At 45.1% G+C, this 143,772-nt stretch overlaps 4 protein-coding genes and 1 non-coding gene across 9 annotated transcripts in view; 2 read left to right on the top strand and 3 right to left on the bottom strand.

Annotated features, from left to right (window-relative positions):
* abcc2 (ATP-binding cassette, sub-family C (CFTR/MRP), member 2) overlaps window positions 1-28,730 on the bottom strand; it is a 76,770-nt gene extending 48,040 nt beyond the window's left edge. Inside the window, exons 1-11 of one of the 2 annotated variants that reach the window (XM_072557205.1) lie at window positions 28,542-28,730; window positions 27,733-27,862; window positions 19,580-19,753; window positions 14,831-14,977; window positions 12,300-12,437; window positions 10,916-11,038; window positions 10,075-10,130; window positions 9,631-9,856; window positions 5,070-5,248; window positions 1,204-1,381; window positions 1-102 (exon numbers count right to left, since the gene is read on the bottom strand). The exon at window positions 1-102 is cut by the window's left edge and continues 153 nt beyond it. In XM_072557205.1, the coding sequence (XP_072413306.1) occupies window positions 1-102; window positions 1,204-1,381; window positions 5,070-5,248; window positions 9,631-9,856; window positions 10,075-10,130; window positions 10,916-11,038; window positions 12,300-12,437; window positions 14,831-14,977; window positions 19,580-19,753; window positions 27,733-27,862; window positions 28,542-28,561 (1,473 nt within the window). In that variant the 5' untranslated portion in view covers window positions 28,562-28,730. Of the gene's footprint in view, window positions 103-1,203; window positions 1,382-5,069; window positions 5,249-9,630; window positions 9,857-10,074; window positions 10,131-10,915; window positions 11,039-12,299; window positions 12,438-14,830; window positions 14,978-19,579; window positions 19,754-27,732; window positions 28,179-28,541 lie in introns of those variants that run through there. The other variant, XM_072557204.1, reaches the window with a different exon arrangement.
* A 27,473-nt stretch (window positions 28,731-56,203) lies between these two features.
* On the bottom strand, window positions 56,204-83,615 carry cutc (cutC copper transporter homolog (E. coli)). 2 transcript variants are annotated; one of them, XM_072557200.1, is made up of 9 exons: window positions 83,435-83,615; window positions 75,323-75,398; window positions 73,440-73,499; window positions 71,202-71,411; window positions 69,592-69,627; window positions 65,557-65,690; window positions 64,414-64,441; window positions 58,044-58,149; window positions 56,204-56,693 (listed from the first exon to the last, which is right to left on the bottom strand). In XM_072557200.1, the coding sequence occupies exons 2-9, from the start codon at window positions 75,390-75,392 to the stop codon at window positions 56,582-56,584; spliced, it is 756 nt and encodes a 251-aa protein (XP_072413301.1). In that variant the 5' UTR covers window positions 75,393-75,398; window positions 83,435-83,615; the 3' UTR covers window positions 56,204-56,581. The 2 variants fall into 2 exon arrangements, with proteins under 2 accessions (XP_072413301.1, XP_072413304.1); XM_072557203.1 differs by lacking the exon at window positions 83,435-83,615 and adding an exon at window positions 83,110-83,257.
* On the bottom strand, window positions 68,809-68,881 carry trnak-cuu (transfer RNA lysine (anticodon CUU)). The gene has a single exon. It is a non-coding gene; the product is annotated as a tRNA-Lys (tRNA).
* An 89-nt stretch (window positions 83,616-83,704) lies between the features above and the next one.
* On the top strand, window positions 83,705-102,184 carry cox15 (cytochrome c oxidase assembly homolog 15 (yeast)). 2 transcript variants are annotated; one of them, XM_072557198.1, is made up of 9 exons: window positions 83,705-83,814; window positions 88,461-88,642; window positions 89,598-89,720; window positions 91,080-91,266; window positions 92,298-92,465; window positions 93,402-93,483; window positions 95,642-95,796; window positions 99,562-99,675; window positions 101,128-102,184. In XM_072557198.1, the coding sequence occupies exons 1-9, from the start codon at window positions 83,722-83,724 to the stop codon at window positions 101,257-101,259; spliced, it is 1,236 nt and encodes a 411-aa protein (XP_072413299.1). In that variant the 5' UTR covers window positions 83,705-83,721; the 3' UTR covers window positions 101,260-102,184. The 2 variants fall into 2 exon arrangements, with proteins under 2 accessions (XP_072413299.1, XP_072413300.1); XM_072557199.1 differs by lacking the exon at window positions 83,705-83,814 and having other exon boundaries at window positions 88,486-88,642; window positions 89,507-89,720.
* Window positions 102,185-107,736: 5,552 nt separating this feature from the next.
* Window positions 107,737-138,381, top strand: st3gal7 (ST3 beta-galactoside alpha-2,3-sialyltransferase 7). Of its 2 annotated transcripts, none has more exons than XM_072557197.1 (7): window positions 107,737-108,023; window positions 117,888-117,946; window positions 119,715-119,838; window positions 122,395-122,738; window positions 130,805-130,991; window positions 133,152-133,310; window positions 137,434-138,381. In XM_072557197.1, exons 2-7 carry the CDS (start codon window positions 117,909-117,911, stop codon window positions 137,674-137,676), a joined length of 1,095 nt encoding a protein of 364 aa, XP_072413298.1. In that variant the 5' UTR covers window positions 107,737-108,023; window positions 117,888-117,908; the 3' UTR covers window positions 137,677-138,381. The 2 variants fall into 2 exon arrangements, with proteins under 2 accessions (XP_072413298.1, XP_072413297.1); XM_072557196.1 differs by having other exon boundaries at window positions 107,737-108,236.
* The last annotated feature ends 5,391 nt before the right edge of the window (window positions 138,382-143,772 follow it).

Genomic DNA, 143,772 nt, shown 5'->3' with positions numbered 1-143,772 from the left:
GAAGTTTGTGACATCGTTGAATCTCTGTGCATCCACAGCCATCAAGTTCACAATCTCGCCCATCGTCGATTCCTTGCGAGCTGTGTTGGATATTGTCAGGGCCTGTCGGAGATTGGGAGAAAGGACAGTTCCAATGTTTACATTGTGTGAAGTTACACTCCCCTACTACCCATACCTCTTCTCACCTTGACCTCTCCCAGCACAATCACATTATTGCCGATTTGGGCCCTGGTTGATGGAGTGATTGGACGTCCCAGAATCTGAGTTCCCTGACTGGGGCTGTTAACCGGGACCAATCAGGGATCCCTGGCTGACAGATTTAAACAGGAGTGTCGGGTGGGGGTGGGGGGTGGTGGGGGGGGGGGGGTGTTCTGCTCACTCTAGGAGCTGGCTCTGTCCTTGCTGAGCCAGTGTCATGTCCTGTGCATGTGTAAATAAGAGGGTGACCTGGTGACGGGATACCCGACTCTGTGGAGTTATTTCCGATGTAGGCTTTCTGGGGGCGAGCAGGTAACAGGCTATTTACGGAGATGGTGTGACATTCCCAGAAACAGCTTCAGAGGAAACCAGGAATTGTTCCCCTCCCCCCCATGCCCCGATAACATCCCCTTCACCTATGAAGAAGGCTGCGGAAAAGGATGAGGGGTTAGTTTGGTGGAATTCCTTCAAACAACACTGGACATGTTTCTGGACAGAGAGAAGATCACATTCCACAGGGGCTTCAAACAGTATAAGTCAGGGCCAGAGTGTACTCCTGGATGTGTGTAGATCCTGTTCAAGGATTGGGGGAACAGGGTAGTGGCTTACTAAGAAATGCTTCCCATTGATCTGCTCTGATGTCTTAATCTTTAATCAGATCATCTCAGTTATCTGTCATTCCCCCCATCCCTGCTCACCTGCTCCCAATCCATCTACAGTCTCGTAGCAACATAGAAGGTTCTGCCCTTCCAGCCTGCTCCACCATTCATTATGATCATGGCTGATTATCTAACTCGGTGCCCTGTTCTTGCTTTCACCCCACAAACTTTGATCCCTTTAGCCCTCTATCGGTAAAACCGTCATCTTTGCTTTCAAAACTCTCCACCCCTCTGTGCTCCCTCTCATCCTGCAATCCCAATAATTCTGGATCGTTCAAATCCTGGCTTTAAATTTCAATCCCACAATTTCTACCGTTCGCTATCCCAGCGTTCTCAGGTACGATACCTTCTTGTAGACAGCTGCTGTGATTGCCGTCCGCACTCTCATCCCCAACAGAAAGCAGCACTGGAAATACTGCTGCAACAGGAGAGACTGAAACAAGGCAACGACAAACAGCAGCACGGCATACAGATACCCCATCCACTGGTAAACCGACATGTCCTCAGTAAAGGAAACCATTAGCCTGTACATTAAAAAGAGGAACAGAAAATATGGGGGTTTAAAGTTGGCAACTGAAAGAGGAACGCTAAGCATTGTTCTGTAATTCACCTCCTGACTCCCACAAAGCCTGTCCACCATCTATAAGGCACAAGTCAGGAGTACTCCCCACTTGCTTGAATGGGGGCAACTCCAACAACACTCAAGACATTTGACACCATCCAGGACAAAGCAGCCCCCATTCATAAGCATCCACTCCCTCCACCACTGACAATCAGTAGCAGCTATGTCCACTATCTACAAGATACACTGCAGAAATTCACCAAAAATCCTTCGACAGTACTTTCCACACCCACAACCACTCCCATCCAGAAGGATAAGGGCAGCAGATACATGGGAACACCACCCCTTGCAAGTTCCCCTCCTAGCCACTCACCATCCCGACTTGAAAATATATCCACATTCCTTGAGTGTCATTGGATCAAAATCCTGGAATTCCCTCTCTAACAGCATTGTGTATGTATCTGCAGCACATGGACTGCAGCAGTTTAAGAAGATAATAAATCCTGGCTCAGCTAACAATGGCCAAGTGCCTGGAGAGAATAAAACAAAACACAATTGCCTGTCTATTGCTAAGCACCAATTTTAATGTAAGAAATGTCCCTTCCACAGGAGACTATCAAATAAAACTTAGAAAAATGGAAAAATAGGAACATGTGTAGACCATTCAGCCCTTTGAGTCTGCTCTGTCATTCAATATGATCATGGCTGATCATCTAATTCAATCCCCTGTTCCCACATTCTCTCCATACCTTTTGATCCCTTTAGCCCTAAGAGGTATACACTTAACAGGAAGGTCCCAGGGAGTGTTGCTCAACAAGGAGACCTTGGAGTGTAGGTTCATAGCTCCTTGAAAGTAGGGTCACAGGTAGATAGGATAGTGAAGAAGGTGTAGGGTATGCTTTCCTTTATTGGTCAGAGTATTGAGTACGGGAGTTGGGAGGTCACGTTGCAGCTGTACAGGACATTGGTTAGGCCACTGTTGGAATATCGCATGCAATTCTGGTCTCCTTCCTATCAGAAGGATGTTATGAAATTTGAAAGGGTTCAGAAAAGATTTACAAGGATGTTGCCAGGCTGAACAGGCTGGGGCTGTTTTCCCTGGAGCATCGGAGGCTGAGAGGTGACTTTATAGAGGTTTATAAAATCATGAGGGGCATGGGTAGGATAAATAGATAAAGTCTCTTCCCTGGGGTGGAGGAATCCGGAACTAGAGGACATAGGTTTAGGGTGAGAGGGAAAAGATATAAAAGAGACCTAAGGGGCAGCTTTTTCACACAGAGGGTGGTATGTGTGTGGAATGAGCTGCCAGAGGAAGTGGTGGAGGCTGATACAATTGCAACATTTAAGAGGCATTTGGATGGATATATGAATAGGAAGGGCTTGGAGGGATATGGGCCAAGTGCTGGCAGTGGGACTAGATTAGGTTGGGATATCTGGTCGACATGGACAGGTTGGACTGAAGGGTCTGTTTCCATGCTGTACATCTCTGTGACCCTATGATTCTATAATTAAGTTCCTGGAGTGTCGAAGATGACCTTACAGAGGTTTATAAAATCATGAGGGGCATGGATAGGATAAACAGACAAAGTCTTTTCCCTGGGGTTGGGAGTCCAGAACTAGAGGCATAGGCTTAGGGTGAGGGGGAAAGATATAAAAGGGACCTTAGGGGCAACTTTTTCACGCAGAGGATGGTACGTGTATGGAATGAGCTGCCAGAGGAAGTGGTGGAGGCTGGTACAATTGCAGCATTTAAAAGGCATCAGGATGGGTATATGAATAGGAAGGGTTTAAAGGGATATGGGCCAAGTGCTGGCAAATGAGACTAGATTAGGTTTGGATATCTGATCAGCATGGACAAGTTGGACTGAAGGGATGTGTTTCCATGCTGTACAGCTCTATGACTTCATAACTATAACTAACTCCTTCTTGAAAATGTCCAATATTTTGGCCTGGATTGCTTTGTGTGGCAGAGAATTCCACAGGCTCACCACTCTCCAGAGTGAAGAAACTTGGGTCACATTAGGAGATGTTGGAACAGGAGACCACTAGCTCAGCCAAGGAAGGAGAGGTTTTAGGAGAGTCTTAATGGAAGTGGGGAGAGAGAGAGAGAGAGAGAGAGAGACAAAGTGATTTAAGGAGGTAATTCCAGAGCTACAGACTCAACATGTGGGCGTAGGTGCCGATTGTGGTGTGTTTATAGATCGTAGAACATTACAGCACAGTACAGGCCCTTCAGCCCTTGATGTTCTGCCGACCTGTGGAACCAGTCTGAAGCCCATCCAACCTAAACTATTCCATTTTCATCCATATGTTTAGCCAATGACTATTTAAATGTCCTTAAAGTTGGCGAGTCTATTACTGTTGCAGGCAGGGCATTCCACACCTCTACTACACTCCGAGTAAAGAAACTACCTCTGACATCTGTCCAATATCATCATCACCCCTCAATTTAAATCTATGTCCCCTCATGCTAGCCATCACCATCTGAGGAAAAAGGCTCTCACTGTCCACCCTATCTAACCCTCTGATTATCTTGTCCAATTGGGAGATGCAGAAGAGGCCAGAATTGGAAGAGATCTCAGAGAACTGTGGGTTGGAGGTGATGAGAGATTGGAATCAAAAGGTGAGGGCCATGCAAGGGTAAACAAGGATATGAAGTTTAAAATCATTTTAAATTAAAACAGCTGCCCAGGCCAGAGCTGGGGTGTGGTCAATGAGCATGGGGGTGACAGATTGAAGGGGTTTGTCATGAATCAGTCATTGGACAGCAGACCTTTTGGATCCATGGATATTTATGGAATGTAGTCGGGAAAGCATTTGGAGTTGTCTAGTCTGGAGGTAATAAGGTTTGGGCTCGACAGAAGAGCCGAAACACAGAGGTTTAGAGAAAACAGTGAGAGACCAAGGTGTTAGACGTCCACAAATGCCAAATCCTACTCCCAGATTCCAGCACCAAAAATCCAAACTGACCCTCCAGTTTGGCACTGAGGGGGCTCTGCATTGCCAGGGTTGCCATGTTTGAAAGGGGGGCTTAACCAAGCTTCCATCTGCCTGTTCGGCTGGATGGTCCCATAGCATTATTACAAAGACAACAGAGCAGATCTCTGTCCACCACCATCATAGAGCATCTAGTCATCATCACATTGCTGTTTGTGGGATCTTGCTCTGCACCAGTTGACAGTTGTGTTTCCCGTAGCACAGCACTTCAAAACGTGTTCCATTGGCTGAGCCATCCAGCAGTCTTTCTATAATTTCCCGTTTTTGGCATCTTGCTCTCTTGTGATAAAGGCCAACATTCAGGTTCTTAAAGAAAAGCAGGTTCTGAAGAGGGGAGATGGAGAGAAGATGATACCAGCTTTTAGGGGAAACTGAAGCCCAGAGCTTGAAGACAGCCACAAATGAAACGAACAGTGAATTCAGAAGCACTCCCTTTACCCAGAGAGTGTGAGAATACAGAGGGAGTCGTAGGGGTGAACAGTGCTGATTAGTTGAAGAGAAAGCTGAATTAACACAAGAATGGAAGGATATGCGGATTGGGTGAGATAGAGAGAGATGGGAGCGGAGGTTTGTATAAAGCACTAACAACAGCATGGAGCTGTTGGGCCGAATGCCCTGTTCTAAACCTGTAAACACAGTGCGACATCACTCACTTTAGCAGTTGTGGATTGACAAACATTAGTGTGTCATGGAGCAGTTTAAAAATGACTCCCTTGATGAGGATGTGTCGATAATTTTTAAGCATTGACAGCACCAGCCACCCCACAGGCACTGTTGGTGTGGCTTTCAGTTTCTCAGGCTTTTTCTTTTTGTCTTTCCTGGTCTTTTCTTCCTAAAGAGAGAGAGAGAGAGAGAGAAACAGTTCAAGGTGCACTTAGAATCACAAAGGTGTTAACGCAACCCGCAGGTCTGGTGCTCCTCACAGACAGAGGTACTGAGCTTCCAAGCAGAATAGCAATGGGTTCCCTCAGGAATACGTCTGAGGATCTGGGCGGTGTGCTCACTCAGCATAACCACACAACCATTCAGAATCGATGCTTATACACTAATCCTGAAACTCATGATGAAATGAGGTTTTGCCTGATTGATTGATTGATTGATTTACTGTCACATGTGACGAAGTACAGTGAATAGCTGTGTTTATGAGCAGTACTGGGAGATCACAGTAAACAAGGATGCACAGATCAAAAAGACTTAGACAGGGACATGCAGGTTACATGGTTTATCGAGGCTAGTGAGTCCATTCATCGGTCTAATAACAAGCTGTTCCTGAACCTGCTGGTCTGAGTGTTCAAGCTTCTCTATCTTCCGTCTGTAATGTGATGTCGCCAATAGAAATGGCTACAGATGGCCACTCATCACTGCCAGTTCCCCACCATCCTGACCTGGAAATCCATTGCAATTCCTTCAGTGTCACTGGGTCCAAATCCTGAATCTTCCTCCCTGACAGCACTGAGGCTGTCCCTGTTGCTGTTTAAGAAGGCAGCTCCCCCACCCCCTTCCCCAGATCCATAGGGATGGGCAATAAAGGCTGGCCCAGCCAGAAATACCCACATGCTGTGAAAGGACAGAAACATTGAAAGTACACAGTGATGGGGCTGGATGAAGAGCACTGAGAGGAGGCTATCTCTTTGTATTCTTCTTACTTTTGTCCATATGATGTGGGGTCCATCCCTAACTAAATAGGGTGTGTGAGCTGCCTCCTTTAACCTCTCCAGTCCTCAGGGTGACCCACAGGCTGTTATTACAGCCATAAAGTCATAGAGCTGTACAGCTCGGAAACAGGCCCTTCAGTCCAACCCGTCCAGATTTCCGAAATTAATCTAGTCCCACTTGCCAGTATTTGGCCCATATCCCTCTAAACCCTTCCTATTCATATACCGATTTGAATGCCTTTTAAATGTTGTAATTGTACCAGCCACTGGCAGTTCATTCCATACATGCTCCACCCTCTGTGTGAAAAGGTTGCCCCTTAGTTCCCTTTTAAATCCTTCCCCTCTCACTTTAAACCTATGCCCTCTTGTTCTGTCACCTCAGCGAAAAGACCTGGTCTATTTACCCTATCCATGCCCCTCATGATTTTATAAACCTCTGTAAGGTCACCCCTCAGCCTCCGACGCTCCAGGGAAAATAGCCCCAGCCTATTCAGCCTCTCCTCATACCTCAATCTCTCAAGGTAATTCCAAAGGTTTTGACTCAGTGACAGTGAAAGAACGGTGATATATTTCCAAGTCAGGATGTTGGGGTACATAGAGGAATGGTGAGACAGCTCCAGGTCAATCTGGTGTATACATAATATTATGGAAAATGTTTTGCTCTCGTTCCGACACATTTAGGACAGATTGTTTCTTTCATTGATTGGCTGGTCAGAAATGCAGAATTAAAAGCAGATTTTTTTTCTAGGAGGGGCCTTTGGTCAAACTTTGCGTCTTTATATTAGGACTCGAGTATTGGAAGAGATCTGTACAATCGCAGGGAAGAGATGTCTGGATATTTCCATGAAGTCAAAAAGGTTCCGTTCTTTTCTCAGGTCATGAGGATAAACTCCACAGATGTCTGCTGTCTTATGATGCACTCCCAAAGTGGAGAAGATGTTTATTTGGGTTCAAACTCAAGGTTTGCTGGAGAAACTCAGCAGGTCTGGCAGTATTTATGGAGAGAGAGAAAAATAGATAACGTCTCCAGTCCAGTGTGACTCTTCTTCAGAACCGTGTGTTTATTTTAGAGGTCCTGCATTCACAGGATTTTCGGATCATTGGTTAAAAACCACAGGTCACCCATTTAAGACGGAGAACAGGCAAAACGTCTTTCTCTCTGACAGTTGAGTCTTTGAACTCTCTTTCTGTAAAGGTGATGGACGCTGAGTGATTGAATCTCTTTAAGGTGGAGGTTCTTGTCAAACTAAGGGGGTGAAAGGTTACCAGGGGCTGGCGGGCATGTCAATTGGATCAAATCCATGATCATATTGTCTGCTAGAACAGGCTCAAAGGGCTGAAAGGCCTATTCCAGCGCTTAGTTCATAAGGTGTGGAGTTCTGAATTTATGCTCAATGTGATTCCAGAGGGTTCTCCTGCCCATAAGGTGATTCTAGAGGGGTCTCCTGCCCTCAAGGTGATTCTAGAGGCGTCTCCTGGCCTCAAGGTGATTCTAGAGGGGTCTCCTGGCCTCGAGGTGATTCTAGAGGGTCGCCTGGCCTTGAGGTGATTCTAGAGGGGTCTTCTGGCCTTGAGGTGAGGCCTGGGAATGGTCTGGAGTCAAAGCCCAGTGTGGGTTGGAGGCTAGATTCCAGTATGGACTGGGTCAGAAGAAATGTTATTCTGAACTTTTTACTTCTCTATTTTATAATTTATTCCTGTGATCTGGAGTTTTTAGTTCTTCATTTTGGTCATTGTTTTTTTGCCTGAGAACTTGTGCGGAAAATTCTAAAACTAGGATCTAAAATGGCACCATAAATAGCGACTTGTCAGCTTTGCACTGTACTCATGCAACAATGAAGCTCTTTCAATTCAATTCAATTCAACAATTGATCACTGAAGACTCAAATGAGACAGACCTTTATGAACACAGTCTATGTCACAGGATAAACTCAGATGGTTCTCCTTTGGGCACAGAAGGTGAGGGTGAGAGTTATCAGAGATCTTCAAAATTACACAGGGTTCTCATGAAGTAAAAGAAGGAGAATTTGTTTCCACTTGAAGAAGTGTTGGTAACCAGAGGATACAGTCCAAATCAGAGCGTCATAGATTCATACAGCAGAGAAGGAGACCCTTCAGCCCAACCAGTCCCACCAACCTGCTCCTGACCCTTTTCTATTCATGTATCTAAATGTTTTTTAAACGTTGTATTTGTACCTGCATCCACCACTTCATCAGGAAGCTCATTCCACATACACATTCCCTGTGTAAAATACTTGCCTCTTATGTTGTTTTTAAATCCCTCTCCTCTTATCTTAAAAATGTGCCCTTCATCTTGAACTCCCCCATCCCAGGGAAAAGACAACTAACATCAACTCTATCTATACCTCTCATTATTTTATAAACTCCTATCAGGTCACCTCTCAACCTCCTACACTCCAGTCAATTGCCACATGAACCAGGGGGAGATGAGGGGGTTTATTTTATACAATGGATTATGATGTGAGATGTACAGACTGATGGTGGAAGTGGTCCAACAGGGAGACAAATACGGATTTGAAATTGAAAGCAAGGCTGTGGGAGGGTGAGCACTGCAGTATAGCCTGCAAAAGACCAGTTGTTTCTCTCGCTACAATCTATCATATCAATGAGAGCATCCCAGAACCATTTGCTTTAGTCTTACACTCCGCAGTACAGGGTCTAAACGGGGTCTCTGTGATAGGACAAGTAACACTGAGTCATTGCCAGTCACACACTCTGGTTTTAAACTGGGGTAAGGTTGACAGGAGAGCCCTGCTCTCACCGATGCACCCACATATTTGGTATTGTACCCCAGTGTGCATTCCTCACCTCAGTTGACCAGCTAAACTAGGTGAGAGCATCATCAACTTCCTCTGGTGTTGATAGGGGATTCTCCACCCACTGAGCGCACGGGGTCCGATACAATTCAAGAGGCAGATCGTCCCAGTTAGAGGACACTGGCTCTCAAGACGCATCCAAAGCAATTCTGTGACAAAGCGGACTTATGTCAGGTCATCTCACAAAAGTGAGTAACATCCCATAATAAGCAAGCCTTGTTGCAAATTGCTTATAGTACAAGTGATTGGCACAACATACAATCCCCACAGTGTGGAAACAGGCCCTTCAGCCCAACAAGTCCACACCGATCCTTCGAAGAGCAACCCACCCAGACCTATTTCCCTCCCCTATTACTCTACATTTACCCCTGACTAATGCACTTAGACTACATATCCCTGAACACTATGAGTAATTTAGCATGGCCAATTCACCAAACCCGCACATCTTTGGACTATGGGAGGAAACCAGAGCACCCGGAGGAAACCCACGCCGACACGGGGAGAATGTGCAAATTCAACCCAGACAGGTTCCTGAGGCCAGAATCGAACCGGGGTCTCTGACACTGTGAGGCAGCAGTGATAACCACTTAGCCACCGTGCCGCCCAACTGCACCTGATTCCTGGCACCTTTAAGAAAACATGTGTCTTCACCCATGAGATCAAAATGGTTGCACAATGTAACACTGCACGCTATGTAAGGTGAGGTCTTGTACGCTACCTACCATGACTAGGATGTCCTGACTGGTGCTCCTGCTAAAGCCATTCATCTGTTCTGTCTCTTTGTGAATTTCCTTGTTCCGCTTTCCTTCCATCTTCCTCTGAGCCTCCTTCAGGCCTTGCATCATGTGTCGCTCAAACTTGGTACAAATCGTTTGCGTTTTATCAACATCATTCAACTCCCACAGATGTTTAGCCTCCAGGGGTTTTCTGTATCCCTTCAGCATCATGCTATTGGTAGATGGTAACATATTAATGTACTGCAAAGTTCAAAGCATGATAAAACTCCAATGTCAGGATGCATTTCCTGTGTTTACCAATTCTCTTTAGAAACATACAGCTGAATCTGTCCCCTACCAATGTTTAATCCCAACAACTTTTGGTAACAATGTGATCGTCTTGTGTTCCTAAAAATTCCCAGAACCTAAAATTTGAAGTGTTTCCCTTACCTGGAAAACCAGTGGAATGTTATTTCACTGAGGAAGGATGCAGATAACTGTGGATTCTGAAAAAAGGAAGAGAATATTTGTACTTGACAGAAGTTGAACTTAAAGACAACTCTCAACACGTGGCATCACAAACCAATGAATGTAGACTGACATTACCAGTCAGGTGGGATCTCTACACCACCAAGGAGTTCAGTGGAAATTCGTCACAAATTGGAAATCTGGCTAATCCACGGTTCCTCTTCAACTCGCCAACCTGGATTAACTCAGTAGCGTGCAGGGAACTTTACTCTGTATCTAACCCCATGCTGTATTTGTCCTCGGTAGTGTTTGATGGCAACAGTGTTGGGAAAGTCTTACTTACAATTTTAAAAAATGGAGGTTAATTTATTCACCCTGTGCTGTACCTGTCCTGGGAGTGTTTGATGGGAACAGTGCAGAGAGAGCATTATTTTCAATTTTTAAAAATGGAGTAAGCTTTATTGTGTGTCTAACACACCTGTTCTGGGAGTGTTTGATGGGAATACTGTAGATGGAGCTTTACTTTGCATCTTAACTCATGCTGTACCTGTCCTGTAAGTGTTTGATCGGGTCAGGGTACAGGGAGCTTTACTTCCAGAACAAAGGCATAAAAACAGTTTTACCTTTTGGTTAAAAGAGTAGGGTGAGCTTTACTCTGTAGCTCACTCTGTGCTGTACCTGTTCAGAGAGTGTTTGATGGGAGCAACATAGAGGACACTCTACTTTCAGTTTAACAGAGTAGAGGTAGCTTTACTCTGTCTAGCCCCTGTGATGGGAAACTTCGAGAGCACTAATTCCCTCACACGAAAAGTTTAAAACTGACCTTCTTTGCAGCAGCTTTAACTTCGGAAGATACGTCAGAAATGCAGGAGACAATGAAGGAGATCCACTGAAGACAGTAGGAGATGCAGAACAATGAGAAACGCGGTAGATCAGGAGGGCTTCCCTACAAGAGAGGTGAGACAGGAGGGGAAAACAATCAGCAGGTTAACATTGTCGCTGAGAATTGAAACATCGGCAGAGCACACACATCACAAACACTGTTAGCTGCCCCTTTCCCAACCCCCATGTCACTGAGCACACAGTGTAGATGGCCCCTCCATCTGGAACGCAGAATTTGCTTTCTTGAGAGGACAGGATGTGGCAGCAGTGATGTTTTTCTGCTGATCCAGACTTGGTGTGCAGTCTGTCAAGGTTGATTGCTGCAGATTTGCCTGAATACATCATGGAGCTGGCTCCAAGAAGGACACTGGAGTTTGTTTGACAGCTCCTATCAATTTGGAGAATGCGGTAGAGATGTTGCTGATGGAATACTTCACGTGCTCTTATATGTCACTGAGACAGAGTCGCATTGCAGTTTGCAAGTGGAGGGGATTGGTTAACTCAGTTGGTTGCTTGGCTAGTTTGCAATGATGTCAATAGCGTGGGCTCAATTCCCACACCAGCTGAAGTAACCATAAAGGACTCTACTTTGCAAGCTGCATGGTGGCTCAGTGGTTAGCACCGCTGTCTCACAGCACCAAGGAGCTGGGTTTGATTCCACCCTCGGGTGACAACTCTGTGTGGAGTTTGCACATTCTCCCTGTGTCTGCATGGGTATCCCCCCCCCCCCCCCCCCCCCCCCCCCCCCCTCCCACCCGAGTGCTCCGATTTCCTCCCACAATCCAAAGCTGCGCAGGTTATGGTGGATTGTCCCATGGTGTCCGGGGTTGTGAAGGAAACGTGGATTAGTCATGGAAAAGATGGGGTGGGTCTGGGTGGGATGCCCTTCAGAGGGTCAGTGTGAACTCGATGGGCCGAATGGCCTGCTTCCATACTGTTAGGATTCAATGGCTTGCAACCTCCCCCATCGCCTGAGGTGTGGTGACCCTCAGGTTAAGGCACACCAGTCTTCCCTCTCTATCTCTCTCTTGAATGCGAAAGCTGCCCTATGGCTTCTCCTAGTTAGGAGCGTAGTAATGGTAACCATGATGCAGAGGCCCCTATTATCATGTCGGCTGGAATGACCTGATCGACTGCTGGTTAGGTGACTGGGTCGGCAGCTCAGATGGTGCAGTGGCAGTGAGCTTGTCAGAGGCAGTCGTCTCACCACAGCCCACGTTATGAACCTCTGCCACTGCCAAACGTGGAAATCCCCTTCCCACATTTCAGCCACACTCCCTTCCCCTCTAGCCCCCCCAACCCTCCCACAGTAACCATGGTCATACCTCTCTGATAGCCAGTCTGATTAGAGTCTGCAGTGTAAAGACACCACACAGAACAGACAGCAGCCAGAATACGAAGAGATAAGGGGAGTTCTGATCATTCGCTCGCTTTCTGCTCTCATGGACGAGCAACACCATCAACTATAAAAAGAAGAAAGGAGTCAATGAACAGGAAGTCCCAGTCCTGCTGATAGAGTCCACCCTAGCCCTTTACCCACAGAACTTCAGAGAAAATGGCTGGGCCTTCATTAGAATGATACCCTTCCCTCTCTAACTCCCCCCTCACTGAGGGGTGGTGACCCCCAGGTTTAACCACCACCCATGTCAAAAAGATTGGCGCTGGAAAAGCACAGCCGGTCAGGCAACATCCAAAGAGCAGGAGAGTCAACGTTTCAGACATAAGCCCTTCATCAGGAATCATTCCTGATGAAGACCTTACACTCGAAATGTCGTCTCTCCTCCTCCTCAGATTCTGCCTGACCGGCTGTGCTTTTCCAGCGCCAGTCTTTTTGAGTCTGGTCTCCAGCATCTGCAGTCCTCACTCTCTCCTAGTTGATTTCAACCACCATCAGTCATCTCTCTATCCAGTGAGAGAGAGCAGCCCCAGGGTCCTTTGGGACTAAGGCGACTTTACATTAATTTCACATTCCCACGCAGAAGGAGACTGTTGGATTTCCCATGCCTCTGAAACTGCTCTAATTAGACCGACACACTCTGCCCTTCCCCAACCCTGGGTTTCTCCCACCCCGGTACTTATCCACTTCCCTTTCAAAGTTACTATTGACTTAATTTCCACCATCCCGGGCAGCACATTCCACATCCCATCAGATTCAGTGCTTAAAAAAAAATCTCTCACCCAATTAATTTTGCCAATTATCTTAAAGCTGTTCCCCCAGGTGGTCCACTCTCCTGTCAGTGGAGACAGTTTCCATTTATTGACCTAATCATTTGGAAAATCTCCGTTCAAGCTCACGTTAGCCTTCTCCACTGTATGCCAAGTTCTCCAGTCTCTCCACGTTACCGAACTGGGTTGTTAAGAAGGCGTTTGGTGTGTTAACTTTCATAGAACATAGAACATAGAAAAGTACAGCACAGAACAGGCCCTTTGCGCCACGATATCATTAGCAGGGGGTTCAAATTTAAGAGTCGTGAGGTTATGCTGCAGCTTTATAGAGCCGTGGTTAGACCACACTTGGAATATTGCCTTCAGTTCTGGTCGCCTCATTATAGGAAGGGTGTGGAAGCTTTACACAGGGTGCAGAGGAGATTTACCAGGAAGCTGCCTGGACTAGAGGGCGGGTCTTATGAAGAAAGGTTGAGGGCGCTAAGGCTTTTCTCATTGGAGCAGAGATGGATGAGAGGTTGACTTGATAGAGATGTACAAGATGATGAGAGGCACAGATAGAGTGGATAATCAGAGACTTTTTCCCAGGGCAGAAATGCTATCATGAGGGGGATGTAATTTTAAGGTTTAGGGGAGATGTCAGAGGTCTGTTCTTCACACAGAGAGTGGTGAGTGTGTGGAATGCACTGCCAGCGGTGGTCGTAGAGTCAGAGACACTAGGAACATTTAAGCGACTCTTGTATAGCCACATGGATGATAGTACAATGAAGGGTATGTAGGTTAATTTGATCTTAGAGTAGGATAAATGATTGGCACAACATCGAGGGCCGAAGGGCCAGTACTGTGCTGTGCTGTTCTATGTTCTAACTTGGTCAACCTGCCCTGCACCTTCTCTGAGTCACTTCTGTCTCGCTGTTTCAAAAGACAAAAAATGGGTCAGACAGACCTGGAGAGACTGTGCAGCAGATTGCAGGCTATACCTGAGCAATCATCTCTCTCAGCTCAGAGTCAGAAGGTTGTGCATCAGATACTAAGCCTGACAAAACTTGAAAGGGTTCAGAAAAGATTTACAAGGATGTAGCTAGGGTTGGAGGGGTGGGCTGTAGGGAGAGGCAGAATAGGCTGGGGCTGTTTTCCCTGGAGCGTTGGAGGGCAAGGGGGGACCTGTAGAGGTTTATAAAATCATGAGGGGCATCGATAGGATAAATAGACAAGGTCTTTTCCCTGGGGTAGGGGAGTCCAAAACTCAAGAGGTCTAGGGTGAGAGGGGAAAGATTTAAAAGGGACCGAAAGGGCAACGTTTTCTTGCAGAGATGGTACGTGTATGGAATGAGCTGCCAGAGGATGTGGTGGAGGCTGGTACAATTGCAACACTTAAAGGCATTTGGATGGGTATATGAATAGGAAGGGTTTGTCGGGATATGGACCAAATGCTGCCAAATGGGACCAGATAAGTTTAGGATATCTGGGCGGCGTGGACCAAAGGGTGTGTTTCCATGCTGACATCTCTATGACTCTGTGACTAGAGTTGATAATCCCGCCTGAAATTCCTGCAGATTACTGAGGATTCACAGTGGCGGGGTTTTCCAATTTGCGAGAAAACCCAGTTGTGATGTATCCTTAAGAGGAGCTGTCGGTGCTGTTCCCCTGTCTTTGAGACACATTACATGTAACACCAGATGCTTCTTACCCAAGTTGCTGCGTAAATGGAAGGGTTCACATACAGAACCAGAGGGTTCAGCGTCTCAGGTGTGGGGTCTCTGAAATCACTGTAGTCTTCCAACAATGTGATAATCAACCCGATGGCGGAGGTCAGCAGCAGCAAGCAGGCGAGGGCCTATTGGAGGAGTCAAGAACACATTCGTGAAACATTTAAATATAAACATCTCTGCTCTCAGTTGTGGAGAGCTGCAGAGCCAGGTGCTACAGTGACTTACCCCCCTCCAGCCCCTTGTCCTGGTGTGAAGACACTGAGGCTTGGCCACATCTAGAACCAGAGGCAGTTTAGGAATTACGGTGCCTAGTTTAGTGAACATTCTTTCAAGTGCTTCAAGGAGACGGTGCAGAAATCCCATGCAGTGAGTGTTCTGGGGACAGGGTAGGTACAGTTTTACTCTGTATCACACCCCATGCTGAACCTTCCCTGGGAGTGTTTGATGGGGACAGTGTAGATGGAGCTTTATTCGGTATCTAACCCTGTTCTATACCTGTCCTGGGAGTGTTTGATGGGGACAATATCCAGGGAGCTTTAAGGTCAGTCTTAAAGGAGTAGTGGGAGATTTAATCCATAATTAAGCTGAGCGCCATCCAATGTCATGAGAGTTTTGTTGATGCTTGGAGATGTATGTAGAATGAAGTGCTGAATTTTAAATCAATGCATTAAATCCTGATGTCTGCTGCTATTTTATCCCATGATGAAGAGTGACTGTGCAGTGTCACAGAGAGGGGTTACAGTGACTGTCCAGTGTTACAGTGAGAGGTTACAGTGACTGTGCAGTGTCACAGAGAGGGGTTACAGTGACTGTCCAGTGTTACAGTGAGGGGTTACAGTGACTGTCCAGTGTTAAAGTGAGGGGTTAGAGTGACTGTGCAGTGTTACAGTGAAGGGTTAGTCTGACTGTGCGGTGTTACAGTGAAGGTTACAGTGACTGTCCTGTGTTACAGAGAAGGGTTTCAGTGACTGACCAGTGTTACAGTGAGAGGTTACAGTGACTGTGCGTTGTTACAGTGAGGGGTTAGTCTGACTGTGCAGTGTTACAGTGAGGGGTTACAGTGAGTATCCAGTGTTACAGAGAGGGATTACAGTGACTGCCCAGTGTTACAGTGAGGGGTTACAGTGACTACCTAGTGTTACAGTGAAGGGTTACAGTGACTGCCCAGTGTTACAGTGAGGGGTTACAATGACTGCCCAGTGTTACAGTGAGGGGTTACAATGACTGACCAGTGTTACAGTGAGGGGTTACAATGACTGCCCAGTGTTACAGATAGGGGTTACAGTGACTGCCCACCGTTACAGTGAGAGGTTAGAGTGACTGTGCGGTGTTACAGCGAGGGGTTAAAGTGACTGCCCAGTGTTACAGTGAGGCGTTAGAGTGACTGTGCAGTGTTACAGTGAGAGGTTAGAGTGACTGTGCGGTGTTACAGTGAAGGTTACAGTGACTGTCCAGTGTTACAGAGAGGGGTTACAGTAAGGGGTTAGTGATTGCCCAGTGTTACAGTGAGGGGTTACATGACTGTCCAGTGTTACACTGAGGATTACAGTGACTGCCCAGTTTTACAGTGAGAGTTACAGTGACTGCCCAGTGTTACAGTGAGGGGTGACAGTGACTGTCCAGTGTTACAGTCAGGGGCTACTGTGACTGTCCATTGTTACAGTGAGGAGTTACACTGACTGACCAGTGTTACAGATAGAGGTTAGAGTGACTTGTGGTGTTACAGTGAGGGGTTACAGTGACTGCCCAGTGTTACAGTGAGGGGTTATAGTGACTGCCCAGTGTTACAGTGAGGATTATAGTGACTGCCCAGTGTTACAGTGAGTGGTTGGAGTGACTGCCCAGTGTTATAATGAGAGTTACAGTGACTGTCCAGTGTTACAGTGACTGCCCAGTGTTACAGTGAGGAGCTACAGTGACTGTCCAGTATTACAGTGAGGGGTTAGAGTGACTGCCCAGTGTTACAATGAGGGTTAAAGTGACTGCCCAGAGTTGCAGTGAGGGGTTATAGTGACTGCCCAGTGATACAGTGAGGGTTATAGTGACTGCCCAGTGTTATAGTGAGGGTTAAAGTGACTGTCCAGTGTTACAGTGAAGATTACAGTGACTGCCCAGTGTTACAGTGAGTGGTTGGAGTGACTGCCCAGTGTTACAGTGAGTGGTTGGAGTGACTGCCCAGTGTTACAGTGAGAGTTACAGTGACTGTCCAGTGTTATAGTGACTGCCCAGTGTTACAGTGAGTGTTACAGTGACTAAAAAATGTGTTGCTGACAAAGTGCAGCACTTAATGCAGCATCCAAGTTTCAGGAGAATCGATGTTCCGGCCATAAGCCCTCCTGAAAAAGGGCCTATGCCTGAAACGTTGATTCTCCTGCTCCTTGGATGCTGCCTGACCTGCTGCACTTTTCCAGCAACACATTTTTCAGCTCTGATCTCCAGCATCTGCAGTCCTCACTTTCTCCATGTTACTGTGACTGTCCAGTGTTACATTGAGGGGTTACAGTGACTGTCTAGTGTTACAGTGAGGGGTTACTGTGACTGTCCAGTGTTACAGTGAATGGTTACAGTGACTATCCAGTGTTACAGTGAGGGGTTACTGTGACTGTCCAGTGTTACATTGAGGGGTTACAGTGACTGTCCAGTGTTACAGTGACGATCCAGTGTTACAGTGAATGGTTACAGTGACGATCCAGTGTTACAGTGAGGGGTTACTGTGACTATCCAGTGTTACAGTGAGGGGTTACTGTGACTATCCAGTGTTACAGTGAGGGGTTACTGTGACTATCCAGTGTTCCAGTGAGGGGTTACAGTGACTGCCCAGTGTTACATTGAGGGGTTACAGTGACTATCCAGTGTTACAGTGAGGGGTTATAGTGACTATCCAGTGTTACAGTGAGGGGTTACTGTGACTATCCAGTGTTCCAGTGAGGGGTTACTGTGACTATCCAGTGTTCCAGTGAGGGGTTACAGTGACTGCCCAGTGTTACAGTGAGGGGTTACTGTGACTATCCAGTGTTACAGTGAGGGGTTACTGTGACTATCCAGTGTTCCAATGAGGGGTTACAATGACTGCCCAGTGTTACAGTGAGGGGTTACAGTGACTATCCAGTGTTCCAGTGAGGGGTTACTGTGACTATCCAGTGTTACAATGAGGGGTTACTGTGACTATCCAGTGTTCCAGTGAGGGGTTACAGTGACTGACCAGTGTTACAGTGAGGGGTTACAGTGACTATCCAGTGTTACAGTGAGAGTTACAGTGACTGTCCAGTGTTACAGTGAGGGTTACAGTGACTGTCCAGTGTTACAGTGAGGGGTTAGAGTGATTGCCCAGTGTTACTGTGTGGGTTACAGTGATTGCCCAGTGTTACAGTGACTGCCCAGTGTTACAGTGAGGGGCTATAGTGACTGTCCAGTATTACAGTGAGGGTTTACAGTGACTGCCCAGTGTTACAGTGAGGGGCTACAGTGACTGTCCAGTGTTACAGTGAGGGGTTACTGTGACTATCCAGTGTTCCAGTGAGGGGTTACAGTGACTGCCCAGTGTTACAGTGAGGGGTTTCAGTGACTGTCCAGTGTTACAGTGAGGGGTTACAGTGACAGCCCAGTGTTATAGTGAGGGCTACAGTGACAGACCAGTGTTATAGTGACTGTCCAGTGTTACAGTGAGGGGTTAAAGTGAATGTCCAGTTTTACAGTGAGTGTTGAGTGTTAGAGTGAGGGTTACAGTGACTGTTGAGTGTTAGAGTGAGGGTGTATCGTGTGCACACAACAGTGAGTGTGACATTTTTCGCCATGAGATTCCTGAACCATGGCATCTTCACCTATTTTTCAAGTTGCCATGATTCACTCCCACTCTTCCCCTGTGCTATTCCTCAGCACACCCCCAAACCCATCTTTTGTTTCTTTACTGTCCCCATTACCTACTCTGTTTTCTCCCATTAGCCTATTTTTCCATTTTATCTAGAGTCCTATCATCGTAGAGAGGTACAGCATGGAAACAGACCCTTCGGTCCAACCTGTCCATGCTGACCAGATATCCCAACCCAATCTAGTGCCACCTGCCATCACCCGGCCCATATCCCTCCAAACCCTTCCTATTCATATACCCATCCAAATGCCTCTTAAATGTTGCAATTGTACCAGACTCCACCACATCCTCTGGCAACTCATTCTATACACGTACCACCCTCTGCGTGAAAAAGTTGCCCCGTAGGTCTCTTTTATATGTTTCCCCTCTCACCTTAAACCTATGCCCTCTAGAGTCATAGAGCCATAGAGATATACAGCATGGAAACAGTCCCTTCGGTCCAACCCGTCCATGCCGACCAGATATCCCAAGTTCTGGACTCCCCAACCCCAGGGAAAAGACTTTGCCTCTTCCCTGCTATATCCCTGTTTCCTGTCTCTGCCCTTGTGCCCAATCTGTGTAATCTCTATCAGTTCTATGAGAGATCACAAACTTGAAACTTTACATTTGTTTTTCTGTTCCACAGATGCACCCGGAGTTGCTGTTTATTTCTAACAGTTTTTTTGCTTTTCTTTTGTGCATTTAGTTACTTCGGGGTGTAGGAAGGTACAAATATTCATAAAACAACATAATTTTCTGGATATTGTTTGTGGTACAAGATTATTTCAGCAAATCTATTGTTTAAACCTATAACTGACATTTTAAAATCACTTTGATTGTGAGTGAGACAGAGGGTGAGTGAGAGATGAAGTGAGGTTACCTGTTTTACGAGGTAGAGTTTGGAATTTCTGACCCCTCTCTGTTTAGGGCTGAATAAAGGTGGGAGTTGCCATGGTGCACAGACCCAGAGAAATCCCAGAGGAATCCACACCAGGACAGTCTGCTCCAAGCAGACCGGCAAGTCAGGATCTGGTCTGTCCAAGTATGAATCATTCTGAAAGAGTAGACACATCACCTCAGAATCATGCCATTATAAAACCATAAGAAACAGGAACATTCGGCCCATCGAAGCTGCTCTTCCATCCAATAGGATCACGGCTGATCCAACATTCCGCATGTCTACTTTCCTGCCCTTTCCTTATAACCCTTGATACCCCAAACTGATCAAGAATCTATTTCAACCTTAAATTACACTCGGGGTGGCACAGTGGCTCAGTGGTTAGCACTGCTGCCTCAGGGATCTGGGTTCGATTCCAGCCTCGGGCGACTGTCTGTGTGGAGTTTGCACATTCTCCCTGTGTCTGGGTGGGTTTCCTCCCACAATCAAAAAGATGTGCATGTTAGATGGATCGTCCAAGGAAAGTGCAGGGTGATGGGGTGGGTTTGGGTGGAATGCTTTTTGGGGGGGGCCGGTGTGGACTCGATGGGCCAAATGGCCAGCTTCTGCAATGTAGGGATTCTTTGACTCTGCCCCACGGGTCCCTGTGGTAAGGACTTCCAAAATCTCACAACCCTCTGAGAGAAGAAGTTTCTCCTCATCTTAATCTTAAATTGGCGCCTCTTTGTTCTGAGACTATGCCCCTCTGGTCCTAGATTCTCCCATGAGGGGAAACATCCTCTCAGTGTTTACTGTGTCAAAACCCTTAAGAATCCCATATGTTTCAATGAGATCACATCTCATTCTTCGAAACTCCAGTGAGTAGAATCCCAAACTGTTTAGCCTTTGCTTATTAGACAATCCTTCCAAACGAGGATTCTTACAGTAGAGTAGGTGATCACATTGAGTCTACAGTTTTGTGACCAAGCCATTCAGCTCCACAGATCATATTTGTGTTTGTGCTCACCTCAAGGCCTCTTTATCTTGCCCTTTCACCCAACGGTTTAATTCTTTAATGCCCCCTCCTTGCGTTTCTCCAGATTGGTTCGAAATGGATCAATGCCATTTCCCCCACCTGCTCCAACTGGTCTCACATTCTCACTGGTCTCTGTAAAGAGGCTTTCCTTAAATACCCTGTTGGATTTATTCGCCATATAAATACCTCCAGTTCTGATCTTATCGGATTCGTTTATCTGCACATCTTTCCTATCAGACCCTTTCATTAACGTGAAGGCCTCCCTCAGCCCACCCTAAGGGCTTAGAATCATTTCTAAGGAGGAGGCCTTAAGTCTTTCAACCTGTTCCTCCATGTAATGAGATTGTGGGGGCTCCTGAGCACTATCTATCTCTTCGCTCCAAATCCCTTCATATCTTTCGATAATGAAAATCTATGAACCTCAGATTTAACTGTAAGAGCTGATATCTCATTAACTGCCACTTGTGGAAGAGAGCTCCAACTGTTTGCTCTTTGGCTGGAGGTGATGGGGTTTTGGCTATCAGCTTGTGAGGCACTGAAGGGGCCTGCACCAGATCACATTCAATTCAGGCAATTGACAGGGCAGCGGCAGGCCTTTCCTGGGATCAAGGACCCCGGGGCAAGAAGTCCCTCCAACTGAGAACCCCCTTTCAATCAGAGGCTGGCAGCATCATTGGACAACCGCGCCATTGGGGAGATGGTGGCCGCTGCCAGTACAACATCTGCCCAAGGCCTCAGAGTATCAATGGAATCACAGACAGAGGTGGTGGTATTGGAGGGGGTAGGTCACAGGGAGCAGCAAGCTGAAGGATGAAGACAATAAGGACACAGGAGTGTTTCTCAGCAGGCTTCCACCTTGGTCCCTTGGTCAGGCACCTGACAACAAGCAGCCATCACCATACCCATCCTCACAGCCCACAAGTTAACCCCACACAGAGACTCTCTCTATGTGATACGTTGCTGTTGGAGTTAACTATAGGGTAGAGGCAACTGGCCACTTGACAGGCCTCAATTGGCAGGACAGCAGGAAGTCAGCCACCCACCTACCTATCCACCTACCCATGCTTGATCTTAAGATACCTTTACCTACAATCTCTAAGTGAAGTTTGCTCTAATGATGTCACTATTACTCACCATGATACAGATGAAATAGTCCCTCATTTGCTAATCTACTTCACAAGGTTAATGACCAGTTAATGTCTATTGACAGTGTCAATCTGAATGACTCATGGACTGAGCATTAACTCCACCAAACGCTAACGACTCTGGTGGGCTATCAAAGATACACCTTGACTGTTAATTGTGTATATTGGAGCAGTACAGTTAATAATGGAAGTCAATGACACAGTTAGATTTGAACTTAAATGATGTCACTGTGACCTCACCAGTGATCTCTGTCAATACAACAGGTTCAGGTCAGAAACTCATTGCAACATTATGCTCCCTTGGATTAATAGAGAAGGTACATCTGATGGAGGCATTCAAAATAATAAAGGATTTTGACAATGATAAAGGAGATGCTTTAACGTTTGATAAACAAAAGATACAGATTTCAAGACAACTGGGAAAGAACGAGAGAGATTCAGAGAGATGAGAGTTATTTATAACTCAGAATGTCGTTGAGGTTCAGAATGTACTGAGTGAAAGGGCAGTGAAAGCAGATCCAAGAGTAACTTTCAGAAGGAAATTAGGTACAGACTTGAGGAAGAATGAATTGTTGTGTTGGAGAAATGGAGAGGAGACTGGGATCAACTAGGCAGCTCTACCAAAGCTGAAAATGTCTTGCTGGAAAAGCACAGCAGGTCAGGCAGCATCCAAGGAGCAGGAGAATCGACGTTTTGGGGCATAAGCCCTTCTTCAGGAATGAGGAAGGTGTGCCAAGCAGGCTAAGATAAAAGATAGGGAGGAGGGAATTGGGGGAGGGGCGTTGGGAATGCGATAGGTGGAAGGAGGTTAAGATAGGGGTGATAGGCCGGAGATGGGGTGGGGGCGGAGAGGTCAGGAAGAAGATTGCAGGTTAGGAAGGTGGTGCTGAGTTCGAGGGTTGGGACTGAGACAAGGTGGGGGGAGGGGAAATGAGGAAACTGGAGAAATCTGAGTTCATTCCTTTTTTTTGGTTTGGTGGTGGGAGGTGGGGTCATGGTCAAGAGGGCAGTAGAAGGAGGTGTCCTCTTTTTTTGGTTTGGTGGTGAGAGGCGGTTTTTGGTTTGGTGGTGAGACGTGTTTTTTGGTTTGGTGGTGAGAGGTGGTTTTTGGTTTGGTGGTGGGAGGATTTTTTGGTTTAGGGGTGGGAGTTTTTTTTTATTTGGTGGTGAGAGGTGTTTTTTGGTTTGGTGGTGGGAGGTTTTTTTGGTTTAGTGGTGGGAGGATTTTTTTGGTTTGGTGGTGAGAGGTGTTTTTTGGTTTGGTGGTGAGAGTTTTTTTTGGTTTGGTGGTGGGAGTTTTTTTTGGTTTGGTGGTGAGAGTTTTTTTTGGTTTGGTGGTGGGAGTTTTTTTTGGTTTGGTGGTGGGAGTTTTTTTTGGTTTGGTGGTGGGAATTTTTTTTGGTTTGGTGGTGGGAGTTTTTTTTGGTTTGGTGGTGGGAGTTTTTTTTGGTTTGGTGGTGAGAGGTGTTTTTTGGTTTGGTGGTGAGAGTTTTTTTTGGTTTGGTGGTGAGAGTTTTTTTTGGTTTGGTGGTGGGAGAATTTTTTTGGTTTGGTGGTGAGAGTTTTTTTTGGTTTGGTGGTGAGAGTTTTTTTTTGGTTTGGTGGTGGGAGGACTTTTTTGGTTTGGTGGTGCTTCTGTACCATAACATTCAATGGTTCCGTACATCACAAGATCTGAGCCATAACCCAGACTGATATTACAATGTGGTACTGATGGAATACCACATTACATAGGAAACAAAAACAGAAATTGCTGGAAAAGCTCAGCATGTCTGGCAGCATTTGTGGAAAGAAATCAGAGTTAACCTTTCGGGTCAGGTAACCTTTCCTCAGAATTGATGGTAGCTCGGAAAATGTTGGTTTAAAGGCAGAAGATAGGGTTGGGGGAGGGGGTAGAGAGGAAATGACAGGTGGGGATGGAGACCAAAGGTAGAGAAGAATATTTGGACAAAGGAGGGATAACGATCTGGCTAGGAGGGTGGATAGCTATCAATGGGGACTATTTGTGGCTAACAATGGGTTGCGTCTGATAGCAGACTGTGCGAGAACATCCCCTGGTGTGTGGGGGTGGGGTTAGAAAAATGGAAGAGCTGAAGCCCTGAAGTTATTGAACCTAATATTGAGTGTGGGAGGCTGCAGGGTCCTCAAGTGGAAAATGAGGTGCTGTTCTTCCAGTTTACCCTGAGCTTCGCTGGAGCACTGCAGCAAGTCTGAGACAGGGATGTTGGCCAGGGAACAGGGTGGGGTGTTCAAGTGGCAGGCCACTAGAAGCTCAGGGTCTTTTTTACAGGCAGAATGTAGCTGTTCTGCAAACAGGTCACCCAATCTATGCTTCGTTTCCCCAATGTAGAGGAGACCACATTGTGACTAGATTGTGTGAAGTGCAGGTAAACCTGGAAGATACGTTTGGGCCCTTGGATACTGAGGATGGAGGAAATTGTGTTTTACTAAATGGTCCTGTCTTCTTTATCTGGTGGGTGTTGAAGAGCCCATATCAGTATCGCAAAAATAGTCTCAAATTTCTCCTGAATGCTGGTAACATTCCCACCTCAGCTATGAAACTGGGATTCACCTCGTTGCTAATTATGGGATGTTACCAGGGAATGTAGCTGCTGCATTTTTCTGTATAACATCAAAAAACATATCCTCATGAGAAGTACTTTGAGATCTTTCAGTGTGTTCAGGTGAGACTAATAGATTTTACTTGGGCAAGGAGCAAATGGAGTTAAAGTACAAATCAGAGATGATCCACCTGAATAGTTGAACAGACTCAAGGGACTGTTTGGACAGAGGATCAATTCTTAGACGATCTTGGGGTTTACAAGAAAGTGCTAAAAGTTCAATACATGGACCAGGCTTAACACATTGGGGATAATAGGAGGACAAAGCCAGTAATTTATTCAAACAATTTACTAATAATCCAAGGATAATCATCTCATCAAGAGGTTGCTGAAGGAAGTCAACGACAGGACTTTAACGATCTAAGTTATAGGGAAAGGTAATAAAATTGTAAGTTGGGGCGGCATGGTGGCTCAGTGGTTAGCATTGCTGCCTCATAGCACCAATGTCCCAGGTTCAGTTCCAGCATCAGTCGACTGTCTGTGTGGAGTTTGCACATTCTCCCAGTGTCTGCGTGGGTTTCCTCCCACAGTCACAAAGATGTGCAGGTCAGGTGAATTGTCCGTGTTAAATTGCCCATAGTGTTAGATGCATTAGTCAGAGGGGGTGGGTTGCTCTTTGGAGGGTCGGTGTGGACTTGTTGGGCCGAAGGGCCTGTTTTCACACTGTAGGGAATCTCATCTAATGTAATCTAAGTCTGTTTCCCTTGAGAAAAAGTCGTATTCCTTCGATTGCTCAGTTAGGAACAGGACGAGACCATTCTGCACCTTGAACACATTATGTTGTTCAATGAGTTCATGGTTCATCTGTATCTGAATTCCATCCATCTGTCTTAGCCTCATATGTTTTCATACCCTTGGCTAGCAAAAATATTGGATGATTTTAGATATTAAATGGTTTAATTCTCTTCCTGTTATTAGATGTTCTTTCCTCAAAGAGCAACCCTTTCTTAACATATGCCTTCAGGGAGCTGTTTTCGAACATCAGTCAGAAACGACATCTTGAGAGGAATTATCTTTTATTCAGTCATGAAGGACTCAGCTGTTTAGAGGTACATCAAGAAAGACATGGTCTCCTTATGATGTGGAGTTACCACTTTGAGAGAGGTCTCCATGCACAGGGTTGAGTGGGACTCAACAATTCACCATTGGGAGAGGAAGGAAAGTCGAAAGACTAAACCAAATGTTAAAGAGCCACCTTCAATCCTCCTCCAGCTTCCCAGTCAACGGGAGAGCAGACTGGAGATCAGCAACAGAGGCCTCTAAACATCTCTGTCACACCTTTCACCATCTCAAAGTGTATGACAACTAATCACCCTTTCGATGGGAATCACTGGGCTGTATGGTAGGGAAGTGCAGCAGCTAATTTGCACCAAATTAGGTCTTAGCTATTGAACGGTTAGCCTGTTCCTGTGATGTTCCATATCTGACAGATAAATTCATGAAACAGGAGGCTGGAGAGAACTCTGCGGATTATGGCATAGCATTACCAGATTCATTTGTGGGGGAGGGCTGGTTCCATGGAGGCATTCAAGAAGGGGGCATTGGATGGTTATTTGGATAGAAATGACTTGCAGGGATATGTGAAATAGGCAGGAAATTGGCTCTAGAGGATAGAATGCAGGCATGACGGGCCAAATGGTCTCCTTCTGCACTGTAACAATTTTGGGGCAGTCACCAACAGCACAGTAAAAGCCATAGGTTCTCACCTGAAAGGCAGCACCTCTGACAGTGCAGCACTCCCTCCAAGGAGCAAATTCAAAATCATTTTGATGAGCAAAGGCTTTTCAGAAGATCCAATGTAGGGTTAGGGTGAATAGAATAAGATTGCCCCAGTGATGAATGGATCTAGAAGTAGGGCCAATTCACCTAACCTACACATCTTTGGACTGTGGGAGGAAACCCACACAGACATGGGGAGAATGTGCAAACAGACAGTACACACAGACAGTCACCGGAGGCTGGAATCGAACCTTGGCCCCCGGCGCTGTGAGGCAGCAGTGCTAACCACTGAGCCACCATGTTGCCCCATATTTGTACCATCTGCTGTAGCAGGATTTGAACCTGGGTCCCCAGAACATTATCTGGGTCTCTGGATTAACAGTCCAGTGATAATACCACAAGGTCATTGTTGAGAAAGAAAGGGGAGGCAAAGTCTTGTCCAGAAAACGAGAACCAGAAAATGCTGGAAATATTTTGGTTGTTAAACCTTTCTGACTGAAAACATGAAGTGAAGGGTGAGAGATGGCCACTCAGTTTATCGGGGCCTCACCTGTGTACTCCCAATACAACTACTGATTTATTGAACAACCCCTGAGGAAGGGAAAACCATTGCATATTATTTGTTTTTATTCATTCACGGGATGAGGGCATTACTGGCTAGGCAGCATTTATTACCCATCCCTAATTGCCCAGAGGGCAGTTATGAGTCACCCACATTGCTGTGGGTCTGGAGTCACATGTGGTCATCATTAGACTCTTAATTCCAGATTTTTATTGAATTCAAATTCCACCATCTGCTGTGCTGCGATTCGAACCTGGGTTCCTGGGACATTACCTGGGTCTCTGGATTAATGGTCCACCACTTCCCCTCTACCCCCTGTGCCCATATATTACATATATTCTATAGGAGATATGCTTCATATACCCTGTCACTCCTACTTGGAAGAAAACAGTCCAATATATTCACTTCTTCACTATTCGCTGAAGTCTAACCTGACCTACAGATCAATGGTGATCTGACTTCAGTCAGTGTACTGTACTGCTTTGAATCATTCTTCCCTCTGCTCTTGTGCAGTCCCATCCTACTCAACCTCCTGAAAGCACAGAATATCCCAGTTCTCATGGACCAGCTCAGCCTCTGGGCATGAATTTCTCTCACCCCTGACTGCAAGAGACGTGAGTTCAAGATTCACCCTGAAGACTTGAGCAGATAATCCAATTTGGTGAACCCAGTATTGAGTACCACAGTACCAAGGGATCGTGGCATTGTTGAAGATACCACCTTGCATGAAATATTAAACTGAGATCCTATCTGACCTCATAGTTAGATGGGGGAAAGAGCATGGGGAAGTCTCTCCATGTGACTATTCAACCTACATCACTAAAACAAACAATCTGGTCATTACACGTTGTTTGAAGGAGCTTGCTGTGAGCAAATTGGCTGCTGGGCTTCCCACATCAAAACTGTGACAACATGAATCCTTCATTGGCTGGAACACGAAACGTTCTGAGATACTTGCTGGAGTAGTGAAAGGCTCAATGGAAATACATTTTTTTCAAAGAAGTCAATCAATGTAAACCCTGACTAAAGCCAGGGATTGACATTGAAGGGAAACACCAAGTGGAGTCACTTACCCAAAAGGTGGAACCACAGTATTCATCCAGCGTTGACGACATGGCCTGCTCTCTCTCTCTGGGTGGCGTGCTCAGAATGAATACTTCACAGCAGCCCTCTCCAATAAAATGACTTGACACCAAAAAATAACTGCAAGGTAAACCGTGAGTCGGCAAAAAAAACGAAAGCAGAGTGGGAGGGGGCAGTGGGAGCAATGTGAAAACAACGGGGGCAGATCTCCTGCCTGAGGGCTGTTGCGCACGGTATAGTGAGCAGAGTCTAACAAGACCAAAGCCACCTCTGTTAATATTTAATTGCAGCCTCTTCATTTTATATAACTTACTATTTTGTTTTCGAGAGGGTGGTTTCATTACATGGGGCGGAAGGAATGATTACCTTTCTGTTTGTCTCCCACAGCCCAGCGACAAAATGGCGCAAACCATTACTTTGAAGGAGCTAAGGATGGGTTTTGTAGGTCCATCTCACTTTAGCTTGATTCTTTTCACACAAAATCTATGCCAGCTGTGGCTGAATCAACAATATGAGGTTAATTATTAGAAAACATTATCTTTTTCTTTTGTCAATTTCTCTCTGTTGTAATCTGCCTGCACTTTCAATTGGACTTTAAAACCATGGCAAAGTTGGAACATTGGACGTTACACTTTCTGCCTTGTAAACCAATTCATAATCAACATCTCAACAAATTAACGTTCAGCTTGAGGTAAAATGTAGGATCTAGTTCCCTTTCATGCGGAGTATGGGGAGAGAGCGAGAGAGAGAGAGAAAAATAGACGAAGAGGTGCGGGAAGTTTTCTTGACATGCACATACCTGGTCTGGGTGCCCATCATCTCAAGCCCTGAATAGTGTAAATTGCTATTAGATGGAAGGAATCAACAATAATGAAGTCAACTGTAAAGAAAAGTAAGCCAGCTGGAAAATAAAGATTAACGTATGATCCAGAAATTAGCTGTACATTCACACTATGTTTCCTACATTTCACTGGAAGAGGAAAGGTGTTCAAACTACATCTCGTGTGCCATCAGCAGGACCCAAGCCTTCACAACCTTCAACATGTCCAGACAAATTAAGCACAAAACTCCTTGTGTTTGCCCTATTTCGAAATGTTGGCCTGGGTGTTTAAAGGACATTTGTCTCATTGGTGGATATTTGCTAATTCAGAAAACCAAGGTCGCTGATCAAACAAATTTATATACAGCCGTTGAATCTCCACGGCGAGCTCATGATAAAAAAATTGAGACTTTGTTGCAATCATCTGAAATAACCCTCTCCCTCCAAATCTCCCCCTTCCCTCTTTAAGATGCTCTTAAAACCCATCTCTTTGATTAAATGTTCAGTCATTTGGCACGTTGACTTATTTTTCAATTTAGTATCTCATTTTTGATGGAAATCATGAATGAAATGACTTGTGTTAAGCTCCATGCAGATGTTATTATCGGACAAGTCAATCCCAAACAGGAAGTGGCTTCAAAGACCATATTTTGATTTGCTTTGGTTTTGATAAAACGGTCTCTTGCTGAAAAATCAGCAGTCGATGTTGCAGGTTTTGATTTAACGATAAAACAAAAGTTAATTAACAAAATAAATAAAGATTAAATAGAATAAATCAAACCATCTAATTATGATACAATGCAAAGATTTTTAAACACGTGATAAATGTATGAACCTATTAATTCTAAAGTCTGGCCTCAACTGACTAATATAAAATCACCAAAGCTACTTCTGAGAAATACTTACATGGTAACCATTAACTTCAGACACAAAAAAAACTCACTGGTTACTACCTCAAAAACAAGAAACCCAAACGTACAATAAATGATAAAAAAGAAGTCTCACAGGTTACACCACATATTCCCCTAAAGAAGAATGGAAGTGTATCTTCAAAAGTCATTTTCATTATTCATCAAAAGACATATTATCACTATGTCCACATTATACCAACACTAATTACATGTTAATATTAGTTAAACATTGAGGTACAGAGTAACCATTTCTTTTTAATAGATATTTTTATTGAAAATTTAACATTTTTACAAGTTTACAAAATAAAAAAAACCCAAGTATAAACATTGATATACAATTAAATCTTAAATAAATAATAACCAAAATTTAACAAAAGAAAAATACCGAGAAAAAAAACAAAACTCAACTAACTACTAATCTGACCTACAACTAACCAGAGTGTATATTTAAGTCTCTTACCTTATTCAAATAAGAGAAAGAGAAAAAAAAACAGCGGATAACATAGAAATTGGGTCGTGAGATACATGTTCGGAATGTATTAACATCAAATGTAACAAAACCCGTATTAGTGCGGGATTCCTCTCCCAAGGGGCCCCGGACTAGCCAGGTTCGCCATCTCAATTAAATAAAAGCCCTTGTTAGGATAGCCGAAATATCTGTATTTGTGTAATTCAAGAAGGGCTGCCATATTTATGGAATAATTCGGTCTTTTGGTGCACCATATTTGTAAGGAAGTCAAGGGGAATACATTCCATACATTTGTGCCAATTTGAAAGTCCAGGAGGGCCCTCACCCACCCAGTTTACCAAAATATTTTTCCTTGCACAGAAAGAGAGAATAGAAAATAGTCTCTTCCCGTACATATCCAGGGAGGGAAAGTTCGAAAAGCCCAAAAGGAGAAATACAGGGTCCACTCTAATTTCCGTTCTTAAGATTCCTGTCAGAGCACTTGCTACTTTAGTCCAATATCTATGGATCTTATGACAGGTCCATAGGCAATGTACAAGAGTGCCCACCTCTATTTTACATTTGGGACACATTGGAGATGCTCCTGCCTTACATTTTGCCAATCGATCCGGTGCTATATGGGCCCTATGAAGTATCTTCAGCCGGATAGCCTGGGTTCTGTTGCAGTTGGTGATTCTTCTGGCGTTTCACGCCAGAATGAAATATCATTCCACGTTTCTTTTGAGATTTCTAGTCCCAATTCCTGATCCCATGTTTTCAGCAGATTGTCCATATCTCCCAATACTTCATCATGTAGTAAATGAAAAATAGTACTGACGGAAGATACTCCCATTGGCCATAGCACTCTACATTCTCTATCTGATTTATAAAGACTATGTAATAATGTAGTCTTCTTCTGTATATAGTCTCGAATTTGGAAATATCGAAAGAAGGTCTCCATTAGGTAATCCGAATTTCTGACGCAGCTGTTCAAAAGTCATCAGGACCCCTTCTTTAAACAGATCCCCTAAACATGAGATACCCCTGGATCTCCAGAGTTTAAAAGTGACATCTGTAAGCCCCAGTTGAAATCCCCATGCTCCCACTATCGACGCATAGGGGGATGTTTTATGTGAATTGCCCTCATTTTGCCGCATTATATTCCAAGCTTTAATTGTATTTAGTATTATAGAGTTTTTACATTGATCTGTAATGATTTTCCTCTTGTCTGAAAATAAAAGGTTAGTAAGTGGGCATTTTACTTGAGAAGCCTCGATGTCCAGCCAGATTGATTGTGGATCAGACAAGACCCAATCAGCTATGTAACTTAATAGGGAACTTAACTGATATTTCCTGAAATCTGGGAAGTCCAATCCTCCCCTTGCCTGTGGAAGCTGTAGCTTCTTCAGCTTAATGAGGGGCCGTCTATGATTCCAGATAAAGGAACCCAGCCAGCCATATAATTTACATAGTGCCAGCCTCGGCAGCATCACCGGAAGCATTCTCATAGGGTATAGGAGACAGGGCAGGACATTCATTTTAATTAGTGCTATTCTACCCAGCCAGGAAATTGGAAGGTCTCCCCATCGCTGGAGGTCCTGCCTTATCCTCTCCAGTAAATGCACAAAGTTAGCCTTGTATAACTGACCAAATACTGGGGTAATAAAAATGCCTAAATATAAGAAACCCTCCAGGGACCAACGAAAGGGAAAATGGGATCCATCCATTAAGTGGGATATACCAGCAAGGCCACCCATTGGCATAGCCTCCGATTTTGAGAAATTAATTTTATAGCCTGAAAATACACTAAATGTATTAATAACTTGGATTAAGCGAGGTACGGACATCAGAGGATTGCTGAGGAATAGGAGAACATCATCTGTATAAAGGGTAATTTTATGTTTACCTGTACCAATCCTCTGGGCCGTTATATTAGGGTCAGCCCGTATAGCTTCTGCTAGTGGCTCAATTATTAGCGTAAATAGCAATGACAAGAGAGGACATCCCTGACGGCAGCCCCTACCCACACTGAAGCTATCCGAACCTAATCCATTGGTAACCATAACTGCTTTGGGATCACTATACAGTGTTGAGACCCATTTGGTAAACACCTTTCCAATGCCAAACCATTCCAATGTGTAAAATATGACCATTCAATCCTGTCGAATGCCTTTTCCGCATCTAATGAGACTACTACTCCTGGTATCTTCCCCTGATGGCAGGCTTGAATCATATTCAAAACCCTTCTAATATTATTGGATGATCTACGGCCCTTAATAAACCCCGTCTGATCCTCCTTTATGATATGTGGCAGTACCCTTTCTAGACTCAATGCTAACGTTTTAGAGAGGATTTTAAAATCTACATTTAGCAAGGTCTGTATGACACGCAATCTTCTGGGTCCTTTCCTTTTTTAAGGATAGGAGAGATATTTGCCTCTTTCAGCGAAGGCGGGACACAGCCCTGACGTATGAATAGTTATACATGTCCATAAGTGGACCAGCCAATATTCCTGTAAATTCTTTATAGAATTCAGCTTGAAAACCATCTGGGCCAGGTGCCTTACCGCTCTGAAGTTGCCTGATTGCGTCAAGTATTTCTTGGACTGTTAGGGGAGCATTTAAGACCGATACCTGTTCCGGAGTTAGGCCCGGAAAGGTAAAGTTTTTTAAAAATGATTGCATCGTCCTAGTCCTGTCTTCACAATCCTGCTATTTATATAAATCGGAATAAAATTTTCTAAAGATTGCATTAATCCTTTTATGATCATGAGTCAAGATACCCGTACTTTCCTTGATTGATGTGATAGTTTGAGGGGCCTTCGTTTTCTTTGCAAGAAATGCTAAGTATCTACCAGGTTTGTCGCCAAATTCATATAACCTTTGTTTTGCAAATAATATTTCCCTCTTAGCCGTTTGGGTAAGCGTAGTGTTTAGAGCTGTCCTAAGGGCCGTAATCTTTTGCAATTTAATAATAGAAGGTCTATCAGCGTATGCTGTTTCAGCCACTTTTAAGCGAGCTTCGAGCAGATGCTGTTGTTCTCCCTTTAATTTTTTCTGGGTTGCTGAGTATGAGATGATTAAACCTCGCGCGTAAGCTTTGATGGTCTCCCACATCATTGATGGGTTGCTAGCCGTACCTAAATTAATTTCTAAAAGTTTTAAATGCTTGAGAGAAGTACTTTACAAATTTACTATCTTTCATCAGGAAGGGGTCCATACGCCAATGCTGAGGGGATGTCTCATTGTTCCTCACCTTGGTTTCCATATATACAGGAGCGTGGTCGGAAATTGTTATACTGCTTATTTTACAGGATGATATGGAATTTTTAAAAATCGAGGGGGCAAAAAACATATTGATTCTGGTGTTAGCGCGGATGAAATGATATCAGTCCGAGCCCAGAGTGCGGTTCAACAATCGGTAACGTTTATTGATACAGTAACACCGGCGGAGACCAACTGAGGTCCGAATCTCGGCTGTTCTGCTGTTCCCGCGCGCTGCTACACATTATATACCTTTCTTTGTCAGGATGTGAGGATTTTGAGTATGAATGGGATGAGAGTTCCCCATCATCGCTGGAGTAGGTGCAAATGGTGGGTTTCCTGCCGTTCCAGGAGAGTTACAGTGTACACACAATAGGGTGCTAACTGGATTATTTAACCGGTCCGGGTACTATCTGCTTGTCTCTCTCTGTGAGGACTGGGGGCTAGCACCCCCCTTTGTTCCCTTGGGGTGCTGGTGTGTATGAGTCTGTTCGTTCCTGTCTGGTGGAAGCCTGTCCTTTGTGTCAGGATGGTTCTGTATTGATGAATATGGGTGTGTTTCAGTCAGTCTCTTGATTTGATTAGGAGATGGGTCTCCATATTAATTAGCTCCGGAGTTTCGGTCTATGAGTCACGGTTAGTGTCTGGCCTAGTGTGGATTTGATCTGTCCTCTGGCTCCCATCTCCTGGTCACGTGGGGGTGGACCGGCAGCTGCTGAGTTCTGTGGGTTTAAGCTGCGGCTGCCGTTTAAAACACAGCATGAATTCCTATAGTTTTACCGAAGTAGGCATAGTCCCGCGGCAAACGCGGGGCGGCTCTGATGCCCGCTTGCACTGGTATGGCATTTATGTGGATTGGAGTAAAAAGAAAAATCTCTGCCCTGTGGATGAAGGCATCTCCATCCATCTACTAATCCTAATTCTTTGTTCAGATCCACCAATTGTCTAGATCTGGGAGATACTCCTGCAGTACTCTTGGGAATCCTATCTATTTCCGGATCCATAATACAATTAAAGTCTCCCCCTATAATTGTATGACGAGCACCGAGAGCCATCAATTTTGAGAAGGCTTCCGTTATAAATTTAAAAGGATGTGCGGGGGGGCAATACAAATTTAAAATCCCATATTCCTCTCCATTTATAAGGGCTTTAATCAGAATATATCGTCCAGATTCGTCTTTTATCTGATTTAGGATTTTGAAAGGGAAATTCTTCTGAATAAGAATAACAACTCCCTTTTTGAGCTAAAAGAAGAAAAAAAGGCCTGATCAAATCCACCCTGTCGTAATTTCAAGTGTTCTTTATCCAACAGATATGTCTCCTGTAGGAGAGCTATATCAACTCTTTCTTTCTTGAGGTTTGATAATATTTTCTTCCTTTTGACTGGTGAATTACTCCCCTTGACATTCCAGGTGCACCACTTAACCGACTGATCAACCATAATCGTCCAGGCAAATCCGAGACCCCTCGGGAGGGGAAACCCTATCCAGAACATCCCGAGCATAGAGCATATAAAATTTACAAAAATAAAGGCTCTCTAATACACTCACAACAATATAATAAAAAATTATTTCTAAATAAACAAAAATATAAAATGTATTTAAATGGAGATTTTCCCCCTTCTTCCCAGGGGGTATCACATCCTTTCCAAAAGTCCATCGTATCCTCTCCCAACCAGTGCCCCACCCTTGACCCAGGCGTTCCTCAATAGGATAAAGAAAATTCAAATATACTCCAGAGCTAGAGTTAACAGTGAGCACCCTACCCCCACACCCCCACCCACACCAACACCTGGATATATTTGGTAATGTTAATACCATGTATAAATATATATAACTATAAAATTACAACCTCAACAAGTAATAATTAAATATAATAATACAAAATAACAAGGGAAAACAACCCCGCTCCTCGGGACAGAGGTAAAATAGAATAAGGTAACCACTTCCCCCATATATATAATTAAAAAAACAAGGGGGGGGGGAGAAAATCGTTAAGTAGAGAACAAATAAATAAATCCCTCTCCCCAACCCCCAAGATAATATTAAACAGTAAGGTAAAAAAAAAATTAATATATAAAAAAAGGGGAGGGGGCGGGGATGTAAACTGGAGTGGGGAGAAAGCCAACCAACCTCAATTATCTCTTATAATTTATCTAAGAGAGTCCAAAAATTCCTTAGCCTTTTCTGGCGATCCAAAGTTATACACGGATCCTTCATGGTTAAAGCTTAGCGTCGCTGGGTAGCGCAAGGAGTACTGAATATTTAAGTCCCTTAAACACTTCTTCACCTCATCAAACACCTTCGTCTTTCGGACCAGAGCTGGGGAAATGTTCTGGAATAACATGATCTTAGATCCTTTATAGACCATGGCTTGGGGAATCTTTTCCAAGATTTCTGGAGGCTAAGAGTATCTGCCTCTCCTTGTAGCTCTGCAGCTGGAACAGGACCGGGTGGGGGCACTGGTTTGAGCCGGGCCCGTGTATTGCAACCCGGTAGGCCCATTCCACCCTTACCTGGCCTGATCCAGCCACCAGATTTAAAAGCTGTGGAAGCCACTGTTCAAGAAACACTGCAAGCTGGCCTTCCTCTTCACAGTAACCATTTTGACACACCACAAGGAGTGCTCTCGCTAAAGCGTTTAGGATGGCATTTTCTGAAATAACTCTGCAGAGGGCAGCATCCCATCACCAAGTCATCTTTTACACTACATCGTCCTTGACAGTGATCCAGCTCCTCCCTCAGAGCCAGCTCTCAGAGTAAACAGAGCCTCTGAGATTCCGGTTTATTTATTTTTTCCTCTGGCACCTCTATTTGTTTTTTTAAAATTTTCTTAAACCCCCACACTACCACCTAACTGCGGTAGTGCTTACTTTTTCCCCCCATCCATGGTGTGTGTGTGCAGGTATGAGACACAGTGATAGACACAAGTTGCACGAATCTTTATTCAATTTCCACCACCAGGAAGATAGAAAAATGCCCGAGTGGCCAGTGACAAGCACTGCCCTTCAAACCACAGGGCAATGCTGTGTGATCAAAACAGAGAAGGGGAGGGTAGGGACTAAATCAAAATAGAGTTGGAGGGAGAAATAATACACTCCACTCCCTGCGGCGCCCACCTCTCCCTGAAAGACTCCAGGGTGTTGGTGGACACCGTGTGCTCCTTCTCCAAGGACACCCGGGCTCTAACGTAACCCCGGAAGAGGGGCAGGCAGTCGGCCCTAACGACCCCCTCCACGGCCCGCTGCCTGGACCTGTTTATAGTCAGTTTGGCCAGGCCCAGGAGCAGACCCACGAGGAGGTCTTCGGACCTGCCCTCCCTCCTCCGTACCGGGTGCCCGAAGATCAGGAGCGTGGGACTGAAGTACAGCCAGAAACAGAGGAGAAGGTTTTTCAGAAAATCAAAAAGGGAGTGCAAACGCCCCCACCCAATATATACATGGTCCACGGACTCCACAGCGCCACAGAACAAGCAGTTGGGCTGGGAGTCCGTGAACCACCTCAATCTGCGGTTGCAGGGGACTGCTGCGTGCAGCACCCTCCACCCCAGATCCCCGAGAGAAAGGGGGGGACTCCCGCATAGAGAGCCCTCCACTGGGGATCCCCACCGCCCGGTGGCAAATGGGCACGCCAAGGCGTGTCCGGACAGTGGATGAGGGAGAAGAGGTGGACGGTGTGCAGCAGCAGTCGATACAGGGCCTGCCTTTTTACCCCCTGGAAGGGAATAAAATTAAAATTCCGGAGGCGGCTCAGGTTGTGGGGCACAGGCTCCCGCGGGAAGTACGGGACGTTGGGGCCAATGTGAAATTCCGTCCGGGCTGGGGTGAGCGCGGACGGGATCCCACCGCACACCTGAGCGTCCTCCAACCGGTGCACTACGTCGGGTCTGAGCACCGCCGTTTTAAGGCGTCGGATGGCGGTGGCCACGTACTGGACGTCTACCGCTGCCCTGCTCGCTATGTCCTGCGGCAGCGTCCAGCCCAGGCCCCCAGCACCCAGCACGTCCCCGACCCTGGTCGCCCTCGCCGCCACGGCCCTCCCCTCCTACAGCCACTCGAACCCGCGAGTACGGAGGTGCAGATTCCTGAGCAACGGCTCCCTGACGACAGCCGCTACTCCAGCCGGAGGGTAGGCGCGACGCGATTCGACCATGTTCCAGACAGTGATCAGGTCCTGGTAAAAGACAGGCAGCGTCTTGAGGGCGACCTCCAAACCGTCACGGCCGACGAACAGGAGCTGCGTGTCGTAGTTGAGGTTACGCACCTGGTGGAAAAAATACGTCACCAGGGCGCACCACCGAGGAGGAGGCTCGACGTAAAAGGTATCGCCGCAAGGTCTGAAGGCGGAACGTCGCGACCTGGGTGCGGACGCACACCAGCGACTGACCGCCCTCCTCAATAGGGAGACTCAGAACCTGCGCAGCGACCCAGTGCATCTTTTTGTCCCAGAAGAAGTCGACCAACGTTCTCTGGATGTCAGCGACAAAGCCAGGAGGAGGGACCGAAGTGACCAGCCGGTACCACAGCATGGCGGCCACCAGCTGGTTTACGCCCAGCACTCGGCTCCTGTAAGATAGCACTCGGAGCAGTCCTGTCCAGCGGCCTAGGCGAGCCGAGACTTTGGCCTCCAGCTCCTGCCAGTTGGCCGGCCAGGATTCCTCAGCCGGGCTGAGGTAGACCCCCAGTTAGAGGAGATGGGTGGTACTCCAGCTGAACCCCCGTAACTCCTCCGGCAGAGAGTCCACCCGCCACGGACCGACCAGTAGTCCGGAACACTTGGCCCAGTTGATCCTGGCGGAAGACGCCGCCGAGTACACGGCCTGGCACTCGCGCATCCTCCCCAGGTCAGCCGGGTCGGTGAAAGTGAGGAGCACGTCGTCGGCGTAGGCCGAGAGGACCACCCCCGTGCCCGCGCCGCGCAGAACCAGCCCCGACAACCTCCTCCGCAAGAGGCGCAGGAAAGGCTCCACGCACAGGGAATACAGCTGGCCGGACAGGGGGCAGCCTTGACGCACTCCTCTCCCGAAGCGAAGGGGCGCCGTCAGGGACCCGTTGACTTTAACCAGACACTCTGCGGCGGCGTACAAAAGTTGGATCCGGGCGACGAACCGCGTCCCGAACCCGAATGCCCGCAGAGTCCCGAGCAGGTACTCGTGATCGACCCTGTCGAACGCCTTCTCCTGGTCGAGAGACAGGAAGGCGCTCGGCAGACCAGCCCGTCGACAGAAATGGATCAGGTCCCGGACCAGGTGGACGTTGTCGTGTATCCTCCGGCCCGGGACCGTGTAGGACTGGTCCGGGTGAATCATGTGGGCCAGCACGGAAGCCAGGCGAGAAGACAACACCCTGGCGAAGATTTTGTAGTCCGTGCCGAGGAGGGAGACCGGACGCCAGTTCTTTAAGGAACGAAGGTCCCCTTTCTTCAGCAGCAGGACAATGACACTCCCCCAGGACCTGTGCGTAGTCGTTCCCCAGGACGTCCCAGAACGCCCTGAAGAACTCCACAGTCAGCCCGTCCAGCCCCGGGGTTTTGCCCCTCGAGAGCCGGTCGAGGGCGCCGGTCAGCTCCTCTAAAGTGACGGGAGCGTCGAGCCTTCCGGAGTCCTCCGGGCTGAGCTGCGGCAGGTCCTCCCACAGAACTCTGCGAGCATCCTCGCTGGACGGATCCGGAGAGAACAGAGCCGTGTAATAGTTTCGAACGTGGGCCCTGATGCCCTCCGGATCAGAGACGAGGGACCCGTCGTCGGCCAGCAGCACAAGGAGCTGTTGACGGGTGCCACGCCTTTTTTCCAGTGAATAGAAGAAGGGGGAGCCGCGGTCCAGGTCCTGGAGGAGCTGGATCCGCGACCTCACGTACGCGCCCCGAGCCCCGACGAGCTGCAGGTCCCGGAGCGCGGCCTTCTTCTCTTCGTACACCCCGCGCAGGGCCGGGTCCGCGTCGGGCTGACCGAGGCGTGACTCCAGGTCGAGCATCTCCCTCTCCAACTCCACGATCCTGGATTTCCGCCTCTTGGTCGACCCCCTCGCGTACTCCTGACAGAAGACGCGGACGTGAGCCTTGCCCACGTCCCACCATAGCCTCAGGGAGGGGAAGCTTCCCCGCTTCCTTCTCCAGCCGGCTCAGAAACGACGAAACGAGTCCCGGAACCGCTCGTCCTCCAGCAGCAGGTTGTTAAAGTGCCAGTACGCGGAGCCGAGCCTGGCGCCGAACGGAAGGAGTTCCGCCCACACCAGGTGATGGTCCGTGCACGACACCTGCCGCGTGGAGGCTCTCGGAAAACAGGAGGCGTACGCCCATGAAACGTACAGGCGGTCGATTCTGGACGCTCCGACCCCAGGCCTCACGAAGGTGAAGGCGATGGAGTCGGGATGGAGATTCCGCCAGACGTCCACCAGGTCGAAGGACTTGACCAAGTCCCCCAACCTCTTCCCCGACGCACAGCCAGTGCGGGCACCGCCGTGGTCCCTGCCCTCGAGGACGCAGTTAAAATCTCCCCCGAGGACGACGCACTGGTTCTCGTCAATGGAAGCGAGATGAGCGGACAGTTCTTCGAAGAAGCTCGCTTACCTCGGCCCGGCCAGGGGAGCGTATACGTTCACCAAGTGAAGCACCGCGCCCCCCAGCCGAACCGTCAGGTGAAGCAAACGGCCTGGCACCGGCTCCCTGACCCCCAAGATCTCGGGCTGAAAATGCGGGGCCAAAAGGATAACCACCCCGCCAGATCTGCGGGTGAGGTGACTCATGTAGACCCCCCCTCGCCACTCCAGGAGCCAGGTGGCTTCATCTCCCGGGGTAGTGTGGGTTTCTTGCAGGAAGCACACCGCATACCTCCCGTCCCGAAGGACCGAGAGGGTCTGGAATCTGCGCTGTGACTCCCTGCTGCCGTTGATGTTGAGGCTAGCTATAGTTGTCTCCATGTCGGAAGCGTTGTGCAACCACCACCAGTACAGTTAAAACCAAATACAATTACTGGGAGGACGAGGGGGGGGGGGCACAGGAGTCCCTCGCCCTCGCCAGGAGTGCCCCCAGGAAGTTCCTGACTCGCTTTCGCTCATTGGAATTGAGCCCAGGCGCCTGGCGAGCAGCGTGGGCCGACCAATAAACTTGTTCGAAAGAGCTCCAGCGGTCGAGCGCCAGTTGGGCTCTATCCCGGCGACCAAGTTTCCTCGACAAATTCCCGGAGTTCCCCGAGGGGGATGAGGGGGAGATCGGTGGGGGGCACCTGGGACTCAAAAATGTCACTGCAGACAGAGTCCACGTCGTCCCCGGTGTCCACCACCGATCCCGAACCCTCCTCCGGGAGGTCGCCCTCGGTCGCCTACCCCTCCCCCACCGAGAGGATGGGGGCCGGCCCAGCAACCCCACCCCCAGGGTCACCGGCGGTACCTTCCTCGGCGCACCCCGTCCCGGAATGCCCCGAGTTCGGGTCGTCGGGCGGCGGGGGCTCGGGGCCCCGCTCTCCTCCCGACACCGGGACGCCTGGCTCCTCGGGGAAAGGATCGTCCCCCAGGAAAAGGTCATCCCCCAGGGCCAAGGCTCCCGGATAAACAGTCTGGGAGGGAGGAGCGGGGATAACACCTACCTCCCCTCCGCCGCTCGGCGACCCAGTAAAGGGTCCTGTGTCGACGCCCGCACCGCAGCCCTCGTCGTTGTTATTGGGCAGGTCAGGCCTCGGTGCGGGATCGTTGGGGGGTACCGTGGGCCCGCCCCCTGGAGAGGGGCAGCACCACCGGCATGCTGCAGTACTGTCTCTCTCCTCCAAGGGCCAGCCCCTCTTCCCCAGAGAGACAGGGGGGGATTTATGGGCCTTTTCCTCCCCGCCCGCCTTGCTGGTCATGGGGCCTGAGGCCCCTCCCCCCAGCCTTTCCCGGAATACAATTGGCTGGGGGAAGGCAGGGGGCGTGGCCAGGGTCAGCCGTGTCACTTCCTGCCCCGCCCCTGGTTTATCAGGTGACGGCGGGCGGGGCAGGGGCCCAGTTCCCTCTCCGGGGCCAGGAGACTCGGTCGCTGCGGGAGATTGGGTAGCGGTGGTCCCCCCAGGTTAGTGCCAGGGTGTGGCTGGGTAGGGCGGGGCTCGGGCTCGGGCTCGGGCTCGGGCTCGGGCTCGGGCTCCCGCTCCCCCGGGCCAGGTGTTGCAGTGTCCGGGGCGGGCGTCGCAGCCCCAGGGGTTTCTCCATCGGGGTGGGGGGTAGATGTGGGGTCTGTGGGGTCTGTGGGGTCAGTGAGGTTAGGGTCGGGTATGGGTTCGGGGGTTTGGGGGTCAGGGTTCCCACGCCGGGGTGACGCTGGCATGGCCGCAGGGGCATTGTCGTGCCGGGGCGGGGCAGGTCGTGGGCTGGGTGTCGGGGAAGGGGATAGGGTGGTCTCCCCGTGGGCGGGCCTGACGCATCGCGCCTTCCGGCCGGCTGGACGCTCACTCCCCTCCCTGCCGGAGGCTGGAGGATCGGAAGCCTCCGGCTCAGGCTCCGGTGCCGGGGCCTGTGGTGTGGACTTCGGGGGAGGGGGAGTGGGTGCGGCGGCACCGCCGTCAGCCGTTGGCGAGGGCTGGGCGGCCTTCTGGGTGGGGCAGTTTTTTCTGATGTGCTCCACCTCGCGGCACAGGTGGCACCGCATGCCGTCCGCCGTCCAGAAGGCGCGGTAGGCCGCGCCCTCGTGGAGGAGGGTAAACGAGCCCTCCGTGACCTCCTCCCGGGCCAGGCAAATAAACACCTGGCGTCGGAAGGAGTAGATGTGCCGGAGGGCGGGGTCCTTTAGACCGAGCAGGAGCGGTTGGATCCCTGACTGGATCTCCCCCAAGGTGGTGAGGTGGGGGAGAAGGAGCTCGCTGGCAATGAAGGGCGGGACGTTGGAAATCACGACCCTCTGGGCCGTAACCTCCAGAGGGTCGATGGACAAATATGTCCCGCCCACAGTGAGCCCCCTCTCCACGGCCAGATGGACCGCCTGCTCGGTCCTAAGGAAAAATACGGCCTTCCCGTACATCCGGGCCGCAGCGACGATGGCCAGTGGGCCGACCACACTAGCCATGGCCTTGCTGCAGGCCTCGATGGTCATGTTCGGGTGGGGATAGGCCTTGACCCCCAGGCGTTTTGTGAGGTGCCTGAAGGGGGTGTGGTTTGCAGCCGGGCTGGGCCAGCCGAGCCTAAGGCAGCGGCTACCCCGGCGTAGGTGCGGCTGGGCCCCGCGACCTTCGGGCTCGCCATCCTCAGCTGCTGCTGGTGGTGTCGGGCCTCCGGCAGCAGCAGTGGTGGAAGTTGCTGGGAGAGTCCCAAGCAGCGACGGTGAAGACCTGCCTCAGGTGACAACAGCAGTGGAGGCAGGCCTCAGGCGAGTCCCAGGTAGGCCCTCGGTCGCAGCGGTGTGGGGCAGACCTGTTGGGGAGGGTCCCCAAGGCAAGTCCCAGGTAGCCCCAAGATTGAGTCCCAGGCAGCGGTGGTGGAGGCAGGCCTCAGGCAACAGCAGTGGTAGAAGGCAGGCCTCCGGCAAGTCCCAGGCAGTTCCTCCAGTCACAGCAGTGGTGGGGGGGGCAGGCCTGTTGGGGAGGGTCCCCAAGGAAAGTCCCAGGCAGCCCCAAAATTGAGCCCAAGGCAGCAGCGGTGGAGGTGGGCCTCAGGCAACAGCAGCAGTGGTGGTGGAGGTCCTGGGGCGGGGCCCCAGGGCGAGTCCCAGGCAGCGAAGGTGGAGGCAAGCCTCGGGCAGCAGCAACAGTGGAGGCAGGCCTCTCCTCAGGCAACAGCAGCAGTGGCGGTGGTGGAGGAGGTCCTGGGGAGGGGGCCCCAAGCAGCACCAGGGAGAGTCCTTGCACGTGTGTGCACACACACAGAGTCACAGTCCTACACTGATCTGATATCTCCACACAATGGGGGGAAAACACCCGAGTGGTCAGTGACAAACAGTGCCCTTCATATCAAAGGGCAATGCTGTGTGATCAAAACAGTGAAAGACTTCTGTTTGTTTGTTTTTTTTTCTTTTTTTTAATGTTTTTTTTAATTTAACCCCCACACTACCACCTAAGTGCAGTAGTGCTTATTTTTTTTCCCCAGCACCCATGGTGTGTGTGTGTGTGCGCAGGTATAAAACACAGTGAAGGACACAAAGTGCACGAATCTTTATTCAATTTCCATCACCAGGAATTCCTGTTTATTTTTTTTTCTTTGAAAGGGAGGGCAGGGATACGTTCCTGTTTATATTTTTTTTTCTTTTCTTTTTTCTTTTTTTTTTGCAGTTGTAAAACACAGTGAAGGACACAAAGTGCACGAATCTTTATTCAATTTCCACCACCAGGAATTCCTGTTTATTTTTTTTTCTTTGAAAGGGAGGGCAGGGATACGTTCCTGTTTATATTTTTTTTTCTTTTCTTTTTTCTTTTTTTTTGCAGTTGTAAAACACAGTGAAGGACACAAAGTGCACGAATCTTTATTCAATTTCCACCACCAGGAATTCCTGTTTATCTGTGTCAGCCAGGGCTCCTTGATTGGACCAGGTTAACAATGAACTCATCTTCTATGAAGTTCATCTGGCTGACTTCATTACAATCTCTATCTTTTCTTTTTGGTCGATTTTGAAATTATACAGCTGAAAAATGAAGCTCCATTGAAATAATCGTAATTTCTTGTTCTGAAATGTTTCTAATAAAAATCACAGGACTATACTCCATAATAACAATTCTCCCCACATTATTGATCATTCATATTTCAAAATGATGTACAGCCAGCAGAAGACTCAATGTCTCTTCTTTTAACAGTTAAATATTTTTATTGATATGCAGTTAGTTTCTTTGAAAAATAACTAGCATGCTTTTCAATTCCCATCTCAGCGTCTTGGTATCAACAGCCAGTTTCACATAATTGACACAGCTTTCACATTTTCAAAGGCAATTGAATGCTCTTGTTTCCATTCAAATTTACTATCTTTTTTCCAACAGGTTTTATCAATGGTGCATCAAAAGTGATAGAGTTTGAAACAAACTTGCAATAGAATCCAAGATAATGTAAAATTTTCATTTGGCCTTAAGTGGAGGAAATCCAAAACAGTCTGTACTCTTGCATGGTCCCACAATATGACCCAAGTAAGTCATCTGGGCTTTGGCAAATTTGCTCTTAGCCAAATTTGTAACCAAATTGGCTTTTTGTAGCCCTTCGAACAGTTCAGTCAATAGATCTTGTGTTTCCCAGGTTGGGCTAAGAACAACCAAATTGTCAATGTAAACAGTAGCTATATCAGAGCTGAAAATCTGTTGCTGGAAAAGCGCAGCAGGTCAGGCAGCATCCAAGGAACAGGAGAATTGACGTTTCGGGCATCAGCCCTTCTTCGGTAGCTATATCAGGCTCTGAAATTTTGCTGGTGCATTTTCATTCCAAACAGCATGACTTATCCTGACCAAATCAATCTTGTGTTACAAAAGTTGAGATTTATTTACAAAAACAGAAATTGCTGGAAAAGCTAAGCAGGTCTGGTGGCATCTGTGGAGAGAAATCAGAGCTAACAGATTGGGTCGAATGACCATTCCCCAAAACAGGTCTGAGGAAGGGTCACATGACCCAAAACATCAACTCTGATTTCTCTCCACAGATGCTGCCAGACCTGAGCTTTTCCAGCAATTTGTTTTTGTTTCTGGTTTATAGGATCCACAGTTCTTTCAATTTTTATTGAGATTTCTTCACCTCTCTCCATTAAAGGAACCTGTATGTAAATTTGCTCACTGAACTAAAAGGTTCGTTTTCAGATGTTTCGTCACCATACTAGGTAACATCATCAGTGAGCCTCCAGTGAAGCACTGCTGTTGTGTGTTTAGGTTTCCTTGGGTTTGTGATGTCATTTCCTGTGTCGGTGATGTCATTTCCTGTTCTTTTTCTCAGAGGTTGATAGATGGGATACAAATCAACGTGCTTGTTGATAGAGTTCTGGTTGGAATGCCATGAGTGGGTCATGTCTTTTTGTGGCTAAAAGACATGATCCACTATCACTAGTATCCTTACATACAGAGGAGGAAGGACACCATTTTGACTGGGATAACACAGCCATCCTAGGACAAGTCAAACAGAGACACGGACGAGAATTCCTAGAAGCATGGCATTATAACCGGAACTCTATCAGCAATCACATTGACTTGAATCCTATTTACCAACACCTGAGAAAAAGAACAGGAAATGACACCACCAACCCAAGCAAACCTAAATACATAAATAGAAAGAAGGACATAACACCAGTGCTTCACTGGAGGCTCACTGATGATGTTACCTAGTATAGTGACGAAACATCTGAAAACAAGCCTTCCAGAACCTCAACCTGAGCTACTAATCTTCTCCAAACTTGTCAATATCTGCTTAGATTATTGTAACAAAGTAGGTATGTTCAATTCATTCAACATAATCCTCCATTTGTGGTATAGGACGAGTCCATCTTTGTTACCATCTCAACTTTGTGCTAATGAATACAGATCTTTGTGACCACTCAGTTTTGGTGATATCACATAGTTGAGAAAGGCAACAACACAGTGTTGTTGTCATGGTAGCTCAGTGGTTAGCATTGCAGGCTCAGAGCACCTGGGACCCGGGTTCGAATCCAGCCTTGGGTGACTCTGGGTGGAGTTTGCACATTCTCCCCATGTCTGTGTGGGTTTCCTCCAGTGCTCTGGTTTCCTCCCACAATCCAAAGATGTGCAGGTTAGGTGAATTAGCAATGCTACATTGCCCATGGTGTTCAGGGATGTGTTGGTTAGGTGCATTAGTCAGGGGTAAATGTAGAGTGATAGGGTAGGGGAGTATGTCTGAGTGGGTTACTCTTTGGAGGGTCGGTGTGGTCCCTGGTGCTGTGAGGCTGCAGTGCTAACCACTGTGCTTCCGTGCCAACAATACTGTGTTGTTGCCTTTCTCTGGGAAACTATTAAATGCAAAGTTCACTGGATCCTATCAGATTAAGAAAAAACTCAATGATGTGAATTAAGTAGTGTAGTCTAGACAGGCGAAAGAGTCAGAGAATGTGTCATACTATTGTTGGGCCTAATGGCCTCTTTCCACACTGTAAGGATTCTATAACACTGTATCTCTGTTTCATGGATTCTTTTTCTTCCTGTCTAATTCTATGGGCCTGAGATCTAGTCATGACACGGTCAAGAAACAATTAGGATGTTCCTCGTAGAATCATAGAATCCCTATACTCTGGAATCAGGCAATTCAGCCCACTGGGTCCACACTGACCTTTCAAAGAGCATCCCACTCAGGCCCACCCTATCCCTGTAACCCTACATTTCCCGTGGCTAATCCATCTAGTCTGCACATCCCTGGATACTATCGGCAATTTACTGTAGCCAATCTACCTCTTGTAGCACTTCAGTATCTTTACCTGCAATGGTTCTTCTCCAACCTTGCTGAAGTCAATATTCCTGAACCTACCAGGATATTTATCAAAATAAAGTCAGTTCCCTCTTGGAAAGTATTTTGCTATTCCTACTACAACTTTTCCATTTACCAAGTCACTCTTTAATCCAATTCTGTATAATGAGACTTGTTGTAACTCCCTCATAGCCGTACACACAGAGGAAAAAAAAACACCATTTCGACTGGGACAACACATCTATCCTGGGACAGGCTAAGCAAAGACATGCCAGAGAATTCCTAGAGGCCTGGCACTCCAACCACAACGCCATAAACAAACACAGAGATCTAGATGCCATCTATCAACCCCTCAGAAAACAAACAGGAAATGACATCACCACAAACCCCAGGAACCCCATCCAGGAGAAAGATATAAATAGAAGGCAGGTGACAACAGCTTCGCTTCACTTGGAGGTCGCCACTGATGATGTTACCTAGCCAGGTAATGAAACGTCTGGATATCAAACCTACAGCTCAGTGAGCAAACCTACACCCTAAACCTCAACCTGAGCTACAAACCTTCACAAACCTTGCAAAAAACTTGTAACCTCCATTGTAGATCTCCAATTAATACTTCATCCATTAAGCCCTTTGGAAGACACAATTAAATCTGAGGAGACAAAAAGTGTTAGGAGAGCATTGAGGCACCATATCAGAGGGTAGGGAGAGATTTCTGATCGGGTGACGTAGCTTACTATATGAGAGAAGGAGGGAATGTAAAGGGCCAGGAAAAGTTATTGGAAATGACAGGAAAGCGTCCACAATAAAACACAGGAATCAAGACTATAAAGGCACACTTCACATGGATTGAGGGGCTGAGTTGTGAATTTTCCAACTCCAAGAATGTGGAAGAAGGTGTTAATGATGATGTACCAATGGGTCCTACAATTTGGAAGCACAGGACAGGACTTGGAGCTCAGGAAATACAAACTGACATATTAACTGATCGTGAAGAACATGAAAAAGCAATCACATTGTGGGGTTCATTTACCCAGAACAGGTTCATTGATAATTTACTGACCAGTAGAAGCAGAGTGTGGCCATGGTTGGAGATATATGGGCAAAGTGTGCAGGAAGATATAAACACTGGTGAACCACTCTGCCCAGATTGATGTGACAGTAAAGTAAGTATAAGAATACTTCAATTCCTCAGGAGGCAAGGGAAATTTGGCATATCTATGAAGACTCTTACCAATTTTTATAGGTGCACCATAGAAAGCATTCTATGCAGATGCACCATGGGTGGGTATGGCAATAGCTCTGTCCAAGACTGTTAGAAACTACAGAGAGTTGTGAACACAGCCCAGTCCATCACACAAGCCAACCTTCCATCCATTGATTCTATCTATGTTTCTCATTATCTTGGGAAGGCAGCCAACATCATCAAAGACTCCTCCCACCCCAATTATACTCTCTTCCAACTCTTTCCTTGGGCAGAAAATACAAAAGCGTAACTACAAGAACCAACAGGTTCAAGAACAGCTTCTTCCCCACTGTTACCAGACTTCTGAATGGACCTCTCAAATTTTTAATTTAAGGCTGATCTCACTCTTTGTCCACCTTCTCTACAGCTGTAACTTTGTATTCCTTGCTCATATATCACCCTAGTGCACTTTGTACGATATGATCTGCCTGTACTGGATGCAAAACAAAACTTTTCACTGCACCTAGGTACATGCGACAATAATACATCAAATTGAATCACTTTGAAAAAATAGTCAGGGACCATGGATTGGAGCAGGAGTTATGAAAGTGGTGAACTGGGAAATGTACTTCCAATATAGATTCCAGGGATACTAGAATGGTGTAGAGAGGATTTATCTCAGACATTCTGTTAGAAATAATAAAACAAAGGACTGCAGATGCTGGAGATCTAAACCTGAACCAGAAATTGCTGAAGAAACTCAGCAGGTCTGGCAGCATCTGTGGGAAGAAAGCAGAGTTAACATTTTGAGTCTAGTGAACAGTTCTGATGAAGAGTCACTGGACTCAAAAGGTTAATTCTGCTTTCTCTATTCAAATGATGCCAGAACTGCTGAGCTTTTCCAGCAATTTCTGTTCTTGATTCTGTCAGGATTAGTCCAGAGAGATCTCAACAAGAGTAAAGAAGCATTTGGAAAGCTTGGGCAGCAGAGAGCTTTCTAGGAAAATGGATAAAGGTAGAAGTTCCTAAAATAAGGAAGTGTTTGTCGATATGAGTAGAATGGAAGATAGGGTGGTAAAACTAAAAATTCAAGGACTCGGAAGAATTTGGAGTATATCTGAAAGTTGTTGATGGAGGCCCACTTACTTTGTCACACAGATGGATCTGCACAGAAAAGGTCCTACTACATAGGAATTCTAAGGCCAAGGCAAAGTTGGTAGCTAAAGGCTTTGAGTACTGTATGGGGGAAAGAGAGATACCCATGGCTGGATAAGTAATTTCAAAAATATGCTTGGCCATTTTAACTACCTTTTCTGGGAAGTGTATAGAGACCAGCTATCCTTAGTAGCCACACACACAGACGACAAGCAACATGAATTCGACTGGGACAACACTACCATTATAGGGCAAGCCAAACAGAGAACAGCCAGGGAATTCCTAGAGGCATGGCACTCATCCACAGACTCTATCAACAAACACATCGACCTGGACCCAATATACCGACCACTGCAGCGGACAGCTCGAACTGACAACCGGAAGCGGCAGAGACAGGCCACTATAAACGCCGGAGGAAACAGCACAGAAGTGCTTCACAGGAGGCTCCCAAGCACTGAGGATGTCACCTAGACAGGGGACAAAACATCTGCAAGACAAATTCCCAGCTCGACGAACAGAACCACAACAACGGGCACTTGAGCTACAAATCTTCTACCAAACTTTGAAGTGTATAGAGAGATAAATAGAGATATCAAAGTGGGATCCCTTCAGGGTAAACTGCTTGAGAGGGCTGTATTCTTATGGTGCCCAAGAAGCACAGGGGAGGCGCTCTGTATAAACATGTTTGTGTTAAATGATATTTCGTGTGTGTGTGATTTTTCAGTAAGGGCGGTTCTGCTAACAGGAAGCTGTCACAACTGAAGGCAGACCCAGCAATGTTCTATTGCCACTATAATGGAAAATATCTGGGTATTTTTATGATACATGTGGATGATGTTTTGTAAGGGGATACCCATGACTTTGAAAAAGAGATTATCAATTGAATTAGGCAGGTGAATTAGTTATGATAGATGAGGAGATGTTACTTAAAAGGTTGATGGTAGGAGGGCAATGCCAAACATTCAACAATCACTTGGGTGAACTGTGACACTTGTTCATTACTGCCTGGGGCAAAAGTGAAGTGGGAAAGGTGAACAAACTATGGCTAACAAGGAAAATTAGAGATCATATTGGATCCAAGGAAGAAGTATATAAATTAGCTAGGAAAAACACAATGGACCTCCAGAATGGGAGCAGTTGAGAATTCAGCGAATGAGGATAAGTGGAGAGAACAACAGGAATTATAGACCAATGACACGATGTCAGCAGTGGGGAAAACACAAAGTTCATTCTGAAAGATTTAATCACTGAGCCCTTGCAAAACACAGTAAGTGGAATCAGACACAGTCAGTACTGAATTATGAAAGGAAAATCACAATTGATTAATCTTCAAGGATGTAACTAGTAGAGTTGATAGGGGAGTCAATGGATATAGCTTATTTGGATTTTCAGAAGGTTCTTGACAAAGTCCTGAAGAAGGGATTGGCACATAGAATTAAAGTGCACAGGATTGGGAGTAGTGTATTTCGCTGAATAGAAAACCATCTGGCACACAGGAATCAAAGAGCAGGAATAAATGGGTAGGCAATGACTAGTGGGGTACCAGTAAGAATCGGTGTTAGAAACCCAAGCTTTTCACAATGTATAAATGAGTTAGGTGAGGGTGCTATGAATTGTGTGGAGGATGCAGAGATGTTTCAGTGTAATTTGGACAAGCATGTGGCACATGCAGTATAATGTGGAAGGCAAATTATTCTGAAAGTCTGTAAATTGAGAGGGGAGAGTGCAACAAGACCCGTGTTCCAGTTTCTGAAGATAAGATACAAGGTACAGCTGGTGGTAAAGAAGTAAACTGTACCATGACCTTCTTAAATGGAGGATTCCAGTACAGGAGCAGGGATGCTTTACTACAATTATCCGGATCCTTGGTGAGAGCACTCCTGGAATACTGTATACAGTTTTGGTCTACTTATCTAAGGAAAGATATTCCTGCTATACAGGGAGTATAATGAAGGTTTACCAGACCAGTTCCTGGGATGGTGAGATTTATGTACAAGGAGAGGTTGAAACTATTAGGATTATATTCACTGAAGTTCAGAAGAACTACTGGGGAGCATAGGAGGTTAGTTGAGAGGTATCTTCATAGACATTTAAAAAATCATGAGGGGCATAAAGTAGATAGCAAAGGTCTTTTCCCCAGGGTGGGGGAGTTCAAATCAAGGGGGGTATACTTTTAAGCCGAAAGGAGAAAGATTTCAAAGGGACCTGAGGGGCAACTTTTTCCACACAGAGGGTGGATCGTATGTGGAATAAACTGTTAAAGGAAGTGGTGGATGCAGGTACAGTTCCAATATTTAAAAGACTTTTGGACAGGTACATGAATGGGAAAAGTTTAGAGGGGTATGGACCAAACATGGGCAAGTGGGATTGGCTTGGTTAAGGAAACTTCGTTGTCATGCTTGAGTTGGACCGAAGAGTCTGTTTCCGTGCTATAATGACTCTATCTCATATAAAAGTCTGACAAGGTTAAACAGGATAGATGAAGAAAGGAAGTTTCTTGATAGTGGTGAAGCCCAGAACCTGGGGTCATAGTCTAACGATCTGGGGTATTTCTTCACCCAGAGAGTGGTGAGCCTGTGGAATTCACCATCACAGTATCTTCACTATCACAATGTTTGGTTAAGGTAAAAAAAAATTCCTGATTTCAAGAAAGATTTGGAGATAGCACTTGGGGCTAAAGGGATCAAAGGAAATGAGGGAAAAGCAGGAACAGACTGTTGAATTAGATGATCAGCCATGATCATGATGGAAGGTGGAACAGGCTCAAAGAGCCAAATGGCCTACTCCTGCTTCTATTTTCGATATTTCAATGTTAAACCAGTCTTCAATTGCAAATGTAAAGCAAAAACAAAGATTTCAGATAGCCAGCTTAAAGCAGATGCTGAAGAAGAAAGAAATCTCAAAAAGTTTTGATGGATCAATACTACTCATCAACTACCAGATTGCTGCACTAGAATCAAAATTGTTCAAGGTTCTGGAAGGATGATTTGCTATGTAACAGCGGGATTCTGAAACTGTGCTTTATTTACATCTATGTACCCTTGTATGAATGCATTTGTTTTCATAAAAGAGGAATTCTGTCAGAAATGCAGGTGCTTTAAGGCTCAAACAGAAGTCTCAAAGTTTATTGAAAGCAAGGGCAACATGTTTTATTGGGAAAACGCTAGTCATTGGACTATTCCCTGGGTGTTTTTGGGGGGGGGAGGGGGCAGGTTAGAGGGGCCTTTACACTGTATATAAAACCCTGTTTTGTAGCTGCCTTGGGAGTGTTTGAAGAGAGTGAATTGTTGTTGAACTTTACCAATCTCGGTTTATTCTTCTCAATCAGCGAGTTTTACAGTTTGGAAAGAGGTCCTTCAATCCACAGTGTCTGTGCTGGTCATCAGGCGCCTGTCTACTCTAGTCTCATTCCCAGCACTCAGCTGTAATCAAGTATTCTTTAGCAATTTAAGCATTCATCAAAATACTTAAGTGTTGGGGTGGCTTCCATCTCCACCATCTCTTTACACAGAGTGTTCCAGACACCCATCATCTCTGGGTGAAATAATTCATGCTTAAATCCCCTGAAAACGTTCTGCTGCTCTACTTTAAACCTCTGCCCCCTAGTTTCATTTAAACGGAAACATTTCTCCCTACCTACCCTGTCTAAGCCCCTGAGAACTTTGTATATTAAATTCCCTCTCAGCCTTCTCTGTTCTAAGGAAAACGACCCACAGCCCAGCAAGTCACTTTTCATCACTGAATTGCTTCAGCCCAGGTAAAATCTCTTCTGCACCCTCTCTAGTGCAATCACATCCTTCCTTTAGTGTGGTGACTAGAACTGCACAAAAGTACTCCAGTTGTGGCCTAACATCTTACACAACTACATTATAACAGCCCTACTTCTGTGTTCATTGTCTCATCTAATGAAGGCAAGAATTCAACGTTACGTCGTACAAAGTAAATAAGATGAAAATGTTGAATACTAAGGAAAGAGAGAGATGGAGATATATCTATATAGAGAGAGAGATAGATAGTGATAGATAGACTGATAGATAGACAGACAGAATGGGACCGAGATCAGAGCAGGAGAAGCTTCAAGAAGATGCTTAATAAACAGAGTCCACAGGTTTACAGCAATTGGCAGAAGTTAATAAGCCACACGAGGAACAATGTTCTTACATCATGAGCTGATGGTGCAGGCATGATGGGCTGAATAGCCTGTTTCTGTGCCATACCACTTCTGTGGTTCTGACTTTATTGGGATCTGGAATGGGCTGCCTATGTAGGCGATGAAGGTAGGTTCAACAGTAACTCCCGAAAGCAAGCTGGAAAGACAGCTGAGAATGAACGAGAGGGGAAGGGGGCACAATTGGATAGCCTTACCAGACAGTGACAGAAACAAAGGGGGCTGAATGATTTTCTTTGGCGCTGCCTCATAGTATACATTTTTACACAACCCTGACTGTTCAACCCATTTGCTCATTTGCACAACTCCATTCCCCTGTTCAGATTATATTCCTACCTGTGATTCTCACATCTGAGTGGTATTCGCCTACACACTGTTGTATTTGTCATTTATCACCCACCCAGCTCCTACTGTCCATTGCGACTTAATGGTCCTCTTACCCTGCTCCATTTCAGTGTGGACCAGTCAATTACTGAGGGCCGACCACACACTCAGGAACTGGTGCTGGAAATCACAGACCTTAATAAAAACTTGCAGAGTCTCTCAGTGTTGTTCATGGAGATTCACAATCAAAAAACTTCCTGTTTTTATAGAATCAATCACACCAGCTGGGCAGAAAATTTAAATATTTAACAACAGCTTTTTGCTTCATTATTCTCTTCCATTTTTCTGAAGAATATTTCAGAATAACAGGGAGGTCATCTCAGGCAAGCGGATTGGGCCCCTCAAAGATCAGCAAGGCGGCCTTTGTGTGGAGCCACAGAAAATGGGGTGAAGAAACTAAATGAATATTTTGCATCAGTATTTACTATGGAAAAGGATATGGAAGATATAGACTATGGGGAAATAGATGGTGACAGCTTGCAAAATGACCAGATTACAGAGGAGGGAGTGCTGGATGTCTTGAAACGGTTAAAGGTGGATATATCCCCACGATCTGATCAGGTGTACCCGAGAACTCTGTGGGAAGCTAGAGAAGTGATTGCTGGGCCTCTTGCTGAGATATTTGTATCATCGATAGTCACAGGTGAGGTGCTGGAAGACTGGAGGTTGGCAAATGTGGTGCCACTGTTTAAGAAGGGTGGTAAAGACAAGCCAGGGAACTATAGACCAGTGAGCCTGACATCGGTGGTGGGCAAGTTGTTGGAGGGAATCCTGAGGGACAGGATATACATGTATTTGGAAAGGCAAGGACTGATTAGGGATAGTCAACATGGCTTTGTGCATGGGAAATCATGTCTCACAAACTTGATTGAGTTTTTTAAAGAAGTAACAAAGAAGATTGATGAGGGCAGAGCAGTAGATGTGATCTATATGGACTTCAGTAAAGCGTTCGATAAGGTTCCCCATGGGAGACTGATTAGCAAGGTTAGATCTCATGGAATAAAGGGAGAACTAGCCATTTAGATACAGAACTGGCTCAAAGGTAGAAGACAGAGGGTGGTGGTAGAGGGTTGTTTTTCAGACTGGAGGCCTGTGACCAGTGGAGTGCCACAAGGATCGGTGCTGGGTCCTCTACTTTTAGTCATTTACATAAATGATTTGGATGTGAGCATAAGAGGTACAGTTAGTAAGTTTGCAGATGACACCAAAATCAGAGGTGTAGTGAGCGTCGGAGACTGAGGGGTGACCTTGTAGAGGTTTACAAAATTATGAGGGGCCTGGATAGGATAAATAGACAAAGTCTTTTCCCTGGGATTGGGGAGTCCAGAACCAGAGGGCATAGGTTTAGAGTGAGAGGGGAAAGATATAGAAGAGACCTAAGGGGCAACTTTTTCACGCAGAGGGTGGTACGTGTATGGAATGAGCTGCCAGAGGAAGTGGTGGAGGCTGGCGTAATTGGAACATTTAAGAGGCATTTGGATGGGTATATGAATAGCAAGGGTTTGGAGGGATATGGGCTGGGTGCTGGCAGGTGGGACTAGATTGGGTTGGGATATCTGGTCGGCGTGGACAGGTTGGACCGAAGGGTCTGTTTCCATGCTGTACCTCTCTATGACTGTATAAAGGAATAATTCCTTCACTCTCAGTATGGTGTATTTTTGGATTTCTCCACTACAGGGCTATGTCATCTCAGTCACTGAGCAGGTTCAAGACAGGAATAGATTTCAGGAAGGGAAATGGGCTTTGGGCAGGAAATGGTTTTTAGAAGGAAGATAGCCATGACCCTGAATGGCAGAGCAGACTCAAGGGGACAAATGGCCTACTCCTATTTCCTATGAAATAATTAGGTCATGGGAAATTTTAAAATTTACTCATGGAGGTGAGCATCGCTGCCTGGGCCAGCATTTATTGACTGTCCCTAGTTGCCCTTGAGAATGTGTTGGTGAACTGCCTTCTTGAACCACTGCAGTCCATTTGGTATAGGTACCATTTGGTGCCCTTAGCCAGGGAGTTCCAGGATTTTGATTCAGTGATGCTGAAGGAACAGCGATATATTTCTAAGTCAGGATGGTGAGTGGCTTGCAGGAAGTGGTGTTCCCATATACCACTGCCCTTATCATTCTAGACGGAAGAGATAGTGGTTTTGGAAGGTGCTGTCTAAATGGCCTTCCTGAATTTCTGCTGTGCATCTTATAGGTGGTACACACTGCTGCTTGTATGTATGTTTGTAATATGGTGCCAATTAAGTGGCTGCTTTGTTGTGGATGGTGTCAATCTTCTTGAGTGTTGTTGGAGCCGCATCCATCCAGGCAACTGGGGAGTATTCCATCACACCCCTGCCTTGTGCTCTATAACTTGTAGGCAGGAGGTGAGTTACTCGTTGCAGGATTCCTATCCTGTGACATGCTCTTGTAGCCACTATCTTTAAATAGCTTGTCCTGTTCAGTATCTTGCCACAATTACAATACTCAGCCACCAGGGTAGCAATGTCCTCATTCAGAAATTGAGTCAAACAGAGCTCAGGGTTGCAGAACCAGGATTGCTACAGCTGATGACAATGGGCTAGAGAGAGGAAACTGGCCAAAGGTTCCAATTCCTGCCCATTATTCAGCAATCAGCACTGGGAAGTACAGGATGTGAAGATGTCAAGTGGAGGGGAGAACTGCAATGGTGCAATCAACATTGGGAAACACTCAATGATTAGACTCACATTGAGTCTGATACCAAATAGAATTATACCCAAGGTTTCAAGCACTAAGGAGTGAGAAGAAAAACGATATTGAAGAAAGTAACTGGAGCATTTGATCAACAAATTTTAATTTCTACAAAAGTAAGCTGCAATCACTGGGAGCCAACCACATTCCTTGTGTTTTGAGTCTGCCCCTACTTCCCACGGCTTGACACTGCGAGTAAGGATTCAGGTTGCATTGATTTGAAAACAGAGTCGATCATTTGTAACATACAAAAGTGATATAAAAAAGGTTCCTTGGCCACAAATCTTTAACGAACTGTGTTCAACGCAAACCTCTTGTTTGTTCTTTTTGCAGTTAGTAAACAAGTCACAATAGTTGGACTGTTCAGACCCGTACACGATCAGGTAAATGTTTCCGTTTGTTTTTCTAAATGGCAGTATTTATTCCCTGGTTCTCTTGGTTGCTAGATTCTCAGTATTTATACAATGTCCTTTGCAATAGCAATCATTGTTTTTAGTTTGCACGTGTCTGTCACTTTCATACTGTACTCTGGCATAGTGAGCGATGCTCCCATGGAAACAGAGGGGTTTCTAATGAGAAAAAGAAAAGAACACACATGACATCTACCACAATTCAGCTCTGAGTGTTGGAGTATTGATCATTATCCCAGCAAATTAAGCTCGCATACATCGGCTTTTTCTGTAGTAGCTTGGTGCAACCAAGTGGCTTGTCAGAGAGACACAGAGAATCAATTACCACATTGTGGGGTTGAACTCGCATGTAGGCCAGAACAGATTTCCCTCTCTATAGGATATTAGTGAAGCAGATGAGTCTTTTTGGACATTCTGAGAACTTCACAGTCAGCGTGACTGAGACTTGCTTTTAATTCCAGATTTAAAAACTGGTAGTTTAAATTTCATCAGCTGCCTTGATGGGGTTTGATTTCTTTTCCTCAACTTGTACCCCTTGGTTAGCAGGGCAGTAACATTACCACCACGCTGTGATCCAGCTTTTACTATATAAGCTGAGTTTACAAATTCTGTTTAGGAAGACTGCTGGAACAAGACAGTTAGAGAGCATAAAGCCAGTAGGTCTAATTATCGGGCGAGAGATTGTATTAAATAATCATGTAATGAAATACTGAAGTACAGTTATCTAAGAGTAATACAGTTAAAATATATTAAAAATAATTGTTTAAAAGCTATCTAGGCCTAAATATAGAATGTTTTGTTACAGAATTTATAAACTCTCATCACAACAGTTAAAGCTAAGGTTGCCATTATCCCAGTCGGTTGCTCTCTCATTAGAGAGAGACAATTAACCTGAGCAACAGTTTAACCCGAGGGTCACCACACCTCAGGTGAGGGCCGAGGTCGAGATGGCGCGGCCATTACAGGATTGAACCAGTGCTGTTGGCATCACTCTGCGTTGCAAACCAGCTGTCCACGACCAGAGCTAACTGACTCCTTATTGGAGTCTTAGAGATGTACAGCATAGAAACAGATCCTTTGGTCCAACTTGTCCAGACCGACCAGATATCCTAAATTAATCTAGTTCCATTTGCCAGCATTTGGCCCATATCTCCCTAAACCCTTCCTATTCATGTAGCCATCCAGATACCTTTAAATGTTGTAATTGTACCAGCCTCCACACTTCCTCTGGCAGCTCATTCCATACACACACCTTCCTTTGCATGAAATATTTAGCCATTAGATCCCTTTCAAATCTTTCCCCTCTCACCTGAAACCAATGTTTTGGACCCCCCCACCCCCCACCTCACCCTGAGAAAAGAGCAACTACTGGAAGAAATACACTAAGACTGAGCAGGAACAATTATAAATAAGCGTGAATAATTTCACTAATCAATTGTAATAAGTTGATGGAGATGAGCATCCTTCTCTACTACATTACCTCGAGACAATTAGTCTGGGGTGACCTACCTAAACTTCATTAAAGAGTCTCGAGAGGACCGGGCAGAGCAGTGAAACTCCTGGACCCCAGAACCTTCCAGAATCCTCTGCACATTTCTCTCTGTTATCCCTCCCCCTAAGAAACACACAAAGATAAAAAGATACAAATTTTGGTTAGAAAGAAATCTGCATTTTCATAATACTTCTTACAATCTCAGCCAATGAAGTGCTCTTGAAGGACAGTCAGTGCCATAATGTAGAAATTATGCCAACCAACTTTTACACAGGAAGCTTAAAACAGCAAAATGGTAATGAGAGATAATCAGGCGATTGGTCCAGGACACCAGGGAGAAGTCCCTGTTCTTATGAACATACAAACTAGGAGCATTAATAGGCCATTTGGCCCCTCAAGCCTACCCACCATTCAATTAAATCATGATTTGTTTGTGTTTTGAATTCCACATTTTCATCTATGCTGGATAACTCGTTAACAAGAATCAATCTATCTACTTGTGCCTTAAAAATACTCAATGAACTACTCCCACCTTCCCTTCCAGAAGAGGCACAAGCCTCAGAAAGGAAACAAATCTCATCATCGTCATTAAAGGATGGCTTCTTATTTTGAACTAGTGCCCCTGGTTCTGGTCTCACCCATAAGAGGAAATGTCCTTTCTAAATCCAGCTTGCCAAGACGATTCACTTCAAAAAGTTACCCTTCACTCTTCAAAACTTCTGTGGAAACAAGCCCAGCCTATCCAACCTTTCCTCATAAACAACCCACTCATTGGAGTAATCAATCCAGTAAATCTCCTCTGAACTATCTCTAAACACATTTATATCCTTCCCCAAATCAGGAGACCAAAACTACACATTCTATTCAAGATATTGGATAAATGAAGAATGAAATCTTTAGTTTTATGTTCATTCCTCTTATGAAAAAGGATAACTTGTACTTCTGAGCGTGCAACACTCCCACAATACTGCATTTGGAGTGTCACCTTAGATTGTGTCTCTGGACCAGGACTTGAACTGACAACTTTCTGATGCACAAGGAGGAATGCTACCAGCTGATCCACAGTTTATTCCTATCTACTGAGAATCATGATTTTGCAGTATACATATTAATACACAAAAGAGGACTTTCAATAACTTGGTGGCTATATTGAGGGGGTGGCAGGCACACTGTGAATGAAAAGTGGGGGAATAATCAATCGTTGAATCAGACTCCCTACAGTGTGGAAACAGGTCGTGGGCGGCACAGTGGTTAGCACTGCCGCCTCAATTCCCACCTCAGGCGACTGTCTGTGTGGAGTTTGCACGTTCTCCCAGTGTCTGCGTGGGTTTCCTCCGGGTGCTCCGGTTTCCTCCCACAGTCCAAAGATGTGCAGGTCAGGTGAATTGGCCATGCTAAATTGCCTGTAGTGTTAGGTAAGGGGTAAATGTAGGGGTATGGGTGGGTTGCGCTTCGGCGGGTCGGTGTGGACTTGTTGGGCCGAAGGGCTGTTTCCACACTAATGTAATGTAATCTAATCTAATCTAATGTCATTCGACCTATCAAGTCCACACCAGCACTCTGAAGAGCATCCCACACAGACCCACTCCTCCTACCCTATCCCTGCAACCCTGCATTTCCCATAGCTAACCCACCTAGCCTGCACATCTCTCATCACTAAGGGCAATTTAGCATGGCCAATCTACCTAACCTGCACATCTCCGGACTATGGGAGGAAAACGGGGCACCTGGAGGAAACCCACGCAGACATGGGGAGAATGGGCAAACTCCACACAAGCAGTTACCCGAGGGTGCAATCAAACCCAGGTCCCTGGTACTGTGAGGCAACAGAGCTAACCACTGAGCCACTGTGCTGCCCCAGTCTCTAGCCATTGGCTTCAAGAGGAACAGCAATATCATCAACACATAACTGAAAACGACCAAAATGTCACACAAGAGATTAACATTAAAGATGAAGGCTTACGGATTGATGGGAATATTTTAGCATAGGTAGAGAATTGGTCAATGGACAGGAAGTAGAGACTAGGGATAACCAGCATACTTTCAAGTTGGCAGGTTACAACCATGATCAATGCTGGGCCCTCAGCTATTTACGATCTATTTAATGGTTAAGACAAAGAGGTAGGAAGAGATACAGCAGCTATGTTTTACTCAAAAAGCAGACTTACTGTCACAGCTTTTTAGCTCGCAATTATCAGGATACTTGCTACAAGCTACACACATTCATACACAGGAACCTGAAATCTGCAAACAAAAGAAACAGGTCCAGGCATTGAGCCTTTCTTGAACTACTCAAAATTGTGGGAACAACAGATCACTAAGGTATTCTCCATGCCAATAACATGACCAGAGTCAACTTCCCAACCAATGAATCAACATTTTTCTCATACAGAATAAATTTGTTACGTTCTTTGCAATTTGAGATTCATGCATGTATCCTGATGACTGCAAGATGGAAAGCTTCAACAAAATGTCTCCTTTTTTCACTATTAATCAGATTTTTGCATTGCCAAATGACTAAACCTAACGTTGCTGAGAAAACAATGCTTGTCAGGGATATAATCGGTGAGGACCACACAAAGAAACCGAAGAGAAATACAGGATAGAAACTCATATTTTGGACAAGTTGCTAGAAGAAATAACATTAGGAAATGTGATTTTATTCAAATAAAAATAAAATAATGCAGATGCTGGGGGTGTGAAATGAAAATAGGAAGTGCTGGAGAAATTCATCAGAGTTTCATCATGTGGAGAGTGAAACGGAGTTAGCATTTCAACTCCAATATGATTCTATTCTATTCTTCTTTGGGATCCAAAATCAGATTAGTTCCTGGTTGAGAGAGATGTCATATGATCAGAGACAGAGTAAATTTGGCCTGTACTCTCTGGAGTTCAGAAGGATGAAGTATAAAAGATCTGAAGGGTTTTGACAAGGCAGATCGTGAGATCCCCTTGGCTGGGAAATCTGGAACATGGAGGCAGGGCCTCAGAATAAGGCTCTATAATTTAGAACTGAGGTAAGGAAAAATTTCTCCACTCAAGACAGATTATGAATATTCCGGCATGGAGGATGGCTGAAATGATTAGACTTTTGATCAATAAGTGAATCAAAGGCTATGGGGAACAGGTGAGAAAATGGACTTCATGGCAGATCGCCTGTGATTTTAAATGGATGGCAGAGGAGATTCGAGACATCAGCTCCAATTTCTTATGTGCTTAAGTCATATATAGAATCAATAGAGTTACACAACACAGAAATAGACCCTTCAGTCAAATTTCTGCAGACTGGTGCAATGTGGCAGACTTGATAAGGGAGCTTAGGAGGCAGTGACCATAACATGATAGAATTTCTGCTGCAATTTGAGAGGGAGAAGCTAGAATCAGATATAGCAGTATTAGAGTTGAATAAAGGCAACTACAGAGGCATGAGGGAGGAGCTGGCCAGAACTGACAGAGAGGAGCTAAGCAGGAAAGGCAGTGGAACAGCGATGGCAGGAGTGTCTGGGAGTAATTCGGGAGACACAGCAGAGATTCATCCCTCGGAAAAAGAACTGTACTAAAAGGAGGACCAAGCATCCATGGCGGTGGAGAGAAGTCCGGGAAAGCAAAAAAGAAAACACAATGTGGAGAACGGGAGTGGGAAGTCAGGGGATTGGAAAGTCTTGAAAGACCAACAAAGGACAACTAAAAATAAAATAAGGAGGCAGAAGATTAAATAGGAGGGTAAGCTAGCCAGTAATATAAAAGAAGATTCCAAGAGTTTCTTTAGATACATAAAAAGGACAAAAGAGAGGCAAAAGTAGACATTGGGCTGCTGGAAAATGATGCTGGTGAAGTAGTAATGGGGAACAAAGAAATGGTAGAGGAACCGGACAAGTACTTTGTGTCAGTCTTCATGATGGAAGATACGAGTAACATTCCAAACATTCAACAAGAGTCTGGGGGGGCAGAGGTGTGTATGGTGGCCAACTCCAAGGAGAAAATGCGAAAAAAACTGAAAGGTCTAAAAGGTGGGTAAATTACCTGGACCAGATGAATTACACCCAAGTCCTGAAGGAGATAGCTAAAGAAATAGTGGAGGCATTAGTGGTGATCTTTCAGGTATCACTGCAGTCAGGAGGGTCCCAGAGAACTGGAAACTCGCTAATGTAACCTCCCTAGTTAAGACAGTAAGGCAAAAGACGGGAGATTACAGGCTGATTATCCTGAACTCAGTCGTTGGTAAGATTTTGGAATCCATTGTGAAGGATGAGATTTCTGAATACTTGGAACTGCGTGGTAAAATAAGGCAAAGTCAGCATGGTTTTATCAAGGGGAGGTCATGCCTGACAAATCTGTTGGAATTCTTTGAGGTAACAAGCAGGTTAGACATGGGGTGTCAGTGGACATTATCTACTCAGACTTCCAGAAGGCCTTTGACAAAGTGCCGCACAGGAGGCTGCTGAGTAAGAAAGGAGCCCAAAGTGTTAGAGACAAGGTATTAGCATAGATAGAAACTTGGCTGTCTGGCAGAAAGCAGAGAGTGAGAATAAAAGAGTGCTTCTCAGGATGGCAATCAGTGACTTGTGATGTTCCACAGGGTGATTCTTGGGACCACAACTTTTCACTTTATACATTAGTGATCTTGATGAAGGAACCGAGAGCATTCTGGCTAAGTTTGCAGATGATACAAAGATAGGTGGAGGAACAAATAATATTGAGGCAGCAGGAAGGCTGCAGAAAGATTTAGACTGGTTAGGAGAGTGGGGAAAGAAGTGGCAGATGGAATACAATGTGGGAAATTGTGAGGTCATGCACTTTGGAAGAAAGAATAGAGGTAAAGACTATTTTCTAAATTGGGAGAAAATTCAGAAATCTTAAGTATAAAGAGACTTGGGAGTCCTAGTCCAGGACTCTCTCAAGGTTAACTTGCAGGTTGAATCAGTAGTTAGAAAGGAAAGTACAATGTTGGCATTTATTTTGAGGGGATTACAATATAAAAGCAGGGATATACTTTTGAGGCTTTGCCTCAAATGTGGTCAGACCACATTTAGAATACTATGAGCAATTTTGGCCCCATATGTCAGGAAGGATATACTGGCCCTGGAGCAGTTCCACAGGAGGTTCACAGGAATGAAAGGCTTAACATATGAGGAATGTTTGAGGACTCTGGGTATATACTCGATGGAGTTTAGAAGAACGAGAGGGGGATCTAATTGAAACTTACGGAATATTGAAAGGCCTGGATACAGTGGATGTTGGGTAGATGCTTCCATTAGCAGGACAGACTAACACCGGAGGGCACAGTCTTAGAGTAAAGGGAAGATCCTTGAGTATGGAGATGAGGAGAAACTTCTTAGCTAGACAGGGGTGAATCAATGGAACTCATTGCCACAGAAGGCTGTGGAGGCCAGGTCATCGAGTATATTTAAGACTGAGATAGATAGGTTCATGACTATTAAAGGGATCAAGGGCTATGGGGAGAAGGCAGGACAATGGAGTTGAGAAACTTATCAGCCACATTTGAATGGTGGAGCAGATTTGATAGGCCAAATGGCCTAATTTCTGCTCCAACGTCTTACGGTTTTATGGTCATATAAAAAAATATTTTACTGGAACATTGTAAGATCAACTGTCAATTGGATGGTACGTTGTATTGTCTATAATTCTAGTCCAACCCCTGTTAGACAAAGCCTCAAAGCATATAAACTGCTACCACTTCAGCCAACAGTTGGGGCTAAGTCACTCAGGCAAGGTACAGGATCACTAATCAGGGAAATGTCACCAATGATCGTGTAAGGTTAGCACACCGTGGAAGAAGCTTTAGTTTGTCTGTAATCCTCTTGGACTTAAGAATGCTACAGGCTCTGGTCTTTATTGGCAGTATAGGTGTGTTTCATTAGGCCACTCTTAACTTTTAAAGAAATGCTTTCTCCTTCCCACCGTATTCCAGATCTGGAGGATACATGTGCAAACAGATCAGAGCTTTGAGAAGATTTGTAGCTCAGGTTGAGGTTCTGGATGTAAGTTTGCTCACTAAGCTGGAAGGTTCGGTTTCAGATGTTTCGTCACCATACTAGGTAACATCATCAGTGAGCCTCCAGTGAAGCACTGGTGGCATGGCCTGCTTTCTATTTATGTGTTTCGGTTTCCTTGGGTTGGTGATGTCATTTCCAACACATTGACTTTGATCCCATTTACCACCCCCTGAGAAAAAGAACAGGAAATGACGTTACCACAGGAAATTACATTGCCACAGGAAATGACATTATTCAATTATTCAATTTTTGGAATAATTGCCTCCAATATCAATAGAATTACAGCCCTCCAGATTCTGGTCTCCACACAGAAACAAACAACAATTTGAATCCCAAGGTAACTGAAAAACACAACAGGAAACTGTATTACCTGGTACGACAATGATCCTTTGTTTTGCCTGAATGATGTAAATGGGAAAAAAAAACATTAGAGGCTAAAAGGAGGGAGTGCTAGTTACTGCAATACATAAAAAAAATTTAAAATAAGTTTTAGAAAAGATAGCAGGAGAAATCCCTTCATGAACATCTATAAGATTGTGGAATACACTTACAGGATCAGTGGTTTAGCTGTCAGAAATATTGCACTGGTAAGTGAATAAAATGTAACACACACACACACTTCTAGAATGTTCTGCTGCATCTTTCCCATCATAAGGATACTCTACAGCTCCCTGATCCCACATTAGCTCCCAGTCCCTAGATTTCAAAATATTCATCCTTGCTTGCAAATCCATCCATTGCTCTGCTCTCCTTACTCCCATAGCTACCTCCATTTACAAGTACCTTCTGCCTCCTATTCCTTAGTCAATGTTGAATCTAAATTATCAAATTTCCTTCAGTACTATTTGATTCTATTTTCTTTTGCCTTTATATGGGATGCGAGTGTTGTCAGCAATGCCAGCACCTGTTGCCCACCCCTAAATGCCCTCGAATTGAACTCACGAAAGCACTTCAGAGGGCATGTAAGCATCAAACATGTTGCTATGGGTTTGAAGTCACCTCTTGGTCAGATCAGGAAAGAAGGGCAGATTTCCTTCCCTGAAGGAAATCAATGAAGCAGATGGATATTTTCCAATTACTTTGTGGTACTTCTTAAATGCCTTTAAAAGTCATGAACATCTACAGTACTGTCATAATCAACCCTCACTGCTACTTTACCAAAGAACTCAATCAGGTTAGTAGTTTAGTAGTCTTTAACAAATCTGTGCTAGCTGTCATTTATTAGCACACGTTTTTCCAAGTAAGAATTAACTTTGTACTTGACAAAACAGTTTTCCTGCCACTAACGTTTCTGCAGGCCTGTAATTATCATGTTTATTCTTCGCCCCACTTTTCAATCGTTCAGAATTTTCTAGCATTGAATTACATCGTATTTGCAGTCTGGAAATGGCCGTTTAGCCTCATAGGTTCACCCTGGCGTTTACATTTGGTGCTGAGTACCAAACCGTCTCTGTACCAGCAAAGACAACATTGGGCACATTTAAAATGGTTGCTGCCTAAACCACAAACTCACTTGTTCTACCAGGCGCTTGATGGTAGGTAGCCCCTCAAGTGCCGTGCTGTCACATCCGCTGGTGAGAACCCGCTCAAAGCCCAAAGAGATGAGGCACTCCAGGGAGATCATGGGGTCACGCACCATATCAAATGCTGTGGAGACACAAATAACAGCTGGAATCAGAGGGTCATTGGCCCCGCAAATGGAGAGAAACCAGGGAACTGTTATTTTACTGATCAACCCGCTGCACGCCCCTCTCAATCACAAAATCGAGACAACTGGAAACTCTATCCAAAAGCTTTAATTTTCTGATGGAAAATGCTTGTACTCATTCTGAAGCTTAAAAATAATTTAACAAAACTCAAGATTATTAATTCCATTTCAGCTTCACTATTCAACTGTAGATTGTCTTGAGTAGAACTACAGTATAGAGAGAGGCCATTCAGCCCAATTGGTCTATGCTTGTGTTTAGCCTTCACAGGAGATTACTTCTATCCTCCTTCAACTCATCCCATCAGCATATAGAGTCATAGAGATGTACAGCACGGAAACAGACCCTTCAGTCCAACCCGTCCATGCCAACCACATATCCCAATCCAATCTAGTCTCACCTGCCAGCACTTGGCCCATATCCCTCCAAACTCTTACTACTCATATACCCATCCAAATGCCTTTTAAATGTTGCAATTGTACCAGCCTCCACCACATCCTCTGGCAGCTCATTCCATACACATACCACCCTCTGCGTGAAAATGTTGCCCCTCAGGTCTCTTCTATATCTTTCCCCTCTCACCCTAAACCTATGCCCTCTAGTTCTGGACTCCCTGACCCCAGGGAAAAGACTTTGCCTATTTATCCTATCCATGCCCCTTATAATTTTGTTAACGTCTACAAGGTCACCCCTCAGCCTCCGACACTCCAGGGAAAACAGCCCCAGCCTGTTCAGCCTCTCCCCTTAGCTCAGATCCTCCAACCCTGGCAACACCCTTGTAAATCTTTTCTAAACCCTTTCAAGTTTCGCAACATCTTTCCGATAGGAAGGAGACCAGAATTGCATGCAATATTCCAACAGTGGCCTAACCAATGTCCTGTACAGCCGCAACATGACCTCCCAACTCCTGTACTCAATACTCTGACCAATAAAGGAAAGCATACCAAACGCCTTCTTCACTATCTTATCTACCTGTGATTCCACTTTCAAGGAACTAAGAACCTGCACTCCAAGGTCTCTTTGTTCAGCAACACTCTCTGGGACCTTACCATTAAGTGTACAAGTCCTGCTAAGATTTGCTTTCCCAAAATGCAGCACCTCGCATTTATCTGAATTAAACTCCATCTGCCATTTCTCAGCCCATTGGCCCATCTGGTCCAGATCCTGTTGTAATCTGAGGTAACCCTCTTCACTGTCCACTACACCTCCAATTTTGGTGTCATCTGCAAACTTACTAACTGTACCTCTTATGCTAGCATCCAAATCATTTATGTAAGTGACAAAAAGTAGAGGGCCCAGCACCGACTCTTGTGGCACTCCACTGGTCACAAGCCTCCAGTCTGAAAAACAACCCTCCACCACCACCCTCTGTCTTCTACCTTTGAGCCAGTTCTGTATCTAAATGGCTAGTTCTCCCTTTATTCCATGAGATCTAACCTTGCTAATCAGTCTCCCATGGGGAACCTTGTCGAACGCCTTACTGAAGTCCATATAGATCACATCTACTGCTCTGTCCTCTTCAATCTTTTTTGTTACTTCTTCAAAAAAAAAACTCAATCAAGTTTGTGAGACATGATTTCCCACGCACAAAGCCATATTGACTATCCTGAATCAGTCCTTGCCTTTCCAAATAAATGTACATCCTGTCCCTCAGGATTCCCTCCAACAACTTGCCCACCACCGAGGTCAGGCTCACTGGTCTATAGCTCCCTGGCTTGTCTTTACCGCCCTTCTTAAACAGTGGCACCAAGTTTGCCAACCTCCAGTCTTCCGGCACCTCACCTGTGACTATCGATGATACAAATATCTCAGCAAGAGGCCCAGCAATCACTTCTCTAGCTTCCCGCAGAGTTCTCAGGTACACCTGATCAGGTCCTGGGGATTTATCCACTTTTAACAGTTTCAAGACATCCAGCACTTCCTCCTCTGTAGTCTGGACATTTTGCAAGATGTCACAATCTATTTCCCTACAGTCTATATCTTCCATATCCTTTTCCACAGTAAATACTGATGCAAAATATTCATTTAGTATCTCCCCCATTTTCTGTGGCTCCACACAAAGGCTCCCTTGCTGATCGTTGAGAGGCCCTATTCTCTCCCTAGTTACCCTTTTGTCCTTAATATATTTGTAAAAACTCTTTGGATTCTCCTTAATTCTATTTGCCAAAGCTATCTCATGTCCCCATTTTGCCCTCCTGATTTCCCTCTTTAGTATACTCCTACTTTCTTTATACTCTTCTAAGGATTCACTCGATCTATCCTGTCTATACCTGACATATGCTTCCTTCTTTTTTTTAACCAAACCCTCAATTTCTTTAGTCATCCAGTATTCCCTATACCTACCAGCCTTTCCTTTCAGCCTGACAGGAATATACTTTCTCTGGATTCTTGTTATCTCATTTCTGAAGGCTCCCCATTTTCCAGCCGTCCCTTTACCTGCGAACATCTGCCCCCAATCAGCTTTTGAAAGGTCTTGCCTAATACTGTCAAAATTGGCCTTTCTCCAATTTAGAACTTCAACTTTTAGATCTGGTCTATCCTTTTCCATCACTATTTTAAAACTAATAGAATTATGGTCGCTGGCCCCAAAGTGCTCCCCCACTGACACCTCAGTCACCTGCCCTGCCTTATTTCCCAAGAGTAGGTCAAGTTTTGCACCTTCTGTCGTAGGTTCATCCACATACGGAATCAGAAAATTGTCTTGTACACACTTAAATTCCTCTCCATCTAAACCTTTAACACTATGGCAGTCCCAGTCAATGTTTGGAAAGTTAAAATCCCCTACCATAACTACCCTATTATTCTTACAGATAGCTGAGATCACCTTCCAAGTTTGTTTCTCAATTTCCCTCTGACTATTAGGGGTTCTATAATACAATCCCAATAAGGTGATCATCCCTTTCTTATTTCTCAGTTCCACCCAAGTAACTTCCCTGGATGTATTTCCGGGAATATCCTCCCTCAGCACAACTGTAATGCTATCCCTTATCAAAAATGCTACTTCCCCTCCTCTCTTGCCTGCCTTTCTATACTTCCTGTAGCATTTGTAATGAACACAACACCCAACATGGGGCTCGAACCCACGACCCTGAGATTAAGAGTCTCATGCTCTACTGACTGAGCTAGCCGGGCTTAGAGTCATAGAGATGTACTGCACAGAAACAGACCCTTCGGTCCAACCAGTCCATGCTGACCAGATATCCCAACCCAATCTAGTCCCACCTGCCACCACCCGGCCCATATCCCTCCAAACCCTTCCTATTCATATACCCATCCAAATCCTCTCAAATGTTGCAATTGTACCAGCCTCCACCACTTCCTCTGGCAGCTCACTCCATACAAGTACCACCCTCTGTGTGAAAACGTTGCCCCTAGGGTTCCTTTTATATCTTCTCTCTTTCAATTAAATAGTTTCCCTTCAACTGGGCCTATGTTTCTTTGACTCAACTATCCCGAAGTTCTGCATCCTCACCATTCTGAGTAATAATGTTTCTCTTGAATTCCCCATTAGACTATTTGTGACTGTCTTGGGATGGTAGCCCTAATTCCAATTTCCCCTACAGTGGAAAGATCTCCTCCCCGTTTTTTCCCTTAAACTCTTCCAAATTTTAATGATCTCTATCAGTCTTTTTGTTTTTGCAGCAAGGAGTCCCAGGATGTTCAGACTTTCCTGATAATGGTAACATGTCAATTCTGGTATCATCTTTCTGCAAATTCTGTAGTACCTCAATGTTCTTCCAGAAACAGTATGTTCCTCCTTCACGGTCTCTCCCTTGAAATAGTTGGTCACTTTTTCCTATCTTATCCCAACAGTCACTCCCTCTTTATTCAGACATACTCACCTCTGTGAAAAGTCACGGACAGAGGTCGTGATTCAGCTGCAACAGAGGAAGCAATGTTTAGACATTCAGAATACTCACCATCTTACGTTAAAAAAGGAAGTTTAATATAAGCACCAGAATGGGTTAACCTGCTGGAGAAATCTTTATTGTTGGCTATCTCCCCAATGTCCCTTCCCTTCCTCTGCTTGACAAAATCACAAATTGAATTGTGTCAATTTGAAATCACTCTTAATGTCCTCAAAGCTTTCAAAATCATCTTACGGCCAGAGAGGTACTTTTGAAATGTAATCACTGTTGTAATATAGGAAATGTGGCACTCAATTAGTACACAGCAAGCTGCTACAAACAGTAATGAGGTTATGATGAGTTCATCTGTTCTGAGTGATGGTAGTTGAAGGATAAGTACTGTCCTGGGCATTAGGGAGAACAGCTTGCTCATCTTTGACATCATGCCATGGAAATATCCGTCCTGAGAGGACAGACTGGAGTTTCAGTTTAAATTCTCATCTGAAAGATACCACCTCAACATTGCTATACTCCTTCAGTACTGCACAGGAGTGCCAGCTTTACTTTGGATTTGAACAACTAGGTGAGAGTGAGGTCTGCAGATGCTGGACAGTCAGAGTTGAAAAGCACAGCAGCTCAGGCAGCATCAAAAGGACAGGAGAGTTGATGTTTCAGGCATTAGCCCTTCATCAGGAAATGACAACCCATAAACCTAGTGTCTCAGAAACTGATGAACAAAAGTTGGCTGCCATATTTCATACATTACAATGGTGACCACCATTCATCAAGAACTTAATTGTCTGTAAAGCACCTTGTGACATCTGGTGATAGGGGGAAGTGCAAAAGAAATGCAAGTTTTTCTCTTTTCTTGTGGACTGATCTATGAGAATTCAGTTCCACAAATTTGCTCCTCCATCCAATTAGATGATAGAAGGTTTGATGTGGAAACAAGGAAAAGGTAAACAAAGGTGGTTTCCACAACTAGGGAGGACTATTCCAACATAAGTCATCACCTCAGGAGAGGGAGGAACACACTGGAAGAAAATCAAATGGGGAACTAACACCTTAATAAAGCACTTGAATGTCTTATGGTACAGAGGAAAATGCAACAGGAGAGCCCATCCAGTGCCCCCAAGCCATCCTCCAATTCGATCACAGCTGATCTGTATCTTAATTCCATCCATCAGTCTTGGTTATGTAATTGTGTAATTCTGAAGTTTTCAACTGACCCCAAGAATAAACAGCTTTTTTTTGTAGGAGAGTTCCAGATTTACACTGATCTTTGTTATGAAGGCCGGTTTGTGGACATTCCACCAATCAACGTGGCTCTAACTGTTTAGTTAATGCCCCTCTCTCATTCTGGATCCCTCTGCAGACAAGGCTGCTAACTTAGCCTGGATGTATTTCTGGAAGTTTTGTCATAACACTCTGCCCCCTCCCTCAACAAACTGATTTTTAACCCCATCCCCAGGAGCTTTACATCCAATAAATGAAAATGAAAGAGTTGGCAGCCCCCAGCACCAAATAAAATAGTTTCTTTCTCACTTCTGCCCTTTGATCGTTTTAAACTCCCTATTCAGATCATCAAAGTATGAAGCTCATACCAATCAAATCCATGCATACTTCAGTGTTGACTCTTCCATCCTCTGTCAGAACCCCAAATACAGTTCCATCCGCTCCATTGGCTTTGACCATCTTGATGTCAGCCTTCATGACCTCAATCTCACTGTCGGAGTACAGGAAGTCCCCTCCTCGCGGACGTATCATGGCAAACACCGGAATCCTCACGTACTGTTTAACCAACTGCAATAGACCTGCCACAACCAACCAGTATCAAAAAACACACAACAAATGAGGGACGGCTACTTTGACACATAATAGAAATATTCTCTATTGCTTTAGTCAGCTCATGAAGAAAACCTATATATCCCACTCCTTCAAATTTCTGCTATTCAACTACAGATGCTTACGTTCCACAGATGACATGATCCAAACAGTCATGGAACCTTAGGATGTAGAAAGGAGTCCTTTAGCCTATCGTGACTCTTCTTTCCAATTTAGTTCCACATTCCAGCTTTTTCCTGACAGCTCTAAAATTCATTTTCTTCAAGTGTCTGTCCAACCATTCAAATAATAATCCACCTTCCTGTTTTTGCTCTTGTTACAACATGGGGTAAACTCTCTTGCTTACGTAAACCAGCAACACAGAAAAGATTTATCCCATGCAGTAATGTGTGAAAATTCAAGAGGCCAAGAACTATTTGAAGTAAAAATTAACAAACTTTATTTCTTAAAATATAACAGAGAATAATTAACTAACAACTATTTACAACTCCTCTCTAACCTATCTTTTACCTTCCCTTCTATAATATTAGTCTGATAAAATTCCCGATTATGATTTACAAAACTTCTTATCTCAAAGCCAGGCAGCTCGCAGTTTTCTCTGTATTCTGGTCACCTATTCTTCTTCTTGGAGATTCTGCTTCACAGGATATTGATTGATAAAGGTATCTTTTTCATTGTTTTAGACAGTCTTTGGATGCGAGCAGCTTGGCAGTTCTCCTCTCAACTGTTCAATTCTCTCCCCCACCCCCTTCCTGGTCTTACACCTCAAAGCATCAGATTGTGTCATTGGCTTTTAAAGATTGTCAATATACTAAATTCAAACTGGACTGGAGTTTGGTATTTTCCATGGTATAATTTAAAGTGATTGGCCTAATTCAAATCTGTTTTGTTGTTTCCAGGCAACCAGCTATCTTAGCTACTCCAGTAACTGGAGCATCTGTAACATTATATCTTTTTTCAGAACACCTGGTGCTATCAAGTAGTTTTTGCTAGCTTTTAACTCTCTTAAAAAGGTACAGTACACCCACATCTTCATAACACTCTCAAAGTGGATAACCTCGCATTTATCCACATTATATTGAATCTGCCATGCACTTGCCCAAATCACACTGACATATCTTTGCATCCTCCCACAGCTCACCCTCCCACTTAGCTTTGTGTCACCTGCAAACTTGGAAACATTACATTTAGTTCTCTCAGCTAAATCATCAATATATATTGCAAAGCCAGTATTTTTGCAACACTATCAGAAACTTAGAAAAAACTGCGAAGAAGATTGCTCAAGCAAATCTCCAGACATTTTGCTTAATATTTTGTGTGAATCGCTTTGGCCACAGCAGTCACCACTAACAAGCTTGCATAGCAACCACTTCTTCTGGAAAGGCTGTGGATAACTCCTAATTGTGAAGCAGGACAGCTACTAACTTGTCATCGTGCTACTCAGGCTTCAATAGCCAGAACAGAAAAAAAACAGTGCAAATCCTCAAACCACTAGGTAACCACAAGAGGGGGAGAGGGAATCACACCAAGTCTACAGCAAAGAAACAGGCCATTCAGCCCATCTGTGCTATGTCAGCCTTCATGTTCCATCTGGCAGACGTATTTGTGAAGAATGATAAAAGAATGCAGTACAGTTACAGTGCTGAAGAATCATATTAGACTCAAAATGTTAACCATGTTCCTCTTCCCACAAATGCTAAGAGACCTGCTGAGTTTCTCCAGCTTTTCTGTTTTTATTTCAGATGTTCAACATCCATAGTGGTTTAGTTTATTTGAATACATGAATGCCTGGAGCTGACGTGATGAATACATGAATGCCTGGAGCTAATGTGATGGCTGCCCTAACAGCTTGATGAGGTCAGTTATTGGTGTGAACTGCTGTGTTAGATAGTGACAGAAAATCTTTCAGCATAGATTGGACCAACATTTACTATACAGCATCACCGAAAGGCGTTGTTTTATCCTGTTCTCAACAGTTAGAAAACTCCAGCACTTACCGATACTGGGAGTGATGCCTCCTTCCATTAGGCTGGAACACAGTTCAATCCGACATGCTCCTGAAAACAATCACAACCAATTAACTGTGGGAGAGTGGGAGTCAAGGCAACTCAAAGAGGGACTGGCCAAAAGAAAAGCTGCAATTTCTAGCTAATTCGGCAAACATTCAGCAGGTCAGACAATAATTAGACTGATTCTTCACAGAGGCTAAAGGAATCCAGCTAAGATGTTAATTAAATAAATGTTTACATAGAATCTACAAGAACAAAACATGTAATAAAGCGCTACAGGACTATGCTGTGTTTATATTCCATACCACGGGCGGCACGGTGGCACAGTGGTTAGCACTGCTGCCTCACAGCGCCAGAGACCTGGGTTCAATTCCCGCCTCAGGCGACTGACTGTGTGGAGTTTGCACGTTCTCCCCGTGTCTGCGTGGGTTTCCTCCGGGTGCTCCGGTTTCCTCCCACAGTCCGAAGATGTGCAGGTCAGGTTAATTGGCCATGCTAAATTGCCCATAGTGTTAGGTAAGGGGTAAATGTAGGGGTATGGGTGGGTTGCGCTTCGGCGGGTCGGTGTGGACTTGTTGGGCCGAAGGGCCTGTTTCCACACTGTAATGTAATCTAATCTAATCTAATAACCAGCCACCTCCTAACTCTCTTAATCTAACTATAGCAACATGTTTTTCTATTGCTTTGTCCCTCATGTAGCTATCTAGTTTCCCCTTGAATACATCTGTGTATTCTGCATGGACTCCAATAAAACTTTTGACAAGGTCTTGCATGGTAAACTGGTTAAGAAGGCAGGATCCACTGAGATCCAGGGCAAATTGTAAAAGTGGATCCAAAGTTGTCTTCATAGAAAAAGAAGGCAATGGTCAAATTGTGTTTTTGTGACTGAATGTCTGTATCCAGTGTGTACCACAGAGTTCAATGCTCAATCCCTTGCTGTTTGCTGTGTTCATTAATGATCTGGACATGAATCGAGGATGTATGATCAGTAAGCTTGCAGATGACATGAAAATTAGTGGTGTGGTATATAGAGGAGGAAAGTCTCTGAAGGCAACAATCTGATTGAAGTGTGTGAAGTTCTCTCTATCTCCCCTGTCGATGCTCCTAAGAAGCATTTCCCCTCAGTAGAGGGGTCAAGAACCAGGGGGTACAGTTTTAACGTAACGAGCAGGTGGTTTAAAGGGGATTTGAGGAATTTGCTTTTCATCCAGAGGAGGGTGGGTATTTGAAACTCACTTGCTGAAATGGTGGTAGAGGTGGAAATCCTCAAGAAATTTTAAAAACTATTTAGATGAGCACTTGAAATGCTGTGGCATGCAGGGCTATGGGCTAAGTGCAGGAAAATGGGACTAGCAGAGAGGGATATTTGATGTATGGAACGATGGCCAAAGGTCCTCCTTCTGTGTTGTAATGACACTGTGAAGCTGTGGTGTTCATGTCAACTACTGAGCCAAGTCTTGATTACTTGTAGACTTGACCAAATCTAACCATCTTCCTCCTTCCACAAGAGTTTACCAAAACTCGCCCAAATTCCATTCACCCAAGCTCCTTAGTTAACATTGGCCACCAGACCAAAAACACCTCAGTTTTAAAACATTCCTCCTTTCCTCAAAATCCTGAAACTTCCTCTCTAACAGCACTGTGGATGTGCTGATAATACATGGATTGGAGAATGAAAGCAGCTCATCGCTGGCTTCTCAATGGCAGTTAGAGATGGACATCAAATGCTGACCGAGCTAGCGAGACCAATTCACGTGATCACATGGAGGTTGGGGCAAAGTGAGAAAAGACTGAAAGTGAAAGTAACATTTGATGGTTTAAGATACACAGCCTCAGTCTAATATACAGTACAGGACCAGTGCAGCACATACCTCCCCTTTCAGCATTGATAGCAGATTCCACTGAGTCTGCACACACCTCCATTAGAACACGTGTTGACATCCAATCCTATGGATCAAATAGATGGTATTTTTTAAAATGACAAACAGCAGGTTCAGAAGTACAGCTCAAGTGCAAGTAACACTTGTGCCACACAAATGCCAGGCAATGGCAATAAGAGACAATCCAACCTTGATATTCAGTAGCATAACCAGGATAAATTCCCCACTACCAACATCTCAGGGATTACTACTGACCAGAAACTGATCTGGACTCACCATAAAAATGTAGTGGCTGCAACAGCAAGTCAGAGGCAAGGAATATTGTAACAAATAACTCATCTCCTGACTCCCCAAAGTGTGTCCACTATCTACAAGTCAGGAGTTTGATAGGATGTTCTCCACTTGCCTGTATACTGCAGCTCAAGAAGCTTAACAGCATCCAGGGCAAATCAGCCTATTTGATTGGCACCACATCCACAAACATTCAGTCATTCCATAACTGACAGTAGCAGAAATGTGTACTACCTACAAGATGCACTGCAGAAATTCACCAAATATCCTTAGACAGCACCTTCCAAACGCACATCTACTACCACCAAGGAGGATAATGGCAGCAGATATGAGAACACCACCACCTGCAAATTCCCCTACAAACCATTCACCATACAGACTTGGAAATACAGACTTCAGTGTCATTGGGTCCAAATTCTGGAATTTCCTCCCAAATGGTAATGTGGGATTATCTATAGCACATGGGCTGCAGCGGTTCAAGAAGGCAGCTCACCACTACCTGCTCAAGGGTAACTAAGGACGGGCAATAAATTCTGGTCAATCAGCAACTTCCATGTCCCATGAGTAAATTTTAAAAAGTTATGTAGGATGTAAATATTTCAATGACTCTATAAATAATCATCTAACCATCACAGCCATTATTTCCCAACTGACTACTGATCAGTCTGAGAACCAGTCTCTTGTCTGAGAAGATAAATGCCCAAATCACAAACTAATTTCCTGGGAGGAGGGATGCAAGTTAAGCCTGCTAGTAGTGGTTATGTGTGGATAACGTTGCATTTCACCTAGACTATAGGAGAAAAAGGAAGTTTGGAGCCACTGCTGTTTGTCATTTTTATGAGTGACCTGGACGAGGGCGTGGAAGGATGAGTTAGTAAATTTGCAGACAACGCTAAAGTTGGTGGAGTTGTGGACAGTGCGGAAGGATGATGCAAATCACAGAAGGACATAGATAAGCTGCAGAGCTGGGCTGAGGTAGCAAATGGAATTTAATCTTGAAAAGTGTGAGGTAATTCACGTTGGAAGGAGGAACACAAATACAGAGTACTGGGCTATTGGTAAGATTCTTGGTCGTGTGCATGAGCAGAGAGATCTCTGTGTCCATGTTCATTAATCCCTGAAAGTTGCCACCCAGGTTGATAGGGTTGTTAAGAAGGTGTACGGTGTGTTAGCTTTTATTGGTAGAGGGATTGAGTTCTGGAGCCATGAGTTCATGTTCCAGCTGTAAAAAACTCTGGGGCAGCCACATTTGGAGTATTGCATACAGTTCTGGTCACCGCATTATGGAAGGATGTGGAAGGTTTGGAAAGGGTGCAGAGGACATTTACCAGGATGTTGCCTGGTATGGAGGAAGGTCTTATGAGGAAAGGCTGAGGGACTTGAGGCTGTTTTCATTAGAGAAGAAAGTTAAGAGGTGACTTAGTAGAGACATACAAGATGATCAGAGGATTAAATAGTGTGGACAGTGAGAGTCTTTTTCCTTGGATGGTGATGGCTGGCATGAAGGGACATAGCTTTAAAATGAGGGATGACTGATATAGGACATATGTGAGAAGTAGGTTCTTTACTCAGAATAGTAAGGGCATGGAATGCCTTGCCTGCAACAGTAGTAGACTCGCCAACTTTAAGGACATTTAAATGGTCACTGGATAAATATATGGATGACAAGTGTAGGTTAGATGGGTTTCAGATTGGTTTCACAGATCAGCATAACATCAAGGGCCTGTATTGTTATGTGTTCAATGTCTGAGAGAGAATGACAAATGTCGGAGGTCTGAAAGAATGAGTTACTGTAGGGGAGGGATTTTAAAGCACCACAATGTCTGTAAGTTGTATCAACAACATGAACTTAGAGAGGGAGATTGATGGTCAGAAACTGAGATGACAATAAAAAGTGATAGAATGCATGAGACAGAGAGAGAGACGGGAGGGGGAGAAGAATGTGTGAAACAGAAACGGAGAGAGAAATTGAGCAAGTAGAAGAGAGAGAGGCAGTGAGGAGACAGTGAATGAGAGAGGGAGAGAGTCAGTGAGGAAAAAAAAAGAGTGAGTGAGACATAGACAAAGACAGATCAGCCATCAGTCAACAAAATGTCAACTCCATTGGAAATAGATGGATCTAAACTCGGAAAAGCAATGCCCTAGTAGTACTATCACTTGACTATTAATCTCGAAACTTAACGAATATCCTGGGGACCTGGGTTTAAATCCTGCCATGCCAGATGGTGGAAGTTGCATTCAATAAAAACCTGGAATTAAAGGTCTAGGGATGACCATGAAACCATTGTTGATTGTCAGAAAAAACCCATCTGGTTCACTAATGTGCTTTAGGGAGGGAAATTGCCTGATCAGGCCTGCAGGAGACTCTAGACTCACAGCAACGTAGTTGATTCTGAACTGCCCTCTGAATAATCAGGGATGGACAATAAAGCTGGCCTAGCCAGAGAAACCTGCATCCATTAAGTGAAAAATAAATGAGCCTAGGAACATGCACAATGGGAGTAGCTTGGAACCTGAGCAGAGCTCTGAATTGCTGTTTTCAAAAGATAGATCACTAAATTAATACCTTTTACAAACAGTATATACCCTAATTATTAAAGTGTAAATATTAGCAGCATCTACTATGTACCTTCTGTTGGAGCATGCACAGCTCTTCACAACAGTTCATATGAGAGGTAACAATTTGGGGCTTTTTTTTTGTAGCTACACAGAGAAACAGCCTAGATTACACTTACACTCACACTCTAGAGACAAAAATCTGCAGATTCTGGAATCCAAGTTGGACAAGCAGGAGACTGGAAGAACACAGCAAGCCAGGCAGCATCAGGAGGTGCAGAAATCACTATTTCTTCAGGACTGGGAGGTGAGGGTAAGTGGAGCCACAGATAGAGAGAGGTGGGGGAGGGTTTTGGTTGGGGAGAGGGGTGGAGTGGTGAGGTAGGGATGGGTGAACCCAGGTAGAGGGTATGGCCTCATTCGTTGATGGGAGGAATGGATCCAGTTGGTAGCTGGAAGGAAGGGTCAATCAGAGGAATGGAAGGGAGGGGGGAAGAGACTGGTAAGGGAGTCAGGGAATGGGAAGGGAGGTTATTTGAAATTGGAGAACTCGTGTCGAGTCCTCTGGGCTGTAGGCTGCCCAGGTGAAGATGAGGCTTTGTTCCTCCAATTTCGTCGTGCATCTCAGCTGGTCCTGCAGGGGTCAACCTGACCTCCCAGGCACCGTCCATTTCAATTCCCCTTCCCACTCCCTCTCTGACATGACCATCTCCAGCTTCCTCCATTTCCACAGCAAATCAGACTACAGACTGGAGGACAACACCTCATCTTCTGCCTGGGCAGCCCAGAGAACTCAATACTGAATTCTCCAATTTCAAATAACCTCCCCTTCCAACCCCCAGCTCCTTTCCAGCCCCTCCCTGTGTCTTCCATTCCTCTGACTTACTCTTCCTTCCAGCTGCCAACCAGGCTGTACCTTCTACCTATCTTCACCTATCATTACTTCACCACTCTGCCCCTCTGCCCACCCAAAACCCTCGCCAACCCCCCCTTTCCGTCACCCCCAATCCTGAAGGGTTACACCTGAAACACCCTCATACTAGGCAACCTTCTTCCAAAATGTATCGGGTAATGGTGCTGAAAACACATTAGCTGTTAGTGAGGATTTGCTATGCACAACTTGGTCACTGCATTACCCTGCAATGGCAACTGCAGGCTCACTTAAGAACCATTTTGCATTTCAAAGCACTTTGGGATGTTCTGCTGTCAGAAACAGGATCCTTCTGAGATGCCTCAGCCTGGACTGAAAAGCTCTCAAAGCCACTGGACTGGTTACCTATCAGTACAGAAATTCTACTTGGCAGTCAACGTTAGAGCTCTACTATCAAAGTCTCAGAATAGCTTTCGTGCAGAGACTAGGAATGGGTGCAACCATTCTGATCATGGGACAGGAACAAAACACCACCTTCAAATTAAACAGCAACACACAATATTTCCTGAGGTGAGAGCACCAGTGCACTGGCACAGTTTGCTTCCAATCAACATCCAAACAATCTGGCCCAGCACCCAATGAAATATCACCTCAGCATCATCTGTGCTGCTCGTTAACTGGGATTCTTGTCTTCCTGGGGTTATGTCATATTGCAATCCACATGTCTCAGCTAATGAGCTCCTCCATGTTGAATATCACTTGGAGGAAGCACTGAGGATAGCAAGGACAGAGAATGGACACTGGGTCAGGTTCTTCAGTCTCTATCGCCGAGTGGCTCAATAGCCACTTGACCAATACAATTGACCAAGCTGGCCAAATCTTAAAGGACAGTATTTTTCCCAGGGTTGAGGAATTGAGGACTAGAGGGCATCAATTTAAGATAGAGTCATGGAGATGTACAGCATCGACAGAATAAAAGGGAAACTGAGGGGCAACATTTTTTACACAGAGGGTGGTACACATATGGAATGAGCTGCCAGTGGAAGTGGTCGAGGTGGGTATATCAACATTTAAAAGGCATTTGGACAAATACATGGATAGGAAAGGATTAGAAGGAAATGGGCCAAGTGAGGGAAATGGGGTCAGCATAGGCAGACATTTTGATCGGCATGGACTAGAGTCATACAGATGTACAGCATGGAAACAGACCCTTCGGTCCAACCCGTCCATGCCGACCAGATATCCCAACCCAATCTAGTCCCACCTGCCACCACCTGGCCCATATCCCTCCAAACCCTTTCTATTCATATACCCATCCGAACGCCTCTTAAATGTTGCAATTGCACCAGCCTCCACCACTTCCTCTGGCAACTCATTCCATACACGTATCACCCTCTGTGTGAAAAAGTTGCCCCTTAGGTCTCTTTTATATCTTTCCCCTCTCACCCTAAACCTATGCCCTCTCGTTCTGGACTCTCCGATCCCAGGGAAAAGACTTTGTCTATTTATCCTATCCATGCCCCTCAATTTTGTAAACCTCTATAAAGTCACCCCTCAGCCTCCAATGCTCCAGGGAAAACAGCCCCAGCCTGTTCAGCCTCTCCCTGTAGCTCAAATCCTCCAACCCTGGCAACATCCTTGTATATCTTTTCTGAACCCTTTCAAGTTTCACAACATCTTTCCGATAGGAAGGAGACCAGAATTGCACACAGTATTCCATCAATATTCAAAAAGGACCTGTGTCTGTGCTGGAGGTCTCTATGACATTGCTGTTAGATGGGGTTTGTGGTGGATACTGAGGGAACACACAGGAGAGGATAAAAATCTATTTTACCTCATTTTTACCATTAATTTTGCAAAAATATGCAGTACTTTATTCATAACAAATCATTACTGAAAAAGCGATAAATATAACTCTTCTCCTTTGTGCATTATTAGGTGCCACAACCCATGACATTTACCATACACATTCAGTGACAAGCATTCAACCCCAGTGCTTCAAAAGTTACCAGCCTCTCGGTACACTTTGTCTGAAAGGGCTGGGACTGTGGCCTTTCCCCACTGCACCTTTGCAGTGGCTATCCCAAGCTATCCCTCAGCATGTGGTCCTGGACTTTGGACTGTGCCCATCCCAAACAGTTGGTCAAGGTCAACTCCTTGCACTGGACGCCAGCAAGTTTCAGGCAGTCCAAAGAATGACTTTCATCAAGCTGATGTCTTCTCAGTGCATGTCTCAACAGCCTGTTGTGCAGCATAGTGTCCTATGTCATGGAGTTGCTGGGAATATGCCTCCACAAAAACAAATGTGTCTCTATCCAGCCCTTCCTTGTAAAGGCACATTCCAGAAGAAGATGTGTAATGGTCTCTTCACCACTGTGCATGTCTCAAGGGCAGCACTGAGAGTCCAGGCAGGCATGAATGATCTGATGGGACTGCTCTTCTATCAGAAAGTATTTATTTAATAATTAGTTTTTGTTCATTTATGATGAAATAATCAAAGGCTATTAATCGGTTAGCCTACACTTACAATTATTTTGTTTAATTATAGTTAACATAAGACACTTGTGCATTTTGTGACAAACAGTTGAGGAAGGGTCACTTGACTCGAAACATTAACTCTAGTTTCTGTCCACAGATGCTGCCCAACCTGCTGAGCTGTTCCAGCAATTACTATTTTTATTATTTCCCAGCATCATAGATGTCAGTCATCAGTTGGTTTGATTCACTCCAAATAGGCATGAAAGGGTTAAAGGGATTTGATATAACAATGGCTACAGTATTTGACAATATCCTGGCTGTGATTTTGAAAATTTGCACTTCAGGAATGAAGGCCGCTTTGATGTGAACATGTCACTAAGGAGTCGTAGGTGAAGTAAATTCAATGGGGATCGTGGGAAAACTCACCATTGGTGTCAATCATACCTACCACAAAGGAGGATGGTTGGTGTTGCTGGAGCCAGAGAATATTGCTACAGACGCATAATGCTTTGACCCAACCATCTTCAATGAATTTATCAAGGACTTTCTGTCTAACAGAACTAGGGATAGTCACTAATGATTGCAAATGGTCAGCACCATTCAAAACTCCTCAAATATTGAAGCAGACTTGGATAACATGCAGACTTAATTATATTAGCAATATTTACACCATTCACGAGCCAGGCAATGACCATTTCTGACAAGAGAGAATCTAACCACATCTCCTAATATGCAATAGCATTACCATCACAGATATCCCACCAGCAATATCCATAGACCAGAAATCTAACTGGAGTAGTCACACTAATAATGAATACAAAGAGAGGTCAAACTGAGCAACTCATTTCTCGGGCTTCCCAAGCCTACCACTTGCAATGGTTGAGAATGCAATCCAATACTCCCCATTTGCCTGGATAAGACCTGCTCCAACAACATTTAAAGAAGCTCAACACCATTCAAGATAAAACAACATACAATCCGCTACCATAAATACTATATTCGTTCCATCCATCACTGACACTCATCCACAGACTCCGTCAACCAATACATAGACCCAGAGCCAACATTCCAAGCATTACAACAAACTACTAGAACCAGCAACTGGAAACAGCAGGGATGGAACCAAATAAATTCCAGAAGACACAGTACAGCACAGTACAGACACAGCACTTCACAGCAGGCTCCAAAGCACTGAAGATGTCACCTAGACGGAGAACGAAACATCTGCAAATCAACTTCCCGGCTTGGCGAACACAACCATGGAATCCATCACTGATGCTCAGTTGTAGTGATGTGTACCGTCTACAAGATGCACTACAGTAAATCACCAAGGCTCCTTCCACAGCACCGTCCAAAGGCATGACCTCTATCATTTAGAAGGACCAAGGCAGCAGGGATATGGGAATAACACTCCCCAACAAGTTCCCCTCCAATCCACCCACCATCCTGACTTGGAAGTTTATTGCTGTTCCTTTGCTGTGGCTGGGTCAAAACCCCTAGCACTCCCTCCCTAATGGCACTGTGGGTGCACCACTGGCAAAAAAAAAGACAGCAGCAGTTCAAGAAGGCAGTTGGTCATCACCTTCCAAATCACAGCTAGGTACAGGCAACAGACACCGCCTCAGGTGCCTTGGTCTGTGTATAAAGGTGGTCAAGGAGCCCAGGGGGTTGTCATGAAGAAGCCAGCCGGTGCTGAGGCTCTCTCTGTGAGTCCAGGCCCACAGCTGGGGGGGGGGGGGGGGGGGGGGCAGGCATCGCCATGGTAACCGGGGCTCGGCAATACCACCCGGTACCAGCAATGAAATAACATTAACGTCGTGCCTCAAAATTCAACACCCTCCCCTCAGCAGGTTTACCAGAGGCCGCTGCATGAATCGGAATTAAATCACAGTTTAATCGATACTCACTTTAGTCCCAGCCTGAGGTAGGCCCGAGTCACGTGACCACGCCCTCTCTCTCCGTCCAAACAGAAAATTCAAGGCCTCCGAATTATTTTTTTTTAATCTTCCTCTCCCAGTTATTTCTCGGCCTCGGCTGTTACTTTGTTGACTTTTTTGCCTGTGTTTGTGATCGTGTTCCCTTTTGTTTCGGGTGGGGTTTGACCTCTGCCCTTTCACCCCCCCCCCCCCCCCGGTAGCGGGGTTTCTGATTGGTCACTGCGGCTGACCCCGCCCCCCCCCTCCTGACGAGGGAGATGCTGGTGAGCGGATGGTGCGGCCGCTTTGGCCTCAGGGCGACCCGGGCCTGGGCCTGGAGCTGCGTTTGGAACGGGAGCCGGGCTAACTCGGTGAGGAGAAGGACTGGCTTTTATATAACGCCACCCGGTGTGGCGGGAGGCGCTTTGCGAAGGCCCGACTGAAGAAGTTGCATTTCTGTAGCGCCCTTCACCCGATATTCCGCTCGCGCACTTCCCCATTCCGCTCCTCCACGCCCCTCTCCGCCCAACCTACGCCCCCCCCCCCATCGTCTGCCCTTCCTCCTCCCCCCCGACATCGTCTCCCCACCCCCCCCAATCGTCTCCCCACCCCCCCAATCGTCTCCCCTTCCTCTCCCCCCCCCCCCCAATCGTCTCCCCTTCCTCTCCCCCCCCCCCCCAATCGTCTCCCCTTCCTCTCCCCCCCCCCCAATCGTCTCCCCTTCCTCTCACCCCCCCCAATCGTCTCCCCTTCCTCTCCCCCCCCCCAATCGTCTCCCCTTCCTCTTCCCCCCCCCCTCAATCGTCTCCCCTTCCTCTCCCCCCCCATCGTCTCCCCACCCCCCCCAGTCGTCTCCCCACCCCCCCCAGTCGTCTCCCCTTCCTCCTCCCCCCCCCCATCGTCTCCCCACCCCCCCATCGTCTCCCCTTCCTCTTCTCCCCCCCCATCATCTCCCCTTCCTCCTCCCCCCCCATCGTCTCCCCTTCCTCCTCCCCCCCCCCATCGTCTCCCCTTCCTTCCCCCCCCCATCATCTCCCCTTCCTCCTCCCCCCCCCATCGTCTCCCCACCCCCCCAATCGTCTCCCCTTCCTCTTCCCCCCCCCCCAATCGTCTCCCCTTCCTCTCTTCCCCCCCACCAATCGTCTCCCCTTCCTCTCCCCCCCCCAATCGTCTCCCCTTCCTCTCCCCCCCCAATCGTCTCCCCTTCCTCTCCCCCCCCAATCGTCTCCCCTTCCTCTCCCCCCCCAATCGTCTCCCCTTCCCCCCCCCAATCGTCTCCCCTTCCTCTTCCCCCCCCCATCGTCTCCCCTCCCTCCCCCCCCAATCGTCTCCCCACCCTCCCCCCCCCCAATCGTCTCCCCTCCCTCCCCCCCCCCAATCGTCTCCCCTCCCTCCCCCCCCCCAATCGTCTCCCCTCCCTCCCCCCCCCCAATCGTCTCCCCTCCCTCCCCCCCCCAATCGTCTCCCCTCCCTCCCCCCCCCCAATCGTCTCCCCTCCCTCCCCCCCCCCAATCGTCTCCCCTTCCTCTCCCCCCCACCCAATCGTCTCCCCTTCCTCTCCCCCCCACCCAATCGTCTTCCACCCCACCCAATCGTCTCCCCTTCCTCTCCCCCCCACCCAATCGTCTCCCCTTCCTCTCCCCCCCACCCAATCGTCTCCCCTTCCTCTCCCCCCCACCCAATCGTCTCCCCTTCCTCTCCCCCCCACCCAATCGTCTCCCCTTCCTCTCCCCCCCACCCAATCGTCTCCCCTTCCTCTCCCCCCCACCCAATCGTCTCCCCTTCCTCTCCCCCCCACCCAATCGTCTCCCCTTCCTCTCCCCCCCACCCAATCGTCTCCCCTTCCTCTCCCCCCCACCCAATCGTCTCCCCTTCCTCTCCCCCCACCCAATCGTCTCCCCTTCCTCTCCCCCCCACCCAATCGTCTCCCCTTCCTCTCCCCCCCCACCCAATCGTCTCCCCTTCCTCTCCCCCCCACCCAATCGTCTCCCCTTCCTCTCCCCCCCCCCCCCAATCGTCTCCCCTTCCTCCCCCCCCCCCCAATCGTCTCCCCTTCCTCCCCCCCCCCCCCAATCGTCTCCCCTTCCTCCCCCCCCCCCAATCGTCTCCCCTTCCTCCCCCCCCCCCCCCAATCGTCTCCCCTTCCTCCCCCCCCCCCAATCGTCTCCCCTTCCTCCCCCCCCCAATCGTCTCCCCTTCCTCACCCCCCCCCCCAATCGTCTCCCCTTCCTCCCCCACCCCCCATCGTCTCCCCTTCCTCTCCCCCCCCACCCAATCGTCTCCCCTTCCTCTCCCCCCCCCCCTCCCAATCGTCTCCCCTTCCTCTCCCCCCCCCCCCCAATCGTCTCCCCTTCCTCCCCCCCTCCCAATCGTCTCCCCTTCCTCCCCCCCTCCCAATCGTCTCCCCTTCCCCCCGCCCCCAATCGTCTCCCCTCCCTCCCCCCCCCAATCGTCTCCCCTCCCTCCCCCCCCCCCAATCGTCTCCCCTCCCTCCCCCCCCCCAATCGTCTCCCCTCCCTCCCCCCCCCCCAATCGTCTCCCCTCCCTCCCCCCCCCAATCGTCTCCCCTCCCTCCCCCCCCCCCCCCCAATCGTCTCCCCTCCCTCCCCCCCCCCCAATCGTCTCCCCTCCCTCCCTCCCCCCTCCCCCCCCCCCAATCGTCTCCCCTTCCTCCCCCCCCCCCAATCGTCTCCCCTTCGTCTCCCCCCCCACACCCAATCGTCTCCCCTTCCTCTCTCCACCCCCCCCAATCGTCTCCCCTTCCTCCCCCCCCCCCCCCCAATCGTCTCCCCTTCCTCCCCCCACCCAATCGTCTCCCTTTCCTCTCCCCCCCACCCAATCGTCTCCCCTTCCTCTCCCCCCCACCCAATCGTCTCCCCTTCCTCTCCCCCCCCCCAATCGTCTCCCCTTCCTCCCCCCCCCCAATCGTCTCCCCTTCCTCCCCCCCCCCAATCGTCTCCCCTTCCTCCTCCCCCCCAATCGTCTCCCCTTCCTCCTCCCCCCCCAATCGTCTCCCCTTCCTCTCTCCCCCCCCCCCAATCGCCTCCCCTTCCTCTCCTCCCCCCCCCCAATCGTCTCCCCTTCCTCTCCTCCCCCCCCCCCCCAATCGTCTCCCCTTCCTCTCTCCCCCCCCCCCAATCGTCTCCCCTTCCTCCCCCCCCAATCGTCTCCCCTTCCTCTCTTCCCCCCCCCCCATTCGTCTCCCCCCCCCCCCCCCCCAATCGTCTCCCCTTCCTCCCCCCCCCCCCCAATCGTCTCCCCTTCCTCCCCCCCCCCCCCCCCCCAATCGTCTCCCCTTCCTCCCCCTTCCTCTCCCCCCCCCCCCTCAATCGTCTCCCCTTCCTCCCCAAAGTCTGCTGGGATTATCTTAAAATTGGCTGAGTGCTAGATGTTGGGTCCCACAGTTGAGCTGCAAGCCACGAAGAGTTGGGTCAGAGTGGAAGGGGAGAGGATTTGAAGGACGGCAAAGGGTGAGAGTTTAAGTAAAGTATATAAGGCAGATAGTAAAGTCTCTTTTAGCACGGTGGTACTGTCCCTACCTCCTGAGTTGTAAGGTTCAAGTCTCACATGTGTCAGAAGTGTCTCATGAGATGTCCAACCAGGATCTCCCCTTCCTCCCCCCCCCAATCGTCTCCCCTTCCTCCCCCCCCCCCCAGTTAATTAAAAATAACTAGGACACAATGCCTTGAAATCTGGTGTTTTAGAGTCTTGGTATGTGGTTACATGACCTTAAATACTTTCTGGTTCCTAACCTCAGTTAGGATTTCCCCTCAAAACCTCTGCGTCAGGTTTTACTCGCTTCAGAAGGATGAATATTATTGGATTTAATATTTAAAAAGTGTTTGCAATTATAATGAAACTATAATGGATCAGACGAAGCTGCTTTCACTAGTAGGTTGGTTAGTGACCAGAGCTCCCTGATGTACAAATGATTTGGATGTGAACATAAGAGGTATAGTTAGTAAATTTGCAAATGACACCTAAATTGGAGGTTCCTTGAAAGTGAAGTCACAGGTTGATAGGATAGTGAAGAAGGCGTTTGGTATGCTTTCCTTTATTGGTCAGAGTATTGAGTACAGAAGTTAGGAGGTCATGTTACAGCTGTACAGGTCACCTCTGAAATATTATGTGCAATTCTGGTTTCCCTCCTATCAGAAGGATGTTGCAAAACTTTGAAAGAGTTCAGAAAAGATTTACAAGCATGTTGCCAGAATTGGAGGTTTTGAGCTATAGGGAGAGGCTAAATAGGCTGGGGCTGTTTTCCCTGAACATCAGAGACTGAGGGGTGACCTTATAGAGGCTTATAAAATCAAGGGGCATGGAGAGGACAAATAGAGTTGTACATCTGATTCTTTTATGACAATTGGCAGAACAGCAAAAGAATTAAGTAACAAAGGTGAAAGCTGTAAGATTTTAAAATAAAAATAATTTGCTGGAGAAATTCTGATGTACCAGCATCTGTGGAGAAAGATATGGAGGTGTTGGATTGGGGTGGACAAAGTTAAAAATCTCTCAACACAACATCTCTGAAAGTACAAGCTTTTGGAGCACTGATCCTTCATCAGCTATCTGGCGAAGGAGCAGCACTCTTAAAGCTTGTACTTTCAAATAAACCTGTTGGACTATAACCTGGTGTTGTGATTTTTAACTTTGTGGCGAACAAAACAGAGCTAACATTTCAAGTCCAATATGACTAGTTTGGAACTGAGGCAGTTGCAAGATGTCATGTTGGAGTTGAAACATAAACTCTGTTTTTCCCTGCAGAGGTGCTGTCAGGCCTGTTGAGTTTCTTCAACCCTTGAAATAGGGAAGTTGTGACTTGGAATGTGGTACCTGAAAACTCCTAGGAAGGAATTTTAAGAGTAGCTTTCAAAAGAGGGACAGATACTTGAGAAAACTTGCAAACTTTTGGCAGAAGAATAGAGTAGGCTCTAATTCAATAGCTCTTCTAAAGGTTGTGCAGCTTCATCTGGTTCGTAAAAGGGAGTTAGTCATGTTTTGTTAATCTTCTTTTCAGCTAAGTCAGTCTTGGAAACAATGGGGAGTGAGGAAGGGAGTAAGTTCTGTTGTTACAAAAGTATCAGCACATTCCAGGACAGCCCGTGTGCCCAGTGTCATCACCGACCGAATCCTGGGCAAATGGATGATTATGTGCAGTGGGACAGTTGTGGGTGCTGTAGTCCTTGGTGGAGTAACCAGGTAAGTGAAAATCTTCTGTGATTAAAAGCAACTGCTTCCACCATTAAGTTGTGCTTATTTATTCATGGCCCATTTGTGATTCTGGCTAGGCCAATATTTGATGTTCATCTTAATTGACTTTGCTCATTGCTACCTTCTGAAACCTACAGCATGGAAGCAGGCCATCTGACCCATTGAGTGCACACCAATGCTCCGAAAGCATCCCATCCAGACCCACTCCTTCCATTCTGTCCCTGTAACCCTGCATTTCCCAAGGCTAATCCACCCAGCTTACATTAGTATCCCTAGATACTTTGGCTGATTTAACGCGACCAATCCACCTAACCTGCACATCATTGGACTGTGGGAGGAAACCAGAGCAGCTGGAGGAACCCTACACTGACACGGAGAATGTGCAGACTCCACATAGATAGCCGCCTGCGGGTGGAATCGAGCCTGGGTCCCTGTGATGCAGCAGTGCTAACCACTGAGCCATTGTCCTGCCCAACTGTGATGGGAACGGTCTTTGATTATGTTGGTTGCTTTCGCAAGGCAGCGGGAAGTATAGATGGAGTGAATGGATGGAAGATTGGATTGCGTGATGGACAGGACTATGTTCACAACTCTGTAGGTTCTTGGGATGAGCAGTGTCATACCATGTTGTGATGTATTTAGATAGGATGCTTTTCACAGTACATCCGATAAGAATTGGTAAGAGTCTTCGTGGACATGTCTCCTGAGAAAGTAGAGTATTTTTGTGCTTTTTTTGTACAATATTGGATGTAGTACTGCTGGATTTGATGAGAATAATAGGAGGAAATGTGTCGGAGATCATTTCATGACAAAATGACTTTTAACTCTTTTCCAAATCTACATTGATTAAAGCTCACACTGGTACTGTCCAAGTAGGATGAGATGAAGAATGTTTGCTGAGCACAGAGAGAATACTTTAAGGGCTTTCCGTAATTACCCACAGGCTGACCGAGTCTGGCTTATCGATGGTGGACTGGCACCTCATCAAGGAGATGAAACCCCCAAAGACTCAAGGGGAATGGGAAGCTGAGTTTCAAAAGTACCAGCAGTTCCCAGAATTCAAGATGTAAGTAACAATGGTAACCTCTCTGCCGTTCACCATGTTGGTCGACAATGCTGTGTTGATCACTCTGGCTTTAATCAGTGTTGGATGTGCTCTCTTTTGATATCTTTCCTCTGGCTCAGATGATTTTAGGTTCACTCATCATTCCAGAGATTTGAGCACATTATCCAGGTTTGAAAATCTGGACCCCCGAGAGGGGCACCTCGCTTCTGCGATCGGTCAAATAAACACTAGTAGCTCAGTCTCTTTTAGCAAGTTTTAACAATTTATTACGACGCTGGGCATAGCAGGGGTTAATCACCTCTGTGTACTCTGGAAAAGCTGCACACAATCTTAAAACATAGACAACTTGTATAGGTCTCCTAACAAACAGAACAGCCTTAATTGCAAAATTAATCCAATAAAATGAAATGATATGACAAATTGGCTTAATTTTATGTCTATGATATTTCCTGGGAACTGACTTGTTTGCGCTTCTTTATCTCCGGGACACCTGGTTTCCAAGGTCAATTCAGGATACTTTAGTAATGTCATATCTTACTTAGTTAATTCACACTATGAACAGGGCATTTTTTGCTAATCTCTGCATTAGTTCAGGAATGCAGTTTTCAGCAGAGTTAGATGCCATTGCTCCTGGAAGCCATTTTGTTATTTTATGTTACTTGCATTAAGAGGCCATTTTGTAGTTAGTAAAAGCATGCATTAAATGGTTGCTTCTGACAACGGCCTAAATCCAGATTTCATTACCTCTGGTTGAAACCCCCAGTGCACTACAGGGGAGTGCTGCACTGTTGGCGGTGCAGTCTTTCAGATGAGATTTAAAACCAAGCCCAAGATTAAAAAGATCTCATCACACTATTTCTGACAATATCGGGATAAGTAGTTGTTCCTGATTTCCAGGTCATCATTTACTCCTCAACTTTGTCAACGTTTTCTGTGCAAATGGGTTACCTCGTTTCCTGCATTGAAACTGTGACTTCGAAAGAACCTCATTGGTTGCAAAGTGCTTTGGTAGATCCTGAGGATGAGAAGGGCACTACAGAAATGAAAGCCTTTTTTTTTAAAAGCCAGTGTGATTCCTTTTTAGTTTCCTGCAATGGTTATACCTGTAGCCAGTTTTTGTTGCAATGATATTCTCAGCTGCTCAGATCTGAGTTGAGACAATAAGATCTGATTTTGCCCATAGTTCCTTGGTCCTTCCCTTCTGTTTATTAATAACAGGTTGAAGTTTGTAGATATTAAGGTGGAGTGGATAGTTTAACATTCTCTCTGATGTGAATTAGTAGCTACTTGTGCTCTAGCTATGGTAACAGGTGGTCTGTGACTCCTCTGCATCACTTGCTTTTGTATTCCTTCCTTCAGATTAAATCATGACATGACCTTAAATGAGTTCAAGTTCATCTGGTACATGGAGTATTCCCACCGGATGTGGGGCCGTGCAGTGGGACTGGCCTACATCCTGCCTGCTATTTACTTTTGGAGGAAGGGCTGGTTCTCCAGGAGCTTGAAGCTGCGGGTGGCAGGCCTTTGTGGATTAGTGTGCTTTCAGGTAGGTGAAATACTGTAATACGGCTGAGTGAGAGGCCAGCTTCCATTTTGAGAGATTGAAAAGGGAAGCCTGGTAAATCTGCAAATGACATAGATTAGAACTGAGAATGTTGGAAATATTCAGGTCAGGCAGCATTCCTGAGGGGAAGAGAAAGAAAGTTGATATTTTAGGCCTTTGGGTTGAACTCTGACAGATCATTGTTTGAAGTGTTAATTCTATTTCTTTCTCTACACCTGCCCACTTCAGAATTGAAGAAGAGTCATACCAGACTTATTACCTCTGTTTCTCTCTTCATAGATCCTGCCAGACCTGCTAAGTTTCTCCAAGAAATAATGGCAACTTGTTAAAGGGGTTCAGTAATTATCACAGGCAGTCCTGCATGTACATTAGGAAAAATCAGATGGCACAAAGCAGTCTAGATGAGGAATTCATTGAATATTTGGGCAGTTTCTGTCTAACTTTCTGGGTGCTGGCTGACCTGTTTTTGCTTTCACAGTCCTGCTCTCTCCAGGGTTTTAGACCAAAGAACAAAGAAAATTTATAGCCCAGGAACAGGCCCTTCGGCCCTCCAAGACTGAGCCAATCCAAATGTACTGTCTAAACCTGTCGGTCAATTCCTAAATCCAATGAGAAAATGCTGGAAAATCTCAGCAGGCCTGGCAGCATCTGCAAGGAGAGAAAAGAGCTGACGTTTCAAGTCTAAGCTTTGGCAAAGCTTTGACAAAGGGTCAGTTAGACTCGAAATGTCAGCTCTTTTCTCTCCTTGCATCTGCTGCCAGATCTGCTGAGATTTTCCAGCATTTTCTCTTTTGGTTTCAGATTCCAGCATCTGCAGTAATTTGCTTTTATTTGGTCAATTCCTAAGCATCTGTATCCCTCTGCTCCCCACCTACTCATGCATCTGTCCAGACGCATCTTAAATGAATCTACCTTGCCTGCCTCTACCACCTCTGCTGGCAACGTGTTCCAAATGCCCACCACCCTCTGTGTGAAGTAAGGTTTTAGTACCTCACCTTGTTGTTTCTCCTCAGGGTTTGCTGGGTTGGTATATGGTGAAGAGTGGTTTGGAGGAGAAGGAGGATTCATATGATATTCCCCGGGTCAGCCAGTATCGCCTGGCTGCTCATCTTGGATCCGCACTGTTACTCTACTGTGCCAGCCTGTGGACTGGTCTGTCCCTGCTTCTGCCCCCAAACCAGGTAACCCAGTGTCTCTGGCTTTCAAAACTATTGCTTTTAAATAAAATGCAGCTAAGGATGGTGTTTTCATAGGTCAGAGCTGACGAGGCAAGAATGTTCATTTTAAGTTCATTCTGTGGATGTAGGTGGCATTGACATTTATTGTTTATCCTTAATTGTCCTGGAAGTGCCGATAGTTTGCTATCACCTTGACCTGCTGTGGTTGTGCTGTTCAGGAGGCAGATCTCAATGCATTGACTCAGGGCCAGTGAAGGAATGGCCAGTGCATTTCCATGTTGGCTGGTCGGTGTAGACTGAGAGGAGCTTGCAGCCCATGCTCCCCTTGTCCTTTCAGTAACATGGAAGATGCTGCCAAAGGATTCTTGGTGAGTTGCTGCAGCACATCTTGTAGATGGTCCAGTGTTGCTGCTGTGCATCAGTAGTGGAGGAAGTGAATGTTGACAGTAGGGGATGGGGTACCAGTCAAGTAGGCTGCTTTATCCTGGGTACTTTCCAGTTTCTTCAGTGTTATTGGAGCTGCACAGGCAATGGCACTCCTGAATTGTGCCTTTGTGAATGCTGCTTGTTTTATTCTCGAGCTTAGATGTTTGATCTTTATGGGACAGACCGTCTGGAATGAAGCAGTGATGAATCAATTTAGAAAGTTCTCAGAGTTGATTCATAGAGATAGGCAGGTAACAGGAATAACACCATATTCTAAAGTTGGGCATCAAGCCAATTTGTATTGCTATGCAGTCCCCCATCAATGTGTGCTTGCCCCATTGTCAGTGAGCAGCTTCCATCAGTTCTTTATTCCATATGGGAATTGTGGCCCCTGAGTGAGGCTGGCAACCAGAACTCTGTTACAAGAGGAATTTAAATATTTGGCTTTGGCTTAAACATGTTGCAGTCAGGTATGCACACATTGCTTTTAATTCAAGCTTTTTGTTAACACAGATACCCAACACCAATCGGATGATGCTGTTGAGGAGATTTGCTCGTGGAACTGGGGGCTTAGTGTTTGTTACAGCGCTGTCAGGTAAGGAACTGGCCTCAGGTGATTGGCCAAGCTGTAGAGACAAAGTAAAGTTGGTCTTCAGGCAACGTGACATCAGGCTGAAGGCTGTGGAGGGATGTACTAATGGAGTTGAAGAGTCTGGGAATGCTCGAGAGCCAGCTGATGGATTTAAAATAGAGGGAGAGATTAAATAATACAAGAGCTGCATCTTGGTCAGGTTGTGGGGGGCAAATGAGGGATACATGGTCAGGATGCAAGAAGTCTTCATTATTACAAAGGTTTGCAAACAGCTCCAAGATACAGAGGAATGGCTGGCAATGACTAGGGAGTTGAGAAGACCATTCTTGTTTAAAGTCAATGTTGAGATCAGTGATAGAACTGTTTGAATTGCCTTCATCAGTAGAACCTTAATGTCCCCTGACTTCTGAGTGATATCCAGTAACCAATCCACCGAGGAAATACAGGTGTGTGAATGGATGATGCCCCGAAAGAAGCCATCCCATGTCTGTTAATCAATTACAGCTACATGTTGTTACAAATACAATACAGTGGTAAAGTTTTACTTGGCTCTCCAGGGTGAAATGGAGAGAAACTGTTTAGTTGGGAAATCAGGATTAGGGGATAGAGTCTGAAACTAAGAGCTCGAGTGGAATTACGTAGCATTTGTGGATGCAAAAGATGATAGGAGTTTGGAACCTCTATAAACAGCATTTGATGCAAGATCAGTTGTTGAGTTTAAATCCACAATTGGTAAGATTTTTATTAACTAAAGATATGAAGAGTGAGGTATGTGGAGTTGGATTGTAGATCTGCCATGATCAAATTGAAGGCAGGAACAGTCTCAGTGGGCTGAATGGCCATGTTAGAATTGGTGCCTTCCACAGAGAAATTTAAGAAATTAGTGAAAGTAATTAAATTCAGGGGAGGGAATCTGCTCTTGGATTAATTACGCCATATATTTGCTTGTACTGTTTTTTTTATTCCATTAACTGAAGACAAAACAGGAATACAGCACTTTAGATTCCGACAGGTTCCTACACTTATGTGCTGATGGAATCAAAAACTACAAAGAAGGTTTAATTTAGCTTACTGCTTTCTGCACCACCTCCTAGCCCCAAAAACAATTCTTGTTTAAAACTGCCAATAATAAATCCAAACTGCTCCCTTGGACTGGACGTGAGCCATCCTTCCCATTGTGCGAGTATGGATGACAATGTTGTGATTCCATCACCTGCCTGATTCTAGCCTGGTACGTGGTCAAGAGGCTTTAAGAACAGCAGGTGGCAAGTGTCAACCAAGTATCAGTCACTGACCTACTGTAGTGGGACAGTGTTGAAAAGATCATTCCAGTTAAATCTCTGAATGATGTGATCTTCAACTAATTGGTGACTGTAAACTGATCAGTGTATTGTGTGGAACCAACTCTTACCTTATCCAGACCTGGATGTTGGCCAGCTGTGGGCTGCTTCACTTTCACTGAGTTGTAAATGAAACTGTGCATAGAATTATCAGCAAATGGCTTATGAATTTGAGATGTTTGGACCAAGGATACTGTCCTGAGGAATTCCTCCAGGTGATGTAACCGTTGGTTTCCCAGTAGCCTTAATTTCTGTGTATTCCTCTGTGCCACACTACAGGAGGGATTTCTTTTCAACTCCATTACTGTCAGTTTTAGAAGGCTCTTTGTATAATGGTGGTATTGGGGTTCTGTTACATGGCTAATGATCCATATTGTGAGTTCAAATTCCACCATGCAGGCTGGGGAAACTAAGTTTACTTAATTAATCTGCAATAATAACTATTCTCAATAATGGTGACCGTGAAACTATCGTCAGTTTGGTCACTAATGACGTTTAGGGAAAGAAAACTGCTGTCCTTACTGAGTCTGACCTACATGTGACTCCAGACCCTCAGCCCATTTAAGGTCGATTCTTAACTGCCCTTTGAAATGGTCCAGCAAACTACTCCGCTTTCTAGGAGATGACTCACCATTGCATCCTTAAGACATGGTTAATAAATGCTGTTTTTCCAATTGGTGCTGCTTGGTAAATTGCTTCTGAGAAATAGTGCTGAGCATATAAATGCTGAATATGGTGGGCACCTTGTCTTTTGAAGCTATACAACATAGCAATTTTGTGGTAACTTGAATAATTAGGTTTTCTCTTCAATCTTTGTGCAGGTGCCTTTGTAGCTGGGCTGGATGCTGGGCTTGTCTATAATTCCTTCCCCAAGATGGGAGAGCGTTGGTTGCCTGATGACCTTTTGGCTTTTTCCCCAGCTCTCCGAAACTTCTTTGAGAATCCAACTACTGTTCAGTTCAACCACCGAGTCTTGGTAACTGTTTTCAAAGTGAATGTAATCTTCATCCTAGATTCTTCTATTACTGATTAATACCCGTGCAGTTCAATTCCGGAATTATGACGTGGGGGATTAGGCCCCAGAAGGACAGCATGAACCAATATCTTCTGGATTTTGTTTTTAATCTTCCATGCCTGTAGATGGTATCTCATTTCTTTTCCTACTCTGAGCTGAGTTAGCTGCTTCTGCCTAGACTGACTGGTGGAGGCACTACGGCTGTCTTCAGTCGTGTACTGGAGAGAGCTGTGATCAGTTTGGGATCTTGCTTCTGATCCCTGTTCAGCCAATGGCTGCTTATGGGCACACTTGGCTTGATTAATGCATTGCAGTGGTTTAAACCAAAAGGTTTCTTAAAATAAGAAAGTTGAACTAACTCCACAAAGGCTGGTATCCCGTTACTAAGTCACCCTTTATTTACACGTGCATAGTACATGACACTGATTCAACTAGCACAAAGCCGGCTCTTACAGTGAGCAGAACCTCTGACACTCCTGTTTATTTTTTATTTTATTAAACGATACACCGTTTACAAAATACTTAACATTACCAGCTATATACAGAGAAACAGCAATTTTACAAGGAAGAGGAATGGCAAAGCCAGGCCCCAAACCCTGACATTCAACCGGGTTTTCAGGGAAATGAGGACAAACCTCAAATCCCACTTTCAGTCATCACAAAACAGGGCACTCCTGTTTATGCCTGTCAGCCAGGACTCCCTGATTGGGTCAGGATAACAGCCCTAATCAGGGAACTCATTCTGTAAGGTCCACCTGGCTAACCATGTTCTAATCACTACAAAAGTAATTACTTCAATGTTCTTGTTTGTGCAACAATGTCCCCCACTGCTGCAGCTCTTTGTTGATTTGAATACACTTATAAACAGATTCATGAACAGCTTCCCCCCCTACTGTTATCAAACTTTTGAATGGACCTCTCAAATGTTAATTCTGATCTCTCCTTACGCCTTCTCTGCAGCTGTTTACACCAAATTCTGCACTCCTCTCTGCAACCCTAATTGACTTTGTATGATACCATCTACTTATGGCACTGTATCTTCCTTTACATGTGACAACAATAAATCAAACTCAATCTCTGTAATGTGCCTTGCAATATATACAAGGTGGGTAGAAACAATGGGAACCTCCGTTCCATAATCTAGAAGTCAGGTAATTATGTATTCCAAAAGTATATTCCAAGTTGTCACAGTGTGCTTTTTTAAAATATCAACAAAAGCAAGTGCATTGTAGCTGGTACATAGAGTCATAGAGATGTACAGCATGGAAACAGACCCTTCGGTCCAACCCGTCCATGCCGACCAGATATCCCAACCCAATCTAGTCCCACCTGCCAGCACCCGGCTCATATCCCTCCAAACCCATTCTATTCATATCCCCATCCAAATGCCTCTTAAATGTTGCAATTGTACCAGCCTCCACCACATCCTCTGGCAGCTCATTCCATACACATACCACCCTCTGCGTGAAAATGTTGCCCCTTAGGTCTCTTTTATATCTTTCCCCTCTCACCCTAAATCTATGCCCTCTAGTTCTGGACTCCCCGACCCCAGGGAAAAGACTTTGCCTATTTACCCTATCCATGCCCCTCATGATTTTGTAAACTTCTACAAGGTCACTCCTCAGCCTCCGCTGCAGGGAAAACAGTCCCAGCCTGTTCAGCCTCTCCCTGTAGCTCAAATCCTCCAATCCTGGCAACATCCTTGTAAATCTTTTCTGAACCCTTTCAAGTTTTGCAACATCTTTCCAATAGGAAGGAGACCAGAATTGCATGGCAATATTCCAACAGTGGCCTAATCAATGTCCTGTACAGCCACATCATGACCTCCCAACTCCTGTACTCAATACTCTGACCAATAACGGAAAGCATACCAAACACCTTCTTCACTATCCTATCTACCTGCGACTCCACTTTCAAGGAGCTATAAACCTGCACTCCAAGGTCTCTTTGTTCAGCAACACTCTCTGGGACCTTACCATTAAGTGTATAACTCCTGCTAAGATTTGCTTTCCCAAAATGCAGCACCTCGCATTTATCTGAATTAAACTCCATCTGCCATTTCTCAGCCCATTGGCCCATCTGGTCCAGATCCTGTTGTAATCTAAGGTAACCCTCTTCGCTGTCCACTACACCTCCAATTTTGGTGTCATCTGCAAACTTGCTAACTCTGCCTGTTATGCTCGCATCCAAATCATTTATGTAAATGACAAAAAGTCGAGGACCCAGCATCAATCCTTGTGGCACTCCACTGGTCACAGGCCTCCAGTCTGATAAACAACCCTCCACCACCACCCTCTGTCTTCTACCTTTGAGCCAATTCTGTATCCATATGACTAGTTCTCCCTGTATTCCATGAGATCTAACCTTGCTAATCAGTCTCCCATGGGGAACCTTGTCAAACGCCTTACTGAAGACAATATAGATCACATCTACTGCTCTGCCATCATCAATTTTCTTTGTTACTTCAAAAAACTCAATCAAGTTTGTGAGACATGATTTCCCACGCACAAAGCCATGTTGACTATCCCGAATCAGTCCTTGCCTTTCCAAATACATGTACATTCTGACCCTCAGGATTCCCTCCAACAACTTGCCCACCACCGAGGTCAGGCTCACTGGTCTATAGTTCCATGGCATATCCTTACCGTCCTTCTTAAACAGTGGCACACGTTTGCCAACCTCCAGTCTTCCGGCACCTCACCTGTGACTATCGATGATACAAATATCTCAGCAAGAAGCCCAGCAATCACTTCTCTAGCTTCCCACAGAGTTCTTGGGTACACCTGATCAGGTCCTGGGGATTTATCCACCTTTTACCGTTTCAAGACATCCAGCACTTCCTCCTCTGTAATCTGGACATTTTGCAAAATGTCACCATCTATTTCCCTACAGTCTATATCTTCCATATCCTTTTCCACAGTAAATACTGATGCAAAATATTAATTTAGTATCTTCCCCCATTTTCTGTGGCTCCACACAAAGGCCGCCTTGCTGATCTTTGAGGGACCCTATTCTCTCCCGAGTTACCCTTTTGTCCTTAATGTATTTGTAAAAACCCTTTGGATTCTCCTTCATTCTATTTGCCAAAGCTATCTCATGTCCCCGTTTTGCCCTCCTGATTTCCCTCTTTAGTGTACTCCTACTGCCTTTATACTCTTAAGGATTCACTCGATCTATCCTGTCTATACCTGACATATGCTTCCTTCTTTTTCTTAACCGAGCCCTCAATTTCTTTAGTCATCCAGCATGAAAAATAACAGATTAATGTTTGATAATACTGAGTGGCTTTCAGACCCTGTGTATTTGCCAAATGCTGCAGTATGTTAAGTAGGGCCTGCGCCATAGACCTCAGTTAATGATCTCCTTCCCATTTTCTCAAACTCTTGATGTGGTGATTGAGTCAGTGAACTTTGAGACCTTACATAAAACATGTTTTAGTTTAATATAGCTGACTTCCACATGTACTGTCCAGCAGAGTAACAAGGGGCAGAAGGCCTCCCTGATACTTGCATCTGTTCAATAGGCTCTAACCTGAAATATTCTGCCATCTCTCCAGTTCAGTCACTCAGTCCTGTGTGTGTGTGTGTGTGTGTTTATATATTGTAAGTTTCTAGTCTGGCTCTGAAGTGATTTGCTGTGGTTTATTTGTGTCACAACTAGAAGGCTAGTTCTTCCACTTCTGGTTCTGTCCCTTTTCTCACTGTAGTTATTGATGTGCCTTGATAGGGTATCGCCTCAGTGACAGCAGTGACCATTCTCTACATGCTTTCCCGGAGGATACCTATGCCACGGAGGACAAAGATTGCAATATCGTCTTTGCTAGCAATGGTTTACATGCAGGTAACTGGGGCTGTGACAATCTTTGGTATTAATGAATTAAAAATTAATACTTAGGATGTGGACATCACTGGTAAGGCTGGTGTCTATTGCTTTTCCCTAATTGATATAACTGTCTCGCTGGGCCACTTCAGAGTGTTAAGAGACTACTGTATTGATGTGAACCAATTCGCATATTGGTCAGCGCCACAGTCCCTAAAGGTACAGAGGGGGTTTAACACAACCTGACGTCTTCACAGCACCTGAAGAACTGTTGTTTGCCAACAGATGTTTTTAGAAGTAAATTCAAATTTGAAGGTTTATAGTATAATCTGAATTTGTGATCATTTCCAGCAACGTAACCATTGCTGGATTGCAAAGTAAGTGTTGCGGCAGGTCTCTGTATTCTAGCACATGGCGCTTAAAGTCGATCCCTACGTAGTGATGATGACCTGCCAACTGTGCAACTGAGCTGTGAGGATCAATAGTTTCATCCCTGAGCTTTGATGTTAACTCGACTCCCAACTGGTTTCGGTACCTGAGTTCAAAGACAGTTTTGCAAGAGTTTCCACTCATTAGTCAGTGAACCACTGCGTAGACTTTCATCTGGTGTGAGCCGGAACAATTTTGTTTTTTAGCTGAACTGATCAGGTACTGAAGAAAGGAGATGAAAGTCATGAGGATCTATAACTGTGTGTGTGTGTGTCTCTCTCTCTCTTCTCTCCATACCCCCACCCCCCCCATGGCATCATGTTGCAGTGTTGCAAGGTATTTGCATTTTACTTCCAGGGTTGGTTTATTAGAATATACAGGAAAAACCAGGAATTGATTGACCTCATTTTTCATGTCACTTAGATTGGCAATGGAGTGAAAAGCTATCCCCACCAAGCATTGTTAAATACTGCAGGAACAGACCAACAGCACAATGTAACTTTGTGCCAATTTCTGAAGCAAGGAACTGAAAGGATGGAGTTGACAACTAATGAAACAAGTTAATTATTAGATTCTCTACAGTGTGGAAACAGGCCCTTCAGCCCAACAAGTCCACACCGACCCTCTGAAGAGTAACCCAGCCAGATCCATTCTGCTACCCCCTATATTTACACCTGACTAATGCACATAACACTGGGAAATTTAGCATGGCCAATTCACTAACCTGAACATTTTTGGATTGTGGAAGGAAACTGGAGCACCCGGAGTAAACCCATGCAGACACGGGGAGAATGTGCAAACTCCACACAGTCAGTCACCCAAGGCAGGAATTGAACCCAGGTCTCTGGCACTGTGAGGCAGCAGTGCTAGCTAGCCACTGTGCCACCCAATCTGGGTCAGATTATATTTGCCTCTAACATTAATTGGCCATTTTGGGCAAAGTTGGCAGAACATTGTTGCCACTTGTTTTCAAAAACAGGAGAGTAACTTGGAGCGGGTAATTTTCACTCTACCAATAACTAATGTGATTTTGTCCTGTTTTAGGCTGCTCTGGGAATCACTACCCTACTGCTCTATGTCCCAACTCCTCTGGCAGCCACACACCAGTCGGGATCCCTCGTGCTGCTCAGCTTGGCGCTCTGGTTGATTCATGAGCTCCGCAGGATTCCAAAGTGAAGTCGGAAATTAACTGAACCTGGTCCCTACCAGCATGCAAGATCTGACAAATTCCTACAGCAACTGTCAAGCACTTTTGTTCTACAAAGTTTATTTTCAAAATGCCAATGATAGATTGAATTGTTTATTCATATTCAAATATCGTGTATTTGATTGAGACCTTTGTATAGACCGTGTTAGTCTGATTGAAAGGTTGACCATTATTTTCCCTGCTGGATGTTAACTGTTATTATTAAGCTCTCATCCCTGACAGTCGTTCCCTTTTTTTAAAATCCTTTCTGTAATGAAGGTGCCTAAAACTGTGTGAAATACTCTGGTTACATCAGTATATATGGTCTATCCCCCTCTCCCTAATTTTGCGTTCTATGCTTCGAGGGTGAGCCCTGCCTTTTGTTAGGTTGGTGGGGTGTGGGGGAGAGAGAGAAGATATTATTGCTTTTAATATCTTTACCATCAAACCATTAACCAACACCTTTGTGTGAACTATTCTGTTAACCAGAAGTAACATGGATGTGTTGAAGAACTAATTAATTTTAACCTAGGTAATGTTAGTTACTATTATTGGGTACAAGGTTTAATTCAGTTGTACTGTATCAGTACTCAATAATGACAAGCCTTACCTGTTTAAATATCGATGCTTTCAAGCCAACCCAACTGCTTCATTGGTCCTCACTGTTGTTCCCACTAGTAAAATACCCAGATATTATCTTCAAACAATATGCAACTTTATTACAATGCACAGTTTCAGAAATGTGATATGCCACAGTTTTTACAAAAATCTAACAAATGTCTAAGGGTTAATCAAGCAGAAAGCAATCAGAAATCAATCACTCCAGTGCTGTTTTTGGATGTTTTTTGTATATGATGAATAACCTAACATTTCAAAATCAACATTTCTTTGTAAATTAAAACATTCTTCCCAGTATGCTCTTTGTTGTGGGATTGTTCTAAGCTGTTTTGTTTTGGTTTTCTGACTGTCAGCAATAGTCCCTCAGTATTTCCAAAAGTAAGATGCTACAACTGCTGGTGACCTCCAAATAATTCTTGGAAGTGCTGGACATACTCAGCAAGTCAGAGGGACATATGGTGTGGATACAGAATCTGATCTTTCATCAGAGCTCTCTGTTCTAAGTCTGTACCATCTTTAACACCTTTAAAATATGGACTTAGTAGTAATAGGCACCGTGGCTTTGTGAGGCAAAAGTCATGTCTCCGACTCGACTGAGTTTTTGGAGGAAGTGACAAAGAGGGCAGGGCAGTAGATGTTGTCTATTTAGATGTAAGCAAGGCTTTTGACAAGGTCCCTCATGGCAGGCTGATACAAAAGGTGAAACCCCATGGGATCCGTAGTGACCTGGTAAGATGGATAGTGAACTGACTTGGTCATTGAAGACAAATAGTAGTGGTGGAAGGGTATTTTTCAGACTGGAGATTTGTGATCAGTGGTGTTCTGCTGGGACCCCAAATGATTTGGAAGAGAATGCAGGTGGCCTGAGTAGTAGGTTTGTGGACTACATAAAGACTGGGGGAATCTTGTGAATAGTGAGGATTCCCAGAGCATATAGAGTTGGAGTGCGATGGCTGTGCTATTCCAGCAATCAGGAACCATCTGAGGAGCAGTAGTATCTCTGAGGATAAAAAGAAAGTACTCACTTTCTCCTGCCAGCGGATACAGATGCATGTGACTTGGGGAGGGAAATGGCAGATGGAGTTTAATCCAGGCAAACAAGGAGAATGCATTTTTGGGAGTTCTAATGCAGGAGGGAAGAATACAGCAAATGGTAGAATCCTTAGCAACTGCATACAGAGGGATCTGGGCAAACGGGTCCCCAGTTTCATAAAAGTGGCCATGCAAGTGGATAAGATAGTCACAAAGGCATATGGCATTCTTGCTTTCAGTGGTTGGGGCATAGATTATAAAAATTGCCAAATGGTGTTGTAGCTGTATGGAACTTTAGCTAGACCACATTTGGAATTGGTGAGTTTTGAGAAGATTTGTAGCTCAGGTTGATGTTCTGCGTGTAGGTTCGCTCGGTGAGCTGGAAGGTTCATTTTCAGACCATACGAGAGAACATCTTCAATGAGCCTCTGGATGAAGCACTGGTAATATGGCCCACTTTTTGTTTGTGTGTTCAAACTTCCTTGGGTTGGTGATCTCATTTCTGTTCTTTTTCTCAGGGGGTGGTAAATGGATCCAAGTCAACAAGTTTGTTGATAGAATTCCGCTTGGAATGCCATGCTTCTAGGAATTATTGTGTGTTTGGCTTGTCCTAGGATGGATGTGTTGTCCCAGTCAAAGTGGTGTCCTTCCTCATCTGTATGGCAAGATGCTGAAAAAGCCGTCTTTGTAAGAGGACTAAATTACAACTGCCAGGGTGCGGACAAGAAAGATTTCTTAGCAGCGTTAGAAACAACACTGAAAGACAACCAACTCTCAGAAGAAACCCAGCAAGCCATCAGACAGACAGTTGCACCAATATTAAGTAGGAAAAAGCAAGGAAAGTGCTAGGATAGCAATTTTTTTACTCTTTCTATCTGTAGACAAAGGACACTTGACAGTCATTTTAAATCAAAGAGACTACATTGAGAAAGCGAATGCACTACTTGCAGATACCAACACTTAGCAACAAGTGGCGATAGACCCGACCCCACAACGAGAGAACCGAATCACAGCCCTACTTAAAAAAACATCAGAATTTGGAGAAATAAATAAGACCAACTTCCAAAAAATGAAACCAGATGGATCCAACCTACCATGCTTCTACAGATTACCCAAAATTCATAAACCAGGAGCCCCCCTTAGACCCATAGTCTTGCTGCTTGGCGCTACGCCAAAGACTAAAACACTAGAAGACTCGCGCCACTCCATCTACTCCAAGCAAGAATTCCTGAACATCATCAAAGACACTAAGATAAAAGAGGATGAAATAATGGTCTCCTTTGATGTAACAGCCCTGTTCACATCCATCAACATCAATCTGGCCAAGGAAATACTACATTATTAAAAGAACCAAAGACACATTACAACAAACACCACCAACTTCATTGGCAAGGACAGTATCGTCAAGCTAGTGGACATATGCCTGACCACTTTCAATAACAAAACTTCGGACAAACCAAATGAACACCCATGTGATCTCCAATATCAGGGTTCTTAGCAGAGGCAGTAATGCAGAGACTTGAACAAACAGCGCTGCCAACCATCCAACCCAAACTTTGGGTCCACTACGTGGATGACAGCTTTGTCATCTCTAAACGAAACAAATTAGAGGAAATCTTCAAGACCATTAATAATCCCTTACTGGCATAAAATTCACTAAAGAGGAGGAAAACAACAACAAACTGCCATTCCTAGATGTCACAGTCGAGCGAACAGCCAACGGGAAACTTCAAACCAGCATCTACAGGAAAACAACACATACAGATGAAATATTGAACTACAGGAGCGATCATCCCAACACCCACAAATGAAAGTGCATGAGAACATTATTTCAATGAGCCACCACACACTGCAGCACAGAGAAACTACGAAGGAGAATCATCTATACAGTGTATTCAAAAAGACTGGGTACCCAGTGAATACAGTCCATCGATTTCTCAGCAGAAAACCCAAACAAGCAGACAAAATACGTCCAGATACCCTAGCCACTCTTCCCTACATCAGACACCTCAGAAATGACTGCCAGACTACTCAGACCTCTTGGCATCATGGTAGCCCACAAACCCACCAACACACTAAAACAGCTGCTAACAAACTTAAAAGATGCTATTCGGACAAGCAAAACTAACATTATTTACGAAATACCTTGCAAGAATTGTAACAAACACTACCTTGGATAAACAGGCAGAAAACTAGCCACCAGAATATATGAGCATCAACTAACCACAAAAAGACATGATCCACTCTCACTAGTATCCTTACCTACAGATAAGGAAGGACATCACTTCGATTGGGACAACACATCCATCCTAGAACAAACCAAACAGAGAGAGAGACACAAGAATTCCTAGTAGCATAGCATTCCAACTGGAACTCTATCAACAAACTCATTGACTTGGATCCCATTTACCACCCCTTGAGAAAAAGAACAGGAACTGACATCACCAACCCAAGGAAACCTAAACACGTAAATAGAAAACAGGCCATACCACCAGTGCTTCATCCGGAGGCTCACTGATGACTGTTACCCAGTACGGTGGCGAAATGTCTGAAAATGAACCTTCCAGCTCACCGAGCAAACCTACAGTCACACATTTGGAATATTATGTACAGTTCTGGTGGCCAGATGACCAAAGGATTTGGAGGCTTTGGAGAGGGTAGCCTGGATTGGAGGGTATTGGGTATAAGGAGAGATTGAACAAACTTTGTTTTCACTTGAATGTGGAAGGATTTAGGGTGACCTGATAGAAGTTTACAAAATTGAGGCATGGATAGTTGATGTCTTTTTTCCAGGATAGAAATATCAACTACTAAGGGACATAGGTTGAAGGTAAAAGGCGGTAAATGTAAAGGAGACAAGAGACTATTTTTTACACAGGGTGATGGTAAGAGCTTGATATGTGCCTTCAGAAGTAGTGGAGGTGGATACAATGGCAATGTTTAAGAGGCATCTTGACATATCTGAACAGGCTGGGTATAGGGGATACAACAGAAGCAAAAGGCTTTTAAGTTTAGAAAGACATGATGTGTCAAAGAGACTGTTCCTGTATTGTTCTGTTCTTCATTCTTTCGTCATCTCTCTTCCCCTTAAGAAGAAAGTGAGGATTGCAGATGCTGGAAAATCAGTCAAAAAGTGTGATGCTGGAAAAGCACAGCCAGTCAGGCAGCATCCAGAGGAGCAGGAGAATCAACGTTGACTCTCCTGTTCCTCAGATGCTGCCTGACCTGTTGTGCTTTTCCAGCGTCACACTTGTTGACTCTCTTCCCCTTAACCTTCTCAGATTCAGTAAGAAAAAGACCAAACATGTTCATTTATTTTTCCAGAACTGACAGCTCTCATCCCTGGTAACATTCTCTGTACGGAGGTCTCCTGTTTAAGAACATCCAAACCAACACTCAGACTTGCGAACGTGATCGGACAAGGGTGTAATTTTAAAGATCTGATGTAGAACGTTTCCAGGGTTTACGAATGGTTATTTTACATTGTTCTGCACTGTGTTCCAACCTGTGTACAAACTGACTTGCGAACAGACTCCAGCACAGAAGCTGTTCACAATTCAGGGACTGTCTGTATTTTTTAAATCACTTCTGGAATGAAAGTACCCAAGGTATGAAATATTCTGGCCACACTCCTAACTATGTTCCATCTCCCTGCTTTTGCATTGTGTGCTTCCAGGACCAAAGTCAAGGGCTCTGGTCCATTTAACTACTGTCATGTTAAATATTGTATGTTTGTGCATTAAGGTCACTTAGCTTAACAAGTTAACATTTTCTGACAGAAGGTACGTTGTCATTATTTCACTTGAATTATTATTCCACAAGTGGGTGCTTCAGATTCAGTTTTCAGATTCAGTATTAAACCTTGAACCAGTTTTGTACTATGTGCCATGCCCAAGGAATGCTGACTCAGGTGCTGCCATTTCTCTTTAGACCTTTTAGAATTCAGCTTTTGTTGAAATAGCAAAGGGGATCACGGTTCCCTTTATTCACAAGGGGCAAAATTTGTTGTATTTTGCTTACCCTAGTCTTGGCAATGTTACATTAGAAATGGGAACAGATCACTTACCACTTCAAGCCTGCTGTGCTTTTCATTAAGATCCTTTGGTCAAATCCTTTAATTAACCAAAATACCTCTCCCATCATGGCATCGTACATTGCTCTTGAGAATCTACTGAATCTTCTTGCAAATCCTGGGGGAGGACGAAGGAAAGATTCTGGAATGGCTCCAGCCATTCACTGGGCTGAATCCTGGGATGGTCCAATGATAAGAAATTAAATGAGTCAGCCCCACATTCACTAGAGTTTAGAAAATTGCCAGTTAATAGAACGAGACAGAAATTTCTGAAGTAGCTTGACAGGGTAAATGCTGAGATGATGCTGGCTCTGCTTGAGAAATCTCAGAATGTAGGCCGGCCATTTTGGTGGAAGGAAGCCATTTCTTCCCTATGAATGGTTATAATTCTCCACCTTCACAGAGGTATGGACACTCTGTCGTCGAACGTATTTAAGGTAGAAGTGAACAGATTTGGGGGGATTGAAGGGATATGGGGTTGGTGTGGGAGGATGTAGCCAAAGGCACATAATCAATCAGGACCTGATGGGATAGCCCAATGGGGCCGAATGGCCTACTACTGCTCCTCAATGACGATGATGGCAGGGGGCTGGGGTTGGCGAGATCGCTGGTGCCAGGAAGTACAGGCAACTCTTGAATCAATATTTGCTTGCACCTTTATCAATAATTAACTGAAGGCAAGGTGGGTTAAGGGACACAATGTCGATAAAGCCAGGCTGTATCAGATGTAGACCTTCTCACGTACTCCTGTTAAATTATTGATAGCAAGATACTAAAATACAAGCAACCCAGTGCGGCTGGAGCAATGTGCCTGAATGGAACTTTGATCCTGTGTGACTGGGAAAGCCTTTCATTCTTCATTTGAAAGCCGGTTTAAAAATTGCACCTTCTCATGTTGCACTCTGTTCAACTCCCCAGTGAGCAAGGGACTGATTCAGCAATAATGTGGAGCTGCTCCTAGTGAGGGATATTCAGGCACCCGACCACACGGACCAATGACGCCGCGTCTAAATGTATTAAGAAGTTGACACGGTAAGAACCAGGAGGGTGAAACAAGTGCCTGTGGGGGTGAGCGACCTCTCGACTGACCCGAGATAATTCTGCACAGACCAGGCACTCCTCGGTGTTTGACTGAAGTCGCTTGATTTCAAGTCCACCTCAATCAGAATCTCTCAGACTGAACACATTCCAGGGCCGGCACCACCAAACTCTGGAACAGAAAGAAAGCTGCTCGCCTTTGGGCAGGTCCGTCCTTAACAGATTATTTGTAAGACTGAAATTGCTGACTTGCTTCTTGTGCATCTTGTAATTTGCTCAAATCTTACTGGCCTTAATATTTGAATGTCTTGCTCAAGATAATCAGCTGTCACTTAGCAACAGACTGCTTTCAACTTTACAGAGGGCGGTTTTTCTGCAAGGTAAAAACAATGACTGCAGATGCTGGAAACCAGATTTTGGATCAGTGGTGCTGGAAGAGCACAGCAGCTAGCCTGTATTTTATTAACAGTGACCAGATAGCTGAATCAAATCTGCTTTCCTACCTCTGTGCTCGGCACGGTGGCTCAGTGGTTAGCACTGTGGCCTCACAGCTCAAGGGACCTGGATTGGAATCCAGCCTCGGGCGACTGTCTGCTTTCCCCCCACAATCCAAACATGTGCAGAGTAGGTGAACTGGCCGTGCTAAATTGCCCATGTTGTTTGGGGATGTATAGGTTAGGGGCATTAGTCAGGGGTAAATGTAGAGGATTGGATCTGGATGGTTACTCTTTGGAGGGTCAGTTTGGACTTGTTGGGCCGAAGGGCCTGTTTCCACACTGTAGGGATTCCATGCAAATATTCACAACACGGTAAAAAAAAACCATTGGCAGTCGTAGTATTTCCTGCTAAATATTAACTCCATTGGTTCCTAACCAGATATTTGAATAGTGTCCCAGTTTGCAAATAATTACCTTTCAGGCAAGTGTTTTATATCTTAAACAAAAAAGTCTTAACTATTCATTACTCAGTAACTTTTAGCAGAAAGAAAATCAAGCAACACAGTAATCTAATTAATGTCTGTGTGTTAAACAGGAATCATTTGGTCTCAGTCCCCATTCACATGAAAGACGGACAAATACAATAAAGTGAAGGGATAAATAAGATAACAATCCTGGCTAGATTACTTCAATGGCCTTCACAATGCATTGTTTCACATGTATAAATGTGGACTTCTTGGCTGTTTTTTCTGAAACGTTGATCAGGATCATCTCAGTTCATCCAGACAAAGGCCTCAGTTTCTACCTCAGTTTTCTATTCTCTGGGCTTTCGGAAGCTGATTTAGGAGATTAGGTAGGGAGCTTTCGCTCTTCAAAAAAAATTCATTTGAACTTATCTCCCTCTGAACTGGTTGCACTCCATGCTGTCAGATCCAACCCTGACTTTGTAATGAAGCCAGCAGATAAGGTGTTGTTGTTGTCTGGCATACTGGCCTCGACATGACAGAGGCTGAGTGCTAATTCTCAGATACCTCCTCCTATCTCCCTCTGGACCATGACCCCACCATGAAACACCAGGCTGCTGTGTCCACAACTGTTACTAATCTCATTTTGTCTGGTGATCTCCTCAAAGATCACTGCCTCCAAGCTCATAGCGTCCCAACCCTGCGCAGCCCTTCTACCTCCTTCTCACAAACAGGACTGCCTGCCCAGACTCTGTTTCTATCTGCTTCTGCCACACAGAACTCATCTCTTCCTACCTGGACTTGACTTTGTTCTCCTCTTGTTCGGTCCCTGCCACTTAGATCTGTGATTCCTCTAATGCGTTACATCCGTTTCAGAATTTCCAGTTCGCACGCTCCAGCAGCCTCCTCTTTACCATAGATGTGCAACCCCTTTACACATACATTCCCCATCAGAGTGTTCTCTGGGCTGTCTGCTCTGTCCAGGAAAATAGGCCTGAACTGTTCGCATCCACCACCACCCTCCTCTGCCTGGCTGAGCTTGTCCTCCCCCTGAACAGCTTCTCTTTTAACTCCTCTCAGTTTCTTCAGGTGAAAAGGGTGGTCAATGGTACACGCATAGGCCCCAGTTATGCCTGTCTCTCTCTCCTGGGTACATGGAACATTCCGTGTTCCAGTCCTAGTCCCGCCTCCCACACGCAGGTCTTTCTCCAGAAGATCAATGACATCATCAGTGCTGCTTCCCTTTCTTGTCTGGAATTGGAAAAGTTTATCCATTTCACTTCCAATTTCCATGTCGCTCTCACCTTCACCTGTTCCATCTCTGTTTCCATTTCTGGAAATAGGCTGGCCATCATTATCCACTACAAACTAAAAGAGAACTACAGCCTCAGGCGACTGTCAGTGTAGAGTTTGCACATTCTCCCCGTGTCTGCATGGGTTTCCTCAGGTGCTCCAGTTTCCTACCAAAGTCCAAAGATGTGCAGGTCAGGTGAATTGGCCATGCTAAATTGTCCCTAGTGTCAGGGATATGCAGGTTAAGTGCATTAGTCGGGGTAAATTAGGGTAATAGGGTAGGGGAATGGGTCTGGGTGGGATACTCTTTGGAGGGTCAGTGTGGATGTGTTGGGCCAAATGGCCTGTTTCCACACTGTGGAGATTATATGATGATGATTCTATGATGAGTAGATTGGAATGGGAGCCTAGCAGGGTTTCTGGAGGTAACTCGGGAGGCACAGCAGAAAATTATCCCAAGGAAGAAAAAACATCCTCGGGGGAGGATGAGGCAACCATGTCTGACAAGGGGAGTCAGGGAGAGCCTAATGTTCAATCAAAAGGAAAACCATACCAAGTGTTAAAGATTAGTAGGAAACCTTTAAAAAATAGCAGAGGATAACTAAACAATAAGAGGGAGAAGATGAAATGTAAAAGGAAGCAAGTTAGTAATGTAAAAAAAGATTGCAAGAGATTTTTTTCAGATATCTACAAGGTAAGAAAGAGTCTGTATTGAGTATAATGAGGTCAGCTAGGTGGACCTCATTTAATAGACTTCCCTGTTTGGGACTGTTCATCTGGTCCGATCAGGGAGCCTTGGCTGACAAGTATAAACAGGAGTGTCAGGGGTCCTGTTCACTCTAAAAGCTGGCTCTGAGGGAGCTGGATCATTGTCAAGGACTCTCCATGTGTAAATAAAGGGTGACTTGGTGACAGGATACTGGTCTCTGTGGAGTTATTTCAATGCAAGAATGGACATTAGATTGCTGTAAAATGAGGCTGGAGAAGTAGCAATGGGGAATGAAGAAATGGAGGAGGAACTGAATAGGTACTTTACATTAGTCTTCACAGTGGAAGACACCAGCAACATACCTGAACTTCAAGAGAATGAGGATGTGGAGGTGAGAGTAGTGGCCATCACTAAAGGGAAGATGCTGGGGCATCTGAAAGGTCTGAAAGTGGATAAATCACCCAGACCACATGGACTACACCTCAGAGTTCTGTAGGAGATAGCTGAGGAGATTGAGGAGGCATTGACGTTTCAGGAATCATTGCAGTCAGGGAGGGTTCCAGAGGACTGGAAAATGGCTAATGTACCATCCCTGTTTAAGAAAGGAGGGAGGCAGAAAATGGGAAACAATAGGCCAGTTAGCATGATCTCAGTCGTTGGTAAGAATTTTGAGTCCATTATTAAGGATAAGACTGTAGAGTACTTTAAAGTGCATGGTAAAATCAGGCTGAGTCAGCACAGCTTGGTCAAGGGGAAGTCATACCTGATGAATGATAGAATTCTTTGAAGAGGTAACAAGCAAGTTAGACGAAGGAGAGCCAGTGGAATGTAATTGATTTTGATCTCCAGAAGGCCTTTGACAAGATGTTGCAAGGAGGCTGCTGAATAAGATGACATACCATGAAGTTAGGGCAAGTTACTGGCACGGATAGAGGATTGGCTGACTGGCAGAAGGCAGAGAGTAGGGATAAAAGGGTCCTTTCAGGGATGGCAGCCAGTGACTAATGGAGTTCCTTAGGGGTCCATGATGGGACCACAGCTATTCACATTATACTTAACAATCTGGATGAAGGAACTGAGGGCATTGTTGCTATGTTTGCAGATGACTCAAAGATATGTGTTGAACAGGCAGGGAGGCTACAGAAGGAGTTGGACAGGCCAGGAGAGTGGGCAAACTGGTAGATGGAATCCAATGTGGGAAAATCTACGTTTATGCTCTTTGATAGGAAGAATAGAGCAGTAGACTTACTGAACAGGGAGAGACTTTGGAAATCTGAAACACAAGGAGCCAGGATGTCCTAGTTCAAGATTCTCTCAAGGTTAGCGGGTTCTCTTGGCAGTTAGGAAGGAAAATGCAGGAAAAAGGAAAATGTCCTCTTCATTTGAAGAGGACAAGAATACAAGAGCAGAGATGTACCATTGAGGCTGTGTAATTCTCCATTCAGGCTGCATTGGGAATATTGTGAGCAGTTTTGGGCCCTGTATCTAAGGAAGGACATGTTGGCATTGGAGGGGTTCCAGAGCAGCTTTACAAGGACGATCCTGGGCATGAAGGGCTTGTACTGTGAGGAGTGGTGAGGACTCTGGGTCCGTACACAATGGAGTTTAGAAGGAAGACAGGAGAATCTGATTGAAATTTACAGAATACTGGATCGAGTGGATGTGGAGAAGATGTTTCCACTAGTAGGAGAGACAAGGACTGGAGGGTACAGCCTCAAAGTGAAAAGCCAACCCTTTAGATCTGAGGTGAGGAGGAATTTCTTCAGCCAGTGGGTGGTGACTTTGTGGAACTCATTGCCACAGAGGGCTGTGGAGGTGAAGTCATCGAGTGTATCTAAAACAGAGAGGTTAGTTTGATTTAAATAGGGGATTAAAGCTAATGGGGAGAAGGCAGGAGAATGGGATTGAGACACATATCAGCCATGACTGAATGCACTAGAGCTGAGATGACTGACCTCCAACAATCACAATCACAAACAATATGTGCCAGGAATGACTCCAACCAGCAGAGTTTGCCCCCAATACCCATTGGTTCCAGCTTTGCTCTGGCTGTTTGATGGCACACTCAGTCGAATGTGGCCTTGCTGTCAAGGGCTGCCACTCTCCCCTCCCCTCTGGAATTCAGCCCTTTCGTCCATGCTTGAATCAAGGCTGTAATGAAGTCAGGAGCTGAGTAACCCTGCCGGAACCCAAACTGGGCGTCACTGAGCAGGGTATTGCTGAGCAGCTGCTGCTTGATAGACTGTTGATGACACCTTCCATCACTTTACTGATGATCGAGAGTACACTGATAGGATGGTCATTTGCTGGGTTGGATTTGTCCTGCTTTTTGTGTATAGGGTATACCTGGGCAATTTTCCACCTTGTCCAATAAATGCTAGTGTTGTAACTGTACTGGAACAGCTTGTCTAGGGGAGCACAAGTTCTGGAGCACAAGTCTTCTATGCTATTACCAGAATGTTGTCAGGTCCCATAGTCTTTGCAATATCCAGCATCCTACCATTTGTTACTCATTGAATCAAATTCACTGAAGACAGGTATGTGTGATGCTGGGCATCATTGGAGGAGGCAATCACCCCCTTGGTATTTCTGACTGAAGACTGCTGTGAATATTTTAGCAATATCTTTTGCACTTCAGAGTTTGCCCCCGATTCCCATTGATTCCAGTTTTTCTAGGGCTCATTAATAACACCATCAGTCTGGCCCAGGAGGTTACTGATTGTGCTAGAATACAATTCTGCTGTCGCTGAGGGTCCACTATGATTCACAAATGCACCGTGAGTTGCTAGATCTGCTCAAAGTCTGTCCAATTTGAAATAGTGACAGTGCCACACACCGTGATGCAGAGTATTCTCAACGTGAAAATGGGATTTCACCCCCACCAAAACTGTACAGTGGTTACTGTTCTCGATACTGTTGTGGACAGATGCCTTTGTGAAGGTAGATTAGTGAGAATGAGGCCAAATATGTTTTCTCCTTCACTTGTTCCATCAGTAAAAAACCTAGTTCTTGAGAACTTAACCAGTTCAATCAGAGGTGGTCCTTCTGAGACACTCTTGTCGATGGACATTCATGTTCTTCACTCAGAGCACATGGTCACCCTCACTGTTTCCTCCAAGTGATGCCCAACATTAAGGAGTACTCTTTCATTAGCCATGGGGTGTGGTATGCAGTAACCAGAGGGAGGTTTCCATGTTTGACCTGATGCCATGAGACTTCGTGGTGTACAGAGTCAATGTTGAGATCTCCCAGGGTAACTCACTCCCAACTGTACACCACTGTGTCGCCACCTGTGCTGGGTCTGTCCTGCCGGTCTGTGAGGTATGCTTCCATCAGACTCTTATCAGGCTCTTGTTTGTTGAGTCTGTGAGATAGTTCTCCCAATTTTGGTTCAAACCCCCAGAAGTTGGGAAAGAACCTTCTGGCAATCTCAGTCCTGCCGACCCTGCTATGTCAATTCCGATGCTTAGGTTGATGCCAGGAGGTCGGTCCAGTTTCACTCCTTGCCTTAGGCTTTGAATATACCTGAGCGAATTGCTCAGCCATTTCAGAGGGCAGTTAAAAGTCAAGCACTTTGCTGTGGGTCTGGAGTCGTGTGTAGGCCCAGACCAGGTAGATTTGCTTCCCTACTGGACATTAGCAAACCCAGTTGATATTTACAACAACTGACAGTGGTTATATGGGTGATATTAGACAGACCTTTAATTGCTGACTTTGTTGAATTCAGGTTTCACCATCTGCCATGGTGAGATTTGAACCCATATCCCTAGAGCATTAGCCTGGAATTCTGGATTACTAGTCCAGTGACATATTTCAATGCCTCCATCTCCTCATTGGGTGAGAGGATTAGTGGGGTGGCCTGGACTAGGAATGCATGACTGACAGAGGAAGCAAACTGGAATCATGATCGTTGACTGGTGGATTTAGGCTCCAATCATAATGTAGAGAAAAATACTGCGGAAAGACAGGAAATCTTGGGAGAATGCAGCAATTATCTGCAGAGTGCAAAGAATGTAGGACTACATTATGAGAACCCGGGTTGTATAATCAACATATTGGCTGCTTCTTTTAAACTAATGCTTGTTTGATCAATAAGTGCTTGCTCACAGTGTCATTTGTGGATTAACTACACCCTGGAAACTGAAAGCACTTAGTAACCAACTTTGAAACCAAACTTTTTGTATGTTACTAGGAGAAAGTGAGGACTGCAAATGCTGGAGACCAGAGTTGAAAAATGTGGTGCTGGAAAAACACAGTAGAGCAGGCAGCATCCGAGGAGCAGGAGAATTGACATTTCGGGCATAAGCCTGATTCCTGAAGAAGGACTTATGCCCGAAACGTCGGTTCTCCTGCTCCTCAGATGCTGCCTGGCCTGCTGTGTTTTTCCAGCACCACATTTTTCAACTCTTCTATGTTACTACTGATTACTGCTCCTATAAACTAAAGAATGTGTTTTTCCATATGGGGTGTTTTATGGGTTACCGATAATACCATTATGTCTGATAGTTACACCTTTTACACCAAGGCTACATAGTTCATGTCCTTTATGACTGATTATCACTGAGCAAGTTCTGCTGCTTGTGTTGATATTCCAGCAACAGCATTCCAGAAAATGAAACTGCCGTGTCCCTATTAGACAAACATGAAGATATTCAACAGGTCTGACAGCATCTATGGTGAGAGATACCAGAACTCATATCACAAGGGGGTGTGGGATAGATTCCTGAAGCCTTTATTCAGTTATTCTCTTTCAGCAGAGATGCACATTGTATATAATGTCTATCTCCCATCAGTCCTGCCCTCTTTCAGCTTGCTCCTGAGCACTTGTCAGTTCTCCAAAAACATCCACCTCAACATATTCAAAGAGCTAACTGATAATCTACGTCCAAATGCTACAAGAGCTGGATAATATCCAGGAGTTTTATAGTGAGAGGGCAGGTAAGTGGAACTGAGGCCATGAGAAGATCAGCCATGATCTTATTGAGTGGTGGAGCAGGCTCGAAGGGCCAGACGACCTGCTCCTGCTTCTAGTTCTTATGTTGGACTCACAAACAGCAAAAAATATTTGTGCCAAATAAGTGCCAAGCAACTTCCATCTTCAAGAAGAGACAATTTAACCACTATCCCTTGATATCCATCACCGACTCCCCCACAATCAACATCTTGGGAGTTACCATAGACCAGAAACTGAAAAGGGCTTGCCATATAAACACAATGGCTGCAAGAGCAGGTCAGTGGTTAGGAATACGATGATGAGTAACTCACCTCCTGACTCTCCAATGCCAATCGACCATGTGCAAGTCACAAGTCAGGGGTGTGATGGAATACTCCCCACTTGCCTGGATGAGTGTATCTCCAACAACATTCAAGAAGGTACAAAGTAGCCCACTTGACTGGCACCACATCTACAAACATCCACGCTCTGTACCACCAACGCTCAGTAGAAGCAGTGTATAAGTTATACTGTAGAAGTTCACCAAAGCTCCATAGATAGAAGTTTTCAAACCCACGACCACTACCATCGATAGAAGGACAAAGGCAGCAGATACATGGAAACATTGCCTCTACAAGTTGCCCTCCAAATCACGAACCTTCCCTACTTGGAAGTATATCAATTGTTCCTTCAGTGTCACCGCCTCAAGAGCAAATAGGGATGGCAATAAAAGCTGACTCAGCCAACTACGGCCACATCCTAGGAACAAATTTTGAAAAGGAATATGCAAACAATACAGATTTGATATTTGATACCACTTACGTTCCTGTCTGCTGTGCTAGAGAAGTCACATTTCTGAAGTCAAGAAGGTAGAGAAAAGAATGGACTGTTTGAATTTTGGTGATACCGTGTATGGGGCAGTTTGTTGTGCACAATGAGGCTGCTGTTTCCTGCATTACAATAGTGACGACACTTTTAAAAAAGTGCTTCATTGAACCACCTTTAGTTGTCCTAAGATCGAAATGTGTTATACAAACACAAGTCTATCTTTTTTATGTATGAATGAGGAGCCTTCCAGCTCAGTGAGCAAACCTATATCCTATTTTTCCTTGTCTATGCGCGCGTGTGTGTGTGTTATAGGGAATTTAGTTTTAATTTGTACTGTTTTAGGCTCATGGTTTGTAACAATTTACTTGTAACTAGAGTGTAATTACTTGTAATAAGTAACAATTATTGTCAAGTATAGAAATCTGGTCCACACTTTCTATCAATTTGGAACTGAAAATCAGTTAATTTGGGGAATGCTGTGTACTTTTTAAAGTCTATGTAGTGTAACAATTCTGGAAATACCTTATTCCCATGAAGTATGACAATTGCAGCCAGAAATGTTACTTAAGCATCCTCCCTTCGTCTACTCCTAGAGCAGCCAGACTTTAAATGGGTGGCATGGTGGCTCAGTGGTTAGCGCTGCTGCCTTACAGCACCAGGGTCCTGGGTTCGATTCCTGCCTGTCTGTGTGGAGTTTGCACATTCTCCCTGTGTCTGTGTGGGTTTCCTTCCACAATCCAAAAGATGTGCAGGTCAGGTGAACTGGCCATGCTAAATTGCCCACAGTGTTAGGGGTAAATATACGGTAGGGGAGTGGGTTTCTTTATGGAGGGGTGGTGTGGACTTGTTGGGCCGAAGAGCCTGTTCATCCACACTGTAGAGAATCTAATCTAAACAATGATTCCCCAACCCAGCACTAGGTGTGTTCATGTCTATGCATCTGTCCTGGAAAGGACTGATGTTAACATCTTGCCATCTCCCCACGCCATACCCCTCAGAGCCAGAGCCTGGCCCCAGTCTCTCTCATGTCAATGTAGTTGATTCCAGTGATGATGGGAGCTGGTCCTAACTGGATCCTTTTATTGACAGAGGGCAAGGGGTTAAACACAGGAATTGGCTTCCTTTACCCATGAGCAAAGGCGTGGAGAAAGAAAACAATTGTTGAATTAACGTTTTTTTTGTAAATATTTCCAGTTTTCAGGCTGTGTTGACAGGATGAGGACAGCTCAGCACATAATCTGCTGCAGGAACAGGTAAAGCCAACATTTTATACAGAGAACAGAAGAAGCTTTTCTTGTAAAACAAGAAACCAAGTGGGTTAGAAAGAGCAAAGGGTTCTTGGGATAATGGTGAATAAAAAGAAGCTTTGCAGTTTAGCCAAGGAATTACAATGCTAATGAAGCTCTGGGATTTATTTCTGGGGTGGGGTGGGGAGGTTAAATCCAAAAGCCATTAAGTAATGTTAAATTTATACTGGGCACTGGTTGGACCACACTTGGGATAAGGTACTGTGTACAGTTCCAAACACACTAATGTGAAAAGGACACAAAAGCATTGGAGAAACTAGAAAAAAGTACAATGATGGTACTAAAATGAGAATGTTTTACAATTTAAAATAAGATCATGAGATACAGGAATCGGAGTAGACCATTCAGCCCATTGAGTCTGCTCTGCTATTCACTGAGATCATGGCTTTTCTGCTAACCCTCAACTCCACTTTCCTGCCTTTTCCCTTTAACCCTTGATTCCCTTATTGATTAGAAATCTATGTCAGACTTGAGACCCAGCTTCAACGATTCTCTGGAGTAAAGAATTCCATAGATTCACAATCCTCGAGATGAGAAAGAGTTTCGTCTCTGAAAGTCTCATTTTAAATCTGTGACCCCTTACTAGACTCTCCCGCAAAGGGAAATAACATTTTATCCACCCTGTCAAGTCCTCTAAGAATCTTGTGTGTTTCAATAAAGTCACTTCTCATTCTTCTAAATTCAATGAGTGCTGACTCAACTTACACAACCACTCCTCTTGAGAGTCTGTCTATCCCCAGAATCAGCTGAAGGAACCTTCTTTGGTCTGTCTCCAATTGTCAGTATATCTTCCGTAGATAAAGGGCCCAGAACTTCACAGCATCCCAACTATGGTCTGATTAGTGGCTTGTACAGTTTTAGCATTCTTTCCTCCTTTTATAATCCATTCCCTTTGAAATAACAGCCACATTCTATTTGCCTTTCCTTTTATCTGCTGAAATTAAACGCTAGCTTTTTGTGTTTCATGCATGAGGACTCCCAAATCACTCTGTTCTGAGTGTTGCTGGTTAGGCCAGCATTTATTGCCTGGCCCTAGTTGCCCTTGAGGAGGTGGGGGTGAGCTGCCTTACTACTGTAGTCCATGTCCTGTAGGTACATACACAGTGGTGTTAGGGAGGGGATTCCAAGGTTTTGACCCACTGACAATAAAGGAACAGTGATTTATTTCCAAGTCAGGATGGTGAGTGGCTTAGAGGGGAACTTGCAGGGGGTGGCGTTCCCATATATCTGCTGCCTTTGTCCTTTTGGGTAAAAGAGGTCGTGTGTTTGGAAGGTGCAGTCTGAGGAACAGACTCATTCTTTGTTGCATCACCCAGTGATTCAGTCTGAACATACGTTTGTTACTTTTTTCACTCATTTCCCAGTGAGAAAGAGACTGGGGAAGAGATTCAGAGGCATTGATCTACAACATCCCTGCAAAACCATTGAGAATCATACAGGGACTGACACAGAGACTCATCAAATTCAATCCCCAAAACCCTAGCAATGAATCAAGATCCTGGAATTTGAATGTTTTCAGTTATTATAAAATAGTGCTGATAACTGCAATATGTCACTTGGCATTATGCAGGGGAAAAGAAAAGCCCTGAATACAGGGTGGGAAATGTTTTGGAGATCTATTAACATTTTTCAGGAGAATGGATTCAGGTTTTGGGGTCTTGGATCTCCTACCTGGTCATCCTGCTTCATTCTAACTTTCTTTGTTCTTTCCCAGGCAGCAATCTCTGTTCACATCAGTCACGCTGTTGTCCCTCTGTTACCTGGTGCTCCTGTACCCTTCCTACCACAAGCAGCAGGATATCTGGAGATATTACAGAATGTCTGAGGATCACGTTGTGGTAAGCTGCAGGTGCCGACCTGTCCAGTGAGGGTGAGGGCCAGCGCGATGGTGAATATTGGCAGAGTGAGGGCGATGAAGCTGAGGTCTGCGATGGTAGCAATGAGAGTGAAGGTGGTGAAGAGTGCATGTGAGGTTGGCAAATAAGGAGCAGCATGCGCACTGAGAAGTCACTGCCAAGGAGCTGGATGGTAACTGGCACCTTCCTAGAGCGGGTGCACTGTAAAAACTGCACGCTGCACTCTCTCTGCTCCATTACCCTGAACGTGCAGCCGTTGCAAAGCCCACACCTCTTACAGCCTTTAGACCCTTCAAAAAGGACGGTACGGTGGCTCAATACTTAGCACTGCTGCCTCATAGCACCAGGGACCCGGGTTCGATTCCAGCTTCGGGCGAATGTCTGTGTGGAGTTTGCATGTTCTCCCCATGTCTGCGTGGGTTTCCTCCGGGTGCTCCGGTTTTCTCCCAAAGATGTGCAGGTTAGGTGAATTGGCCATGCTAAATTGCCCCCCAGTGTCCAGGAGTGTGGAGGTTAGGTGGAATTAGCCCCACAGGAAATGAGGGATTTCGAGGATATGATTTGGGGTAGAGCAGACTCTCTTAGCAACACAGTCAAGATTAGAGTGGTGCCGGAAAGGCACAGCAATTCAGGCAGCATCCGAGAAGCAGGAAAATCGGCATTTCGGGCAGGAGCTCTTCATCAGGAATCCTGCGCCTCTCTTAGCAACACAGCCTACCAACTCCACAGCAACCAGCTTAGCAGGCTGAATGGTCTCTTTCTGCACTGTAGGGACTGTATGGTTTCATTAAAAAAGATTAAATAAGCGAATAAACCACTTAACCTTAAGAACCAACCCTTTCACAAATTTCACAAAAACTAAATTCCAAAGAAAACTTCATAAACTAAAGTTTCGGGGCAGAGGATGGGAAAGCCCCTGTGGTACCCACCTGTTGTGGGTAGCTTTTATTTGCAGAAGGAACTGAGTCCTCCATTTAAGGACAGAAACACTGAAACTAGGAGCAAGAGTAAGACATTTAACCCTTCAAGCCTGCTCCACTATTCAAAATGTTCATGGCCGAACTCAGTAAGCTGTTTTCTCCCATACCTTTTGAGCCCTTTAGCCATAAGGACTATACCTAACTCTTTGAAAACATTCAATGTTTTGGCCTCCACTACTTTCTGTGGCAGATAATTCCACAGGATCATTGCTCTGTGAATGCAACTGTCTGTGTGGAGTTTGCACATTCTCCCTGCATCTGCGTGGGTTTCCTTCGGGTGCTCTGGTTTCCTCCCACAGTTCAAAGATGTGCAGGCTGGGTGAATTGGCCATGCTAAATTGCCCATAGTGTTCAGTGATGTGTTGGTTAGGTACACTAGTCAGGGGTAAATGTAGAGTAATAATGTGGGGGAATGGGTCTGGGTGGGTTACTCTCCAAAGGGTCAATGTGGACTTGTTGGGCCGAATGGCCTGTTTTCACACTGTTGAGATTCTATATAAAAAATTCTATAAAAATATTTCTCCTCTGTCTCAAATCAAAATAGCTGTGACCCCTGATTGTGGACTCCTTGATCATCAGAAACATCTTCCTGTGTTTACCCTGTCGAGTGCCATTAGAATTTTGTAGGTTTCTGAGATACCCCCTCATTCTTCTAAACACCAGCGAATATATTCCTACACGATCCAGTCTGTCTTCATAGGTTAGTCTTGTCATCCCAGGAATTAGTCTGGTAAATCTTTGCTGCACTCCCTCCAGTGCTAGAACATTCTTCCTCAGATAAAGGGACAAAACTGCACATAGTATTCCAGGTGTGGTCACAACGAGGCTTTGTGCAATTGCTGCAAGACATCCCTGCTCCTGTACTGGATTCCCCTCACTATGAAGGCCATTGACTCCTTCACCAGCCGCTACACCCACAGGCTTACCATCAGAGACTGGTGTACGAGGAGTCCCAGGTCTCGCTGCACCTCCCCCTTTCTTCACCTTTCACTATTAAAGATGCAACAAGACTTCTTGCCAAATCGGGGAACTCACCAAATGTCTCCAGAAACTCAAACAAGAGCTTTCAGACAATATATGCCCTTCTCAATGTGGTTCCCCATGAAAGACTAGGGTGGAAATAGATGTTGGTACAACATGTACCCCACAGGAGAGCATCTGGTCTCTGATGGCATTGATGGTCCAAATTGTGGTGCCATCTTTCTCAGCTGAATCCATCCCTAAATTAGACTGGTGAATCCTGGGGGAAAATGTCACTGTTTCGGAGTGAACTCATCACCCTGGTCTGATAACTCCCTTTGACCATACTGTACTCCATGAAACATTGTGGGTAACGCAACTGCGGACTAGAACACTTAGCACAAATGTGAGCTAAATCTTTCTCTTAGTTGAGATATAGGTCAGAACAAGAGAGGGAATGTGAAGCTTAGATGTTAGTAAATGACAGAGCAACTTTGAGGAGGCAAATGGTCTTGTTTTGGACATTGAAAACTTGTGTGTAACCGGAAAAACAATGCTGTGCCTTAACCAAAAGGTCCTTTCTTTGGCTTTTGTTTAGCACCTGCACAATCGAAGCCAGCGGATAGTCTCTGGTGCTTGCAAAGCAAACTCCAGCTGGTCCAAATTCTCTGTGCTGTATTCAGGAAAGCAGCTGGCCAGGATTCCTGTATTTGTGCAGAAAGACATGATCCCACGTCTGGGCACTACATCTTACAGTCCACCTCTGGGCTTCAGAGGTTGTGAGAAGCAGCTGCAAGAAGTCATGGAGATGCTGCCACAAGCAGGGCTTCCAATGGGGGTGGCGCCGGGCAACTGCTTGAGGTGTGTTGTAATAGGGAACGGTGGCATTCTGCGAGGCAGCAGGCTTGGGGCCTACATTGACCAACACAACATCATTATCAGGTGATTAGAATCTCCCTTTGTTCAGGTACTGACTTTGTATATATTTAGATACCTAAATGTCATTTCCAACAACAATCTTTCACTGAGCTACTTCACAGACTTTCACACTCAACTTGACAGAGCGTAACCACTGTTCCTGTGCCTCTAGATTCATCTTTTGGTACTTCATTTGGAGGGGGGACCTGATTGACGTGGATAAGCTTATAAGAGGCATGGGCAGGGTGGGGTGGAAGAAGACAGCTGTTCCCCTTCATCAAAGGAGCGATAAAAAGGGGCCAACATTTTAAAGTGGAAGCCAGGAGGTTTTAGAGAGGATTTGGGGCAACACCTTTTGGCCCAGAGGGTGGCGGGGGAATGGAATGCACTGCCCACAGTGTAGGAAACCTTTCAAAAGTATTGGATCAGTACTTGAAATATCATAACATTCAAGGCTATAGGCAGAACAGTGGGACTAGTGTAGGTTGTTGTATACTGTGGCTGGTACAAACTCAATGGGCTGAAGGCCCTCTTTTATACGGTGTCATTTCATTCCACGATTCTTTGTTCTATTTCCACCATCTCCTTTTGTGTGGTACCATCTTCCCCTTTATCACTGAACCTCTTCTGCCTTCCACCCTATCACAGACATTCCCTTCTCTTTATCTCCTCTTTCCCTTTCTCTCTACTTATTTAAAACCTGTTGCATCGCTAACTAACTTCCTTTCCTGATGAGGGGTCACAGATCCCAAGTGTTCCATGAGAAAAAGGTGCAGGAGAAGGCCATTCAGCCTCTCGACACTGCTCTGACGTTCAGTAAAATCATGGCTGGTCTCCTATTTCAAATTCTCTACACCATTATCTCGCAAGACAGACTTCTGGTTCCATTCCAGATTTCCAGAATCTGCATTATTTTACTTGTTGTACCAATATGGCACACTATTTCCTTTCTCAATCCAAAACGTGTTTCAGTTCAATAACTCCAGAAAATACAAGTCTCGCCCTGCTTTGAATATTGTTTCTCCATCTGGGGAGGTTCAGACTCTGGCTCTCACTCCTGAATATCAGAGAGTTAGCAGTTTGCTGTTGACAGAATGTGAGTATCACTCACCCGGCCTCTGTCTGCCAGCTGCCGCCATTAATTATTAATGGGCTGAGTCATAGAGGTGTACAGCATGTAAACAGACTTCGGTCCAACCTGCCCATGCTGACTAGATCTCATAACCTAATCTAGTCCCATTTGCCAGCACTTGGCCCATATCCATCTAAAACCTTCCTATTCATTTACCTGTCCAGACGCCTTTTATATGTTGTAATTGTACCAGCCTCCACCACCTCCTCTGGTAGCTCATTCCATTCATGTCCATGAAAACGTTGCCCCTTAGGTCCCTTTTAAATCTTTCCCATCTCATCCTCTGTTCTGGACTCCCCCACCCCAGGGAAAAGACCTTGACTATTCACCCTACACATGCCCCTCATGATTTTATAAACCTCTATAAGGTCACCCCTCAGCCTCTGACGCTCCAGGGAAAACAGCCCCAGCCTACTCAACCTCTCCCTATAGCTCAAATCCTCCAACCTTGGCAACATCCTTGTAAATCTTTTCTGAACCCTTTCAAGTTTCACAACATCCTTCCGACAGGAAGGAGACCAGAATTGCACACAATATTCCATAAATGGCTTAACCAACGTCCTGTACAGCTGCAAAGTCTTCTCTGAACTCCACATGCTCCAGCCAACATTCCCTTCCTCCATCATGCGATATTTCATCAGGAGTGTCAACTATAGCTCAGTGGGTAACACCCATACAAGTGAAGTGCAGGGTTCTGTAGTCAAGCCTCACTCAAGGGTTTTTAACATCAAAGTGAAGGCTGCCACTTTAGTATACTACAGATGGAGTGCTGCATTGTTAAGGGCATGTGCTGTCTTTGGATGACACATGTGCCTACTCAAGGGTGGAATTAATTCCTTGGCACTACTTTGAAGAAGGGTAATATCCTGTACATGGTGTTCTGGTAGATTTTTATCCATCAGTCAATATTGCCCAAGCAGATTATCCAATTGCTAATTGCTATTTTTGGAATCTTGCTGTGCAGAATTTGGCTGCTGTGTTACCTACATTATAATTATAATCCCTTGTCTATATTTAAGGCTAAGATAGATCTTTGATTGGTCTTGGAACAATACTGGAAATTGGATGTCAGGAACTTTGGATCAGCCATGATCCTATTGAATGGTACAGCAGACCTGAGGGTCTGAATGGCCTTCTCCTGTTTCTGTTTCTTACTGTCTTGTAATAGTGACCTAAAAAAAAATTGCATTGCGCTATAGGTAAAATACTGCAGATGCTGGAAATCTAAAACAAACAGAGAACACTGGAGAAACTCAATGGGTCTGGTAGCATTTAATTCTTTAGTCATTCTGGGCTCAAAATTAACTGTTTCTATCTCTACAGATGCTGACGAGTTTCTCCAGCATTCTCTGTATTTGTTCACTTTGTCTGAAAATTGCTTTAACACATCCAGTGGTTTTGATAAATATTATATAAATACAAATCTCTCTTGTTAAGCTGCAATGATCTTAAACTTTGTGTATATGTGAAGCTGGCAGAACATAGAACATAGAAAAATACAGCGCAGTACAGGCCCTTTGGCCCTCGATGTTGCGCCGATCCAAGCCCACCTAACCTACACTAGCCCACTATCCTCCATATGCCTATCCAATGCCCGTTTAAATGCCCATAAAGAGGGAGAGTCCACCACTGCTACTGGCAGGGCATTCCATGAACTCACGACTCGCTGAGTAAAGAATCTACCCCTAACATCTGTCCTATACCCCTTAACTTAAAGCTATGCCCCCTTGTAATAGCTGACTCCATACATGGAAAAAGGTTCTCATGGTCAACCCTATCTAAACCCCTAATCATCTTGTACACCTCTATCAAGTCATCCCTAAACCTTCTTCAATGAAAACAGCCCCAAGTGCCTCAGCCTTTCCTCATACAATCTTTCTACCATACCAGGCAACATCCTGGTAAACCTCTTCTGCACCCATTCCATATCCTTCCTATAGTATGGTGACCAAAACTACATACAATACTCCAGATGCACCAGAGTCTTATACAACTGCAACATGACCTCAGGACTCCGGAACTCAATTCCTCTACCAATAAAAGCCAGTACGCCATATGCCTTCTTCACAGCACTATTTACCTGGGTGGCAACTTTCAGAGATCTGTGTACATGGACACCAAGATCCCTCTGCTCATCCACACTACCAAGTATCCGACCATTAGCCCAGTACCCCATCTTTTTGTTACTCATACCAAAGTGAATCACCTCACACTTACCCACATTGAACTCCATTTGCCACCTTTCTGCCCAGCTCTGCAGCTCATCTATATCCCGCTGTAACCTGACACATCCTTCCTCACTGTCAACAACTCCACCGACTTTCATATCATCCGCAAACTTGCTTACCCAACCTTCTAGCCCCTCCTCCAGGTCATTTATAAAAATGACAAACAGCAATGGTCCCAAAACAGATCCTTGCAGAACACCGCTAGTAACTGCACTCCAAGATGAACCTTTACCATCAACTACTACCCTCTGTCTTCTTCCAGCCAGCCAATTCCTAATCCAAACCTCCAACTCACCCTCAATGCCATACCTCCGTATTTTTTGCAGTAGCCTACCATGGGGAACCTTATCAAACGCCTTACTAAAATCCATATACACCACATCTACCGCTTTACCCTCGTCCACCTCCTTAGTCACCTTCTCAAAGAATTCAATAAGGTTTGTGAGGCACGATCTGCCCTTCACAAACCCATGCTGACTATCCTTGATCACATTATTCCTATCCAGATGTTCATAAATCTTATCCCTTACAATTCTTTCTAAGACTTTGCCTACAACAGAAGTGAGGCTCACCGGCATATAGTTACTAGGGTTATCCCTACTCCCCTTCTTGAACAAGGGAACCACATTTGCTATCCTCCAGTCTTCTGGCACTATTCCTGTAGACAATGAGGACATAAAAATCAAGGCCAATGGCTCTGCTTCCCTTGCTTCCCAGAGAATCCTAGGATAAATGCCATCAGGCCCTGGGGACTTATCTATTTTCACCCTTTCCAGAATTTCCCTACATACCTCAAAGCTGTCCATTCTAATTAATTGTGACTCAGTATTTACATCGGCAACAATGTCCTGTTCCTGAGTGAATACTGACGTAAAGTATTCATTCAGTGTCTCCCCAATCCCTTCAGCCTCCACACGCAACTTCCCACTACTATCCTTGACTGGACCTATTCCTACCCTAGTCATTCTTTTATTCCTGACATACCTATAGAAAGTCTTTGGGTTTTCCCTAATCCTACCAACTAAGGACTTTTCATGTCCCCTCCTTGCTGCTCTTAGCTCTCTCTTCAGATCCTTCCGGGCTACCTTATAACTTTCAATCGCCCCAATTGAACCTTCATGCCTCATCTTTACATAGGCCGCCCTCTTCCATTTAACAAGGGATTCCAATTCCTTATTAAACCACGACTCCCTCACATGACCCTTTCCTCCCTGCCTGACAGGTACATACTTATCAAGGACACTCAATAGTTGCTCCTTGAACAAGCTCCACATATCAATTGTGCCCTTGCCTTGAAGCCTACTTTTCCAAGCCACGCATCCTAAGTCATGCCTCACCGCATCATAATTTCCCTGCCCCCAGCTATAATTCTTGCCCTGCAGTGCACACTTATCCCTCTCCATCACTCGAGTAAAAGTCACCGAATTGTGGTCACTGTCCCCAAAGTGCTGACCTACCTCCAATTCTAACACCTGGCCTGGTTCGTTACCCAGAACCAAATCCAGTATGGCCTCACCTCTTGTTGGCCTGTCTACATATTGTGTCAGGAAACCCTCCTGCACACATTGGACAAACACCAACCCATCTAACGAACTCAAGCTATAGGTTTCCCAGTCAATATCAGGAAAGTTAAAGTCCCCCATAACAACCACCCTATTACTTTCACTCTTCTCCTGAATCATCCTTGCAATCCTTTCTTCTACATCTCTAGGACTATTAGGAGACCTGTAGAAAACTCCTAACAGGGTGACCTCACCTTTCCTATTCCTAACCTCAGCCCAAACTACCTCAGATGGCGAGTCTTCATCCATCGTCCTTTCCACCGCTGTAATACTATCTTTGACAAGCAATGCCACACCTCCCCCTCTTTTACCCCCACCTCTGACCCTACTAAAACATTTAAACCCTGGAACCTGCAATCGCCAATCCTGTCCCTGTTCTACCCATCTCTCTGTAATAGCCACAACATCGAAATCCCAGGTACCAACCCACACTGCAAGTTCACCTACCTTATTTCGTATACTTCTTGCATTGAAGTATACACACTTCAAGCCACTTTCCTGTTTACAGGCACCCTCCTTTGAGATTGATGCCATGTTCCTAACCTCCCTACACTCCAGGTCCTGCAACCTAAAGCTACAGTCTAGGTTCCCATGTCCCTGCAGAGTTAGTTTAAACCACCCCCCCCCCAGCCAAGGATACAGGTGCCCCTCAGGTTCAGGTATAGACCATCCTGTTTACAGAGGTCCCACCTTCCCCAGAAAGAACCCCAGTTATCCAGATACCAGAAACCCTCCCTCCTGCACCATCCCTGTAGCCACGCATTTAACTGTTCTCTCTCCCTATTCCTCAACTCTCTATCACGTGGCATGGGTAACAAACCAGAGACAACAACTCTGTTTGTTCTAACACTGAGCTTCCAGCCTAGCTCCCTGAAAGCCTACCTAACGTCCTCAGCCCTCTTCCTACCTATGTCGTTGGTGCCAATGTGGACCACGACTTCAGGCTGCTACCCCTCCCCCTTAAGGACCTGGAAAACACGATCAGAGACATCACGTACCCTTGCACCTGGGAGGCAACATACCAAATGTGAGTCTCTCTCGCCCCCACAAAACCGCCTATCTGTGCCCCAAACTATCGAGTCCCCAATTACTATTGCTCTGCTCTTCTCCACCCTTCCCTTCTGAGCAATGGGGACAGGCTCCGTGCCAGAGGCCTGAGCCCCATTGCGAACCCCTGGTAAGTCGTCCCCCCAACAAGTATCCAAAACGGTATACTTGTTCTTGAGGGGAACGGCCGCAGGGGGTCCCTGCACTGGCTGCTTCCTCCCAATCCCCCTCACTGTCACCCATCTGTCTGCAATCTTTGGAGTTACTACTTCCCTAAAGCTCCAATCTATGACCCCCTCTGCCTCCCGAATGATCCTAAGTTCATCCCACTCCAGCTCCAGTTCCCTAACATGGTCTTGGAGGAGCTGGAGATGGGTGCACTTCCTGCAAGTGTAATCAGCAGGGACGACCATGGCATCCCTCCCCTCAAACATGTTGCAAGAGGAACATTGCACTGCCTTCACTGCCATCCCTCTAAAAGTAACCTTTTAAAAAAAACAAACTAGGTCTAAAAAAAAGTGGACTTTGGAATAGACCCTTTGCAGAAGTAATTCAAGTGCTCCTTTTATGGTGCTCTGGACCTGATTAACATCAAGCTGAAGAATGGGTAAGGATAAAAGACAGTTCATTGACAAAGCATGATTGAGGGTCAGATCACTGCAATGCCAGTTAGAGGCAACTTCCAAGTGAAGAGGAGAGACTGGGTTGGGGAGGGAATGATCAGAATGTAACTGCAGTGTTCAGTTGTTCTGCATTTGATGAATCGAGTCTGTTCACTATTGATGCCAATGTGTTTGATTAGTTAAGGCTGGGTGTGGACTCAGAGAAAAGTCAATGAATTGGAGAAAGGGCTAGAATGAGAAGCATGAGGTAGACATTTTAAAACACTGGAAATTAGTATCACCTCAGCAGAGATCTGAAAATATATAATAGTAACGTCAACCCAAACCTTGGAAGCATCTACAAAAGAGGAGGAGTGCAGCGATTGTGTAGAGTATATTCTTTGAATGAAGTCGGGGGGGGGCCACAACTGCTGTTCCCCATTCACCAGCCAGGTTAGTGTATTATCATGACTCAGCATGTCAACTGTAGTCCTTTTAAGAACTTCTAATGAGAGTCAGTGATTTCTACCTGATACCAGGAAGCTATTTCGAAGCTATTTGCCTCCACCTCATTCTTTTCCAAGCCTTAACACTTGGAATTTTGTTCTTTCCATTGGACTTCCTTTCCTCCTAACATCTCTCCAGCTGCCAAGAGATTTTGAGGCGTTAATTATTGTAATTGACAGTTCTCTAGATTGACACCTACCTGAAGATCAAAAATATATTTTTCTGTTGCACACTAGAAGTTCATTAATACAGTTGTGAAAAACACTTCTCACATGTGACCATTTAATCAAGTTATTCAACATTATTTTTGAATATTGTTTCAAACATTATTTTGGACATTAGACTAAGAAATAATGGGCATTAATTTTTTTCTAAAAGTATTATCAGTTGTTTGTTTCACCAGCAAAATCTGGGTGTAAGCATTTGCACATGGTTACCCATTAGAAAATGTCAACATAGGGTAGAGGTATTGATGTAGAGGTTTTTCCCTTTTAAGTGTGACACTTAGATGAAGCTTAACAAGAGAAAGTGATGTCCGTGTAGTATTTTTGCAAGATTATTAATCCTGAGACCCAGGTAATGTTCTGGGATCTTGGCTTTTAATCCTGCCATGGCAGACAATAGAGTTTGAATTCAATAAAAATCTGGAATTAAGAATCAAATGATGATCTTGATGATCTTATTAATAGCCAGGAAAAAAAAACCACCTGCTTCAGTAATGTTCTTCAGGGAAGGAAACTGCCGTCCTTACCAAGTCTGGCCTACATGTGACTCCAGACCCACAGCAATGTGACTGACTCTTAACTGCCCTCTGGGAAATTAGGAATGGGCAATAAATGCTGGCCTAGTCAATGATGCCAACGTCCTGGGAATTAATCAAAACAATGAGTTGATACAAAAGCTTTTTCATCGTGGACAGCTGTACACACGTACACATATTTGCTCATATCTAAATGCTCGAGGTATCTGATCTGATACCCATTCTTTGGATTAATTCTTTTCTATCCATCAGGATGAATAATGGGCCTGTGATAGGTCACGAGGACGATGTGGGATGGAAGACCACATTGAGGATCACATATCCAGAAAGTGCTCCCCTGTCTCCCTGGGAATATGATTCAAACTCACTTCTTGTGATGGTGACGTACAAAAGCACAGACCTGGCTTGGCTAAAGGCAATGGTCAGGAAGGAGTCAATGGTGAATAAGCATTTCCTTTCCCATTTCCAAATGTATACTTTTAACAAAATCTTGCATTGCTGCTGATGTTGTAATCTTTAACTGAAGGAAATGAAGGAAATCTCTTTTTACTTGCAATCCTTTCTGCAACCATTCTTGTTTTTCTCTAGAGTTGTAGAGTCATAGAGATGTACAGCACAGAAATAAACCCTTCGGTCCAACTTGTCCATGCCAACTAGATATCCTAAATTAATTTGTTCCATTTGCCAGCATTTAACCTATATTGTTTATTATGGACCAGGCCAGACCCCCCCCACAAAACGTTTCAAGAAAGTAGCCTGAACCCTAGCTTTGTTAATTGTTTTAAGCAGGTGTAAAATGGATATCCCAAGAGGGATACCACTGGCCCAACCACTTAGTTTTAAACAAAACAGAATTTATTTGCAAGATTACCGAATGAAACACAAACAAAAGAGAACAGAATACATATAGCTTAGCCTATCCGAAAACCCAGCAGATTATCCCAACTTAATGATGCTATTCCAAATACTTGCATTAATCCCCATAGGCACCCTTTGGTACAAAAGGTAAAATCAAACACAGGGTCTTACTAGAGAGGTGTCAAATAGAGAGAGATGTCATAGAGATTCACCATGGAACACCTTCTTTGACCAGCAGCCTCAAAACTGACTGCTTGCTCTAATAACCAGACTGCTAAACCCAAAACCAAACTAAACCAGAGAAAGCTGACCTCGGAGAACTGGCCACTCCTCTTTCATTGCACAAGTTTTTCTTTAAACGTGAAAGCCTTTTACTGGGGCAATATCTGTTTGTTACAATCAAATTGGCCTAAAGCTCATAAAAACCAGACTTCCTAGAGTCTCTGCATTTATGAACACTCTGAAAAGTAAATCAAGGACAACATAACCACGTTAAAAGAGCAGCACCATCACACGCTCTAAACCCTTCCTTTCTTTTCACATTACATAAGTACCATCATCACATCCTCCCTCCTCATTTCTTTTGATAGAACACAGTCTCCACTCTAACGCAGTTCCACAAGTGCATAACTGTACTTCAGTTTGTTCCTTTAATGAAAGATAATATCAGAAAACTCTGGTGTTGGATAACTCTAAACCCATCACCTTAGTCAAACTTCAAGAGTGCTACTGAGGTGAAAGAGCACAATTCGACTCCATATTACAATTTATTGTGATAGTCACATTTTCTATTCATAGAGCTGGCTGGCAAATACTTCATTGTTCCATTACATTGAGGTGCATAGTTACTTTAGTGAATCCAAGAACAGCCAAGGACTGTTTTAAAAACCTAATACTCTTCACAGAAGGAACTGTCATTCTTTCTCTACATGTGACTCCCATCCCATAGCAATGTGTTTGACTCTGAACTGCCTTCTGGGCAATTAGGGTTTGAAAACGACTGGTGGCCTCGACACAAACATCCACATCCCATCAACAATGATAAAGAAACAGAGCTAAGGAAACCTTTTAAACATTTCTGTCATAAACTACAGGGTAGTTTCTGATCCAAATTCTTAGATAAATTCAGATTATTGTGAAATAAGTTCTGCATTTCAGAGCAGGTACCCAGTTTGAAGCATGCAGGAGTTGTCACAGTAAATACACAGAACTAGATGTGGATATATCATGCAGAAAGTTACCTCATTGAAAGGCACAGCACAGAGCAGAACATTCTCATGTGTCTGATGCAAACTGCACATCCATCTTGTAATATCACTTTAAGAGGAAACATGCTGGGGTGTAGAACATGTGACCAGTGACCATTCTCAATCTAACTTGCAACACCTAGTGAGGCCGTGCTTTCCCATAACTATAATTGTTGAGGTTCTATAATAAATCTGTCCACTGAGCAATCCTCTATCATATGCTATCAAATAATATCAAATATCCTCTATCAAATAAACAGCACTAGTGTCTGTTCACTAGTCCTGGTGTGAGATCAGTAAGGACAAAGTGTAAGCAAGCACAAAACCACAACAATCTACAGGAGACCAGCTTGGGTTTCATTAGCAAATAGGGTAAGGTGTTGTTTGCAAAGTGAAACCTTAGAATGAATTGTTCACATTTCCCTGTGTTACATGCTGACTTGTAGGAACATTTTGCAACCTTTAGAATTTCATTTGACTATTTTTTCCGATAGAATCTTTGGCAGAAGATGTGGTTTTGGCAATCGGTGGTTGAGTCAATCCCTTTAGAACCAACAAACTATCGAGTATTAAATTTGGATATCGTCAGAGAAGCAACACTGAATCTCTTGGGCTTCCCAGAGCCTCACGACAATCATTGGAAGTGGAAGCAGGTATGACTCTTCAACTTTAACTTCTCGCCAATAAAGGTCCTTGCATCTGAATAGTCAAACCATTATCCAGTCTAAAGACCAAACTACCATTCTGCCCATTTAACCTCTGCTAGCTTTTTGAAAAATTATCACATCAGTTCCATTCCTTTGTTCTTTCCCCATAACCCTTCAAATCTCCCCCTTTCAGTATTTTCCAATTCCCTTTTGAAAATTATTCTTGAATTCTGCTTCTACTGCCTTCTGGGTATAGCATTCCAGATCATAACAACTCGCTGTGTAAGAGAGGTACTCTTCCTCTCTCATTCTGATGTTTTTGCTAATTAACTGAAACCTGGATTCTCTGGTTATGGACCCTCTCACCATTGGCAATAGTTACTCCTCATTTGCTGTTCTCAAAATCACTTTGAGCTACGGAATAAAAACACAAAGTGCTGAAAATGCATAACAAGCTGACCCAGTGTTTGTAACTTCGAGAGACAATGTGTTATGGAATTTTGAGAAAGTATAGGAAGAAGATAAAGGAAGATAAACAAAGACCTTCTGAGCAAAGAAAGAGGAGATAGCCTGCATATTGTCCTGGTAAACGATGGAAGTGCAGAGGGACAGAACATTCTAGAAGAATATGTAATTGGCATGAAGAGAAAATCCACATTACTGAAGCAGCAGGGAGCTTTGCAAAAGGCTTAAATATGGCTAGGTAGGTATTTGGATTTTCATGACAGCAACTGTAACATTGCTCCGATAGTTATGTTTAATCCAGAACCTGGTGAGTGCACAATTGTCATTAAGTTCGTTTAAGTATGAGGGGTGAGAGATAGTTGCCAGTCCAGTTTACACGCTGCCTGATGTTCTTTCCCAATGGCTTTAATGGAAAGTTCAAAGGGGATATGAAAGAAAACAAGCTATTCCAGTAACCTTCTCCCATTAGCCCATTTGGATTCTAATGGGAATTGTTCACTTCTAATCTTACAGTATGCTTCATCCAAACATGGATAGAAGATCAGAATTTCAGAGTTAAGTCACAGTGTTGACTTCAAGGAGCCCTTGATAAATTTTAAATTCGAAGGAATTGGGGGTAAACTGTCCACTGGTTTGAGTCATACCTGGCACGAAGCGCAGTGGTTGTGGTTGTTAGACATCAGTTATTTTCGACATCACTACAGGAGTTCCTCTTGGTAGTGTCCTAGGCCCAACCACCTTCAGCTGATTCATCAGCGACCTTTCTTCCATCATAATGTGAGAAGTGGGGATGTTCACTAATGACCGCACAATGTTCAGCACCATTCACGACTCCTCAGATATTGAAGCAATCCAAATACAAATGTACCCAGACCTGACAATATCCAGAATTTAGCTGATAATTAAATCCATGCCAGATAAGGTGCTGAACATTTCTAATATGAGAGAATATAGTCATCTCCTATTCAATGGCATCAACATCGCTGAATCCTCCACCATCAACTTTCCTGAGAAACTGAACCAAAGCGGCCATGTAAATACTACAAGAGCAAGTCAGCTTGCACATTGTTCAGTTCCTTTGTCAATGTTTCTGATCATAAAGCCTCTCCATGCTTGTGTACAGCAAAATCTGGACAACATTCACCTTTTCCTTTTACCCAATTTCATGATTAAATAGACTTATGGGGTCAATAATATAGAATTGGATAAAAGCCTATCCTTACCTATCCCTTCTTTTGAGATTCCTTTATTCCTACTACTTTACTGCATGTGTATTTCCTAACTGCAATAATCTTTTCACCCGAGGTGAGTTCAGTTCCATAAAGACTCGAGAAGCTCAACACCATCCAGGACACATTAACGGTTTTACCATCACTGAATCTTCTTTAACAGTGCCCCATCCAACTCCTTCAACATTTACTCCCTCTATTGCCAATGCACAGTGTGTACATTTACACGAAACACACTGCAGCAACTTGAAAACTTCCCAAACCGCCAGTCACTACAATCAAGAGCAGCAGACACATGGGACATTGCCACCCTCAGATTCCCCTCCAAATGACAGGTCCTAACTTGGAAATTGTTTAGCGGTGAGTCAAACAGCTGGAACTCTCTTTGTAACAGCACTATGAATGAGTTACAGCAAATGGACTGCAGGAGTTCAAGAAGACAGCTCATCACCACTATCCTGAGAACAATTAGGGATGGACCTTGCTAGTGGTACTTAAATGCTGAGAATGTCTGTTGTTACAACACGGAGTAAACCCCTCTGCTAATTTAAACCCAACACACAGAGAAGCTCACCTCGCGCCATAATCTGTTACTTTTGAGAGGCAAAGAACTATCTCAGAGATCACTATTTAAAGTAAACATCAACAATTTTATTTTTTAGGTCCAACAGAGAATATTACAACAACAACTATTTACAACTCATTTCTCTCAAACCTATTTTACCTCCCCTTCTTTAATATTGGTCCGATTATTTAAAAAAAAATAAGATTTACAGGAAAAAAAATCACATTTCAAAACCAATCAGCTTTGTTGATTCTCCTTTGTAGATTTTGCTCTGTATTTTCCTGGGTCGTCTCTTCTACGGTCTTCTTCTGCACAACTTTTCTTATAGTCAGGTAGCTTTCAGAGAGCCATTCGACTAGCAGTCTGTACTTGTTGGTGGTCTTTGCAGTTCTCCCCCTAACTGTTCAAAATGTCCAGTTTTATACCCCAAAACATCAGATCATTTCATTGGTTTGATGTCACTCCAAACAGTAAAATTCACTGATCGGCCGAATTTGAATTTATTTTTGTTCTATGGCAACGCAATTCCAGCTATTTGTTTCAACCAAATGTTACATTTTTAAATTGTCCAGCACACTCTGTACTTTCAGTCAGTCATTACTAGCTTCCTCTCTCTCTTAGGGGTACAGTATACACACCTGGGATGGCACGGTGGCCTCACAGCACCAGGATCCCAGGTTCGATTCCAGCCTCGGGCAACTGTCCAATCTGTGTGGGTTTCCTCCGGGTGCTCCTGTTTCCTCCCACAGTCCAGAGATGTGCTGGTCAGGTGAATTGGCCATGCTAAATTGCCCATAGTGTTAGGTGCATTGGACAGAGGGAAATGGGTCTGGGTGGGTTACTCTTCGGAGGGTCAGTGTGGACTTGGGCCAAAGGGCCTGTTTCCACACTGTAGGGAATCTAATCTAACCTACATCTTCATAACACTGTTTAAAAGTAACACTATCCATCCTATGATCCCATCCCTGTCGGAAATACACAATAGTGAATATAAGAAGCTGATTTCACAAACAAAAGGAGTCAAACAACTAATTCAGAAAAGAGTTGGAAGAATAGATTATAGTGAGTGTAGAATTTGGAAGTGGTGATCCCTACCCATCACCAATTCATTGTGTTAGGAGGATGAGGGATTTAAAGCTAAGATTTAAAATGTTGCACTTTGGCTCCACCGTTACTGGAGATCATTGAATTTTTAGACAGAGCTTTCCCTCAGGACATTAGGCAAAATCAGCTAAGAGACTGCCTGAGAACAAAATGGGCTTTTCCATAGGACTAAATCAACATTTCATATAGCATGGTTTCATAAAATTATATACAATAGAAGGAGGCTATGTGTGGTTTCCATGCCAGTACTTTGAAATATCTACTTGATATTTCTATTCTACTCTATTCTACTCCTTGCTTTTTCCTATAACATTTTTTTTATTGGACCATGGTTGATCCTCATGCCCTTTGGAACTCCCCAGGAGTTTGAGAGCCTAGAGTCAAGAGTCATACAGCACAGAAACAGACCCATTGGTCCAATCAACCCCATGCTGACAATAATCCCAAACTAGTTCCTGTTGCCTTCTCCTCAACAACATCTCAGCCAACCAGAGTTGACTTGCCAAACCAATCAGCACATTATCTCCTGCGACAGAAATTGCTGCGATCTTTTGAATGTTTATAATTGTCCTGACGTGTGCAAGATGAAAAGTTTCAGCAATGTGTCCCACTCATTTCATCAAGATCCAATTTTCATTATCTATTTGCATTTTGAAAGTTACTATTCAATCTGTTACCACACTCCTTCAGACTGTGCATTCGAGCTTAGGACTCGCTGTGTGATTTATTTTATTCCTGTCATCGTTGTTTCTGTTGTTTTTGCCAGGTGTTTCCAACACAGGGAGTGATTTCCATCCTCACAGCCCTGTACTTGTGTGATGAGGTTAACGTTGCTGGTTTTGGCTATGACATGTCTCGGCCAGACCTGCCTTTACACTATTATGAAACAGTCCGGATGAATGCGATGAACGCTCAGGCTGTGCACAATGTGAATCGAGAAAAACACTTCCTGGTTTCTTTAGTGAAAGCCAATGTTGTTAATGACCTTACCGGTGGGATCAGCTGGTAGAAGGGTACTGGAGATCCACAGCTTACAGCTGAAGTCTCGATCTTTTAAACACTTAAAGCGAAGGAATATTTCAGCAACATTCTTCATGTTGTGCCAAACATCTTCAAGCACAGACAAATTCCAGACAAACTACACAGTGTTCTTCCTGCAGCATTTTCCAAACGAAAGCAATGCACACGACATTTAAGCAGAAATTTGTCGCACAACTGTTGTGGAGGGGTGAGTTAACCAAGAGTTGGTATATTCGCAGGCAGTTGTCCCAGATAAGAAGGCCAAAATGGAAGCAAGTTAATGGTTATCAAAGAATGAAACTGAAATCTTGATATAGAATATGATCTATGGTTTTAAATATCTGAAGGTAAAGTGTTTAGGATACTTGGAATAAAAAGTATGCACACTGTTGAATGGTGCAAAGGGCCCAACCTTGAGTAACTCAGATAAAAGTGGAGTTAAGTGCAGTTTCAGTTTTCCATTGAATATTGCGATGGCAGCAATGTACTATTGTCACCAAGTGTTTGTTTAAGGGACTAAATGCATTCTGGGCAGGAGGCCTAATCAGGCGTCCTGGATTCTCCCAAATGGGCAGCCTTTCTGTAAGTGGGAATAAATAATTGATCATTTATTTTGTTTATGATATTGAGTCAAACGATTCATATTGGTGCTATAATTTCTATATTTCTACTAATAAAAGATTAAAGTCTCTGAGTCTTTGACCCTGGATGCTCAAACCTATAAATTATAAGAAAGGAACAGGGGCCAAGTCTTTTATTTGTCAGAGCTCTCACTGTCAATACTGCAAGGTGTGGTATAGTATTGCACATCCATTTCAATAGGAAGGTACTAAATAATTAATATAGCCGGTACTCAGAAAGGTGAGATCCAGAGCATAGTGGAGGGAGACTGAGCAATAAACAGTCCTAGGCAAAATCATGTTGTCAGGTGTTAGTTCAGGGAGAGCCCATTTCAGCAGTAGTCCAGATTGATGAACATGTTACATTTCTAGAAGCAGAGAATCCTTGCTGCACAGGTTGCTCTGCCAACATGCCTGTGCCAGCTCTTCAAAAGCGAATCAATTAGTGTCACTCCCCATAATCCTGCAAGTTACTTCTCTTTCAGTACGTGCCAAATTGCTCTTTGAAAGTTCAGATGGAATCCAATTCCACCCATTTTCAGGTTGTGCGTTCCAGAATGTAACAATCTACAAAGACAATTCCTCTCAAAATCCTTTGCTAACTATTTGTGAACTTTAGTTATGAAATTAGGATGCTTATACTGTATGGTACCACTATCACATTGAGAAGTCAGAATTTCAAGGCAAATCAGAATGAAGAAGTGAGGGGAAATAATAGAAGTGCAGTACTGCATCCCTGCAACCATTTGAATTACCTATAGATACAACAGTGACATTGAACATGGCCTGATATTTGTGCAGGAAAATAAGGAGTACTTTATTGAATATAAAGGAGAGGGCAAGTTTGATGAGTGGTAAGTTAAGAGTCAGCATCTTTCTAAGTCTGCAGCTAGCATTTTTTTTACTGCGCTAAGAATTTAAGTAAGGCATAAAAAGGATAATGAGTTTCTCCCAACGCCAGACAGCGTAAACAAGCTCAACTGGAGCACAGCTGATTAGTTAACTCAACTAACCATTTCAATCTAGCATGAAGATACACTTTTTCTTTTGTACTGTGGACTAAAAGTGGGACTAGATTTTGCTTTAAACCAAGGAAACTGTGAGAGATGTTGCAGTTTTAAAACAAGTTACTGGAACACATTGTGAGTCATATCTACAATGTTGTCTGATCCAAGCAGTGAGGGAGCATTCCTAACAGAACAGCTCCACATGTATGTATTCATGACATTTTTGCTCAGACAGCATTTTAATTGACTTTCCAATCAGGACTTGTTGTTCTGGGCTCAGCATAGTAACAACTACTTGATTGGTTCCTAGGCAGGTCATTACAGCCCAATGTGTGAGCAATACAGAGGACCATCCAGACTGTGGAAAACAAACCATCCAGATCACTTTGTTGCCTGTGCGGAGCAGTAAATCATCAGTAGTTAGCTACTAGCCATCATTTTTCTCCATAGGTTCTTCACTCTGCAAAGCCCCACTGAAAGGATAAAAATCCTGAGTTTCACATTCTTTTAACCTGAATTAGACAAGTAAAATAGGGCATTTTGTGGTTTAATCAAATTTTTCATGTTTGTGACAACACTGGGAATAAAAAATATGTATCTGGATTAGTGGTGCTGGAAGAGCACAGCAGTTCAGGCAGCATCCAAGTAGCTTCAAAATCGACGTTTCGGGAAAAAGCCCTTCATCAGGAATAAAGGCAGTGAGCCTGAAGCGTGGAGAGATAAGCTAGAGGAGGGTGGGGGTGGGGAGAAAGTAGTATAGAGTACAATGGTGAGTGGGGGAGGGGATAAAGGTGATAGGTCAAGGGGGAGAGGGTGGAGTGGATAGGTGGAAAAGAAGATAGGCAGGTAGGACAAGTCCGGACAAGTTATGGGGACAGTTACTGAGCTGGAAGTTTAGAACTAGGGTGAGGTGGGGGAAGGGGAAATGAGGAAACTGTTGAAGTCCACGTTGATGCCCTGGGGTTGAAGTGTTCCGAGGCGGAAGATGAGGCGTTCTTCCTCCAGGCATCTGGTGGTGAGGGAGCGGCTGTGAAGGTGGCCCAGGACCTCCATGTCCTCGGCAGAGTGGGAGGGGGAGTTGAAATGTTGGGCCACGGGGCGGTGTGGTTGATTGGTGCGGGTGTCCCGGAGATGTTCCCTAAAGCGCTCTGCTAGGAGGCGCCCAGTCTCCCCAATGTAGAGGACACCGCATCGGGAGCAACGGATATAATAAATGATATTAGTGGATGTGCAAGTAAATCTTTGATGGATGTGGAAGGCTCCTTTAGGGCCTTGGATAGAGGTGAGGGGGGAGGTGTGGGCGCAGGTTTTACAGTTCCTGCGGTGGCAGGGGCAAGTGCCAGGATTGGTGGGTGGGTTGTTTGGGGGCGTGGACCTGACCAGGTAGTCGCAGAGGGAACGGTCTTTGCGGAAGGCCTCCTTCTTTAGATACTGCAATTTCCCTTCCCACGTGGTTAAAGATGCCCTCCAACGCATCTCGTCTACACCCCGCACCTCCGCCCTCAGACCCCACCCCTCCAACCGTAACAAGGACAGAACGCCCCTGGTGCTCACCTTCCACCCTACCAACCTTCGCATAAACCAAATCATCCACCGACATTTCCGCCACCTCCAAACAGACCCCACTACCAGGGATATATTTCCCTCCCCACCCCTTTCCTCCTTCCGCAAAGACCGTTCCATCCGCGACTACCTGGTCAGGTCCACGCCCCCAAACAACCCACCCTCCAATCCTGGCACTTTCCCCTGTCACTGCAACCCCAGGGCATCAATGTGGACTTCAACAGTTTCCTCATTTCCCCTTCCCCCACCTCACCCTAGTTCTAAACTTCCAGCTCAGTAACTGTCCCCATAACTTGTCCGGACTTGTCCTACCTGCCTATCTTCTTTTCCACCTATCCACTCCACCCTCTCCTCCCCGACCTATCACCTTCATCCCCTCCCCCACTCACCCATTGTACTCTATGCTACTTTCTCCCCACCCCCACCCTCCTCTAGCTTATCTCTCCACGCTTCAGGCTCACTGTCTTTATTCCTGATGAAGGGCTTTTGCCCAAAACGTCGATTTTGAAGCTACTTGGATGCTGCCTGAACTGCTGTGCTCTTCCAGCACCACTAATCCAGAATCTGGTTTCCAGCATCTGCAGTCATTGTTTTTACGTCCTTAATAAAAAATATGTAGGCTCTCACAGCATGATGAGGTGTGCCTATTGATACATTAACATTGTAATTCCTCAGAGATGCTTTTGTAATTTTGTCACAGCCTGTATGAGCAAACCAGGACAAATGAGACCAGAAATCGGAATTATTAAGCGGTTTTATTTTAAAACAAGTGAACAGAAGAGCAACAATTACAATTGGATTCACTTAGTTCAATCAATCCATCTCTGTTTGCACACAGCTGGAGAGGTAAGCTAGCCAGCTGAACAGTTAGGACCAGAGACTCATTGTCACAGCTGTAGCAAGTTACTTTCTGACGACCAAGTTCCCTTATTGAATTGATCATTCATGGTCTAATGTAAGGCAACTTCTATTTGTACGTTGTTATGAACCTAGCTTCTAAATTGGCAAGTCAGACCTTAGAATCAAACCCTACTTGAAAGATCTTATATACTTCTAGTTAGTTAACGTGGTTAATCACTGAAACATGGTTCCATATGGCTGCAGATGTTGTTTAACAACGGTGTTTAACTGTAAGTTTCCACTTAGTCGTTCCTTCCAGTTTCTTGGCACCGTGCAGGCAATTTTACAATTTTTGTCTCATCCTTTGGGCATGACCATTTCACAATTCTAAGGACCTAAACTTTTTTCAGTTCCAACAACTTGAAGGTTTCTACACAGGCTCTCCTGTTCTGGAAGCTTGGAAACATTTCTGCTTTGGTGAGTGGTTCCATTGACTAAACTGGTAAAGAACTGGTTTCCCGACCAGGAGAAATATTCTGAACTGAACTCTAGATTCTTCTGAACTGGGCAAGGTGATTATTCTGAAGTCAAAAAAATTGCAATAACGTATTGACTTGCGTGACATAAGCCCAGCAGTATAAATATTTTATCCATTGAGACCACAGGAGTCTGCCAGGCAGTTGGCTTAATTCATATGATGTTTTTGTCACTATTCCAGAATGACTTTCTGACCATTTAAAAAAATCTCAAAGAACTAACCAAAATCCCTGCGGCTCTGTTTTAAAATCTGACTTCCAAAACATTAAATATATATCTTATATATCTTTCATCACACCTTTGCAGTATCCAGTGCCTCTGGCCATTTCTTGATATCGTGAGGAGTGAATCAAATTAATTGAAAACTGGGATCTGCAATACTGGGGGGCCTCTAGATGATCATCCAATTGGCATTTCTGGCTGAAGGTTGTTGTAAATGGTACAGCCTTATCTTTTGCACCAACATATTGAGGCCCCCCCATTATTGAGGCTGAGAATACTTGTAAAACCTTGTCCTCTACTGAGTTGTTAATTGTCAACCACTACTCACGATTGGAAATAGCAATGACTGCATATTGCTATTGGTTGTGGAATCACTTAGTTCCATCAGTTGCTGTTTGGCATGCAAGCAGTCCTGTTTTGTAATCTCACCAGATTGGCACCTCATATTTAGATATCTGCTGCTCCTGGCATGCCCTCCTGCACTCTTCACTCTTCATTTAATCCTCTGGTTGATCCCTTGGCTTAATGGTAGTTGTGAGGGCAGGGGATGGAGGGTGTGTGTGTGTGTGTGTGTGTGCGCGTGTGCGCGCCAGGCCATGGGGTTGCAAGTATAATTCCGCTGTGCTGATTGCCCACAGTGTCTCATGAATGCTTCTTCTTAGGTTGAAATTTGTTGAAAGTCTATCCTATTAAGCACAGTAGTGCCACACATGATATAGGGTATTCTCAATGTGAAGTCAGACTTCATCTTCTCAACGGTTGTGTGGTGTTCCTCTACCGATACCATCTTGGCCAGATTTAGCTGTGGCAGCAGATTGGTGAAGATGAGGTGAAGAATGCTTTTTGCTTATTGCAGGCTGCAGACCCACTCTAGCAGCCAATTCCTTTAGACTTGACCTCAGTGATGGTATAGCCCAGCCACACCTAATGATGGACAGTGAAATCTCCCATCCAGTGCACATTCTGGAGTCTTGCCACTCTCAGCACTTCTTCCAAATATTGTTCAACATGGAGGATGACTGATTAACAGCTGATCTTGGCAGGGTGGGGTGGGGGAGAGGTTACATGGGTAATCAGCAAGAGGTTTCCTTGCCTATGTTCCACATGATGCTGTGAGACATCATGGGGTCCAGAATCAATGCTGAAGACCTCCAAGGGAGCTCCTTCTGACTGTGCCACGAGGTCTCTGCTGGGTCTGTCCTGTCATTGGGATAGGAGAAGCCCAGGGATGGTAATGGCATTGTCTAAAACATAGCTACTAAGCAGGATCATGTGAATATGACTATGTTAGGCTGT

The sequence above is a fragment of the Chiloscyllium punctatum genome, chromosome 38 (assembly GCF_047496795.1).
Source record: "Chiloscyllium punctatum isolate Juve2018m chromosome 38, sChiPun1.3, whole genome shotgun sequence".
In the NCBI taxonomy this organism is placed as follows: domain Eukaryota; kingdom Metazoa; phylum Chordata; class Chondrichthyes; order Orectolobiformes; family Hemiscylliidae; genus Chiloscyllium; species Chiloscyllium punctatum.
The sequence above is the reverse complement of the archived record's forward strand: the minus strand, read 5'-3'. Positions and strand labels throughout refer to the sequence as shown.

What these genes read in the sequence shown, in the direction of transcription:
- cutc (XM_072557200.1), bottom strand. Translation starts at nt 75,392, where the DNA reads ATGTCAACACGTGTTCTAATGGAGGTGTGTGCAGACTCAGTGGAATCT. An exon ending in AGGCATCACTCCCAGTATCG is followed by an intron (nt 71,412 to 73,439) that starts GTAAGTGCTGGA and finishes TGGTTGTGGCAG; the next exon opens with GTCTATTGCAGTTGGTTAAA. An exon ending in TCAAGCGCCTGGTAGAACAA is followed by an intron (nt 64,442 to 65,556) that starts GTGAGTTTGTGG and finishes TACATCATTCAG; the next exon opens with GCAAAACAAAGGATCATTGT.
- cox15 (XM_072557198.1), top strand. Translation starts at nt 83,722, where the DNA reads ATGCTGGTGAGCGGATGGTGCGGCCGCTTTGGCCTCAGGGCGACCCGG. An exon ending in CAGTTCCCAGAATTCAAGAT is followed by an intron (nt 89,721 to 91,079) that starts GTAAGTAACAAT and finishes TCCTTCCTTCAG; the next exon opens with ATTAAATCATGACATGACCT. An exon ending in AGTTCAACCACCGAGTCTTG is followed by an intron (nt 95,797 to 99,561) that starts GTAACTGTTTTC and finishes GTGCCTTGATAG; the next exon opens with GGTATCGCCTCAGTGACAGC.
- st3gal7 (XM_072557197.1), top strand. Translation starts at nt 117,909, where the DNA reads ATGAGGACAGCTCAGCACATAATCTGCTGCAGGAACAG. An exon ending in CAACACAACATCATTATCAG is followed by an intron (nt 122,739 to 130,804) that starts GTGATTAGAATC and finishes TCTATCCATCAG; the next exon opens with GATGAATAATGGGCCTGTGA. An exon ending in ATCATTGGAAGTGGAAGCAG is followed by an intron (nt 133,311 to 137,433) that starts GTATGACTCTTC and finishes TGTTTTTGCCAG; the next exon opens with GTGTTTCCAACACAGGGAGT.